This window comes from Mustelus asterias, chromosome 22 (genome assembly GCF_964213995.1).
Source record: "Mustelus asterias chromosome 22, sMusAst1.hap1.1, whole genome shotgun sequence".
Taxonomy (NCBI): Eukaryota; Metazoa; Chordata; class Chondrichthyes; order Carcharhiniformes; family Triakidae; genus Mustelus; species Mustelus asterias.
Window position 1 is genome coordinate 31,240,649 of NC_135822.1, and position 144,179 is coordinate 31,384,827.

At 45.4% G+C, this 144,179-nt stretch overlaps 1 long non-coding RNA gene across 2 annotated transcripts; it reads right to left on the reverse strand.

Moving 5' to 3' along the window:
- Nucleotides 1-26,949: 26,949 nt before the first annotated feature.
- On the reverse strand, nt 26,950-83,835 carry LOC144509762 (uncharacterized). Of its 2 annotated transcripts, none has more exons than XR_013500522.1 (4): nt 83,472-83,835; nt 77,183-77,274; nt 30,913-31,254; nt 26,950-27,843 (listed from the first exon to the last, which is right to left on the reverse strand). It is a non-coding gene; the product is annotated as an uncharacterized LOC144509762 (long non-coding RNA). The 2 variants fall into 2 exon arrangements; XR_013500521.1 differs by having other exon boundaries at nt 77,198-77,274; nt 83,472-83,833.
- Nucleotides 83,836-144,179: the final 60,344 nt, after the last annotated feature.

Sequence of the window (144,179 nt, forward strand, 5' to 3'; positions counted from 1 at the left end):
GTACCAGTAAGTTACTGGAGTTTGACATCTTTAACATCTGAAAGCAAGAAAAACGTTTCTTGTTAAGGCATTGGATAAGACTATAGTAAGGTAATGGGCATATTTTGGTAGGTTTTTTAAGGTCTTATTAAGTCATAGATAGTCCAACAATAAGTACTAACTATTAGAAACTATCAACATAGGTCCTGTAAATGTCCGTGGCTGTCTCCACACTTGCTTCTGCACAAGGCTCTGTCCAACACCACACTGACTCCTAGGTGTGGATCATGTATTCTCTTACAACACTGTGTGGGTGGGACTGTACCCAGATCCACATTAATCCTTTATATGCCAGACCTTAATACAACAGAGATGAAGAATGAAATGGAATTGGGGACAAGAGTAGCTTTGCCGTGGGCAAGTGAGGTCAAGTGTGTACATATGACAGTGCATGGCATTGAGTTTGGATCTCAGACTGCGCAGAGAACGGCAGCCTGTGGAATGTGGTCTGCCTCGGAGAAACCTGTAATCCTGGATGGATTCAGATTTAATTCATCCCAGTGTCATCCTGTATCTTGTTCTTATGTTTTACTTTCACAAAGCACTGGCCCCTTTTTTTCTGCTATTAACACAATCAGCTATTTTGCTTTCAGACTGTGCTGACCTTTAATCTGCTATTAACACGTACTCTGGACCAAAGCTTTCATCTTTATACTATAATTATCACACCCTTTGTCTTTTGTTACATGACATCTTTGTCATTTATTTCTGCTCTCCTCCAACCTATCCTTGGCCTTCTATTTTGCTCCATCTGCCCACCCCCTTTTTAGCAGCATAAAACCCATCACACTTCTACCTCTCTCCAGGCCTGAAGAGTCACAGTGGACTCGAATTGTCAACTGTTTCCCTCTCCACTAAAAATACAATCTTTTGATAATACTGCCCCTCCCTTTCACTGAGAGTTCCGCCAGTCGTACACGCCCATAAGATATCGATACTCGTCCAATTCTGGCCTCGTGTGTATCCCTGATTTTAATTACTCCAAAGTTGGAGGCCATGCTTTCAGTTGCCTCGCACTTAGGCTCTGAATTCATTCCCTCTTCTCTCCTCCTTGAAGGCGCCCCTTAAAATCCATCTCTTTGATCAAGCCTTTGACAATCTGCCCTAATATCTCCTTATTCCAATTCCAAATGAATACTGCAGGTAAAATGGTGACCTACCCAAACCAGATTGTGGAGGGCAACAATGGTCGCAATAATTCTGCTCTATATGGTGTCTTTCATGTAATGAATTATCCTAATATATTTAATATTAGATGGAGCTGGATATAGAAGGGCATAAAATGCCAGGAATACTCCAATGAATGAGAAATACATCACTAAGTAAAAAAATCATATTCATTAAATATTCATTGAAAATGCAATTATGAATAAAAGATAACAAATGAATTAATAAGTGGCTAACTTTTTATTATTTAACCAATGGCTATGATAGAAAGGAGAATTTCTTAAATCTGCCTTGAGGAGTAATTGGACTTCGTTGGAAGTGTTTTCCAAAAGGAGACGGCCAATTTCATGGAGCTACATTCCACATCATAAAGTTGCTTAAAATACATCTAATCTCATACAGGCTGTATAATTTTTCAGATGTTCTTAGTAACCACCTAATAAAAGGCAGCAGGGTCCTTGAATTTGTTAACGGCATGGTGGCACAGTGGTTAGCACTGTTGCCTCACAGCGCCAGGGACCCGGGTTCAATTCCAGCCTCGGGTCATTGTCTGTGTGGAGTTTGCATGTTCTTCCCCCGTCAGTGTGGGTTTCCTCTGGGTGCTCCGGTTTCCTCCCACACTCCAAAGATGAGTGGGTTCGGTGGATTGGCCATGCTAAATTGCACTTTGGTGTCCCAAGGTGTGTAGGTTAGGGAGATTAACGATGGTAAATGTGTGGGTTTACAAGGATAGGGCGGGGGAAAGGGCTCTTTTAGAGAGTCGGTGCAGACTCGATGGGCTGAATGGCTTGCTTCTGCAGTTCAGGGATTCTATGGCTCATGAAGAGCCTTAACTTCAGTTCTATGACCCCCATTTCCTGAAAGTGGTTTGCCTTTAGCAGAACAGGGAGAAGTGGAAGCAGATCCAATAGTGACTTTTAAGGGGCGTCTTGACATATGCACGAATAGGATGGTCCCCGGAAGGGTAAGGCGCTCTAGTGCGGTCGGTGGAGGCTTGGAGGGCCGAAGGGCCTGTTCCTGTGCTGTAATTTTCTTTGTTCTTTGTTCAGATACTGAATTGGACTCAATGACATGAGCAAGCTGCCGCTGAAGGTGTGGCAGATGCCAGTGGTGTGTCGTAGTTATCCAGATGGTCAAGGCTTCTCCAATTTTATGGGCGGCATGGTGGCACAGTGGTTAGCACTGCTGCCTCACCACACCAGGGGCCAGCGTTCAATTCCTGACTTGGGTGACTGTGCAAAGTCTGCACGTTCTCCCCGTGTCTGCATGGGTTTCCTCCGGGTGCTCCGGTTTCCTCCCACAGTCTGAAAGACGTGCTGGTTAGGGTGCATTGGCCACGCTAAATTCTCCCTCAGTGTACCCGAACAAGCACTAGACTGTGGCGACTAGGGGATTTTCACAGTAACTTCATTGCAGTGTTAATGTAAGCCCTACTTGTGACACTAATAAATAAAAACTAAAAAAAATTAATGATGCCTATTCGAGTCCTGGGATTGTCCCCTATGTTGGTACACACTGCTTTAGTGACTCAAACAAATTTTTACACCCCCTCCCCTCTTCTGCCCCAATACACAGACAGCCCAGCTTGATGCCTTGATTTTAGGATGAATTCTCAGCTGCCAGCATTCCTGCCTTTGTGTGAGAAATTTCTGGTTCCCAGCCCATTGCCAAAGCTCTAGATTTCAGCCGAGTTATTAAACTGAGGTTCTAAAATGGGAAGACATTGAAGTCAACACAGAATAGACGAAGTAGTCAGAAGCAGCTTCTTCTTCTGAATCTGCCATCCCTCAAAAGGCCTTTGGCAGCAATCTTGAAAATCTTTCAACTGAAAGCCCAGGTGGAGCCCCTCTGTGAAAAGCAATGACTTATTTCAGTCCAATTTTTAACAGTCAGTTAGAAATTTCTCAAGGATGATAGTTAGCGCCTATGGGAGGAATTTTTAAAAACTGCATCGTGCATGGGGTCTCAACACTTAAACCCATCAACTCGAAATTTCCACTTCTGGGACGTATAACATGATGCTTTAGTTACCGTTTTGTGATAATCTAGATTGTTAAAAATTCATTCATGGGGCGTGGGTGACACTGGTTAGGTCAACATTTATTGTCCATAGCTAATTGCCCCTTGAGAAGGTGATGGTTTGCCTTCTTGAAACGTTTTACTCCATGTCCTGTAGGTACACCCACGGTGCAGTTAGGGAGGGAGTTCTGGAATTTTGACCCAGTAACAGGGAAGAGACGGTGATATATTTCCAAGTCAGGATGGTTAGTGATTTGGAGGGGAATTTTTAGGTGGCGTTGTTCCTATGTATCTGCTGCCCTTGTCCTTCTAGATGGAAGTGGGTGTCAATTTGGAAGGTGGTCTCTAAGGAGCCTTGGTGAGTTCCTGCAGTGCACCTTGTAGATGGTACACACTGCTGCTAATGTGCGTTGCTGGTGGACGTAGTGAATGTTTGTGGATGGAGTGTCAATCAAGTGGGCTGCTTGTCCTAGATGGTGTCATGCTTCTTGTGTGTTGTTGGAACTGCACTTATCCAGGCAATGGGAGAGTATTCCATCACACTCCTGACTTGTGCCTTGTAGATGGTGGACAGACTTTGGGGAGTCAGGAGATGAGTTACTCACCGCAGGATTCCTCGCCTTTGATCTTCTCTTGTAGCCACACTATTTATATGGCAAGTCCAGTTCAGTTTCTGGTCAATGGTAACCCCCTGGATGTTGTTAGTGGGGGATACAGTGACAGTGATGCCATTGAATGTCAAGGGGAGGTGGTGAGATTTTCTCTTGTTGTCATTGCCTGGCATTTGTGTGCTACAAATGATAATTGCCACTTGTCAGCCAAAGCCTGGATATTATCCAAATCGTTCTGCATTTGGACATGAACTCACTCATGACATGACAGTCCTGATGCCATAAAATCCTCAGAATCTCTTTGAACGGTCTGGTGGCCTTTGACACCTCTTCAGCAAGAGCAATAGGTATTGTCCAAATTCCAATTCCTTCCTATCTTCAGTGTTCTATTCTTTCCACCTGTATAACACACAGTAACACACTCTCTGCTCTATTCTCAGAGTCCAACTTCAATACTAGGATCCATGTGGAGACTACAAAACAGAAAACTGCTGCATCTGAGGAGAGTGTTGGTCTCTTTGCACCAATCCTAGTCTTTTGAACTGCCAGACAGAAAATTAGGCTGACAATTCCCAGTGCAGTTAGCTTTCAATTTACCCTTTGCTCCTTAACTGTTCAGTGCGTGGCAACCCCAGCTCAAATGGGCATTTCCTGGAATCTAATGATATAATTATCTGAAAACCAATTAACCCTCTTTCAAAATACTTCTCAGCACCTTGCAGTCTTAAAGGGCAATCACACAAAAAGAATTGCCAAACCATGTGGGTGATCACAATTCTAAAACAGTAAATGGCACCTAACAATCCAAGGGAAGTCCTTCAGTAATTGAGTTTCAAACACATGTCTAATTACACCATTAAATGGTGATTCACTACAGTGATTAATTTCCTTATTATATAAACTATCCAGCAAAAACTATAATTAACAATTTGAGAAACCTTCAGTAATGATCTCAATGCCATTAATCTTTCTGTATGAGATTGTCACACACATCAATGACGCAAGCACACTGACAGCTCGAGACTATAAAAAATACTGACCATCTGCACACATCCTGAATCTAATCATAACAGCAAATATGGTCAAAAATAATTGCAGTTCCAATATAATATTTAATTGCAGAGTTTTTTATTGACTGTTAAAATGCTTTTATATTGATGCTGACTGCAGTTGCAAGCTCTCCAGGATTGTGCCAGAACGTCCAAGAATTAAACATTAATCCCTGGGAGACCACAAAATCCAGGAGAAAAATCATTAGGGCATTAAAAAGCAATTGGCCTTTATCTTCAGTTTACTCAAACTCTTTCACTTATTGATAAGAAAGGTGCTGGAGACGGGAGGATAAACTTGGTGGCGCAGTGGTAAGGACAGCATGGTGGCACAGTGATTAGCACTGGTGCCTCACAGTGCCAGGGTTCAATTCCGGCCTCGGTTCACTGTCTGTTTGCACGCCCTCCCCGTGTCTGCGTGGGTTTCCTCCGGGTGCCCCGGTTTCCTCTTACAGTCCAAAGATGTGCAAAGATGTGATTGGCCATGCTAAATTGTGCCTTAGTGTCAGGCAGATTAGTAGGGTAAATACATGGGGTTACAAGGATAGGGTCTGGGTTGGATTGTTGTCGGTGCAGACTCAATGGGCCGAATGGCTTCCTCTGCACTGTCGGGATTCTATGATTGACCATCAAGAACCATAATGAAGAATGTATTCATTCTGGTTGCTGTGGAAAAATGGTTGTGGGCTCCAGGAGTTGGGGGTGGAGCAGTTGAAGGCAGTTAGTCATGTGATGGTGTCTCCATGGTTACACCCAATGAGAAATGGCAACCCATAGTTGAGGCTCGGGGATTGGTTTTCAACCATAGGCAGTGACTCGGGACTGACAGATTTCCACTGGCCTGAATTTTACGCACCTCCCAGTGGGATTTGAGGTGGGAGGCAGCATGAAACTGCATGGACAGGATTCCCTCCCGCCTGCCCCACCCAACCTGTTTGGGATTTAACGGTGGAATGGACAGGGCCTCAACAGGAAGGCTACCCTTGCCCCAGTTAAGGTCCTTAAGTGGCCACTTAATGGGCGCTTACGGGCCTTTTCCTGCTTAGCATCAATGTTTAGGTTGGTGGGCTCCAGACTGATCAGGGAGAAATGAAAAAATATCAACTCCTAAACCTCTGGTGGGCAGGTGATGTGGGAGGGAAGGGCAACTTCATCAGAAGCCCCCTCCTGAATGGGGGCACCCTCCCTTCATAGGAATGGACACATCTAGACCTTCGCCCCTCCCACCCAGCCTATCCCCTGATACCACAATCACTCTGTGGAGATCCCTCCCCCAGACCCCTGCCATTTACCTGGGTTCCATGTCCTGACACTTAGTCCCAGGCATCCTGCTGTAGTACCTCTTCCAGCCACTGCAATGCTGTGCCTGGAGGCCCGGGAGAGCTGTTGGCTAATTCGATTGGTCAACAGTTCTGCAAGGTGGTACTTGATGTAGTCCAAATGAGAATGAAGTCTGCCAATGAATGCTCAATAAGATAGCAACAGGTCCGTTAGAGTTGGCAGGGATGTAATTCCCACCGTCTCTCCGGCTGGCATGTGTCACGTACCCACCATCCTAAAAGCCTACTGTCTGTCAATGTACTGTCAGGCCCTTTAGTGGCCAATTAGAATCATAGAATCTACAGTGCAGAAGGAGGTCATTTGACCCATCGAGCCTGCACCGACAACAATCCCACTCAGGTCCTATCCCTGTAACCCCACGTACTCACCCTCCTAATCCCCCTGACACTAAGGGGCAACTTATCATGGCGAATCAACCTAACCCGCACACCTTTGGACTGTGGGAGGAAATCAATGCACCCGGAGGAAACCCACACAGACATGGGAGAATGCGCAAACTCCACACAGACAGTGACCCGAGGCCGGAATTGAACCCGGGTCCCTGGCGCTGTGAGACAGCAGCGCTAACCACTGTGCTGCCATGCCGACCAGAAGTTGATCTCTGGTTGCTGCACCTCCAGTGGATTCTCCCAGGAGCCTTACAAAAGATCCCAATTCCTATTGGATTGCAGAGGTTGTATCCTAGACATTGACAGTGTGCTGGCAAACTTGGAGTTTTCTTTTGACTTTTTGGAGGTGAATTAACCATCAGTGAGCTGCCGCTGTGAAACTGAATTAATTGTCTGAAATGCCAGTGCGCCCTTTTATTAATTCATTTACTTGTTTGCAATTGTAGAACCCCTGCCTCCTCACAATACTGGGGGAAGGTATCCTCTGTGCAAACAATAAAATAAAGGCAAATCTTAAGACTCTGGGGAAAGGGTGAGGCAATGGGATTAAATGGATAATACTTCCATTGAGCCAGAACAGGTGTGGTGGGCTGAATGGCTTTCTACTGTGCTGGAACATCCTAGTGCCAGGAATATTCTCAGAGCTGTACCATAGAATCCCTAAAGTACAGAAGAAGACCATTTACCCTAGTTAGTCCCCCTGACACTAAGGGGCAATTTAACATGGCCAATCCACCGAACACACTTTGGACTGTGGGAGGAAACCGGAGCACCCAGAGGAAACCCACGCAGACACGGTGAGAACGTGCAAACTCCACACAGACAGAGCTGCAACCATCAGTAATTCCTAGAAAATCTGCAACAACCATAGTGTTCCCCTGGATTTCCAACAACATTTGATTTGATTTATTATTGTCACATGTATTGATATTGCAGGGCAGCACAGTGGCACAGAGAGGCACTGCTGCCTCATGATGCCATGAACCCGGGTTCGATTCCCAGCTTGGGTCACTGTCTGTGTGGAGTTTGCACGTTCTCACCGTGTCTGCGTGGGTTTCCTCTGGGTGCTCCGGTTTTCTCCCACAGTCCAAAGTGTGTTCGGTGGATTGGCCATGTTAAATTGCCCCTTAGTGTCAGGGGGACTAACTAGGTAAATACATAGGGTTACGAGGATAGGGACTGGGTGGGATTGTGGTCGGTGCTGACTTGATGAGCTGAATGGTCTTCTTCTGTACTTTAGGGATTCTATGGTACACAGTGAAAAGTATTGTTTCTTGCGCGCTATACAGGCAAGTATACCGTTCATAGAGAAGGAAAGGAGCGAGTTCAGAATGTACTGTTACAGTCATAGCTAGGCTGTAAAGAAAGATCAACTTAGTGTGAAGTCGGTCCATTCAAAATTCTGATGGCAGCAGGGAAGAAGTGGTTCTTGAGTCGGTTGGTATGCGATTTCAGACTTCTGTATCTTTTTATTATTATGTTGATGGAGTGGGAGAAAGACGAGGAGCTTCATGACTTCTGATTCAAAGGATGAAAACTTCTGTGGGGCCCAAAAGAGTTTCCATGTCTATATTCCTGACATGTGATTTGAACACAAAGGAACACCACACTGAGAAAGCAAATTCATGAAATCTACCCTTGCCTGGATGGAGAGGCGGCTGGGCCTCAAATATCGGTATAGGATGACAAGTACAATGTCAAGTGTGACAATGCTTGACACACAGAGAGATCTGGGAGTTCAGCTCCACAGATCCTTAGAAGTGGCAGCACAGATGGAAAAGGCGGTGAAGAAAGCATATGGCATGTTTGCCTTCATCAGCCAGGGCATCGAATATAAAAGTTGGCAAATTATGTCACAGTTATATAAAACGTTGGTTAGGCCACATTTGGAATACTGTGTCCAATTCTGGTCGCCACAATACCAGAAGGAGGCTTTGGAGGGGGTACAGAAAAGTTTTACCAGGACGTTGCCTGGCTTGGAGGGTGATGCGCGATTAAATCACTCGGGAGGCTGGATCGTACCCGGGAAATAAAGGCTTTTATTAGTAACAAGAATGGAGCATACTGCATAACGATACAATCCCAGACTAAAGGGTCACCAGGCAGTGCAGTGACCTTTATACTCCTACAGGTAGGCGGAGCCAACCGGAGTGTACCACAGAACAATACCAACAGGTAGAACACCCCAACCCTAACCCCAACAGTGACAACAGTAACATATGTACAAGTACCCATAGTGCTAACCATCTATGGTTCAGTACCCATAGTGGTAACCATCTATGCTTCACCACAGAGGGTATTAGCTATGAGGAGAGATTGAATAAACTGGGATTGTTCTCTGTGGAAAGAAGGAGGCTGAGGGGCGACCTGATAGAAGTTTATAACGTTATGAGGGGCATAGAGAAGGTGAACAGTTGGAAGCTCTTTTCTCAGGGCAGAATTGACAATTACAAGGGGGCACAAGTTCAAGGTAAAGGGGAAGTTTTACCCTTTACCTTGAGATGTACAGGGGAAGTTTTATTTTTTACACAGAGTGTGGTGGGGGCCTGGAATGCACTGCCAAGTGAGGTGGTTGAGACAGATACGTTAGCGACATTTTAAGACTTATCGGGATAGACACATGAACAGGTGGGGAATAGAAGGACACAAGCGGTTGGTCTAGAAAGGACAACATGATTGGCACAGGCTTGGTGGGTTGAAGGACCTGTTCCTGTGCTGTACTGTTCTTTGTACTCCCACTGGATGAAAACTAGGCATTTCTTTGCAACAAGCGTGACTGAGTAAGTTCGCAAATAATCTACAATATCTGATTTTACATGTAACTATTCTGTCTAATTGCACTTTATTTGCACCTAACAGGTACCTTCACCAAGAAGATTTTCTGCAGATGTGCACGAAATGGATAATTAAATAAGCTTCTGATTTGTATCTCCCTGTGTAATTCAAACGGCATTAGTACCAGAACATTGATTTTGGTTCTATTGTATCCCCTCGGTTCTCTGCTTCACCTATTCTGTCTATTTTTACACAGCACTGTTTCGATTAAGGGATAAAGTGCTGGAAGCTAAGATCAGCTGTAGCATGAAATAACTACAAGGTTACAGGTGGGATCACTTTCAGCAATGCTATCAAGGTCACTTCAGGTGGACATCACAGCCTGCAGACACAACGCGTGATCCATAGCTGATTGTTTTCTAAGTCTGGCTTGCCTTTCTAAGTTTGTTTTTTTCCCTTCGCATCTGGTTGGCATCCAGGAAAGGGAGAGAAACATTCAGACTTACAAAACACTGTTCACAACCTCAGGATGTCCCAAAGCACTTTACTGTCAATGAAACATATTTTAAGTTTAGTCAGTGTTGCAATGTGGGGAATGCAGCAGCCCATTCACATTCAGAAAGCACTCACATCATTTATTAATCAGCAAATTTCAAGCCATGTTGATTGAGGAATAAATATTTTGGCAGGTTATCAGAGATAACTCCCCTCTCTTTTTTAAAATTCATTTTTATGGGATGCGTGGCTGGTTGGGCTAGCATTTATTGTCCGCCCCTATCTGCCCTCCATAGAATCCCTACAGTGCAGAAGGAGGCCATTCGGCCCATTGAGTCTGCACCAACCACAATCCCATCTGGGCCCTATTCCCGTAACCCCACAGCTTTACCCTGCTAATCCCCTTGAGAAGTCTCACAACACCAGGTTAAAGTCCAACAGGTTTATTTGGAAGCAAATACCATAAGCTTTTGGAGCGCTGCTCCTTCGTCAGATGGAGTGGAAATGTGCTCTCAAACAGTGCACAGCGACACAACATCAAGTTACAAAATACTGATTAGAATGCGAATCCCTAAAGCCAGCCAGGTCTTAAAGGTACAGACAGTGTGGATGGAGGGAGCATTAAACACAGGTTAAAGAGATGTGTATTGTCTCCAGACAGAACAGCTAGTGAGATTCTGCAAGCCCAGGAGGCAAGCTGTGGGGGTTACTGATAATGTGACATAAATCCAACATAAAGCCAACCTGGCTGGCTGTAGGGATTCGCATTCTAATCAGTATTCTGTAACTTGATTTTGTGTCTCTGTGCACTGTTTGAGAGTGCATTTCCACTCCATCTGACGAAGGAGCAGCGCTCCGAAAGCTTATGGTATTTGCTACCAAATAAACCTGTTGGACTTTAAACTGGTGTTGTGAGACTTCTTACTGTGTTCACCCCAGTCCAACGCCGGCATCTCCACATCATGAATCCCCCTGATACAGTAAGAAGTTTAACAACACCAGGTTAAAGTCCAACAGGTTTATTTGGTAGCAAATGCCACCAGCTTTAGGAGCGCTGCCCCTTCGTCAGGTGGAGAAATGCTCACAAACAGGGCATACAGAGACATAAACTCAATTTACAGAATAATGATTGGAATGCAGTCTTTACAGATAATCAAGTCTTAAAGGTACAAACAATGTGAGTGAAGAGAGCATTAAGCACAGGTTAAAGAGATGTGTATTGTCTCCAGACAGGACAGCCAGTGAGATTCTGCAAGTCCAGGCAAGCTGTGGGGGTTACAGATAGTGTGACAATCCCCCTGATACCAGGGTCAATTTAGCACGGCCAATCCACCTAACCCGCACATCTTTGGACTGTGGGAGGAAACCGGAGCACCCGGAGGAAACCCACACAGACACGGGGAGAATGTGCAAACTCCACACAAACGGTGACCTGAGGCCGGATTTGAACCCGGGTCCCTGACGCTATGAGGCAGCAGTGCGAACCACTGTGCCACCGTGCCACTCCATTTCAGATGGCATTTGAAAGTCAACCATATTCAAATTTGTGCCATGGGATCTTTTTATCTTCATGTGACTTGGTTTGACGTATCATCTGAAAGATGTCGGGAGCGATTCTCCCAGCATGCTGCGCTGCTCTAGCAGCACAATGGGCCGGGAGACATGAGCTGAGGCCGTGTAGCGGGCTTCCCGTCGGGCACCACGGCCTCCGCGCATCTCCGGCTGCCGGATTTCCGGCATCGTCAGCTCCGCACCAGAAATCGGCGCAGATCTGATTTGAATCTTATAATTTTGATTTCAATATCATTAGCGGGGCTGGGACTGCAGCTACAGGGTAATGGAAAATTCCCCACCCTGGTGTATCAGACGCTTCTCCTCACTGACTTGCCACCATGCCTGATGAGAGTCAGCCACAGTATAATTCAAGTGACGCTTGAGTCTCAGAATCTTCCAGCCCTCACACCCTGGCACCTCCAGAGTGATCACTGCCCACTTTGTCTCCCTGCACCCCTCCAATTTCTTTCCCCAAGTTAAAATTGACCCCCACAGTGGTTGCACAATCAAGGCACTTTGCCTGTAACTGGACTTTTGTGAACAAAGTACAGAAGAAGATCAATAAATTTGCAGAATGTGTGTGCAATTGGCAAATGAACATGTGAGATGGTACATGTTGCTAGGAAGAATAAGGAGGCCTGGTGCTCTTTGAAATGTAAGTTTCTAAATTGGTTGAGAATCTGCAGAATCATCCATAATTAGCTGTGGTCTACGAAGGACCATATTGTCCTCTCGGTTTCTGAGAGAGACAAGTGTAATGATGTGAGGGACACCACACCGCCATGGCTGACCAGGAGTATCTCTCATAGAATGATAGAACCCCTCAGTGCAGAAAGAGGCCATTTGGCCCATCGAACCTGCACCAACAACAATCCCACTCAGGCCCCATCCCCGTAACCCCATGTATTGACCCGACTAATCTCCCTGAAACTAAGGAACAATTTAGCATCGCCAATCAACCTCACCCACGCATCTTTGGACTGTGGGAGGAAACCGGAGAGCCCGGAGGAAACTCGCGCAGACACGGGGAGAATGAGCAAACTCCACACGGACAGAGACCCGAGGCTGGAATTGAACCCAGCTTCCCTGGCACAGTGAGGCAGCAGTGCTAACCACTGAGCCACAATGCTCTATCTCTCTTACTGCATGTTGTTGGTGTGTTGGAGGGATTAGCATGTTCATAACCAATCTGTTTGGCCTTGTCATGAATGCTCCTTCTAAGTCCTGAAGTGGGACTTGAACCCGGGGATTCTGGTTCAAAGGCAGGGGTGATGCTAATCGCTGAGCCACAAGATCTGTCCCTGATCTGTAGGGACAGATATACAAATCGCTAAAAGTAGGGATGCATCTAACGAAGTCTTGGAGAAGCAAACAAAGCTCAGGGATTCCATTCTCGAGGGACAGAGGGAAAAGCAGGGAGATTTTGTTAAACATAGTTACAAGTGTGGTTGGACCACTCGAGGGGCTAACTGGCCTATTCTTGTTCCGAGGTTAGGCGGATTGGCCATGCTAAATTACCCCTTACTGTCAGGGCGACTAGCTAGGGTAAGTGCATGGGGATAGGGCCTGGTTGGGATTGTGGTCGGTGCAAACTCGATGGGCGAAATGGCCTATAAAACCATAAGACATAGGAGCAGAATTGGCCACTCGAGTCTGCTCTGCCATTCAATCATGGCTGATATTTTTCTTATCCCCATTCTCCTGCCTTTTCCTCATAACCCCTGATCCCCTTATTAATCAAGAACCTATCTATTTCTGTCTTAAAGACACTCAATGACCTGGCCTCCACAGCCTTCTGCAGTAAAGAGTTCCACAGATTCACCACTCTCTGGCTGAAGAAATTCCTCCTCATCTCTTTTCTAAAGGATTGTTCCTTTAGCCTGAGGTTGTACCCTCTGGTTCTAGTTTTTCCTGCTAGTGGAAACATCCTCTCCACATCCACACTATCCAGGCCTCGCAGTATCCTGTAAGTTTCAATAAGATCCACCCTCATCCTTCTAAACTCAATGAGTACAGATCCAAAGTCCTCAACTGTTCCTCATATGACAAGCTCTTCATTCCAGGGATCATTCTGCACTGTACGATTGTATGTTCACACTTGGGTTATTGTGGACAGTTCTGGTTTCCAAAATATTAAAACGATAAAGGCACAGACAAAGGTGCAATAGAGGATTTGTTCAAATGATACCAGAGTTATGAGTTCTACCAATGAGGAGTTTCATTTTTTGTTTTTTAACCAACCAGCACGTCTTTCGGACTGTGGGAGGAAATCCACGCAGGCACGGGGAGAATGTGCAAACTCCGCACAGACAGTGACCCAAGCCAGGAATTGAACCCGGGTCCCTGGTGCCCTGAGGCAGCAGTGTTTGAGCAGACTCAGGCTCTAAGAGATGACTAAGGGGTGAAAATGTTTGATAGAATACTTATATTGATGTAAAGATGATGGCCGGGATTTTCCAGCCCTGTCCGCTGCTGGGATCTTCTGGTCCCACTGAAAGCCAATGGACTTTTAGCTGGCCCACTACAGCAGGACTGGAATATCCCAGCCAAAGCTTGCATTTGTTGGGGAGACTGGGACTAGGGGCCATAAACATATAGTCACCAATAAATCAAATTAGGAATTCAGGAACAACTTCTTTACCAAGAGTGTGGTGAGAATGTGCAACTTGCACAGAGTAGTTGAGGTAACTGGCATAGGTGCATGCAAGGGGAAGTTAGATAAATATATGAGGGAAGAGAGATAGAAGGTTGATCGGTAATGTGAAAGAGAGTGGGAGGAGGCTAGTGTGGTGCGTAAATACCGGCATGGACCAGTTGAGCTCAATGGTCTGTTTTCGTGCAATAAATGCAATGTAATTTGGTGTAACATTGCTGTACCAGACTCAGATGTACCACATATTGACACCAAATCCTAAGGGTTTCATCTCCGGCACAGACATTCCTCAAATTCCCAGTTAGATTTTCAACAGAAAAAGAAACAATTGGTGCCAAAACTGCAGTTTCAGAGTGAATGCAGTTTCCCAAACCCCAAAACCTTCCGCATAAGCAAAATGTGTAGCAATAATATAAATCTCTTGGCATTCACTATTAGATTTAATTAGCAGTGCTATATCTTTTAATGATCCTGGATCAATCCACTGATGGCTAGGGGATAGAATGTGCAGCTAAAGTAAGTCTTTATGTGAAGGACATGACAGATTTACCATCATGCCCGCTTATTGGAGGAGACATTTCTTTTAGGAGCTGATTACAACCCAATTATTTGATTATGATTTAAGGTTTGCAATCATTCGTTTGCTGTTGCACTCTCTTTCTGCTGGTGAGATTGCTGAGCTGACTGAATCTATTAGATTCAGGCCATGGGCACGGTGATCCAACTAAAGTACACACTTTCCTGGTTAGCGCAATGGGTAAATATACTGAGTGTACAGGCCAGGCTAGGGGGTGGCACGGTGGCACAGTGGTTAGCAGGGCTGCCTCACAGTTCTACTGACCCGGGTTCAATTCTGGCTTTGGGTGACTGTCTGTGTGGAGTTTGCACATCCTCCCCGTGTCTGCGTGGGTTTCTTCCGGGTGCTGCAGTTTCCTCCCACACTCCAAAGATGTGCAAGTTAGGTGGCTTGGGCATGCTAAATTGCCCCTTAGAGTCAAAAGATGTGTAGGTTGGATGGATTAACCATGGTAACCGTATGGGGTTACAGGGCTAGGGTGGGGGAAGGGGCCTGGATAAGATTCTCTGTCAGGGAGTCCAAGCAGGCTCGATGGGCCAAATGGCCTCCTTTTGTGCTGTAAAGATTCTATGATTCTATGAAATATCTGAGGTTCAAATCTCAGTCTTGGCTAAGATTGTTGATCTCTTTCTGAGTAATAGCATGTGGGGTGGATAGCTACAACAGCAACCTGCATTTACATAGCGCCTTTAAAATGTCCGAGGTGTTTCACGACAGTGTTATCACACACAATTTCACTCCAAGCTGAGGTACATGGAGACATTAGGGCAGAGGGTCCAAAACTTTATCGAGGCTGACATTGCCAAGAGAGTGAGCAGCTTTCTCTCAACTGAAACCCCCTTTGCTCTCTCGGATAAAATATCCCATGGCACTATATAATGAAAATATAAAATAAGATGGGGCCCAGAGGGTATGATCTAAAATTGCTGAACCGAGTGTTGAGTCCAGAAGGCTTTACAGTGACCAGTTGAACAGTGAAGTGTTGGCCTTGGGCTTGTATTAATTAATATTCACTGCAGCAGGGCAAGGATAGAGAGGTCAGTGTGGGAGCAAGTTCAAAAATCAAAATGACGCAGGAAGCCACAGGCTCATTCTTGCAGATTAGATTGAAGTGTTCTGCAAAGCAGGCACCCAGTTTGCATTTGGTCTCCCCAAGGTAGAGGAGGTAATATTGAGAGAAACAAATTCACGATAGTAAATTGAAAGAAATACAAGCAGTTCATTTGGAAGGAGTGTTTGGAGCCTTAGACCGTGAGAAGGGAGGAGGTAAAAGGGTCGTTGTTGCATGCCTTTGTGCTTGCATGGAAAGCTTCCGTAGGAGAGGGAGGAGGTACTGGGGGTGACTGAGAAGGGTGTCCCTTAGAAGAGTCCCTTTGGAACACTGAAAGAGGAGGGGAAGATCTGTTTTGTGGTGGCAAAATGCTGGATGCAGTGGAAACATAGGAGCATGATCCATTGAGTAGGGAAGCTGGTGGCATGGATGGTATGGACAAGGGGAATCCTATTGTGGATCTGGGAGGGAGGAGAAAGGCTGAGAGCAGAAGTGTGTGTTATGTAGAAATGGACCTGAGGCAGCAAGTGTTGGTCTTCCTGCATATGTTGCCTCTCGTGGTTCAAAGTGAGGTGACAGATTAGCTAAGAGTACAGCCAGCTCCCGGAGAAAGACTTGAAATTATACTTTTGCCAAGAACCTATGTTCAGCTTCAAAAGTGATGGACAATGTTTGCTGCTGGATTGTCAGAAACTAATTAATTGAAGTTAATTATTTTCCCCTCATTCTGTCTCAGCGGCTAAATGTATACAAATGGATGGAGTTGGAAAGATGCAGGATTCTCACGTTGGGGAATGGAACGCTTCCTGTTCTGATATCCAGGTGTCAGTGTGAAATGTCCCAAGAAGGTGAGAGTACAGCTAGAGGCACAGTAAAGCTTATCTCAAATTTGTCCCGAAAATGTTCCTCAACTCTAATCTCAGGAGATCAGACTGCATTGTGTGAAATACCTATTTCCTGCACAATTACTTCATGGTCGCTCTGAATAAGACTGTCAACTTCGTGCTGAATTGCAGCTAGATTCGGGCTGTAGACTCCTGGCTACGATAAATCTGATTGAGCTTGCTGAGTTAGAGATGATTTTACAGCAAGTTACAACAAATAGGATCATGTCCACATCTCCCCGTAAAGAAATAACTCACATTTATATAGTGAGTTTTATGACCTCACCTAAATTCTATACAGCCAATAAACTCCGTTGTGAGCTGTCACTTCTGTGATGTAGGTAACATAAGAGGCAATTTATACACATGTGGGAGAGGAGACTGAGCTCAGCAGGCATCAGTTGGGGAGGGAAACAGGAAAATTAGCACATCAGCAGCAGCACCCTCACTGTAGACTGGCGGTCTCGACATATACATGAAATAGACAGCGCAGACAAAGGGTGGATGTTTCACTATATCTATCAACAGGACACAGCGGAATGTCCTTGCTAACAGCACCAAAACTGTAATAAAGACATGATTAAGTGACCATTATCTGAATGGACATTCCATCCATCTACCACTAAAGATTATGACATGACTGATGGGACGCGATTAAACAGCTATTGCCTTGGGCCTACCTCTTTGTATCATATGTAAATAATTTACTGATTTGCGTGACTAGAAACAATTATCTTAACTAGAAGTTGTAAGAAATGCCCTATAAAAAAGGCTGAGAATACACAATTGAGCAGAGCAGACTGAAGAAGCCTTGGGGATTCTTCAGTTCTCTCCTTATCGATAAGGCGGCAATAAAGGATCCATCATTCACAAACGCTGCATCCAAATATCCTTCAAGCACCAACAAACAATGGTGTTATTTTTGGTATTAGTTGTAGGATAAATCTTGACCAGGTGCCTGATCCCCTGCTCTTCTTCGAACAACACCATTACTTCCTCTACATCCACCTGAAAGCGGCAGAAGGAGCCTGGGTTTAACTGATCATGTGAAAGATGGCACCTCTGACAGTACAGCACTTCTTCTGTACTATAGCAAAGTGACAGCATAGATTTTATGATCAAGTGCCCAGAGTGTGACTTCAACTCATAACCCTCTGACAATCTAGTCAGAGTAAGAAGTTTAACAACACCAGGTTAAAGTCCAACAGGTTTGTTTGGTAGCAAAAGCCACACAAGCTTTCGGAGCCTTAAGCCCCTTCTTCAGGTGAGTGGGAATTCTGTTCACAAACAGGGCATATAAAGACACAGACTCAATTTACATGAATAATGGTTGGAATGCGAATACTTACAGCTAATCAAATCTTTAAGATACAAACAATGTGAGTGGAGAGAGCAGCAAGACAGGTTAAAGAGATGTGTATTGTCTTCAGACAGGACAGCCAGTGTGACTCTGCAGGTCCAGGCAAGCTGTGGGGATTACAAATAGTGTGACATGAACCCAAGATCCCGGTTGAGGCCGTCCTCATGTGTGCGGAACTTGGCTATCAGTTTCTGCTCAGCGACTCTGCGCCGTCGTGTGTCGTGAAGGCCGCCTTGGAGAACGCTTACCCGAATATCAGAGGCCGAATGCCCATGACCGCTGAAGTGCTCCCCAACAGGAAGAGAACAGTCTTGCCTGGTGATTGTCGAGCGGTGTTCATTCATCCGTTGTCGCAGCGTCTGCATAGTTTCCCCAACGTACCATGCAATCTAGTCAGAGGCAAGATGCTATCAAATGAGCCACAGCTGACAGAACTAGAATCTTGCTGCTGCATCACAGTGGTATAGATTTATTAATGTACTGAAACAAGATAGCTAAGAATGTGGTTGGGCATATTGGGATAGATTTTCACTTTTACTGACTCAAAGTTGAGCTTCACTTGGACAAAATGTAGACAGAACATCAATCATTACATTTTGCCCTCCCCAATGGAACCCATGTAGTTTTGATTTTACTTCCATTCTTTTTAGAGGAAGGAAATTGAGGTAAGCTGAGTTACAAGCACATAATCTCCCTGCACGGCATCCCAGTGCTGCTTACTGCCCAAGTGTTGAAGACAAAACTATACCTTTGAGAGTTTTGGAACACCTTTATCAGGAATTTTTATCATTACCTTATCTTTATTTTTGAAATTCCATTTGAAAAGCTGTTCCCAAGATTCATGAAGGAAGGACAGTCAAGAATTCACAAAGTGAATTAGATATGAACTATGGCTGCGATTTTGCACCCGCGTTCGTTGCAAGCACAAAGGGTATAAAATGTCGCAAGAGTCAGAAAACAAGAATCTCACTGGCAAGATCACATTTTCCGGTTTTCCTTATCCCTTGCCAGTAACGCAACAGGGTTCCTGCCCAGAAAGGTCAGGACCCTCATTTCAATAAATGAACATCTTATTAAAGGGCTTCCCCATCATAAACCAATCCACGCCCCACATCAGGAAATCCCCCCTTTGCCAGCATGACATTATGTCAGCGATGTCTACAACTGGTTTTGCAAAATGTGAACCAGGCGAAGGGAACATGTAAGGGGCACACAAGTAAGTGTAGCCCTTGGTTGGAGAGGGATATACCCAGGTGGTTCCCTGGCACTGCCCCCCCCCGGCATGGCCAGGCTGCCGGCAGTGCGGAGGGAGGGGGCTCCCTGTGGGGAATTCCATTAGGGTAATCCCCTTATCTGTGGGGAGGTTCCCCTTGTGCAAGTAAGGGACGGGGGGGGGGGGGGGGGTGGGGGCGGTGGAGTTCCTGTGTCTGTGGGGGGTTCTCTGTGTCCATGGGGATGGGGGTGGGGGGAGTTCTTCATTTCTTATCAGAGATTGGGACACCCCTTAAAAACGCCGCCAGAATTTTGGCATTCCCAGTGTTGTCGGTTTTTTCTGGCCTGTCCCTCCAGCGTGATAGTGTGGGCCAGGCCTGCAGATATTTCTCCACAGGGTCTAGTGCAATGTGGCAAGAAAAGCAGCTAGAGAGCTACACAGCGGTTTTCTCACCTCAGTCGGCACCCTTAGCCTGAATATTCCACCTTAGAACAGGGGGGAAGGGGGTGGGAACAGTGGCAGAAGAAAGGCGAGGCAGGTAAATATCAGGTACTGCACATAGGGAACAAATTTAGCCAACATATGTAGTAAATTAATGATGTTGAAATATCTATTGGTGCTGGGGAAAGAGATGCAAACTTGAAATTTGAATGAGCGCAACTCTCGCCTCTGGCAATGAGACATGACTGCAAATCCAGGCCTGGTATCTCATTGCAAAGGCGGAATGGGCCATTTGGCAGGATATTGGATACATAACCTTTGTCACATGCAATGCTCTTACAATTTTATAATGCATGGCAAATATCTGCTCAGTCAATCATTCTATTCAACCATTAGATATACGAGTAGAAGTAGGCCATTCGGCCCATTGAGTCTGCTCCACCATTCAATGAGATCATGACTGATCTGATATGTTAATTCTCAAATCTACTTTCCTGCCTTATCCCCATAACCCTCGATTCCCTTACTGATTAAAACTCTGTCTATCTCAGCCTTAAACAAACTTAATGACACAGCCTCCACAGCCCTCTGCAGTAAAGAATTCCACAGATTTGCTACTCTTTGAGAGAAGAAATTCCTCCTCATCTCTGTCTTAAACGGGCAAACCCTTACTCTAAGATTATGTCCTCTGGTTCCCCACAAGGGGAAACAACCTTTCAGTATTTACCCTGTCAAGGCATACTCAGTCCAAAGATGTGCGGGTCAGGTTGATTGGCCATGCTAAAATTGCCCCTTAGAGTCATGAGATGTGTAGGTTAGAGGGATTAGTAGGTAAAATATGTAGGGATATGGGGATAGGGCCTGGGTGGAATTGTGGTTGGTGCAGACTCGATGGGCCGAAGGGCCTCTTTCTGCACTGTAGGGTATCTATCTATCTATTAAGCCCCCTGAGAATCCTATGTGTCTCAATAAGCTTGCCTCTCATTCTTCTAAACTTCAATGAGTACAGGCCCAACCTACTCAACCTCTCCTCATAAGAAAATCCCTCCAAACCCAGGATCTACCTGACATCAATCTAGTGAACCGTCTCAGGATTGCCTCCAAAGCCAGTATATTGGGGTGGCACGGTGGCACAGTGGTTAGCACTGCTGCCTCACAGTGCCAGGGACCTGGGTTCAATTCCCGGCTTGGGTCACTGTCTGTGTGGAATTTGTACCTTCTCCCCGTGTCTGCGAGTGTTTCCTCCGGGTGCTCCGGCTTCCTCCCACAGTCTGAAAGGCGTGCTGGTTAGTGCATTGACCCGAAAAGGCGCTGGAATGTGGTGACTTGGGGAATTTTACAGTAACTTCATTGCAGTGTTAATGTAAGCCTTACTTCCGACTAATAAATAAACTTTATATCTTTCCTTAGATAAAGGGGGTCAAAGTTGTCCACAGTGTTTCAGGTGTAGTCTATCTAATGGAGTGCTCATTCTCAGGTAAGTACTAAAAACGCTACAACACAGAAAAGCAGGGAGTACTTCCCTCTTTTAGCCAACTTTGTGAAAATAAGATCAATCACTTTTGTTATTTGTAGTACCTTATTGGGCATTAACTGCTCCAAATTATCTACAGCACAGAGATAGGCTATTCGGTCCATGAAAGCTAAGCCAGCGTTTAAGCTACACACAAACCTCCTCCCACTCCACTTCACCTTATCACCAGATTTTTCGATTAGTTTCTCCTTCAAGTACTTATTTAGCTTCGCCCAGATTTAAAAATAGCTCACAGGCTGTGAAGCACTTTGGGATGTTCTGAGGATGTGACAAGTTTGCTTTTCACAAAGTTTGTACATTCATGCTGGATATTCTGTGTACTTGGTGTCAACAGTCACTCCTGTTAAAGGGCACTCCCAGGTGTTAGCAGCTCAGAATCACCTTGGGGGTCTTATGTGTGCCCTCGGTTCTGGATTAGTGAATAAGAAAGAGACAGCCTGAAACAGGTGGGTATCTAGGCCAACCATGTAGAGGCCCTTCCAAAATGGAGCCAGAAAGGGGCAGTTAATTGATTATTTGAACACTATTGTCCCATTGTTATCAAATGAAGGCTTCAGAAACCCCAGAAATGTTATCATGCACAATAAATGCAAATTAGTCCTTTGGCCCTGGTTCCTTTTCTTCCATCTTTCATTCCATTTCATTTTTTTTTTCTAATTGACTTCATTCTTCCTTCCCATTCTAATCCTCTGCTCTTTTATTCCAACTATAATATTCTACCGCTGCGGGAGAGGTAAAGTGCGGTGGGGGTTGGAAGCTAACTTCTTGTTCTGACCTCGAATAAACCAAAGATAAACTTGATATTTCCTTTCCGTAATCAATAGAAAAGCTTTTATTGCCACTGTGCACACTCTGGAGTAGCCTTCTCCCGTGACAGCAGTGCCAGGAGAACATTTCTCAGCGCTCCACCTATAAACAGCGTGACTTCAGATCAACGGGAGACCAGATCCAGGGCTGCTGGCCCCAGAAAATTAAACCGCAGGCTGGAATTGAGACAGAGAGTTGTCATCACTGGTGGTTTTGTTCCCTTCAGTTGCATCCAATGCCATCGCTACCAACAAAACTAATTAAAGGTGATCACAGAATTACTGTCACAACATTCCCACTTGTGCTGCTAATGAATTACTTCATTCTACATTTTTCTCAAGTGCAGAGTTGTTTCCCTGACACTGCAGCTGAGGAACAAACGCCATCAAAGCAATTTCGAACCGTGAATAATGATCCCGAGTTTGGGTTCCAGGTGCAAGTGCTTGACATTTACTGAGCATCTCGAGCTTGGGGAGTGGGGAGGTGGGGAGGAGGGTGGTGAAGAGAGGCAGGGTTTGTCTATCATTGATCTTAATTACAAAATACTGAACATCTTCACAGAAAGGTTCCCTTTTCATTTACTTTGAAATGCAGCTATCAGAAGTGCGGCGGGAACATTCAGTGCTTTTTGCACAGCGGGGGAAGAGTTCCTTAAAACAAAAAGCAATCTCCATCCAAGCGAATGTTTTAACTGTTCGACAATCCCTTTGTGGAACTTTATGATCACACGCCATCTGCTGCACTTTCGCTGGTTTGGAGAGGAGTAAAATTAAGGCCAGCAATATAAGGCAGCCACCTTGTGGCTATGGGGAATTCGGAAGGTACTTCTTTACCCAGGAGAGCAATGAAAATGTGGAACCCACTACCGCAGGGAATAATTGGATAAGGTGAATAGTACAGATGTATTTCAGGGGAAGTTGGCTAAGCATTTCAGGGAAAGGAGAATAGAGAGCTATATTCGTAGAGTTGGATAAGATGGATGAGGAGGAGGTTCAAGTGGAGCATAAATGCCAGCATGGATTGGATGGTCTAGCTGTTTCCAGGCTCTACATCCTACGTTTGATGGCTAATAGAGGTTTATAAAATGTTGAAGGGGATAGATAGAGTGAACGTTCAAAGACTATTTCCTCGGGTGGATGGAGCTATTACAAGGGGGCATAACTATAGGGTTCGTGGTGGGAGATACAGGAAGGATATCAGAGGTAGGTTCTATACGCAGAGAGTGGTTGGGGTGTGGAATGGACTGCCTGCAGTGATAGTGGAGTCAGACACTTTAGGAACATTTAAGCGGTTATTGGATAGGCACATGGAGCACACCAGGATGATAGGGAGTGGGATAGCTTGATCTTGGTTTCAGATAAAGCTTGGCACAACATCGTGGGCCGAAGGGCCTGTTCTGTGCTGTACTGTTCTATGTTCTATGTTCTATGTTTCTCGCCATATATTGGCTCGAAAGGGCTCTGTGAAAGGCGCTATACAAATTCTTCTGATCACCGTCTGATGTTTCCAAGAGGTGGAGTAAAAAGGTAAAGTTAAAGTCTTAGAATAACAGAATCTTACTGTACAGAAAGAGGCCATTCAGCCCATCGAGTCTGCATCGACCACAGACCCAGGCCCTATCTCCACAACCCCATGCATTTACCCTAGCTAGTTCCCCTGACACCAAGAGGCAATTTAGCGTGGCCAATCCACCTAACCCGCACATTTTTGGAATGTGGGAGGAAACCCACGCAGACACGAGGAGAACGTGCAGACTCCGCACAGACAGTGACCCAAGCTGGGAATCGAACCTGGGTCACTGGCGCTGTGAGGCAGCAGTGCTAACCACTGTGCCATTGTGTCACCATAGTCCCGGATGCCCATAGGCTGCTCTCCCCTTTGACTGGTGGCAATTTTAACCCGAGGATCACCATATCTCGGGTGAGGGGCAGGGTTGAGAAGGTGGGGCCTTCATGAATAACCTCAGCCGGTACAGGAATTGAACCCTTGCTGTTGCTGCATCAAGAATCAGCTATCCAGCCAACTGAGCGAACCGTCTACTAGGATGTAGTGAGTCCCCAAGGAAAGAAGTTTTTCAAAGACAGGATGTAATTTGGATATCCATGAATTGGTTACTGGTGATTGATTCATTTTATATTCATTTCATTTATTCAGTCAGCTTAAACAGGTCACTTAGTGGCTGAATAAAAGCACAATTCTGCAGTTTTTGGAAACACAAAGTACAAAACAGAAAATGCTGGAAATATTCAGCAGGTCTGACAGCATCTGTGAAGAGAGGAACGGAGTTAATCGGGGCCAGTTTTAGCCCGCATTCGCTGTCAGAGAGAACGGCAAAACAGGCAGAAAAATACAGAGGGAATTGGGAAACGTGATGCTCGCTGCCGAGATTGGGTTTCCCAATTGTCCCCGCCCCTCGGTGGTGATGTCACGAGGTTCATGTCCACAAAGGGTGAGAAACTCAATTGAATGTTTTTGAATACATTTTAATGTAAATTACCCAACTTCCCCTCCACATGATCCTCCTCCCCGTCCCCCAACTGAATATTCAAACCTCAGTGAGGCATGTGGACAGCTCTTTGAAGACATGAATCAGTCGAGGGGACCTCCCCCCCGGGAGGCGATGGCAAGTGTAGAGCTCGGGGGGAGGGGTGGGGGCAGGGACAGCCCAGACACTCCCCCAACATCGTACCCGGGCACAGGTTGGCACTGTGCTAACCTAGCAGTGCGGGGGCAGTGCCGGGGTGGGCCCTCTGGGGAGTCACATGGGGTGGGTACCCGTTATGTGTGGTGGGAGTGGGGGTCGAGGCCATTGATGGGGGAAATTGCAGGCACAGAGGGGGGCTCTGGGCAGTGGGGGGGGGGGGGGGGGGGGGGGTACACCGGCGATACCCCTGCAGTGGGGGGGGGGGGGAGCGGGTGGGGATAACCTCCGCTGATTGTGCGGCGGGGAGGAGCCCCCATTACCTTTGAGGAGGGTGGAGTTTATTTTTAGTGCCGATTGACTCTTTAACAATGACACCCCGTTCTCTGTGAAACCGGCCTCACCACCTCTATCAAGCCCCATCACACTGATGGCGTAAATTCCACCCCCCCCCCCGCCCCCCCCACTCCCCCACCGCAACTGATTTGTTTCCCCAGGGAGGCTCAAGATCTGGATTAAAAACTCGGCCATGCAGCTGGACATTCCTGTTCTCAGTCAAAGCCTCAAACTCTGAAAAAATGAGAAAATTCCATCCATCCTTTCAGGTGAATGAACTGGTAAAATTTACCTTTACATTGCACTTTTCAAAAATCACCAGACATTGCAAAGAATCTTTCCAGCCAACAAAGTATTTTTGAAGTATAGTCATTGTTGTAATGTCAGAAACATGACAGCCAATTTATGCACAGCAAGCTCCCAGAACCAGCAATGAATGTGGTCAGCCAATCGGATCTTTGTGATGCTTGTTAAGGAATAAATATTGGCCAGGATACCAGGGATAACTCCACTGCTCTTCTACAGAATAGTGTCACGGGATCTTTTACCTGAGCAGGCAGATAGGGTTTAACATCTCACCCAAAAAGGACAGCACCTCCAACAGTGCAGCACTCCCTCAGTGCTTAAATGCAGAATTTTGCGTCTCAGAGCTCAGAGTATTACCACCTGAGCCACAGCTGCTACTGAGATGTAACAGATTTTCGATTAAGTACAAAGGCAGGAAAATCAAAAGGGAAGCTCCATAGTAGACGGAAAAGAAGGCGCGATTTAATGACAAAAGGGTTGACGGAAAAAGGGCAGTGGCAATAGGACAAGAACCAAAGGATGGGTGTGGAGGAGCTGGGAACAGACAAAGAGTCACCACCATTTAAAAAACTGGGAGCAGAGGTTATGATCTGAAATTGTGGAACTCAAAGTAGAATCCAGAATAATCAAAAGATGAGTGCAACTAGGAAGGAGGGCTAAGGTGTGACAAGAAGAGTAGAAAAAGAACAGAAGCTGAATCTCCTGCACGTCCATGTATGCACTGGGTTCAGGAACATGAGTGTTAGAAAGTGGATGCAAAGGCATTGGAGAGGGCGCAGAACAGAATGGCAGGAATTGTTCCAGGGATGAGAGGTTGCAGTTCATTGGATAGATTGGAGAGAGGAGATTTGATGTAGTCATTGGACAGAGGAGATGGAGAGAAATTGTTCCCATTGGTGGAAGAGTCACAAGGACACTGATTAAGGTCAGTGGTAAAAGAACCTGGGTGACATGAATTGGGATCTGACTAATCTCATCAACCATAGCTTTTAAAAGGGAATTGGATAATTATCTGAAGAGAAATTATTTGCAATGTTTTGGAGAAAAAGGTGGAGGGGCTGGATTAGCTGAATAGCTTTTCTAGGGAGTTGGCATGTACATGATGGGCTAAACTGCCTTCTTAAGTGCTGTAACCATTCTATGATTTGATCATAGAATCCTACAGTGCAGAAGGAGGCCATTCGGCCCATCGTGTCTGCACTGACCACAATCCCACCCAGCCCCTATCCCCATAACTCCATGCTTTCACCCTAGCGAGTCCCCCTGATACTAAGGGGCAATTCAGCATGGCCAATCCACCTAGCCCGCACATCTTTGGGCTGTGGGAGGAAACCGGAGCACCCGGAGGAAACCCACACAGACACGGGGAGAATGTGCAAACTCCACACAGACAGTGACTCAAGCCAGAATTGAACCTGGGTCCCTGGCGCTGTGAGGCAGCAGTGCTAACCACTGATGATTCCATGATAACCTGTCCTCAGAAGCATGGCTCACATTTTAGATCATGGGTGAGTTTATTCAAGCTTTTAACAGGTTAAGCAGCTGGTGTTTGGATGTCAGAACGCTTCACATCAAAGGTCGTCTGTTGTTATTTTAAGGACAGAACTTAAGGGCAAGTAGAACCATTCTATCACAAAGTGCTGTCAGCACTGCCAAGACAATTGGGGAAGGGAGAGAACACAGTAAGAAGTCTCACAACACCAGGTTAAAGTCCAACAGGTTTATTTGGTAGCAAAATCCACTAGCTTTCGGAGCGCTGCTCCTTCGTCAGATAAGTGGGAGTTCTGTTCACTGACAGGGCATATATAGACACAAACTCAATTTACAAAATAATGGTTGGAATGCGAGTCTTTACAGGTAATCAAGTCTTAAAGGTACAGACAATGTGAGTGGAGAGAACGTTAAGCACAGGTCAAAGAGATGTGTATTGTCTCCAGACAGGACAGTTAGTGAGATTTTGGAAGCCCAGGCAAGTTGTGGGGGTTACAGATAGTGTGACATGAACCCAAGATCCTGGTTGAGGCCGTCCTCATGTGTGCGGAACTTGGCTATCAGTCTCTGCTCAGCGACTTTGTGCTGTCATGTGTCGTGAAGGCCGCCTTGGAGAACGCTTACCCGAAGATCAGAGGCCGAATGCCCGTGACCGCTGAAGTGTTCCCCAACAGGAAGAGAACACTCTTGCCTGGTGATTGTCGAGCGGTGTTCATACATCCGTTGTCGTAGCGTCTGCATGGTCTCCCCAATGTACCATGCCTCGGGACATCCTTTCCTGCAGTGTATCAGATAGACAACGTTGGCCGAGTTGCAAGAGTATGTACCGTGTACCTGGTGGATGGTGTTCTCTTGTGAGATGATGGCATCCATGTCGATGATCCGGCACGTCTTGCAGAGGTTGCTGTGGCAGGGTTGTGTGGAGTCGTGGTCACTGTTCTCCTGAAGGCTGGGTAATTTGCTGCGGACAATGGTCTGTTTGAGGGTGTGCGGTTGTTTGAAGGCAAGAAGTGGGGGTGTGGGGATGGCCTTGGCGAGATTTTCATCTTTATCAATGACATGTTGAAGGCTCCGGAGAAGATGTTGTAGCTTCTCCGCTCCGGGGAAGTACTGGGCGACGAAGGGAGAGAAAGCAGGGAACATTGTTAATTTATTAACTTTTAAAATTCTATTATCCATCTGCCATACTGAATGTCTGAGCATGGAGAAGATGTGAGCAAATCGGTGCAGTGAGATGGTATACAATGTGCCCAGGCAAATTCAATTTGTTCTGGTACAATTCCAGAGTGCGAACAGCAGTGTTAGATCTCACCAATATAGACATCCTTTACATTTGAGTTAAGCATAGAGGGGCTGCTGCACCACAAGACTGTTACATGGTTAATCCTCACGTCTCTGCAGGGATCTGTGCTCGGACCCCAATTGTTCACATTATATATTAATGATTTGGAAGTGGGAGCTGAATGTATTATCTTCAAATTTGCAGATGATACAAAATCAGGTGGGAGGGTGAGCTGTGAGGAGGTTGCTTCAGCATGATTTGGACAGGCTAAGTGTGTGGGCGCATGCATGGTCGATGCAGTATAATGTGGATTAATGTGAGATTATCCACTTTGGTAGCAATAATAGGAAGACAGATCGTTACTTGAATAAGTATAAATTAAGAGAGGTGGATACTCAGCGAGACCTTGGTGTCCTCGTGCATCAGTCACTGAAAGTACGCAGGTACAGCAGGCGGTAAAGAAGGCAAATGGTATGTGGGCCTTCATAGCGGGAGGATTTGAAAATAGGGATAGGGATGTTTTGCTGCAATTGTGTGGGGCATTGGTGAGGCCACACCTGGAGTATTGTGTACAGTTTTGGTGTCCTTATCTGAGGAAGGATGTCCTTGCTATAGAGGGAATACAGCGAAGGCTTATCAGGCTGATTCCTGGGATGGCAGGTCTGTCACATGAGGTGACACTAAATCACTTAGGATTATATTCACTGGAGTTTAGAAGAGAGAGGATCGCAGAGAAACTTGTAAAATTCTAACAGGATTAGACAGGGTAGATTCAGAAAGAATGTTCCCAATGGTGGGGGAGTCCAGAACTAAGGGTCATAGTTTGAGGATAAAGGGTAAATCTTTTAGAACTGAGGTGAGGAGAAATTTCTTCACCCAGTGGGTGGTGAATGTATGGAATTCAGTTCCACAGAAGGTAATTGAAGACAAAACGTTGTGTGATATCAAGGAGAAATTAAATATAGCTCTTGGGGCTAAAGGAGCAATGAATATGAGGGTAGGGGGATCAGGATATTGAATTTGATGATCAGTCATGATCATAATGAATGGTGGAGCAGGCTCGAAGGGCCTATTCCTGCTTCTGGTTTCTAGGTTTCTATGTTTCTTTGTGCGTTCTCCAATGCAATTGGTTGGTTAGTGCTCAGGAGGAGGAATTTGGCTGAATTTGTTCTAGCCCTTTCTCAGAGACCAGTGTGTGTCTCACATAATAGATAATAGTAAGCCACGAGCTTCAATCAGCAGCTCCCTGAGCTGGGCGATGTACGATACAACATTCTGATGCAGTTATTGCAGGAATGAAAGCCATTTCTCTTTCTCGGTTGCCAAACTCCAGATCATGCTGTGGTGTAGCTCACAAGCAGATGCCAAATTTCTAAGCACACACTACAGGTGAGGAGCTTGCCCGGAAGGCGTGGATATTGTTGGGGTAGGAATCATGGATGTACAGACTCCAAATCCCTGAGAGGCTTCCAGTTGGCAGTGTGTCCCATTCCAATTCATTTACATCTCGGAGATGGTAGGACAGTGGTCATGTTACTGGATGAGCAATCCAGAGGCTGAGAGTTCAAATCCCAGCTTGAGAATTTGATTTCAGTTTAAAAGAAATGAGATTAGGAAATAGAAAGCTGGTACTGGTAAAGCCAACCATTTAATGGTCAGGGAGTGCTAAAAACTCTATGGCTGCAATTTTACCGTCCCACTTGCCACGGGAATCAGAGTGGGCGAGGGGCGGACTATGGAAAGGTCTGTTGACCTCGAGCGGGATTTTATGGTTTTGGGATGAGCGAGGCAGTAAACTCCCACCCTAACTGTTTTACAAGGAAGGAAATCTGCTGTGTATATCTATACTTGTCTATGTGTGACTTCAGTTTAAAACAAATGATACTGACTCTTAACTACCTTGTGAATTGGATTAGCAAGCCACTCGAATCTTAATTTGTGATTACATAGAATCCTACAGTGTGGAAGGAAGCCATTCGGCCCATCGAGTCTGCACCAACCACAATCCCACGCAGGCCCTGTCCCCATGACACAATGGGCAATTTAGCATGGCCAATCCACCTAACCCGCACATCTTTGGACTGTGGGAGGAAACCGGAGCACTCAGAGGAAACCCACGCAGACACGGGGAGAATGTGCAAACTCCACACAGACCCAAGCCTGGAATCAAACCCGGGTCTCTGGCGCTGTGAGGCAGCAGTGCTAACCACTGTGCCACTCCTGAACAGCTACTATCTTGTGTTCCGTTTTGGCTTTTACCATTGATTGAGACAACAGTGTTAGGAACAACACTTTCTAAACCTCCAGGTCAAAAAATTTTCAAAAAGTTCACTCCAGCAAATTAGAAACCTAAGCATATTAATGGAATCATGTTCTAGTTGTAAAATATGAATATCAGGAGCACCTGATACTTATGCAATGCCTGATGCACTGTCACATGACTAAGAGGCCACAATCTGATGGTAAACGGCAGTACAACTTTGTGTAGTTTATTGCGATGATCTGCAAATAAACTGTGATGGCTTCAGCCAAGCTAATGAGGTTGGCTTGCTAGAGTATGAACTATCCTAATTGATGGTATCAACAGGTCCAGGCAGCGGTCGATCGACAGGGTTGTCCCATCCCGACTGTCTGCCCCTCTACCGTGGCTATATTCGCGGCCAGGTGTCCCTGGAGAGGGAGCATGCGGTGTCAACGGGCGCAGTTGACGCCTTTTGCGCCCGCTGGGCACTGCAGGGGCTGAAGTGTATTATCGATCCTGATAATCATCTTTTGATTTAATGTTTTAAGTTTCCTTTGTGATTAGATTTTGGTTCGGGCTGTTCCCCCTCCTTCTGGGGAGCTGCCCCTTTTAATTTGTCCCTCAGTTAATTTGAGTTAGTTTATGATGTTGGTACCTTAAAAGAGATATCCTAATTGATGGTATCAACAGGTCCAGGCAGCGGGCGATCGACGGGGTCGTCCATCCCAACTGTCTGCCCCTCTACTGCGGCTATATTCGTGGCCAGGTGTCCTTGGAGAGGGAGCACGCGGTGTCCACGGGCGCAGTTGACGCCTTTCACGCCCACTGGGCACCACAGGGGCTGGGGTGCACTATAGACCCCGATAATCACATTTTGATTTGATGTTTTAAGTTTCCTTTGCACTTTGTTTCTGTTCGGGCTGTTCCCCCTCCTTTTGGGGAGCTGCCCCTTTTACTTTGTCCCTGAGTTAATTTGCGTTGGTTTATTTGGTTTACCCTAAAAGACAAAAAAAAAACTTCATTAGCTTGGCTGAAGTCATCACATAAACAAGAATTTTTTTTTGCAAATAACTGGCTATGACAGCAATCTTAGGGAAATAGACAAACCCTAAGAAACTCCATCTATACCCAAACACAAGATGAAACATTGTGCCAGCAGACAGAATATCTCCAAGTGAAGACTGCAGACCTGACTAAGAAGTGGACAGGAAAAAAGATTGAAGACTCACCGAACAGAGCATCGTGGATGCTGCAGATGCAAGCAGACACACATGCTCAGAGTCCGGATAGCAGTGAGTACAGATCACAATTTTAAAAAAAATCATTTTATGGGACGTGAGTGTCGCTGGCTGGGCCAGCATTTATTGCCCCTCTCTAACAGCCCTCCATTTCAGAGAGTATTTGAGAGTCAACAACATTGTTGTGGGTCTGGAGTCCCATGTAGGTAAGGATGGCAGATATCTTTCCCTAAAGGACATTAGTCTGAAGCTGAAAACAGAATATCACATTAGTGGACCAGATGGGTTTTTATGACAATCACTACATGGTCATCATTGGACTTTTAATTTGAGATTTTTATTGAATTCAAATCTCACCATCTGCCATGGTGAGATTTAAACCTGGGTCCCCAGATCCAGTTCTGAGTCTCTGGATTACTAGTCCAGCAGCAATATCACCACGCCACTACCTCCCCTTAAGACAAATCTACAAGCCAAACTCATGAAGCAGCAACAGATCCAGAGGTTGGGGTAAGCATGGAATCTACATTGCAACTCCCCGAACCATTCCAAAGCATGGAAGGCTCACAACAGACTCAAAAAGATTCTCCAGATACAGAAAAGCTTCAGGTTTGCACAAGAAGAAATAGATGATCAGGTCAGTACTGTACTCTCTGCAGTAAGGCCATAGCAGATGATGTTGTTGAGGCGTTGAGCCTTCAACCTCAAGAGATTTGATTCGTACTTCATGGTTTGAAAAACTTGATAATTGAGTGAGTGAAATTTAATAAGAGGCGGCAAAAATCTGGGTGAATCCATGGTTTCATTTATAAATATTCTCTACATATGTGCAGAGAATTGCAGATATGGAATCCTCAGAAATGAAATAATAAGGAATCATATAATGGCTGGGAGTCTTGGATGAAAGCCTAAAAAAATCTTTTGCAAATGAGGGAAGATTTAACGCTTACAATGGCAGTAAAAATAGTAAGAAGTTTAACAACACCAGGTTAAAGTCCAACAGGTTTATTTGGTAGCAAAAGCCACACAAGCTTTCGAGGCTCTGAGCCCCTTCTTCAGGTGAGTGGGAATTCTGTTCACAAACAGAACTTATAAGACACAGACTCAATTTACATGAATAATGGTTGGAATGCGAATACTTACAACTAATCCAGTCTTTAAGAAACAAAACAATGGGAGTGGAGAGAGCATCAAGACAGGCTAAAAAGATGTGTATTGTCTCCAGACAAGACAGCCAGTGAAACTCTGCAGGTCCACGCAACTGTGGGAGTTACAAATAGTGTGACATAAATTCTGATTCTAGGATCGCATGATAAAGACTCAGGAGGAAAAAAGCTGAAATATTTATGTGAAATAGTGTGACATAAACCCAATATCCCGGTTGAGGCCGTCCTTGTGTGTGCGGAACCTGGCTATCAGTTTCTGCTCCGCGACTCTGCGCTGTCGTGTGTCGCGAAGGCCGCCTTGGAGAACGCTTACCCGAATATCAGAGGCCGAATGCCCGTGACCGCTGAAGTGCTCCCCAACAGGAAGAGAACAGTCTTGCCTGGTGATTGTCGAGCGGTGTTCATTCATCCGTTGTCGCAGCGTCTGCATAGTTTCCCCAATGTACCATGCCTCGGGACATCCTTTCTTGCAGCGTATCAGGTAGACAACGTTGGCCGAGTTGCAAGAGTATGTACCGTGTACCTGGTGGATGGTGTTCTCACGTGAGATGATGGCATCTGTGTCGATGATCCGGCACGTCTTGCAGAGGTTGCTGTGACAGGGTTGTGTGGTGTCTTGGTCACTGTTCTCCTGAAGGCTGGGTAGTTTGCTGCGGACAATGGTCTGTTTGAGGTTGTGCGGTTGTTTGAAGGCAAGAAGTGGGGGTGTGGGGATGGCCTTGGCGAGATGTTCGTCTTCATCAATGACATGTTGAAGGCTCCGGAGGAGATGCCGTAGCTTCTCCGCTCCGGGGAAGTACTGGACAACGAAGGGTACTCTGTCCACTGTGTCCCGTGTTTGTACCAAGCAGACACCACACAACCCTGTCACAGCAACCTCTGCAAGACGTGCCGGATCATCGACACAGATGCCATCATCTCACGTGAGAACACCATCCACCAGGTACACGGTACATACTCTTGCAACTCGGCCAACGTTGTCTACCTGATACGCTGCAAGAAAGGATGTCCCGAGGCATGGTACATTGGGGAAACTATGCAGACGCTGCGACAACGGATGAATGAACACCGCTCGACAATCACCAGGCAAGACTGTTCTCTTCCTGTTGGGGAGCACTTCAGCGGTCACGGGCATTCGGCCTCTGATATTCGGGTAAGCGTTCTCCAAGGCGGCCTTCGCGACACACGACAGCGCAGAGTCGCGGAGCAGAAACTGATAGCCAGGTTCCGCACACACAAGGACGGCCTCAACCGGGATATTGGGTTTATGTCACACTATTTCACATAAATATTTCAGCTTTTTTCCTCCTGAGTCTTTATCATGCGATCCTAGAATCAGAATTTATGTCACACTATTTGTAACTCCCACAGTTGCGTGGACCTGCAGAGTTTCACTGGCTGTCTTGTCTGGAGACAATACACATCTTTTTAGCCTGTCTTGATGCTCTCTCCACTCCCATTGTTTTGTTTCTTAAAGACTGGATTAGTTGTAAGTATTCGCATTCCAACCATTATTCATGTAAATTGAGTCTGTGTCTTATAAGTTCTGTTTGTGAACAGAATTCCCACTCACCTGAAGAAGGGGCTCAGAGCCTCGAAAGCTTGTGTGGCTTTTGCTACCAAATAAACCTGTTGGACTTTAACCTGGTGTTGTTAAACTTCTTACTGTGTTTACCCCAGTCCAACGCCGGCATCTCCACATCAGTAAAAATAGTGCCAAGGACAGAGATTAGGAAGTTAAAGAGAGCGGTCATTTAAAGGGTAAATGACGTGCCTTGGGAATAAGAGTGAAGCCATTCAATATGTCAGACAGAAAAAAAGAGGAAGCATGGGGAAGCAAAAGCCCACATGCTCGGCAGGGGGTGGGGGGAGGGAGGGGGGAAGCGCACCAACCATCATTTTGAGATGCTCCTGGTGTGGCAGGAAAGCCATACACAAGTGAGGAGAATGCCCAGCAGCCAGAACTGAGTGTCACAATTGTGGGGATGTTTGAAAACAGTCTGCAGATCCAAAGTTCCTATAGCTCACAGGAATAACGAAGTTACAATGAAACCAAGTGAAGCCTAAAAAGCGGATGAAGATAACACTTTAGAGCGATCCTCCGTCCAGTTGCAAGGTCCAGGAGGGACTACATTAAAAGTAATGGCCAACACCTGGCTAGATTGGAATACAAGGAAAAAGAAATTACTGAAGCTTTTTTATGTGCTAAAGAATCAGGAGTCATCATTATTGAGCAGAAAAGCAAGTTTGCAGCTGAGGCTCATTTACAAGGTGTATGAAATTGCTGATGAGCAGTCTAATGAGGTGTTCAGAAATGAAATTCCACATTGTCATGCTTAGGAAAGCTGAAAACAGAAAAATCACATTGCCCTAAGGGCAGCTACTAAGCCTATATGCTTTTTTCACAGTCAGGAAGGTCACTCACCCACCCTTAGACAAAGAGTGAGCTTGAACACATGTTACAACAAGGGGACATCTCTCCGGTAATTATACCAGTGAAGTGATGTTCTGGAATGGTCACAGTACCGAAGTCTATTGGTTCAATTGGTATCTATGTGGACTTAATTGAATTGAACAAGTCAACAGAGCACAAGGTTCACCCGGCAGCATTCATGGATGGAAACCTCACCAAATTATCACAAAGCACTCCTCACAAAATTGGATTCGAACAATGGATCTTGGCACCTGCCTCTGGACAAAGAATCCAGATTGTAAACTACTTTTATCACCCCATTTGGAGGTTATTGTTTTTACAGATTCCCATTCAGAACTGCTCTGCACCCTGAACCCAAGATGAAACACTCGTCAGGGCTGGCAGGGATCACAAACCTTACATCATGGGCTTTTTAGTTTGAGCATCCTTTTATAAATGAAAGCAATGATATGGCAGGGAACTCAGGAGACCATAGAAGAAAAATATCCATTCAATCAAGCCAGAGGCACAAATACACTCCATTTTCCTTTTGAGCATATACTTTATAGTTGAATGTGCTATGCTTTGAATGAACCTACGACTGAGGTTCGTAGGGCGGCACTGTGGTTAGCACTGCTGCCTCACAGCGCCAGGGATCCGCGTTTAATTCCAGCCTCGGTTGACTGTCTGTGTGGAGTTTGCACATTCTCCCCGTGTCTGCGTGGGTTTCCTCTGGGTGCTCTGGTTTCCTCCCACAGTCCAAAGATGTGTGGGATAGGTTGATTGGCCATGATAAATTGCCCCATATTGTCAGGGGGATAAGCAGGGTAAATACGTGGAATTATGGGGATGGGACCTGGGTGGGATTGTTGTAGGTGCAGGCTTGATGGGCCGAATGGCCTCCTTCTGCACTGTTGATTCTATGAGGCCCTGCCTGGTGTTCAGGTGAATATTAAAGAACTTGGACGAGATCTTGCAGGTTATTTAACAACGTCTGCCATTTGCTAGTCTTTGCCCTTTTATAATTCAACTCAAAACATTTTTGCTGACAAATTGCTGAAAGGATGAAAACAAGCCATCTGGGATACAAGTGGACTGAACAACCTATTGTGTATCTATTTTTAATGAATTCATGGGACATGGGAGTCACTGGCTGGCCAGCATTCATTGCCCATTCCCAGTTGCCCTTGTTCAGAGGGTAGTTGAGAGTCAACCACATTGCTGTGGGTCTGGAGTCACATGTAGACCAGACCAGGTGAGGACGGCAGATTTCCTTCCCTAAAGTACTTTAGTGAACTAGGTGGGTTTTTCCCGACAATCAACAGTGGTTTCATGGTCATCAGTAGATTCTTAATTCCAGATTTTTATTATTGAATTCAAATTCCTCTAGAAGATGGGCAGGATTCGAACCTGGGTCCCCAGAACATTAGTTGAGTTTCTGGATTACGAGCCTAGCGATAACACCACTAGGCCATCATCTCCCATTATTTCTTCACTAGCAATAAAATTTAAGGAATTCTAGTAAACAGTACGGGGAGTGAGGAGAAGGCAGAATAATCAGGAGTAAAATTCAACGACATGTCTGGTGCAGAAAGAGAAATAAAGGACAAGAAATAATAGATTGAGAAATGGAGGAAAAAGACAGAAATGAAGAGAAAGAGAACTCCCCCAAAAATTTAACACTTGAAGGAATGAGAGTCCACACTTGTTATAGTTAATTTTTAGTGCCAGGCAGGTTGTAAGGAGGGTATTTATGTTATTAATTACTAGCTCTAAATATCTGCAGCAAGTTTAGTTTATTATTTACTGAACAAAAACAGCACTGTCAGAACAGTCAATATATTTCAATGGCAGAAAGACGTCATTTTTGTGAAGCTAATGGCAGAGCAGTTCATTCTAGAAGCAGCATTTGGATATTTGCATTTAATCACACATCTGCTTCTCATCTGAAGTTGCCGTACGATTTACACATAAATAACAGCAAGTGCAATTAGCCTCCCCATCATATTAAGAGTGAAATCTGGTCCCCTCGCTTACTGTTCCAAAGAGGGGGAGTCCCAGCCAAGATTCCTTTTTCAAAAAAGCATCAGAAAGTAAAATTAACTGGCTACTTATCGTTTTACTGCTTGTGGGAGCAGAATGGCTGCCAGTTGCTTAGATTGCACTCCAAAGCTCACACATTGTAGAAGGCATGTTGGAATGGTTCAGCCTGCTCTGCAGCAAGTGCAGCCGTTAGATCATAGTTGTTTCTCAATGTCCACCAGCGATCCAGTTTCTGCCCTCCAACTGTACCTATTCCGGTCGAAGACTTCTGCCAATGCAGGGGTTACTGAGTGTGGCATTTAACTGAACATAGTCGAGTTCAATAACTTATGGTCGTAAAAATTCTGTTGACTGGACTTGGCTTTCATCAGGGGCATGAGGCCTTCCGCAACCAGATACCGGAAACAGCATTTTAATTTGATAAACTTCTTTTAAAGGGGCATGAGGCCTTCCGCAACCAGATACCGGAAACAGCATTTTAATTTGATAAACTTCTTTTAAAGGTTTTTATTTTTGTCACAGTAACATTAAACCGCCCCTTTTAAAAGGGATTGATCATTTCATCGGATCTCTGCAGTGCAGGAGGTCATTCGGCCCATAGAGCATCTCACCCAGGCCCACACCCCACCCTATCCCCATCACCCGATGTATTTATCCCACGAATCCTCCTAACCTACACAATTTGAAACACTAAGGGGCAATTTAGCATGGCCAATCCACGTAATGCACACATCATTGGACTGTGGGAGGAAACCAAAGTTATCTTTTTTCACCAGTTTCAAAAGAGGGACTTCTGGGACACTGCTGGTTATGGAGGAGACTGACATTTGTAATTCAAATAAAACTAGTACAAGAAAGAAAAGTTCCAAACAGCTTGGACTTCTTGCCTTTGGATCCCATATGTGCATACGTGCCCTTCTAATTTAAATAATATCACGTGTGTCAAGAGGTCCCTTTATTAAGTGAGCGAATTGCCTTTGATAGCATTATATAATATGATAATGCTTTTCAAACTATGCTCACAATGCATTTGTGAAAGTGCGAACAATGTAAGATGACACGCAAAGAAAGGCTTTTAGTGTCGGCTGTTATCACAAAGTGTGAAATGTTTATAATGAATTCAATTTCCTTGACTGAGTGCACTGTGCAGATCCCCATTGAATTCATAAGCTTGACAACTAGCACTTTGGGAGATGCATAGGTGATTTTTTTTTTGTAAATGACTGTATTCAAGATCAGCAGTGAATTGCATTCAGAAATGGAAATGATCAGACTATATGGGTTTCTTTTTTTCCCTTCTTCCAATTATTCCCTCTCCTAAAGATGCTGACAATTGCAACAGTCCATTACCTCGCCTCACCTCCAGTGGATATTATGTACCTAGGCAGTGAACATCAGCAGGCATTCCAATTCTGACTACCCTTCAAAAGTACTTTGCTGGTTGTAAAGATCTGCAGTCATGAAAGAACAGCTTAAGTACCATCCTGCATGATCCCAGGACATTCCAAAACTCTTTGCAGCCAGTTAAGTACTTTTAAAGTATAGTCGCTGTTGCAATGTAGGAAAGTTGGCAGCTAATCTACGCATGGCATGGCAAGCTCCCACAAAAGGTCTTGTGGTGCAGTGGGTAACGGAGAAACATAGAAACTAGAAGTAAGAGTAGGCCATTCGGCCCTTTGAGCCTGCACCACCATTCATTTTGATCATGGAAGATCATTAATATCCTGATCTCCCTTCCCCATCATATCCCTTGATCCCTTTAGCCCCAAGAGCTATATCTAATTTCTTCTCAAAATCAGACAACATTTTGGCCTCAACTACTCTCTGTGGCAGTGAATTCCACACATTCCACACATTCACCACCCTCTGGGTGAAGAAATTTCTCCTCACCTCAGTTCTAAAAGGTTTACCCCTTATCCTCAAACTATGACCCCTAGTTCTGGACTCCCCCATCATTGGGAACATACTTTCTGAATCTACCCTGTCTTATCCTGTTAGAATTTTATAAGTTTCCATGAGATCCCCTCTCACTCTTCTAAACTCCAGTGAATATAATCCTAACCGACTTAGTCTCTCCTCATATGACAGACCTGCCATCCCAGGAATCAGCCTGGTAAACCTTCACTATACTCCCTCTACAGCAAGGACATCCTTCCTCAGATAAGGACACCAAAACTATACACAATATCCCAAATGTGGCCTCACCAATGCCCGATACAATTGCAACAAAACATCCCTATCCCTATACTCAAATCCTCGCGCTATGAAGCCCAACATACCATTTGCCGCCTTTACTGCCTGCTGTACCTGCATACTTACTTTCAATGGCGATTGCACGAGGACACCAACGTTTCGCTGAGTATCCACTTCTCTCAATTTACACCCATTCAAGTAATAATCTGTCTTCCTATTATTGTTACCAAAGTGGATAACCTCACATTTGTCCATGTTATTTTGCACCTGCCATGCAGATGCCCACGCACTCAGCCTGTCCAGATCACGCTGAAGCATCTCTGCATCCTCCTCACGCTCACCCTCCCACCCAACTATCACATCTGCAAATTTGGAGATAATACATTCAGTCCCTCTTTCAAATCATTAATATATAATGTGAACACTTGGGGTCCTGGTACAGATCCCTGCAGAACCCCACTAGTCACTGACTGCCAATCAGAAAAAGACCCAGTTGTGCCAACTCTTTGCTTCCTATCTGCTAACCAGCTTTCTATCCATCTCAAGATGTTACCTGCAATCCCATGTGCTTTAACTTTACATAGTAGTCTGTTATGTGAAACCTTGTCGAAAGCCTTCTGAAAGTCTAAATAAACCACATCCACTGGTTCTCCTCGGTCAACTCTACTAGTTACATCCTCAAAGAATTCCAATAGATTCGTCAAGCATGATTTCCCTTTTGTAAACCCATGCTGACTTTGTCTGCTTATACCACCGCCTTCCAAATGCCAAGTTATGAAATCTTTGATAATAGACTCCAGCAACTTCCTCAGTACTGACGTTAGGCTCACTGGTCCATAGTTCCCTGTTTTCTCTCTTCCTCCCTTTTTGAATAGCAGGCTTATACTAGCTACCCTCCAATCTGTAGGAACTATTCCAGAGTCCAAAGAATTTTGGAAAATAACCACCAATGGATCTACTATTTCCAGGGCCACTTTCTTAAATACTCTGGGATGAAGATTATCCAGACCTGGAGACTTATCCACCTTCAATTCCATCAATTTCCCCAAAACCATTTCTCTACTAATGCTGATTTCCTTCAGCTCCTCATTAAAACATGTTTCTCTCAACACTTCTGGTACATTGCTTCAGTCTTCACAAAGGAAGACATGAATAAAGTACAAATTTAATTCCTCAGCCATTTCTTTATTCCCATAGTGTCTTTACCTCTGAGTTAGTGGCTCTGGGTTTGAATCTCAGCCCAGGACTTAACGGCCAAGGTGACAACAGGTTAGCAAGCTGTCCCATGAGATTCTAGCTATGGGAACAGACATGAGTATGTGCTCTATCTGCCTCGTGTGCTTGTAGGCACTGAAAAGGTGATGGATTGAAGCTGCCACAAAGAGTGGGACAATGGCCGGAATTTTACTGGGCTGCCCGCCATGGGAATTGGAGCATGGAAAAGTCCATTGACTTTGGGTGGGATTTCAAAGTTTCGGGACGTGCAAGGCCGTAACATCCTGCCCAATGTGCTTGTGTGTTTTTTCATGGTATCTTTCCTTCAATGAAAGGTGATCGACATGCAGAAAACAAATCCATTTCAGATGCAATGTTTCCATTTCATAGAATCATAGAAACCCTACAGTACAGAAAGAGGCCATTCGGCCCATCGAGTCTGCCCCGACCACAATCCCACCCAGGCCCTACCGCCATATCCCCACATATTTTACGCGCTCATCCCTCTAATGTACGCATCCCAGGACCCTAAGGGGCAATTTGAGCATGGCCAATCAACCTAACCCGCACATCTTTGGACTGTGGGAGGAAACCGGAGCACCCGGAGGAAACCCACGCAGACACGAGGAGAATGTGCAAACTCCACACGGACAGTGACCCAAGGCGGGAATCGAACCCAGGTCCCTGGAGCTGTGAAGCAGCAGTGCTAACCACTATGCTACCATGCCGCACCTTTGGTGGTAGTTGAAGAGGCCAATCTTTGAGAGGCACTCGCTTCCATAAACACCTTACACAAGCTACCAAGTGTCATTGAGGGTTGTTGCTTTCAGTGTTGGCATCTATTACCAAACCAGTGATCATCATGGTGGTGCACGCCAGCCCACAGGAGCTGTCCCCATTTTCCTGTCAACAGCTAGTGACCCCCAGGTGTGATAATTAAGTCTAAAGACTTCATGTCACTCTTGCAATGTGTGAGTTGATGGATAATTACTGGACAGGGAACCGGAGAAACCTTCCCTGCTCCCGATCGTATAATGTGATCTTTTCTGTCTGCCTGACAGAGCAGGTGGATATTTGGCTTAACATAACATCCTAAAGATGTAACCTTCAACATCATTGGGCGGCATGATGGCACGGTGGCTAGCACTGGTACCTCACAGCGCCAGGGACCCAGGTTAGATTCTGGCCTCAGGTGACTGTCTATGTGGAGTTTGCATGTTCTTCCCGTGTCTGCGTGGGTTTCCTCCAGGCGCTCTGGTTTTCCTCCCACACTCCAAAAATGTGCAAGTTAGGTTGACTGGCTATACTAAATTGCCTCTTCGTGTCAGTGTCAGGGGGAGGGGGATTAGCAGGGTAAATACCTGGGGTTACGGGGATAGGGCCTGGGTGGTATTGTTGTCGGTGCAAACTCAATGGGCCGAATGGCCTCCTATGATCACGACAGTCCCTCAGTACTGCACTAGAGTGCTGGCATGGATTTTAGACTCAAATCTCTGAAGGTGAACTTGACCCCACAACCTTCAGATGTGTGAGGAAAGATTGCTACCCACTAAGCCAAAACTGAAAAGTGTCACCCAGTTGGTGTGTAAACCCAACCAGTGCGTTGACAGGTCCAATAACTCCACACAACACCCGGTATCATTTTGTTTTAGGTTTAGTGGGCTGTTTTTACTTGCTTTGATGGTTTTTTTCTTCTTATATTAGGGATCCATAGCCAGAGCCATGAGTGACTTGGAATCAACTGTATGTGCCCAGACACACGCATAGACCACCAGCCTCAACAGATGGTGCAGAATGATTTAAACACAACATAAAATCGCTCCTGGAAGTGACAGCTTGCAAACTCCAGGATGACAATGTCCACATATACCAGATGTTTTCATCAGCCCTTTCTCACTTCCCTGCAAGATATTCATGAGCTGTAAATCTGTTCTAATTTATCAAAAGGCCTGTCACTGTTATCACCCCTCATGTTTGCCTTCAACTTATGACCAGAATGAAGATGGTCAACACCATCTGTTCACACCTCTGTCAAGAGTCTCCGTTACTAGGATTGATGCTTCTGAATTTGTTTATCTGGAGAAGACGGTTTGTTGCCAATGTGCAGGCCACACATAACCAGCTGCATCCTGAAGGTCAGTTTGTCAGCATTTGCTGAGATATATATCTGGGATGACAAGCTACAAGAGTCTAAATGAACCACAGCAACATTTACTCTTGACTAACAGTTGGCTTCAGTACGTTTGCACGGTGGCATAGTGGTACAGTGGTTAGCACTGCTGCCTCACAGCGCCAGGGTCCCAGGTTCGATTCTGGCCTCGGGTCATTGTCTGTGTGGAGGTTGCACGTTCTCCCCTTGTCTGCGTATATTTCCTTCAGGTGCTCCAGTTTCCTCCCACAGTCCAAAGATGTGTGGGTTAGGTTGATTGGCCATGCTAAATTGACCCTAGTGTCAGGGAGATTAGCAGGGTAAATGCATGGGGTTATGGGAATAGGGCCTGGGCGGGATTGTTGTTGGTACAGACTTGATGGGCCGAATGGCCTCCTTCTGTACTGTAGGGATTCTATGAATAGATAAGCAATTGATAGGAACCTGTATTCTACAGACAGATTAGAAAGAGGCCTCTACGCTTTCAGTTTGGAATGAACTTAAATGAGGCTTCATAAAATCGTGGACGCTTACAGCACAAAAGGAAGACCATTCGGCCATCGTGCTGGTGCAGGCTCTTTGAAAGAGCAGTCATGCCTAGTCCCATATCTAGCTTTTTGTCTATCACTTCCTCATCCTTAAGTAGTTGAGCAACTCCCTCATAAAGTTAGTTATAGAATCGTTTCCACCACCTTTTTCAGATGCCAATAACTCAGTGAAAACAATTCTCCTCATCTCTCCTCCAGATCTTCAGCCAACAATTATAAATTTATAACCCCTAGTTATTGATCCACTCCTTTTATTTACCCCAACAAAATCTCTCATTGTCACAAAAACTTTATCCCTTATAACGTCTTACACTTTTTTACTCTGAGGAGAACTTTTTCAACTGCCCCTCATTACTGAAGATCCTCAAACCTACATCCTGGAAAACCTCCCCTGTACCATTTTGTGAGCCTTTACATCTTTCCTGTGGTGTTCAGGATTTCTCCCAATACTCCAGCTGAGGTCTGCCAATGATTTCACAAGGTTTCTCAGTAATAAAGTGATTACCTTTAGTACTTGCTTCAGTTGTGCATTAACATTAGGTAATGTATCCCATGACCAGTGCGATCTTGGAACTTATGTTGATTTTGGGAAGTGGGAAGGAATTCACCAGATACTTTTCTTAAATTGGCCTCAGGTTTTCCCCTCTGGATTTTTTTGCTTCCCCCAGAAGATTGTGCGGCTACCACTAGGTGTGTACTGATGGGAGTGCACTGTTACACCAAAATAATATGGGATTGGGTCAACTGACCAGTTGCTCTTTACCTGCCTACTGGTTTTGACAGATCGCAAGCAGAATTAGTTGTGGTGACGGTGATCCTGCCCATAGATTGGAGAACCTTTCTATGGGAGGCCTGATGCTACCTTAACTGGATAGCGTCAGACTGACCACTGAATTAAGGAAATCTTGCCCCAAGAATCTACTGGCCAGTCAGAGGCTGGCAGCTCTGCAGTACTGGGCCCAGGAATGTTGGCTACTCTTGGTATTGTACAGGGGCCGAGGCAGATGTTCGGTGACAGATCCTCCAGAGTCAGGAACATGTGGTGGGATGAGGTTCCCAGAGAGAGGGTCCCAGCTGGGAGGGCAGGGGTGGCGATAGGAAGGGTAGAGGATGGCTTCTTCTGGGTCCTGCCTTCCTGCTGTCATTATCTCTCAACCAGACACGGAGTGAATTGGAACTCCTTCCTAGGAGGCTGCAGGAAAATGTGATACGTTTTGCTGGATGGGTGGCAAATCCCCACCCGCTGTTGGTTGAATGCCAGTGGTTTGTGGCATCATTGGCATTTGGGCAGGAAGGAGGACCACTTGTAAGCCTTCCTGGCCAGACTTCATCAGAGTGAGGAGGGAAGGCAGTAGAATCTCCAACCTGACCACACAGGCCCCTTGTCTCTGAACCCTCCTCCTGGTGTGACATTATATTCTGGTTCCATTTGTTTGCTTCAACAAGCTCCAGCTCCGGGCCCTATTCTCACCAAAATGCTGACCATACAATTCCTTTCCCGGCTCCCATGTTAACTGATATTGTTAACAGATGTCCCTCCCCATGTACTGTTCCCACTCTTTGGAATCTGCCATCAGACTTCTCTCTTCTATAAAAAACCCTTGTCCTCTACTACCACCCCATTGCCGACTTTCCTCTTCAATGTTACTGAATGTGTTATCACCTCTCAAATCCACGCTCCCCTTTCCTGGAAATTGATGGTTGAATTCCTTCCATCAGTTTTTCACCCCTGTCGCAGTACTGAAATGACTCTCAAAATCAAAAATAACATCACATGTAACAGTGACAAAGGTAAATGATCGCTTCTTGATCTGTCTGCAGCCATTGACATAATTGATCACATCATTCTCTTTCTGCAACTGTCCAGCTGGGGTGTGACTGTACTCACTGGATTCCATTCTTATCTAACTGGTGTTACCCGAACAGGCACCTGAGTGTGGCGACTAAGGGAATTTCACAGTAACTTTGCTGAAGTGTTAATGTAAGCCTACTAACCAACTACAATCCTGGAGGAGACCAATAACATTTAAAAAAAATAAACTTTTAATTAATAGCTGACAAGCTTGACACATTTTACATTTTAAAACTTTACTGTAACAAATGACCAAAAGACTATTGACCAAACACTATTTTCTATCTGTAGGCAACTTGTACTTTAAACCACACAAAGAAATGTTCCCATTTTATACTCACCACAAATTGCATTCTTCACTAAACTATAGTTCTTATAACAAACAGTCCACAGCCACTCCCAGCTTCCAATGGGTTCTCATTTCACCCAGTAATAACTTTGAGCGATCAGCTCCAGGTGCTTCTTTTAGCAAACTCTCTGAAAACTAAATCCACTACCAAAAGTAAAGCCTGTCAGATCTGGCCACACCAGGACCCCCCAGGAATCCTTCCATTGTGATGGGATGTTGCTCCTGAACAAAGAGGCCGTCTCCCTCCCACATCCAGCTGTGGTTCAGTTCGTAAACCCAGTGGCTTCTTTCCCTATTTATTAGTCGCAAATAGGCTTCCATTAACAAGGCAATGAAACGGAGTACAGGAATGAGATAGAGAATCTGGTGAACTGTTGCGGCGACAATAATCTCTCCCTTAATGCCAACAAAACAAAGGAGATTGTCATCGACTTTAGGAAGAGTAAAGGAGAACATACCCCTGTCTACGTCAATGGGGACGAAGTAGAAATGGTCGAGAGCTTCAGGTTTTTAGGTGTCCAGATCACCAACAATCTGTCCTGATCCCCCCATGCCGACACTATAGTTAAGAAAGCCCGCCAACGCCTCTACATTCTCAGAAGACGAAGGAAATTTGGCATGTCAGCTACGACTCTCACCAACTTTTATAGATGCACCACAGAAAGCATTCTTCCTGGTTGTATCACAGCTTGGTATGGCTCCTACTCTGCTCAAGACTGCAAGGAACTACAAAAGGTCGTGAATGTAGCCCAATCCATCACGCAAATCAGCCTCTCATCCATTGACTCTGTCTACACTTCCCGCTGCCTCGGCAAAGCAGCCAGCATAATTAAGGACCCCCACGCACCCCGGACATTCTCTCTTCCACCTTCTTCCTTCAGGAAAAAGATACAAAAGTCTGAGGTCACGTACCAACCGACTCAAGGACAGCTTCTTCCCTGCTGCTGTCAGACTTTTGAATGGACTTACCTTGCATTACCTTTCTCTACACCCTAGCTATGACTGTAACACCACACTCTCTCGTTTCCTTCTTTATGAAGGTATGTTTTGTCTGTGTAGCGCGCAAGAAACAAAACTTTTCACTGTATGTTAATACATGTGACAATAATAAATCAAATCAAAATCAAGTCAAAGAAGTTACTGTGAAAATCCCTAGTCGCCACACTCCGGCGCTTGTTCAGATACACTGAGGGAGAATTTATCATGGACAATTCACCTAACCTGCACCTCTTTGGACTGTGGGAGGAAACCGGAGCGCCCAGAGGAAGCCCACACAGACACGGGGAGAATGTGCAAACTCCACACAGACAGTGACCCAAGCCGGGAATTGAACCCGGATCACTGGCACTGTGAGGCAGCAGTGCTGACCACTGTGCCACTGCTGACCACACAAAAACCTGTAGTACGTCTGTAGTATTCAATGATTTGCAGGGAAGCCAATAACTTGATCTCAAAAATGGCTTCCTCTGGACTCTTCCCTGTGGCAAAGTGAAACACATCAGGCTTATATCTAGGTATTCTTCAGGTCAACTCTTTTTCATCTTCAAAGTGCAGCACAACTGTTTACAACTTTCAAGACCTTTCTGGGACTTATGGAAACTCAAATTCAACCTATTCTGAACTCAGAGATTGCTGCCATCATCTCCAACTGTGAATATCTTACATCATCGGCCCAGTAACACAATCGAGCCTCTATTTGACCTGTTACAAGCAGTAAATCCATGGTGGTAGAATCTGCCAAGACTAATAATAAGAATACAACTGAGGCATTCTACAGAGTAAGTTGATGCGTAGCACTTGCGGAGAAGCCCATACGATAGGTTAAAACCTGATAAAACCTTGTGCTTAACGTGCATGTTAGATGAAGCAGTAGGTAGAAAGATAGAGGCACCACAACCCTCCAACGATACAGTCGCCTGCCAAATTCATGATCTTGCTGCTAACATTGAAGGCCTGATTTTACCATTTTGAGTCTAAGTGTCGAATCTGGGCATCAAATAGATCCGAGCCTGGAATCCTCTTTCCAGTGCGCCCATACGCGTTTTGCCAGCTCCGGTCTGATTCGCGCTGTGGGCGGGGCTGAGCGCTGCCGGAATGATCGGAACTCTGAACTGCGCATGCACATTCCTGGGCGGGGAGAAAAAAGCAGAGAGAGCGGCTCTCTGACCAAGATCATCTGGGAGGGTGGGGGAGGGGGGGGGGGATAGGGGTGGGGGTGTGGGAGAAGGAGAGGGGGCGGGACCCAGATCACCCTCTGGGGGGGGCGGGGGGGGGGGGGGAGGAGGAGAGGGGGTGTGACGGGTCCATCTGGCTCACCAAGTCAGTTCCAATACTGCGTTCAGCATCTATTGAACCATCTTGGATACAAAGGATAATGGCATTAGGGTTCTGCCTTGCTTATGCTAAAAATTATATCCTTGGTGTCGGCAGCCATTCCTGGTGTTACAGTACTGATAGCACCAGGAAGATCGACCAGTACCATTCATTATCCTTTGTATCCAAGATGGTTCAGTAGATGCTGAACGCAATATTGTAACTGGCTTGGTGAGCCAGATGGACCCACAAGGCAGAAGGGCCATCTTTGTGTTGACCAAAGTGGATCTAGCTGAGGAACATACAGCTTATCTTGCTAACGGAAGGATGGTGGAGGGAGACCAGTGATCGAGATAGGTTGGGGGTGCGCTCTGCCAAGGGGAGCCTGCCTCCCAGGGGGGTCTGATCTAGGGAGGGGGGGGGTCTGCCAGGGTGTTTAGCGGGGGCGGGGGTTCCGCGAAGGATGGTTGAGGAGGACGGTGACTTCACAAGGGCAGCGGGGGCTTCGGAGGTTTCCCTGCAGAATAGAAATCCGCTTCGGACTTTTATTTTGCAGGTCGTTAAAAGCGCGGATTCGGAACGGGCCAGAAGACGGTAAAGTGGGATTTGGCGGTAGGGTTGGGCGCGCGGTTCATTAAGTCGATTTAAATGCATGCTAATGCATTTAAATCATCGGGCCGCCCAATACGGGCACGGGCCGGACCCGTGCCCGAATCAGGTGTCGGTAAAGCCGCGATCTGCTTGGAATCGGGTGCAGATCGCGTTAAAGGCCCGACGCCCGACTTTACCACGGCGCGAAGTTTTGATAAAATCGGGCCCTGAGAGTCAGCTAGTCTCTCATAAATGTTGTGGGGCATATTCACTGGAGCGAGCTGAGTGCACTGATATGTTGGGGCTTGTAATCGTGCTTGTATTTGCACGTCTTTGATTATGTTATCGAGGAGGACTTGCTGCTCTGTGACTCTCTGCAGAGCAACACCGCTGGGGAAGAAACATTCAACCGTGTCAATAACTTCATAGAAAGAAATGGGTGTAGTTGGGAGAAGTGTGTTAATATGGGCATGGATGGTGCCAGGGCAATGGTCAGGTTGACAGCATGTTTTGTAGTGCGGATCAGAGCTGTACCACCACGCTGCACGAGCAGTCATTGTGTCCTCCACAGGTATGCACTTGCTGTTAAGATGCCTGCATCTCTAAAATGTATGTCGGATGCAGCAGTTAAGATTATCAACAGCATTAAAGCTCGCCCACTGAAATCGAGACTGCTTAAAATTCTGTGTGATGAAATGGGCAACGTGAACATAGCGTTGCTCCTACAGACATAGGCGAGGCAGCAAGGATATTACCATCTTCACTGCAAGAGATAAGATTCCACCGCTGATGAGGAACTGGACTGTGTGCTTTCCTACACTGAGTGACTTAGGGGCAGCACGGTGGCACAGTGGTTAGCACTGCTGCATCACAGCGTCAGGGACCTGGGTTCAATTCCCGGCTTGGGTCACTGTCTGTGTGGAGTTTGCATGTTCTCCCCATGTCTGCGTGGGTTTTCTCCGGGTGCTCCGGTTTCCTTCCAGATTCTGAAGGATTTGCTGGTTAGGTGCATTGACCCGAACAGGCGCCGGAGTGTGACGACTCGGGGAATTTCACAGTAACTTCATTGCAATGTTAATATAAGCCTTACTTGTGACGAATAAAAAAAAGCAAACTTTTCTCACTGAAGTTAATTCCCCCCGAGGAAGATATTTTCAGTAAGTTTACACAGCACCTGCATGGCTTCCATTCTTTGTTGGATGAGCACAATATGTGGATTCACAACCCATTTGCACTGACTATGCCAGGTGACTTATCAGTGCAGTGTTATGACAGCCAGATTGACTTGACTTCTGACTGCGCACTAAAGCAGCGCCTCAGTACAAATACACTGGGGGTTAGCATGGCCCCTTTAAGGGGACAATCCCTAGGGCCATGTGATCGGGTCGGACCCTATGGAGAGGCAGTGTCGGAAGCTGAGCCAATCCAGGATGAGGGCATGGAGTAACGATGTGGAGATGCCGGCGTTGGACTCGGGTAAACACAGTAAGAAGTCTTACAACACCGGGTTAAAGTCCAACAGGTATATTTGGTAGCAAAAGCCACACAAGCTTTCGGAACAGGCTGTTCCTTCGTCAGGTGGGTGGGAGAACTCCCACCCACCTGACGAAGTGAACGTTATGAGAATTTTTGGGGTTCCTCGATGCTCTTGGGAGATCACTAGGGGTTCTGTGGCTTGAAAGGTTGGGGAAACCCTGGTCCACACGGAAGCAATCGAATCCAGATGCAAACTATAGGGAAATTTTTGGGTGCAATTTGTACCATTTTGCTTGGTTCACTTAGAAGCCTAGACAATCTAAAATGGGTTTCTTAATTCTTGCCGTGCATGTTCCTATTAGTTATGCACATTATCCGGCTTGTTTCCTTCAAGGCTGTATCTTTCTCATGCTGATTCCTCACATTCATGGCAGTGATTTATTCCTTTGGCCATCCCATCGCACCACAGAACTTCCTTGTACTGCTTTTTTCTGGGAAAAAGAAGTTCAACCTGATGAACTTGTCAGGGCTGCCTTCCTTTCATCTCCCTCATGGTCACAAACATCGCTGTTAATTATTCACCTTGCAGACCTCTTCAGACCTGACATCTTCACTGCAGCTATCCTCCCAGTTCCAGTGGTATAATAGCACATTGCTCACACTGTCAAATATAGCACAGCTTACCACAGGAACCTATAGGGCAGATGGTGTCCCTCCGTCCCATAAACAACAACAACTTGTATTTATATAGTACCTTTAGTATAATAAAACATCCAAAGGCACCTCGACAAGAGGGTTAGAAAGTGAAGTCTGACACCGAGCCACATAAGGCAACCAAAAGGTTGGCCAAAGGTTGACACAGTAGTTAGCACTGTTGCCTCACAGTGCCAGGGACTCAGGTTCGATTCCCGGCTTGGGTCACTGTCTGTCTGTGTGGAGTTTGCACATTCTCCCCGTGTCTGCGTGGACTTCCTCCGGATGTTCCAGTTTCCTCCCACACTCCAAAGATGTGCAGGTTAGGTGCATTGGCTATGCTAAATTCTCCCTCAGTGTATCCAAACAGGCGCCGGGAGTGTGGCGACTAGGGAATTTTCACAGGAACTTCATTGCAGTGTTAATGTAAGCCTACTTGTGACTAATAAATAAACGTTATTTTACAAAGAGCGAAGTCTTATTGAGAATCTTAGGGGAGGAGGGTGAGGTTGAGGGAGGTAATTCTAGAAGTTAAGGTCTCGGCAGAATTAAGTGAGCATGGATATCTCCACACACTCTCATTCTGTCCACCAAATTCTCAAAGCCCGGCTATCAAAATAGCAATCCCAATTGCCAACACTCCATTTTGCCTCCAGTGTTGATTGGTGCTGTTTTAAAAATACCTCCCAGTGACTGAGTCATGTGTCAAGTAGATGCTGGCTGGGATTATTGACTGTGCAATTTTATTGGCTCGCCCAGTGTGTGATTGTTAGTTGGCACTCAGTCTCACCAGAAACCTTTTGCGCTTCATAAATCAGCTTTATTACTGGAGCCACAGCATAAGTTAAGCTGATTTAACACTTTGTTACTGGAGAAAGAAAACCTTCTCGTATCTAATACCTGTGAAATCACTTTATATGGCAGCTTGACTGATTGGAATATTCAAGTGATAAAGAGTTCAAGGCAGACACCACAATTTAACCCCGTTTAGGGGTAAGAGATGATAAGGGCTAACTTTCTTTCATCTTCCTTTATGGTAGGTATAAGTTATGAATATTACTATTAATTAGTCACCTTGCAGACCTCTTCATACTTGACACCTTCATTGCAGTTATTCTCCAAGTTCCAATAACTTATTGTTTATTTGAAGACAAGAAGACAAAATTATCCATTATCCTGATGGCAATTTGCATCCCACCCCAGGTGGACGTGAAGATCGTGCTGGACGAAATATACACCACTACGAATAGCCTTGAGACAAAACATCCCGAGGCCTTGTTCATCGTGGCTGGGGACTTCAATCAGGCCATGCTCAAGAGAATCCTACCAAGTTACCACCAACACGTCACCTGCTCCACCAGAGGCCCAAACATCCTAGACCAGTGCTATACAAATATCAAACATGCCTACCGCTCTCTCACCCGCCCACACTTTGACAAATCAGACCACAAGGCTGTGCTCCCGCTCCCGGCTTACAAGCAAAAACTGAAGCGGGAGAATCCATCAAAGAGAGTCGTGCAATGTTGGTCTGAGGAATCGGATGATCTCCTATGGAACTTTTTAGAGTCAGCGGACTGGTCGGTATTTAAAAACTCTGTGACCAGCCTGAACGAGTACGCCACTACAATAACTGACTTCATTAGTAAGTTTGTAGCAGACTGTGTGCCAAAGAGGCAAATCCGTGTGTTCCCCAACCGGAAACCATGGATGAACAGGAATATCCACTGCTTGCTGAAATCCAGTTCTGAGGCGTTCAAGTCACGCGACACTGACCTATACAAGAAAGCCAGATATGATCTAAGGAGATCCATCAAAGATGCCAAAAGACAAGTTAAAATCCCAGGCTAGCCACAACGACCTCTGCCGACTATGGCAAGGTCTGCAAGATATAACAGGCTACAAGATGAAGGCATGTAAAATCGCCAGCTCCAAGGCACCCTCCCTTTTGAGCTCAATGCATTCTACTCCCGTTTTGGGCAAGTGGTCAGTGAGAACACACCTTCCACCTTGGAAGCCTTGGATGAACCTGTATCTGGGGTCACCACAGCAGATGTCAGAGCAGCTTTCTTGAAGGTCAACTCACGGAAAGCAACTGGCCCGGATGGGGTACCCGTAAGCGCACTCAGATCCTGCGCAGATAAGCTGGTGGGGGTATTCACAGACATCTTCAACCTCTCTTTACAACAGTCTGAGGTCCCTATCTGCTTCAAGAAGATGACCATCATCCCGGTACCTAAGAAAAACCAAGCAGCGTGCCTTAATGACTATCGGCCGGTGGCTCTGACATCCATCATCATTATGAAGTGCTTCGAAAGGTTAGTCATGGCACGAATCAATTCCAGCCTCCCGGACTACCTGGAGCCACTACAGTTTGCCTACCGCCGCAACAGGTCCACAGCAGATGCCATTTCCCTGGCCCTGCACTCAACCTGGAACACCTAGATAACAAAGACACCTATGTCAGACTCCTATTTATTGACTACAGCTCAGCCTTCAACACTATTATTCCCACAAAGCTCATCTCCAAACTCCGTGGCCTGGGCCTCAGCACCTCCCTCTGCATCTGGATCCTGAACTTCCGAACTCACAGACCACAATCAGTAAGGATAGGCAACAACACCTTCTCCATGATCATCCTCAACACCGGTGCCCCACAAGGCTGTGTTCTCAGCCCCCGACTATACTCGTTATACATCTATGACTGTGTGGCCAAATTCTCCTCCAATTTGATTTTCAAGTTTGCTAACGACACCATCGTAGTGGATCGGATCTCAAACAATGACGAGACAGAGAATCTAGTGAACTGGTGCAGCAACAATAATCTCTCCCTCAATGTCAACAAAACAAAGGAGATTGTCATTGGCTTCAGGAAGCGTAAAGGATCAGTGGGGGAACTACATCAATGGGGACGAAGTAGAAAGGGTCGGGAGCTTCAGGTTTTTAGGTGTCCAGATCACCAACAACCTGTCCTGATCCCCCCATGCCGACACTATAGTTAAGAAAGCCCACCAATGCCTACTTTTTCAGAAGACTAAGGAAATTTGGCATGTCAGCTGTGACCCTCACCAACTTTTATAGATGCATCACAGAAAGCATTCTTCCTAGTTGTATCACAGCTTGGTATGGCTCCTGCTCTGCCCAAGACCGCAAGGAACTACAAAAGATCGTGAATGTAACCCAATCCATCACGCAAACCAGCCTCCCATCCATTGACTCTGTCTACACTTCCCGCTGCCTCAGCAAAGCAGCCAGCATAATTAAGGACCCCACGCACCCTGGACATTCTCTCTTCCACCTTCTTCCGTCGGGAAAAAGATACAAAAGTCTGAGGTCATGTACCAACCGACTCAAGAACAGCTTCTCCCCTGCTGCCATCAGACTTTTGAATGGACTTACCTTGCATTAAGTTGATCTTTCTCTGCACCCTAGCTATGACTGTAACACTATGTTTTGCATTCTCTCGGTTCCTTCTCTATGAACGGTATGCTTTGTATAGCGCATAAGAAACAATACTTTTCACTATATACTAATACATGTGACAATAATAAATCAAATCAAATCAAAAATTGTGCACAATATTTCTTGATCAAGTTCCATAGTCCTCGGATCATCGCCACATTGACCTCAGTATCAGTTCGCTTATCTGGAAACAGGTCAGCTCCTGCAGACATTTATTGTTGAATTCATCAAAGTATACTTACTTTAAACTTGTCACAGACTAAAGGATCCTACAGCTTCTTATGCAATGTGTCTGCCTCTAATCTGAAACCCCGTCTGTTTCACCAGGGACACGTGGGAACGTTCATTTTGCAGCTCAGGTGGTTACCATCATCGACACCCCGTGGTCCCAGTGTCTCACACTCCTTTGGGAGTGGATGAACACATTGGGCAGCATTCTCCCAAAAAAATTCTAAGTGTTGAATTCGTGGAAAAACTGGAGTAATGCACGCTGGTTTTTACAGTGGGAGTTCACACGAGAATCTTCCACACTCTGCGCACTGCAGAAGCCACCAGCATGAATATCATTAGGTTTCAGGAGGTGGGGCCTACTCCCATCCGGGAGGCTGAAACCAGCAGGCCTCTGTGCATGCGCTCCGAACTGTCAGCAACACCACCAACCTCCCCCCCTCCCCCCGTTTGCTGGCCAGCTTAATTGCTCGCCAGCCTGGGACCCCCATAATTCTGCCCCTAGGCCCCACCACAATAGGCCCCGCCCCTTGGCACTGCCCCATACCCGATGGGCAGTCCCAATGTGCCCCCTGGGCATTGACACTTTGCCCCTTGGGCAGTGCCAGGGTGCCTATGCCCAGTGGGCACCATTCCCCCACCGCCTGACACCCTGGGGGCCCCCGATTGCCCCCCCTTCACTCCAGCGGGGTAGTCCCCGAAAGTGGGGAGCTACTGTAAACCCCACCGGAGTGAAACACTCTGGCGTGGTGGGAGGGGCTAGCGGGCCCGGTGACTTCAGTCCTGAACCCACTGATCACAGTTAAGTTACATTCAAATAAAGATGTAAATTATTTACCCGTCTTCCCGTCGGTTTCCAGTGCAGATCTGACTGTGCTGGAAATCCAGTGCCAGTAGATAAGCTTGCGGCGGGAACACATGCGCGAATCCCGTGTATGCCTGGCCGCGGGATTCTCCCATCCCACTGCGCTAGAAAACTAGCGCGGCGGGGTAGGAGAATCGCCCCCATTATTACAGGAGATACTCATGTAAAGCATACACAGTCTCTAGGCCCAGAAAAAAGCACAATCTCTGATACTACACAGTCTGTGTGGAGTTTGCACATTCTCCTCGTGTCTGCGTGGGTTTCCTCTGGGTGCTCCGGTTTCCTCCCACAGTCCAAAGATGAGCGGGTTAGGTTGATTGGCCATGCTAAAATTGCCCCTTCGTGTCCTGAGATGTGTAGGTTACAGGGATTAGCGGGTAAATATGTAGGGATATGGGGGTAGGATTGTGGTCGGTGCAGACTCAATGGGCCAACTGGCCTCTTTCTGCACTATAGGGTTTCTATGATTTCTATGACTTCTACAATGGAAATATAGCCAGGACCAAGATAAATAAGGTTTAACATTTCATCAGGAAAAGTTGGATCACCTATTTTATGGGAGTCTTACTAATAAAATAAAGTGGGGAATGGTGCACAATGCATAGCATCCAGATCTATGGTTTACTGACCAAAAGTGGAGCCAATGACATGTACAGTCTATTGGCAGATGCTTGGGATCTGGAAAGGAGTTTGCAGCATTTTTAATTATACAAAGGTTACTGTTATGATGCCCACGAAGGCCACGGGGGATCATCAATAGATCTTCCTGTGGGCTTTGGGGAGTATGAACTGCCTTATTGCATGCAGAGGCTCACCCAGTGGGAAGCAGTCACTGGGAGTTCTTAAGCCTGTTACTTTACCCGGACCTCGAGGTGAAGACTACCTGACTGTAAGCCACAGCCACAGGCCTTTCTTTTGGTGCAGAATAAAGGATGTTGGTGAAGGGAAACCGGCATTTGATGAATCACTACATTGGCGACGAGGAGAAAATTTTTTTTTTTCCCTCCATCTTTCCTTCCGGACAACCTCCGTAAGTCAAGAATCATCTCCAGTAAGAAAAAGCCTCTTTTCAGGAAACTCCAGCAATTTGACAATGTAAGGAAGACTGGGCCCAACACACTGAGCACATAAGAACATAAGAACATAAGAAATAGGAGCAGGAGTAGGCCATCTAGCCCCTCGAGCCTGCCCCGCCATTCAATAAGATCATGGCTGATCTGACGTGGATCAGTACCACTTACCCGCCTGATCCCCATAACCCTTAATTCCCTTACCGATCAGGAATCCATCCATCCGCGCTTTAAACATATTCAGCGAGGTAGCCTCCACCACCTCAGTGGGCAGAGAATTCCAGAGATTCACCACCCTCTGGGAGAAGAAGTTCCTCCTCAACTCTGTCTTAAACCGACCCCCCTTTATTTTGAGGCTGTGTCCTCTAGTTTTAACTTCCTTACTAAGTGGAAAGAATCTCTCCGCCTCCACCCTATCCAGCCCCCGCATTATCTTATAAGTCTCCATAAGATCCCCCCTCATCCTTCGAAACTCCAACGAGTACAAACCCAATCTCCTCAGCCTCTCCTCATAATCCAAACCCCTCATCTCCGGTATCAACCTGGTGAACCTTCTCTGCACTCCCTCCAATGCCAATATATCCTTCCTCATATAAGGGGACCAATACTGCACACAGTATTCCAGCTGCGGCCTCACCAATGCCCTGTACAGGTGCATCAAGACATCCCTGCTTTTATATTCTATCCCCCTCGCAATATAGGCCAACATCCCATTTGCCTTCTTGATCACCTGTTGTACCTGCAGACTGGGCTTTTGCGTCTCATGCACAAGGACCCCCAGGTCCCTTTGCACGGTAGCATGTTTTAATTTGTTTCCATTGAGATAGTAATCCCATTTGTTATTATTTCCTCCAAAGTGTGCATTACTTCTTCCATGCTAATGACATTGGAGGAGACGAAAATCAAAAGTGATGGTTAACAGCATGCAACTTTAAGTGAGATAAGAGATCTGATCTATCTGGATGTCTCTGACTCAAAAACTTTTACTGAGCTGGTAGACTTTGTGAAAAACCACTACAACCCAAAGCCCCCTGTAATTCTCCAGGGATACCACTTCCACGTGGCTTGGAGAACTCCTGGGGAATCTGTCCCTGAGTTCATGGCTAGGAAATTAGCTGAATAGTGTAACCTTGGACTGCTTCTTAATGAAATGTTGCAAAACAGATTAATACATGGCATGAATTACCAAACCATCTAAAAGTAGCTGTTGGTAGAGCCCAACTTGGACTTAAAAAAAGCCTTTGAAATAGCCTTGCCACATGAGAATGCAGAAAAAAGGGCTCAGGAACTACAAAGGCCATCAGGCAGCAATACCCTCCAATTAAGAGAAGGAACGGCATGGTGGCACAGTGGTTAGCACTGCTGCCTCACAGTGCCAGGGACCTGGGTTCAATTCCTGCCTCAGGTGACTGTCGGTGTAGAGTTTGCACCTTCTCTGTGGGTTTCCTCCGGGTGCTCCGGTGTCCTCCCACAGTCCAAAGATGTGCAGGATAGGTTAATTGGCCATGATAAATTGACCTTTAGTGCCAGGAGGATTAGCAGGGTAAATATGGATGGTTACGGGGATAGGGCCTGGCTGGGGTTGTGGTTGGTGCAGACTTGAGGAGCCAAATGGCCTCCTTCTGCACTGGAGGTATTCTATGATTCTATCTGGTGTAATCAGTCCTCAAGGTAGAGTGCAGAAGAGATTGGCTCCAGCAGATTCAGCTGAACTGATTAGAGATCTTCATCCAGGCCAGAAGTGGGGGACTGTATGAAATGATCAGTAGCTAGGCGGGCCTTGGGAAAATAAAAGGAGTCAAAGTCAGGATCTACCCGACCGTACACCTAGGTACTTCAGAGCCAGACCAATCCCTTATCCATGCTGAAGAATGTGAAAACTGAACGAGGGCACCTTGAAAGCTTGGATATATTAAGGCCTGTGCAATTTGCTGAATGGAACATGCCTGTAGTTGCTGTTCTTAAGCCTGACAAATCAGTTTGTCTTTGCGGAGACTATAATCAGATGGTCAATCGAGTCCCCAAACTCAACAGGAACTTATGCCCTGGATCGAAGATCTGTACTCTCAGTCAACAGGTGGCAAGATGTTCTCCAAGTTGGACATGAGCCACGTCTACCTTCAGCTTGAACTGGACGTGTCCTCCCAGAAATATATGATGATCAACACATATAAGGGACTCTCCCCCTTTTGTCCTTTGGAGTTTCATCAGCGTGTGCCATCTTCCAAAGAATTATGAAGAACATCCTTCAAGGGCTACCCAAGGTAGCAGTATACTTAGATGACATCCTGGTTACGGGGGCTTCAGAACAGGAACATCTGGCCAACTTGGAAGAAGTCTTGCAGATATTTTCCAGAGCAGAAGTTTGCTTGAAGAGGGATAAATGCGTTTTCCAAGCAGCTGAAGTAACCTACTCAGTCTACCAAATAGAAGCAAGGGTTTACATCCAGTAGAGGATAAGGTAAAGGCCATCAAAGATGCAGCAATCCTGGGATTAGTCAATTATTATGGAAGATTTATCCTGAATTTGGCTTCCACAATAGTTCCCTGGAACATCCAACTACAGAAATACCAGCGGTGGTCCTGGGAAGCTTTGTGGACAGGTGTTTTTTCTAAAGTTAAGCATCAGTTCCTGTCATCTAACTCACTGGCCCATTTCGACCCTAAGCAAAAACTTATATTAACTTGTGATTCTTCCCCATACAGGGTTGTTGCGGTTTTCTCACATCGCTGGAAAGATGGGACGGAAAAGCCCATTGTGTATGCCTGCAGGATCCTTTCGGATGCTGAGTGGAGATATTCTCGGATTGAGAAGGAAGGGCTAGCAGTTGTATTTGGTGTGAAGATGTTCCAATAATATTACAGTCTACAGTCAATGGCTTTTTATAGTTACCGAACATAAACCCTGACTGGGTCTCTTCAAAGAGGACAAAGCAATTCCCCCTATCACCTCAGCTCGGATACAACGCTGGGCCTTGTTATTGGCGGCCTATGAATACCTCTGGAACACCGCCCTGGGACCTGGATAGCCAATGGGGATACACTGAGTCGCCTCCCACAAGCCTAGCTCCTTTTCCAGCATTGGAAGATGCCTTGATGACCCTGAACCTTTTGGAGACCTTGCCAGTATCAGCAGGGCAGATTAAAGCCTGGACCCAAAAAAATCCAACCTTATCCAAAATAGGCCACATGATCCTATACAGGGATTCCCAGTCGGAAGAAAGGAAACCCTACCTCACCAAGAAAGCTGAAGTTAGAGTTGAGCACAGGATCACCCTTTGGAGTTTCAGGATGACATCCAATATTAACAGAACTACAGAATGGCCACCTGGGAGTATCAAAAATGAAGATGCTGGCCAGGAATTATGCCTGGTGGTGCATTCTTGACTCTGACATCACAGACTTGCTGAAGCGATGTGACCTGCGCCAGGAAAATAAAAAACACAGCCTCCCTACACTTATCATTTTTAAGCTTGTAACTTTACCCATGAAGACTACCTGACTAAGGTGTGGGAGCGACCTTTTTCTTTGATTCAAATAAAGGGTGTTGGTGATGAGAAAATGATGTTTGGCAGAATTAATATAGCTACCTCTGTATTGGGTAAAGTCTGGATGAGATTTGGACTTATTTAAAACCTATCCCTATACACAGAGCTAAGATCAGACCCAACACTCCTTCAGCATCCATCTACTAAAACTTCATTATCACACTCCTGTTTTGTGGCAGATGCTGTTTACAAAAGGCTGCTTGTCTGCTAGGTTACAACAGTGATGACCCTGCAAATGTATCTTATTGGATGTAAAGTGCTTTGGGACATCCTGAGTCCATGAAAGGCGCCATGTAAATGCAAGTTCTTTATCTCAAACAAGGGGTTAAATATACAAGCATTTAAAAAACCGAGGCAAAAACAATAAAGGCAGGTATGTCTCCAAAATGGAAGAGAAAACATTGGATGCAGATTTCCCCCCAGGTAGCTTATGGAGTTTATCAAGCTGGGCTGTAAGAAAAACAGAGACTGAGTTTGATCTCTCGTGAGTTAGCTCATTTCAGTCAACGTGGCAGTTCAGGGAGTAATTTGGCCGCAGCACCTCCCCATGAGGAGAAAGGTTTAAGCTAGTGTTCTTGCTCCTGACTGCAATCCAGAAACATGTACCGGAGATACACATTTATGCATTTTCAGTGACAAGATTAGATTGAGTTGAGCCGTGGTTTTCCCCCACCCCCAAGTCCTTTGCCAAATACCTTTCCAACACTCAAAGTTAACCCTCACATATGCAGAATGGTCCTCGAAGCTGACACCATAGGGCATCATTATGGGAGCAGAGAGGTGATTCTGCAACCTGTTGCTCTCCAGCGGAGAGTGGGTGTTCCCTGGAAGTTACAGCTTGAGTGAAAATTCTTCAAATTTCAATGTGGAGGAACAAGAGCACGTGGAAAGAAGGGAAGACGGAGGGAGATCAGGCATCCCACAGTTTTGAGTTCCTGACAGAGAATGAATTAGAGGAGCAAATGATGTGCCCAGTTTCAATTGCAGTGAAGCTGGAGGTAAGAAGATTGGCAAGAAATGGAGTACGTACGGAGACTTGGATGAACAGGATTCAATGGAGGATTCACCATGGCAGTATTAAAGACAAGGAATGTTGCAACAGAGAGAGACATGGTTGAAAGTAAACATCCAAAAAAAACCTAACTTTTTTTGGTAATCTCTATTAACTGATAAAACTCCAGCTGTGATAACAAGAACATGGGGCTGAATTTTATGCTTTCCTGTGGGAAGATAGACAGGAGCACTGGGAAAATTGAGTGCAATGTCATGGGAACTGCTTCCAGTGGATATCTGCCCACCCCTGCTGCAATTTTACACATGGCAGGGGATGTGTCTGATGGTCTGCCTGCCCATAGGCCAATTGAGGCATTTAAGTGGCCAGTTAGTAGCTGTTTAAGGGCCTCTTCCCACCCCATTACAAATGTTTTCCATAGCAGATAAGGGAGGAATATCACCACATTTACAGGCCCCTGTCCGTTGAAGGCACATCCCCCCCACCCCCGCCCCCAAGGTCAGTCCCCCACTTAATTTCTCCTCTACCTTTACTTGTCTGCATCAGCCCCCTACCCACCTTGCAACCCCCTTCCACTCCTCTGCCCCATTTGATCATGTTAGCCTGGCACCAGTAAAACCGCTCCACCGCGATTTAGCTTGGCACCTGGCTCCACCAATGATTGCCGTTGGGAACTGGATGTGATCCCAGCAGTGGGCACTGCTCGCGGTGGTACTTCTCGGAACGGCAGCTCTCAGGAGTGGGACTGGCGCAACCGATGCAGAGGCCAGGACTCCCAACCTTTAAATTGCTTCAGACCAAGATGCTAGTATGAGTGTGGGCTTGCCCCTGATATTTACACTGAGGAAAAGGGGTTGCTAGGATAGGGTAGGGTAAGCTTGGGGAGGTGGGGTGGGGGGCACTTATACCCCAGTCCCGAGTGAAATTACACCCATGGAGCTCGATAGAACCTTTCACAATCCCAGGACATTCCAAAGACTACACTGACAATTCATTGCTTTTGAGCTTTATCACACACAAAGATGGCAGCCCATATGAGCCTTGAAAGATCCCACAAACAGCAAGGGAGGTCAATGATCAGATAATCTATTTAGGGAAGTATTAGTTGAATATTGGTGAGAACACTGGGAGTGCTCTTCTTGACATTTCTCTGTATGAGTAAATAGATATTAACGCCTTAAGGTAAATGACTGTCTAGTAGTGATTGTGAGTGAGTCATTATGTGATATTAGTCTGATCATAATTGGTTATCTGATGTCACTTAAGAAGCCCTGTGCACAGTTTTGCATTTTGACTGATATGAACCTGTCATGAAGATGTGTTTTATGCTAAATAATGATTTTTAATATCCTGGCTAGAAACCCGAATTTCACTTTTAAAAATTGACTTCTTAAAAAGAAAGAGGCTAAAGTGACTTGAACTCTCAGCTCAAGATGGCTAGCTGCAAATTGCATTACTATATGTCCTGCATTCCGATTCATTGGCGTGAAGTCGGTCTGTTTGCAAAAATCCATCAAAGACAATGACTTCAGGGAAGTGTGATGGACTCACATCTCCTGTCTCATTAACAAAGCATCAATGGCAATCATCTGAGGTATTCAACTGTTGGAGACAGGCCATTAGGTCTAATCACTTGGACAAATGGACCCTGGTTAAGTTAGCTTTGAGACATGAGCTAATCAAGTTACCTTTGGAATATATGGACAATGTGTTTTAATGAATGTCCCCTCATACATGGTGAAGACATGACTAACCAAACCTGTGTAAATTTTAAGTACATGTTTTCTCAGCAAAACTGGAGGACAAGTACCTCAGGGAGAAAACCTAAGTGGGGACCCTCCTGCCTCCTTGTTTCTCTGACTCACCTGTGCAGGGGGGGAGCAGGGTTTAGGTCAGCTCGCAGATCCACGGGCAGATTTTAAGTTTCAGTGAAGTATAGTGGGAAAGGGTTAAAATAATTCCACCTAACAAGGTAATGTTAGCGGTTTGCTCATACATGAATGTAATAACAGGATTAAAATAAATGAGATATGATTTTAAAAGTATAATATATTGAAATATTAAGTGGTCCTGTATTTTAACATATTAAATATATTTAAATGTATTTGGTCGCCTCGGTCAAAAAGGCAAATGCTGCAGAAATAATAATAGAGTTCAGCAGCTGGAATCCATTAGTCAGCAAAATGAACATTATAAGTTTCAAAATCCCGGGACACTTATTGAAACACAATGTATTAAATAGAGGCATCTACTATCCAGACACAAAAAGGTGTCTTTCTTATGGGACCCGAGGAAAGGCACTTATCTGATTGTCGTGGCAATACACCTGATTTGATTTATTATTGTCACATGTATTAGCGTACAGTGAAAGGTAATGTTTCTTGCTCGCTATACAGACAAAGCATACCGTTCATAGAGAAGGAAATGAGAGAGTGCAGAATGCAGTGTTACAGTCATAGCTAGGGTGTAGAGAAAGATCAACTTAATGCAAGGTAAGTCCATTCAAAAGTTTGATGGCAGCAGGGAAGAAGCTGTTCTTGAGCCAGTTAGTATGTGACCTCAGACCTTTATATCTTTTTCCCGACGGAAAAAGGTGGAAGAGAGAATGCACAGAGTGCGTGGGGTCCTTAATTATGCTGGGCTGCTTTGCCGAGGCAGCGGGAAGTGTAAACAGAGTCAGTGGAGGGGAGGCTGGTTTGCGTGATGGATTGGGCTACATTCATGACCTTTTGTAGTTCCTTGCGGTCTTGGGCAGAGCAGGAGCCATACCAAGCTGTGATACAACCGGAAAGAATGCTTTCTATGGTGCACCTGTAAAAGTTGATGAGAGTCGTAGCGGACATGCCAAATTTCCTTAGTCTTCTGAGAAAGTAGAGGTGTTGGTGGGCTTTCTTAACTATAGTGTCGGCATGGGGGATCAGGACAGGTTGTTGGTGATCTGGACACCTAAAAACCTGAAGGTCTCGACACTTTCTACTTCTACCTGTGGGAAAGGGATTGTAGAGGTGTCCTTAACAACATAGCAACCAGGAAGTGGGCTTTGCCAAAGGGAAGAAGTTTGGTATTAGACAGACAAATAGAATATCATTATGTCAAGTAGCATATCGCAATTGGCTGAGGTAATCTGTCATGTGCTGGACTGACATGTTAACATGGAATGAAATTGAATCTAAGTTAATTAGGAGTATTTGAGATAACAGAAGGTATAATTGTACTATATTTTGGCTCAGTGCCTCAGATCTTCAGAAGGTTCTTGTCATGCTCAACCACATCTATTTAACCATCTGAGAGCCTCCTCCGGCCATAGGTCAATGTTTTGTTTGTCTTGTATGTTTTTGTGTTTAAATACATTTTAGTTACATCTCTTGAACTTGCCTTTGCGAGTTTATTTTTAAGTAATTTTTAAGTTTTCAAGAAGTTAGGCCACCAATCGAAAGGAATTCCCACTTCACCTGGTTAGCTTTAAGTCTTGTCTGCTGACTGATCAAGCAGACAGCACGTAACTGCAGAGAGTGATTACTTATAAGATCAAAGATGTAACAACTAAAATGGATAATGGGAATCTAGTATGTGTAGTATATCTGGATTTACAGAAGGTGTTTGATAAGGTGCCACACAAAAGATTAATACACAAGGTAAGATCACATGGGGTTAGGAAAAAGTAATGCTAAGTTAGAGGGAGGCCTGGATGATTCCCATATTGAACCCCCTATCATCCGGTTTGCTAATTCCAAGCAATTATCACATGTAAGGAATAGTAGACACCAGATTCTCCTATTTTAACACAGAACAGAGAGAAGACCTGACAAGGCTGTTCAGTGCTTGAAGAGATCTGCAGGGACTAAACCAACATGCACAACCCCAGTCTCAGCCAGTCTCTGCATGGACACAGGGAGATTAATGCTGTGACCAGAGCTCAGTCCTACCCAATTCCCCACCTGGAAGATCATGGAGAGAGAACACAACACACCATTTACATAACAAAAATAGACTTGTCAAAATGACGAAAGCCCTTAGCTCAGGTAGTTATGGGGACCTGGGGGCAGGTTCCCATAACTACCTGAGCTAAGGGCTTTCATCATCCAGCATGACTTATAACAAGGACTAGTTATGGCATTCGCATTAAGAAATGCCCCAGCCACCTTCCAAAGGCTGATGAACCAGGTAGTGGCTGGCCTACCCAACTAGGGTACCCAACTGGATGACCTGCTTGTAAACGGTGATACCTGGGGGGACCACAAGGATCAATTAGAAGATCTCTTCTGAAGGTTACAGTCAGCTGATTTAGTATCAATCTCTCAAACAGAGAGCTTGCTAAAGCTCAGGTAACCTACCTAGGGCAAGTGTGTGGGTCAAGGGCAGGTTTGCCAGAGCAAAGATGCAGGCATTGATGGAATTCCCCGTCCCAAGACTAAACAGAAAATAATGTAATTTTTTGGGATGTGTGGGTTCTACTGCAAGTTTGTCCCACTCTTCAACACTATAACTGCCCCACTGATTGTAAAAGTTAAAGGTAGTGTGGGCAGGGAGGTGTTAAACAGCTTTTGAGAGGTTGAAAGCTATCCTACCCAGCAAATTGGTGCTCGCACCACAAACTTTAACGAACGATTTGACATGGTTATCGATGCTAGTGACCTAGAGATAGGTGCCATGCTGCTCCAGAATGATGATTCAGGCATTGAGACACAGTGGGCATTTCTCCAAAAAACTAAGCAGGCACAAAAGGAGATATCCCACTATGGAGAAGAGAACTCCGTATATGTCCAGAATGGGCAGCATGGTGGCACAGTGGTTAGCACTGATGCCTCACAGCTCCAGGAACCCTGGTTCGATTCCCGGCTTGGGTGAGTGTGTGTGGAGTTTGCACGTTCTCCCCATGTCTGCATGGGTTTCCTCCGGGTGCTCCAGTTTCCTCCCGCAGCCCAAAGATTTAAAATCCAATTTAAGATCCAAAGGGTTAGGTGGCCATGCTAAATTTTGCTTAGTGTCCCGGGATGCGTAGGTTAGAGGGATTAGTGGGGTAAATATGTGGGGTCATGGGGATAGGGCTTAGGTGGGATTGCTGTCAGTGTAGACTCGATGGGCCAAATGGCCCCCTTCTGTACTGTAGGGATTCTATGATTCTATGAAAAAGAGACCTTAGTTTATAGAGATCACAACCCCTTGACATTTGTGGACAAATTAAAAACCCAGAATTCAAGGCTATTTTCTCAGAGCTTGCTCTTACAACTTTACCACCTAAAAACTTCTTACATTGCAGGGGAAATCAATGTGCCTCATCCAGAGTTTAACTCAGCACAGAATCATCTCATTATGAAGATTTAAACAGTGAGATGTGAGTGTTTGAGGATGCACGTGTGTGTATGTTTTTTTTATTTATGACCTTATAATGAAATGTTCGCTGTCATCACCTTGCATTTCGAGTGGTGTGGAGGTGTCATGAAGATGTGTCCTCATGCCAAATAATCATTTTTAATCCACTGACTGGAAACCTGAATTTCTAAAGCAGATTTCTTTAAAACACAGGGACAAAAGTTGCTGAACTCGCAGCCTAAGATGGTTAGCTCCAATTTCCATTACTATACCGTTCACATTCCAATTCATTGAACTGGAGTTAGTCTATCTGCAAAAAGACATCTTCTTCAGGGCAGTGTGGTGCCCTGCTATTGGCAAAGATCTCTTAAAAGAATTGAGCACAGCACCACCCTCTCCTGAAGAACAATCAACTCACTGCTCTACATCACTAAATCGGAAACATAGGGCGGGATTTTCCAGCCACGCTCTCCCCAAGGCTGGAAAATCCTGCGCCAGGTCAACAGACCTTTGCATTGTCTATGTCCCACCCACTATGATTCCCGTGGCAGGTGGGACGGGAAATTTCTGCCAATTGAGTCCATCGAATTCAGCCTGAAACCAGCTAAAATACCAAACTGTGGGCTTCTGATTTCTTACTGTTTTTTATGGACTCTAATTTTACCAACCAACCTATCCTTTCCAACTCTATACTTTGTAGTTATGTGTAAACTCTGAGTGTGTGTGCGTGTGCGCGTGAGCAAAAGTTGGTGTGTATTTTATTTTACTCAGATCGGCTTAACTTTTTGTGTGAAAGTGATATACTTGCCAATTTACTGAGAATGTCAACTGTTTATGTGCAATGATCATAAAGAGCCAATAGTACAGGCTTTCTTGTGTTTAACAAAGAAAGTGATTAGCTTTATTATAGAATTTCTCCATGTGTCTGCGTGGGTTTCCTCCGGGTGCTCCAGTTTCCTCCCACAGTCTAAAAAGTGCAGGTTAGGTTGATTGGCCATGCTAAATTGACCCTGGTATCAGGGGGATTAGCAGGTAAATGTGTGGGGTTACGAGGATAGGCCCAGGGTGGGAATGTGGTTGGGACAGACTCGATGGGCCAAATGGTCTCCTTCTGTACTGTAGGGATTCTATGAATCTATGATTTAATTTTGATTTATTATTGTCACGTCTTTTCACTGGATGCTAATACATGTGACAATAACAAATCAAATCTATAATAAAGCTAACCACTTTCGTTGTTAAACTCAAGAAAGCCTGTACTATTGGTTATTTTATGATAATTGCACATAAATAGTTAAAATTCTCATTGAAATGGCAAATATATCACTTTCACACAAAAAAATCTGTAGTGAGCAAGCAAGGAGAGGACAAAGAAGGGGGTCATTCACCCCCTCCTCATCTGGTCATTATCAAAATCATACTTCACAATTGTATCTAAGTCTGAAACTGAGTAGCTGCCTTTTTCCCCCTCCACATAATTGTCCAGCACCCCACATGCGCATTAAGCATTTCACAAAATGTAAAATTTGCCAAAGGTTTTTTTTGAAACAGCAGAAATAGCTTTGCCATCTGCCTCGCTGCCCTTTCAAGAGGAGGCGATACAAAACTCCAAGGCTTTTCATTCCACATTTCATTTTGCAAGATCCTGCGTGTGAGAGGAACATGCAACTTTGCTATTGAATGCTTTCCTTCAACATAATTGAAATTTATACTGGACAGGTGAGGAAAGAATATTGATTGAGTAGAATGATTGCTGAATGCCATCCTTTCTGCAATTTTTCATTGTCCTATTATTCAGTGACCAACGGGGACAGATTGTATACCATTCAGTGCTATAATACTGCGGAGGTGGAGCAAAGCAATATTCTAGATGCCCGGATAGACCCACGGGTCTTTTAGGCATGTTTGTGTGTACATCTATCACATTAATGAAAATCTTAATTACTTAATTTAGACTGCTCAGAAACTGTGGAATTTCAATTACGTGTTCTTGCCTGACAATAGTTGCTACACACTGCCTGGTTACTGGACAACACACAAGAGGTTGTATTTTGAATGACACTATGCATGGCCACCAGAAACGTTTTGTTCCCTATCCTTGGGATTGTGGGCTGAAACTCCCTTTTCCCTTCCACAGAATAATCTTTGTTGGTGCACTATAACCCTTTGGATCAATCCCATATGCAATCTGTGGTGCCAGGAGGTAGAGAGGCAAACCTTTACTCTGTAATTGGAATCCGCCAAACCAGAGGGACTAGGCCCCATGGTATGGGCAAAAAATGGGAATAAGACCAGTAGTAGGCCCCACATCGTGGGTAAGAGAAGGGGAAATGAAGCCTGTACCAGGTCCCAGGTTGTGGACAGCAGAGGGGAATGCCCAGAAGGGAAAAAAAAACAGTACAACGGGGAAATAAGAATCCTGGTCTGAACTGTTTATTCCTTCTGAGTGAGACCTGTACCAGATCCCAAACGAGGGGCAGAAAATGGGAAGTGAGACCTGTACCAGGCCTGGCCTAATGTAATGTGCAAAAAACTGCGAGCAGTACCAGGCTGGAGTGATTAAAAATGTCTGACAATGGTGTTTCTCTGGAGAGTGGAATATTGGGAGAATTCTCTCCCAACCTTTTTGGCCAGGAAGTGGATGTTAGGAGTCTAGGACCTGAAAAAAGTTGACTTGTGCTACTTTATCTGGTACATTTTAGAATTCCTTCTCCTGGTTATTTCAAATTTCAGTCAGGGGTAGTTCCCTAGATCCTTTATTACAACATTGCTTGTTGCTCCCATACACTAGCTCACTTGGGGAGGAAATGGGAGTCGTATTCAGTTGTCTTAGAATGAACTTAAACGCCAATGTTAATTCCACCCGTCTCCTATTTGTCTTCCTGAGTTTTTTTTGGTATCCCTCTTTGCCCCTCTCAATCACTCTGAATTCCTCTCGACACCTTTGTTTGTCTCGGACTCTTGTTCTGTCTCTCTGCCTTGTTTCCTGTGCCTCTGGGCAGGGTCTGCAAGGCAGCAGAATGAGTCACTGCATTGGGTTTCCATGCATTGTGATTTGAACCTTAAGCGTATCTGAAAGCATTGTCATTTTCATAGAATCCTGACAGGGCAGAAGGAGGCCATTCGGACCATCGAGCCTGCGCCGACAACAATCCCATCCTATTCCCCTAACCCCACATATTAACCCTGCTAATCCCCCGACACTGCGGGTCAATTTAGCATGGCCAATCAACCTAACCCACACATCTTTGGAGTGTGGGTGGAAACCGGAGCACCCGGAGGAAACCCACACAGACACGGGGAGAACGTGCAAACTCCACACAGACAGTGACCCAAACCTGGAATTGAACCTGGGTCCCTGGCCCTGCGAGGCAGCAATGCTAAAGGACTCTACCCCCATTTCTTATTCTTTGTTACTCTAGATTTCAAATGTCCTTCCTTTGTTTGGTGGACTGTTTCAGCAAAGTTTCTTCCTGATGAAGTAAATTCTGCCCTTTTAAATTCTGGTGTGTGTTCTTTGTTTTCTACGCTGGTGATGCCAACTTCAGATACGTTTTCTTGCCTGAGTAGAATAGACACACCTGAGTGGGTGTGTGCCGAGCTGGATCACTGCACTCCCCAATTATTTTTCTAGTTGTCTCCAGGATGTTGGATGGCTGCTATTTCATGAGGCTCAGTTGTTTTACAGATGCACAAGCAGCGCTGTGGCTTGCCATTCACTGATCCGTTATGGACCTTTCACACCTGACCAAGGAGCAGTCAGAGTTAAAAGCAAATTACTGCGGATGCTGGAATCTGAAACCAAAAGAGAAAATGCTGGAAAATCTCAGCAGGTCTGGCAGCATCTGCAAGGAGAGAAAAGAGCTGACGTTTCGAGTCCAAATGGCCCTTTGTCAAAGCTTTGACTGAGGTGAGGATAAATTTCTTCACCCAGAGAGAGGCGAATGTGTGGAATTCACTGCCACAGAAAGTAGTTGAGGCCAAAGCATTGTGTGATTTCAAGACAAAATTAGATATAGCTCTTGGGGCTAAAGGAATGAAGGGACATGGGGGAGAAAATGGGTCAGGATATTTGATGTCAATGATCAATCATGATCAAAGTGAATGACGGAGCAAGCTCAAAGGCCTACTCCTGCTTCTATTTTCTATGTTCCTCTGTTTCTCTCCTTCTCTGCTGATTCTCATGGGGCCACCAGTCCCTGGGCCAACTGCCCTTTAACTTGGAAACAACAGGCTGATAAAATGACGCTAAATGTTCTGCCTGGCTTGGACCTAACCTTGAATGCAGAGCACTACCTGCAAGGGCTGAAAGAAATTGAGCATAGCAAATGCAACAAAATATCCTAAGCATCTGCTCAACGATTCCACTAAACATAATAACGCTCACAGAGCAGTAATTACAGCTAATCATATTTGTACTGCATATTAAATATGGTTTAATATTTATTCATCACCTCACCTAATTGGAGCGCATAAGTATGCAGCAAAAGAAATATAGCGAGTGTGCATTATAAAACGAAAAAAAAGCTCACTGTATGTAAATCTTATTCTGTGCTATAATTTAAACACTGTTGTTTCAAATATTTCAATTTTTAAAATGGAACACCTTGAAACATTGCAAAGAATTAAGCATATAACACTAATTATACAGTAATTTAAAATCTACAACCCTGAAATGGAGTTCTTATATTTTATGCAGCATGGTAATTATTGCAGTTAAATGGGAGTCCATTCATCTATATAATAGAATGATTTGTGTCTTTAGTAGAAAGGGTGAAAAACAAATAAAAGAAAATACAGGCGGAGAGGGGAACACAGGAGAGGAGCAGGCAATTATTCAACAAGAGAGAGAGAGAGAGACAATTGTTTCTAATTTTGTGTCCATCAGTAATCCTACAAGGGATTGACTCGTATATGCAGAATACTTGGCTCATTCATTAGTCTTGAGTTATGAAGCTCTGGGACAGTCATGAACAATTTGGCACATTCAAAAGACTAAATTCACTACTTAGACCTAATTGATTTCAGTTTGCTTTGGCCAGAAACTTGGATTCATATAATTGAAGGGGCGAGCTCATAAAACGTCTCTGCAAGAAGTCGAAAAAGAAAGAAGTACGAGTCCAACATGAAAACAGATATTCTGGAAATACAAGGAGATCTTTTTCTTTTAATTCATCCATGGGATGCCAACATTGTGAACAAAGCCATGATTTGTTGCTCGTCCCTAATAGCCCTTGAAAAGGTGATGGTGAGCCACAATCTTAGACCTTCTCAGTCCTTGTGTCGATACACACACACATACACAGTGATTTTAGAGAGGGAGTTCCAGCATTTTGACCCAGCTACAGGGGAAAAATTGCGATGGGAGGTCGGGTAGATGCTAGTGTTGTAGCTGACGAATAGCATAGCTACAACAAAAACAAAAGGCTGGAAAATCTCAGTAGGTCTGACTGCATCTGTGGGGGAGAGAATAGAGCCAATGTTTTGAGCCTGGGTGACCCTTCGTCAGAATAGCATAGCCACACGTCTGTGTGGGTTTCCTCCGGGTGCTCCGGTTTCCTCTCGCAGTCAAAAGATGTGTGAGTTAGGTGCATTGGCCATGCTAAATTGCGCCTTAGTGTCCCGGGATGTGTGGGTTAAAGGGATTAGCAGGGTAAATATGTGGGGTTGCAGGGATAGGGCCTGGGTGGGATTGTGGTCGGTGCAGAATCGATGGGCCGAATGGCCTCCTTCTGCACTGTAGGGATTCTATGATTCTAGTTCTGGAGCTAGCACGTTGCCGGTGCTGGTGTTACCAAGTCACTCTTGGTAATGGACATTGCATTTTCTCCGTTCCAAGCATTGAGAATTTTTTTTATTACGCAGAGTGTCTCTGGTCAGCCACAATAGAGATAATTAGCATCAATACCCCCTGCATCTTATTCCAACAAACCTATTCTTGAGTTTCTTGATCGGAAGACGACAGCTAAATTGCACACCGTGAACTGTCCTCCTGAAGGGCTCAATTTCACAAGGGAAAGATGCAGGATTGCCTCTGTAAAAGCATCGCTGAAGCATAAGTAGGAAAATGACAGTAAGTGTTTCCAGGGGGCTTGTTCAGATGCTTGCAGCAGGAGGCGGAATGAAAGCATGCATTACAAGAAAAATTATGCAATTTCATGCTATAAATAAGGCCACTTTGTTCTATTTTTACTTTCTGGTATTAGCAGGCCCCTGAGGGGAGGTCTAACATAATTGGTTCATGTTTGATTCTGAGATTCAAATTGCATATGTTTTACATATAGATAAAACATTGTTTCAAGGATTAAAGTGAAAAAGATAATGCCTGGTAATGTAATACAACATTTCTCTAATTATTATATTCCATAACTTATTCAGATTCATCCACCTTCCTACTGGATAAATATACCGTTATATCCAGACCCTTACTCATCTTCAGATCATTCAAAGCAATCTGTTTGGCCAGCATTTACTCTTGAACAGATTACCCGGTCATTTTCACATTGCTGTCGGTGAGATCTTGTTGCGTGCAAATTGTCTGCCACGTTTCTCTACAGTGACTACACTCTATAACATACTTTGTTGGCTTTAACCTGCTTGGAGGTCGTGATAGAAATTGCATAAACGCAAGTTATTTCTTTACACAACATCAGTCCGACAAAAGTCTCAATTGCTGGCGTATTCAAGATGGTTGCAAATGATAGAGACTTAACTCAAGTTCCAACATTATAGTTTTCCAGCTATTCCCATCTAAAGAAACCAATAAACAGAACAACATATTCCTGAATGTCACTGGACCATGATGCAAACAAAGCCTGTGTGTCTAGGCTTCACAGTGGTCCGTACCAGCATTTTCAACTGTCACTATACAAATTCTCACTGAAAAAAAATGCAAAGAACAAACCTGTGGCGCCTAATCAGAGACAATAAGGGCCAGATTTTTGTTTTGGAGGTGGGAAGCTCAAGTCAGGAAATCTCCCAATTTAACTGGCCCATCTCCATTAAAATGACCCCTACATGTGCAGTTTTTTGTCCAGGGATGGGGGGGAAATGTGTCTGATTGAGCAGTTTTAAGGCAGCCATGAAGGCAAGTGAACATCAAGGCACGCTGGTCAAAAGGCCCGCCTCAGTTCTCCAAGACTTTGTTTTGAGACCAGTTTTATATGAAGCGGTTTAGCCCTCATACCTCATCCACATGCCACCTGCATACAACCCATATCTCCTTGCCACCTCACACACCCCATTGAGGCAATCTTACCAAAACAATTCTAAGTCCAGGGCAAGTGTGAAAACGGTGAGTTTCTGATCTGTTTTTGGACGAGTTCAACTCTGCTGTCTTATCCATTTAAAAAAACAGAAATAGTTTCTCACCTGTAGGGGGAGCAGGTGAGGCTCAAGTCGCCTGAACGCTGGCTGAGAGCAGCAGAGGGTACCATTGTGCACGCGCAGGTCTCTAGCAGCAGAGACTCTCAATCAGCCTCTGATGCTTTCAGCTTGCCATCCAGTCGAAAGCACACCAACCCCCTCCAGCTACCGCGGGGGCCCATGGCCTATCACGAACCCCCACCTGCCTGAACCAAACCCCCCCCCCTTCTTCCACCCCACTGTGATCGGCTGCCCAACCCCCCATCCCATGGCCAGCCTGAATCATCCCCCTCCCTATCGATCCCAATTCAGAAAGGCAGTGGATGCCCCCTCCCCCCCCCACCAATCCCAATGCAAAGAGTGCAGCAGCTGCCCCCCCTACCGACTGGCCACCCCCCCCGTCTGGTCCTGCCCCCTCTGGCCCCATCCCTTTGCACTGTCTGTGTGATCAACTGTGATCCTCACCAGAGAGGATCTCTCCCAGCGAGGCCACAGAGGCAAGTGAGCCCAGACTGTAATCTCCCGGGCTCATTAAATCTATGCAAAAGAAGATTTTCATGTTACTTAACTAAACTATTTGCACTGGATATCCAGAGCCAGTAAGGTCGCAAACGCCGTGAAATGGATTTGTTGGCTCTCGTGCGATTTTACCAGCTCGCCCTGCCCATTGGTCGGCGGGGCTTAATGGTAAAATCCACCTCCGCCCCCCCCCCCTCCCCCCCTGTTACCTTCATAGCCACTCATCAACTATCCATTATGGCCAGAGCCATCTTGAGATGAAAAAAGTAAACTTCTAACACTTGAGGAAAACTCCCTGTCATGCATACCTTATACAGAAAAATAAATCTTGATCATGAAACCCTTCCAAAGATTTTAAATCCCCTAAAAGGGTCAATCTGTTCTGAAAACCAAAATGTGAACTTAGTTTCCCCACACTCCCCTTGCCCCACTGAAATTAGTGGTTTTAGAGCTTTTGACCCTCAGCCTAGCATTCATAATAGACTCAGCTGTAACAACAAACTTTGGGAAATGTCAACAATGAAGTCTATTGAAACTGCAGGAACAGATGGGGATGTTTATATTTTAAGGTGCGTCATATGATCTGCTAATTCCAGCAGTGGGTTTTTTTTAAAAGTCTGACAGCTGCAGCTTTTCTTTGTTTACATGTTTAAAGGGCTGGGGGTTTAAATAACTTTGGATCATGATGCATAGTAGAACTTATGAGTCTGCAGCAATTTGTGACTTCCACACTGCTGATTAATGCACTTAGAACAACCAAAATAAGGGGTGGAATTTTCTTGTCCCACTGGCCATGGGAATCGTAGCGGGTGGGACACGGACCATGCAAAGGTTCGCTGATCTTGGGCGGGATTTTTTGGTCTTAGGGCGAGCATGGCTAGAAAATCCCACACAAGGTCTGTTGCAGCTCAGCACTAATCTCAACAAGCCCTGCCGAGTTAGGTTCCCTCCCTGTGTGATTCTTCCTGCTGGCAAACGAGGGATCGGCTGGGAATTGGGGGCAGGACTTCCACGACCGAGTCCCAGCTGCCATTTGTAAAGGCTTCCAAAGCCAACATACATAAATCTGGCCCTAAGGATCTGATATTGATGGGGGACATTTTGATGGAGAGGTGGAGTTCAGACAGGTTTTTTCATGGAGCAGGAATCTGAGCCTGGCCACAGGAGGAGGAAACCTGGTCAGCCAGGGTAAAACCTGCAAAGCAGGTTAAATCAGAGGCTGCCAGCAATATTTAAATACTGAACATTCCATCCTGCCTCCTGGGAGTGGGTTGGCTTCCCTCCTGGTTCAGTTAAACCTGGCATAGCCAGGTTAGAGGTGGGTTTGAGATTGTTAAAATCTTCACATCCACTTGGACTCAGCCATTTTTGGGGGGGTTCTAATTCAAGTGTAAGAAACCCTGGGCTTATTCTGCGGCTGTTCCCTGGCACTGCCAAGCTCATCTCACATATATAACCAGTCACTTCCAAAGTTCCTGACGTCAGGAAACAGGTCTTCTTGCAGAAAATCTCATGAAGGTGTAAGGCACGCGGCATCTACTGTTTAAAGTTGGAAGCAAAATTACTGCAGATGCTGGAATCTGAAACAAAAACAGAAAATGCTGGAAAATCTCATGGGTGGCACGGTGGCACAGTGGTTAGCACTGGGTGGGCAACCACATCTGTTTCCCTGTGACCCCAAGTATTTACCCCACTAATCCCCCTAACCTACACATCTTGAGACACTAAGGGGCAATTTAGCATGGCCAATCCACCTAACCTGCACATCTTTGGAGTGTGAGAGAAAACAAGAGCTCCCAGAGGAAACCCGTGCAGACACGGGGAGAACATGCAAACTCCGCACAGACAGTGACCTAAGCCAGAAATCAAACCTGGATCCCTGGAGCTGTGAGGCAGCAGTGATAACCACTGTGCCGCCCGTCCATGCTTCACTTGTGTTGCATACAATCACAAGCTGAGACATGACAGACCTATTTACACCTTGCTTCCATTGCACCATTCTGCGAGGTGGAGAGGGGTAACTCCTGCTTCAGTGCAGTCTTTCCAAAATGCCAGAAACAGGAAAATCACTGCTTGGCTTTGACATCCAATCCCAAACATCCTAATCTTCAAAGTTACTTCGACTTGGGTCAACCATTTTTTGAAGGGAAATCATGGTTTTGTTTTTATATTGACAAAGAGGCAACCTACAAGTTCAACATCCTACACATTTATACATAATCTAGGATCACTGCCGCACAAGTTTTCTGATCCAAGGTAAAAAAATGATTGATTTTAGACATACTTAGTTTACGGAAAGCTGCATTACTGGTATTTGCTACCAAATAAACCTGTTGGACTTTAACCTGGTGTTCTGAGACTTCTTACTGGTATAAAACATGGGTTCTTAAATTCCTATGGGACCATTCCATTACCATCAACGAGGTGGAGTGGAGTCCTTGACCTACTCGTGGCCCTGGACCCTGCCCCTAAACTCAAAGGCAAGGTCATCGACATAGCCAAGGCAGGCCGCGGTATGGGCCCTTCGCTGGCATGGCAGAGCAGTCTACAGACGATCCACCTGAATCCCAATGTGTTCAAAAGAAAATTATACTATTTTGTCTCATTTCTTCCTCCGGGATTGATTACTCTGGTCTAATAAATGTCTCCAATAAAATCTAATAAGGCCTCAAAGGGACTATGCGAGCTCACAGTTCCCACTCTATGTGAGTTCTGAAGGTTATATAGGGTGGAGTTACTGGGGTATCTGGGAATTTATCCCAACATGTTATACTGGATAGGGACTGGAAAGGCTCCCTCAGCTAATATTACTAAAACAGAATATCTGGATCAAGAACGAGAAGGTACAGAATTGAAGTGATTTGCAAAAGAGGCAAATTTGTTGTCAGAAAAAACTTCAGCGCCATAAACATTCTGTGATGTTGGTCATTTATCTTATTGATGTCTGTGGGAGCTTGTAGTTGGCCCCATTATTTCCTCTAGCACGACTGTGACCACACTTCAAAAGGTACCACATTGGCTGAAAAGCCTATGGGTGACCTGAGATCACGGAAGGTGCTATGTAAATGCAGGTTCATTCTTGCTTACTTGCCAGTGACTGAGGAATGTGGTTGCCTCTTGCAAGTTGACACTGTAATCACATCCGCCAAAAGTACCCGTTGGTGTCTGTGTCCTTATTTATCATCACAGTTGCTGCCATCATCGTTCACGTGAAAACTGGCAATCCAATATAAACTGTCCCACCAATCATGAATTTATACAATGTTTGAGCCTACACACTTGAGATTCTTATCAAAGACTGACAAACCTTTGATTTCATTACCTCTCACCCAGTGTTCTGGTCTCCAACAAACTGGAAGATTCCAAGGAACTTGGAATTGGCCAAAAACAATCCAACAGCTACAGGTGACAAGATAAAAGAAAGTAATCACAAACACTGGAAATGTGAACAAAATCCTGGAAACACATTGCAGCCTGTGAGCATCGTTAAGATCAGGGTGTATTTTCTGAGTAAGTGGTTTTGGCGGCACACCATGCCCGTCAGCTGCCCATGTGAGGAAATTATGGGCATTACCCCCATCACGTCTTGGTTGTGTGGCTGGCAGGCAGTTGTAAATACTCAGAACATGGGAATGTGGATGCTCCATTAGAAATGGCCAGAATCTCAATCTCCACAAACCCCTTCCTTCAGGTGTTGATTGAACTGCCATGGGGGGTTGTAGGAACTGTCCGGCAATGATCATGGGTGATTTTAATATGCACATAGCCTGGATTAATCAAATTGGCAAGGGTAGCCTTGAGGTAGAGTTCACTGAATGTATTAAAGATTGTTTCTTGGAGCAATATGTTGTGAAACCAACCACAGAGCACGCTATTCTGGATCTGCTATTATGTAATCATAGAAACCCTACAGTGCAGAAGGAGGCCATTCGGCCCATCGAGTCTGCACCGACCACAATCCCACCCAGGCCCTACCCCCACATACTTTACCCGCTAATCCCTCTAACCTACATATCCCAGGACTCTAAGAGGCAATTTTTTTTTTTAACCTGGCCAATCAACCTAACCCGCACATCTTTGGACTGTGGGAGGAAACCGGAGCACCCGGAGGAAACCCACGCAGACACGAGGAGAATGTGCAAACTCCACACAGACAGTGACCCGAGCCGGGAATCGAACCCGGGACCCTGGAGCTGTGAAGCAGCAGTGCTAACCACTGTGCTACCATGCTAATGAGCAAAGATTATTTAATGGCCTCATTGTTAAGCATCCTCTCGGGAAGAGTGACCATAGTATGATAGAATTCAAAATTCAGTTTGAGATGTATGTATATAAATATATATGTCAATATGTAGGTATGAGGACAGACTTGGCCCGAGTGGACTGGGCAGGAAGGCTAAAAGGTAGGACATTTGATGAGCAGTGGCAGTTGTTTAAGAAGATATTCAATTCCTCCCAACTAAAATATATTCCAAAGAGGGGAAAAATATCCATGGCTAAGCAAGGAAGTTAAAGGCAACTTAAAGACAAAAACTAAGTCATATCATATTGCAAAGGCCAAAGGCAGGCTGGAAGATTGTTTAAAGATCAACAAAGGGTTACGAAAAAAGCCATATAAAGGTAAATTATGAAAGAAAACTAGCACAAAATATATAACAGGAAAGCACAAGCTTCTGCAAGTACAAAAGGGAAGAGAGTAGCTAAAGGGAAGAGAGTAGCTAAAGTGAATGTGCGTCCTTTGGAGGATGAAACCAGGATGTTAATCGTGGAGAACACAGAAATAGTGGAGACACTAAATCAATTTCATGGTGGAGGACACTAGTATCATCCCAATAGTAACAGGAAATGCAGAGGAAATAGAAAGGGAGAAACCTAGAAATATCACCATCAATGGGGAAATAGTACTCAACAAACAACTGGGACTGAAGGCAGACAAGTCCCCAGGACCTGATGGCCTACATCCTCGGGTATTAAAGGAAGAGGCCGCGGAGATAGTGGATCTATTGGTTATAATATTCCAAAATTCCCTGGATGTGGGAAAGATTCCAGCGGATTGAAAAAAGTAATGTAACAATCTTATTCAAAAAAGGAAGGAGGCAGAAAGTAGGAAACTGTAGACCAGTTAGTTTAATATCTGTTGCTGGGAAATTGTTAGAATCCATTATTAAGGAACTATTAAGACATTTGGAAAGGCAAAACACAATCAGAGTCAGTATGCTTTTATGAAGGGTAAATCATGTTTGACTAATTTGTTGGAGTTCTTCAAAGATGTAGCCAGCTAAGTGGATAATGGGGATCCTGTAGATGTAGTATATCTGGACTTCAGGAAGGCGTTTGATAAGGTGCCTCATGGAAGGTTAATACACAAGGTAAGATCACACGGGGTTAGGGTAATTTATTAGCTTAGATAGAAGACTGATTAACTGACAGAAGGCAGGGAGTCAGGATAAATGGGTCTTTTTCTGGTTGGCAAGATGTAAATAGTGGGGTGCCACAGCGTTTGGTCCTCGGGCCAACTATTTACAATCTATATTAATGACTTGGATACAGGATCAGAAGGTACTGCAGCCAAATTTGCAGATGACACTAAAATAGGTGGGATCTCAAGTTGCAAAGAAGAAGTAAGAATTGTACAAATATGTATAGATAGGTTAGATGAGTGGGCCAAAATGTGGCAGACGGAGTTTAATGTGGACAAGTGTGAGGTTATCCACTTTGGTCGGAAAAATGGAAAGGCAACTTATTATCTAAATGGAGAGAAACTTTGGGGTTCTTCAGTGCAGAGGGATCTGGGTGTCCTCATGCATGAGTTGCAGGAAACTGACATACAGGTACAGCAGGTAATAAGGATAGCAAATGGAATTTTGGTATTTATACCTAAAGGAATAGAGTATAAAAGTAAGGAAGTGTTGCTGCAACTGTACAAGGCATTGTGAGACCGCATCTGGAATAATGTGTCCCCTCATTGGAGGAAATATGTAGTGGTGTTGGAGGCAGTTCAGAGGAGGTTCACTTGACTGATTCCAGAGATGAGGCTTTGTCTTATGAAGAGAGATTGAGCCATTTAGGCCGATACTCTCTGGAGTTTAGAAGAATGAGAGGAGATCTAACTGAGGTATATAAGATGATAAAAGGTATTTTGAGGCAATCTGGAACAAGATGTCATAGTGTTAGGAAAAGGGGTGGCAGATTTAAAACAGAGATGAGGAAAAACTACTTCTCTCAAAGTGTCGTGAATCTGTGAAATTCACTAGCCCAGAATGTGGTGGATGCCGGGGCTTTGAGTAAATTTAAGGAGGATGTTTAATTAGTAATGGGTTGAAGGTTATGGAGAATGGGTAGAAAAGTGGAGTTGAGGCCGAAACAAGATCAGCCATGATCTTATTGAAAGGCTTGAGGGCTGAATTGCCTACTTCTGCTCCTAGTTCGTATAACTAGAAAATACTTGGTATATGGTGCAAGAGTGAAGGCTTTAGAATGTCATTCTTTTCAGGATGTGCAATTGGTCTCCTTACAGCAAAGTAGATCAAGGAGAGAAAAACAGAAAAAAATGCAGGAAATACTCAGCAGGTCAGGCAATATCTGTGGAGAGAAACAGAGTTAATATTTCAAGTTGATCCAAAATTCTTAAGAGGTGAGAGAGACAGAATGGCCGCCAACCTCATCACCCCAAGCCTGGATTTTCATCCGAGATTGGGAAAATTACTGGCTTTTTCTGCTCACCCGGGGAGAAAGTGCCAGCAAGGGTGGGATCTTCATTGCTTGGGGGGGGTGTATGTGGTCTGGAGTCAGGCCAGCCAACCTGGGAAAAAGTTTGGACTATCGGGTGCTGAAAAGGGCTGTTCAAAAGGCCCACCTCAGTGCAATGGGACTTCATCCCAGTTAAAACAAAAATACAATATATATATTACATACAAATCCTTTAGCCCTCACCATTCACACTCACTTACTCTCCAAAAGTTCTATGCCCCATGCTTGTCATCTCATGCCCCTTTTGCCAAACTCTGCCCTTCTTCCCACCCCAATGGTCTCTCGTGCTCCCCATGCCATTTCCATGCTCATTTTGAGCCATTGTACGCTGTATAGAATCACTAAAGCATATGGTGACAACAGAATGTATAAAACAAAGCTTAAAAAAAAGTTCATTCATAGCATTCTACTATATTGAAAATAAAATTATTGACACTTGTATTGCCTTCCAAGTGAAATCACCCAAACCCTTAAAAGTGTCCCTGAAAGTGCCCGGACCGTTGAAGCTTTGCTAGCTGCTTTGGTCCAAGAAGTGACGCAGCATGCTTGCCTAAACACTGTCAAGGGGCATTTTGTCAGTGAGTGAATTTAGGTCCCTGAAGCATGAAGCCACACAGAATCAGGCAGCAGCTGAGGCCTTGGCAGCTATAACTGACTGTTATTTGTTATCACCATGTTTTAAACCATAGGAGAGCATAATTATAACACAGATAAAATGTGGTCTAATAATAGCATTTCACCGCTGGATAAAATAATTCAACCTCTTCCATAAGCAAAAATAGTGACAGTCTCTGCATTATACATCATATATCAAAGCAAATCTTGAGAAGATAATTATTCTCGAGAAATCCAGGTGGAGGAACCAGACTGGAAAAATTAGGAGGGAAGGAGTGGATCAGGGGGATATTGGGCATTAATTTCCTTGGAATAGCAATTGGTGTTGGATTGCCAATCCATGTCCATTTGCCCGCACCAAATTCTATTTGTGCGTGTCTCGCCCAACCTTCCTGACTCAGGCCAGACATGATCCAGGCAGTGCAGTGTATGCCCGGGTCCAGGGTTAAAGTCTACAAGAATCAGAGTGAAGGATGACACACCCTCTAGCTAGCTGCCGTAGGACAAATCCCATTGAAAGTAACAGGCCAGGGAGATGTGACTAAGGTAGACGGATGGGATTGGTGGGGTGAGGGAGGGCATCAGTCATGGGGTTATGGGGGGATTGGATATCAGGGAGCGTGGGGGAAGTTGGACATTGTTGGGGGGCAGGGGAGGGGGGGGGTCGGATCATGTCAGGTTGGGTCCAGCAATTGGTTCAGTTTAAAATTTTTAAGTTTATCAGTGTCACAAGTAGGCTTACATTGACACTGCAAAAATCCCCTCGTCGCCACACTCCAGTGCCTGTTCGGGCACACTGAGGGAGAATTTAACATGGCCAATGCACCTAACCAGCACGTCTTTCCGACTGTGGGAGGAAACCAGGGCACCCGGAGGAAACCCATGCAGATACGGGGGGGGGGGGGGGGGGGGAATGTGCAGACTCCGCACAGACAGTCACCCAAAGCTAGAATTGAACCGGGGCCCTGGCGCTGTGAGGCAGCAGTGCTAACCACTGTGCCACTGTGGAACATGAAGCTCCAATTTTTAAGAGGTTGTGGATTGTAAGAGAGAATGAAAATTCCAGGGAGGTGAGGAATTGCGTCATTTTGAGGACCTGTGAAAGAATGAGCAGAGAGAAGCCAGAGGACCAAGATCATGGATTTGTCAAGATACAATTCCCAATGTTGCAGAGTGTTGGCGATCGCACATGTGACTCTGCACATGCAATGTCTCAACAGGGAGATGTAGCAGAACAGCAATGGCTTTCACTCCCTGAACATGCAGATGATGTGTGGCCATGTGCTGAGTATCATGTTGCTGAATGGCCACCATCCTTACAGCAACTACAATGCCAGTCAGCCTTACCCAAGATCTTCAAGCCACCACAATGAGCTAGAGTGTGGCTGCTTGGTGACAAGGACTATCTCTTCCAAATGTGACTTATGACTCCCCTTCACCACATGGCTGCGTTTGTGTGAGAGCCGTGTTGTAACCTGCAGCCACAATGGCAGCAGTCTGAGCCGGCATGGTGCCAAACTGGGCTTGCAGAACAACAAGTATGAGTCTAATGACCTAGATAGTGCTTTTTCATCAGATGTGTGCTGGATTTATCATGCTTGAATGTCAGGCTGAACTTGCTGGCCAGATAGCAGTTTGTGGATATCAGAAAGCATAAATGTGAAAGCGAGGGTTAGGGTGAGACAGGGAATTGTGTGGAACCGCAAGAGGTACAACATCATCATGCCATCTGCAGCTTGCATTTCTTGACAGATGGTGGGATGAGGTTGATGTGGGATTTAAGAAGGTGCATAAGGCACGAAAATACCATTATCATGCATGGCTTTGCTTACGCCAGCCTCAGTCACTGCCACATCAATAATTCATAGCATTATCTCTACAAAGGGGCTCAGGAGATGAAGCTGAGCCTTTACCTAGCTGATTCTCTGCTCTTTCCTCCTGGATATGGACCGCCTAGAGAGGGAAGAGTGTCTGTAAGTGTGTTGCAATGTATTTGGATGATTACCTGACATGGCCGAACAGCTGGAAGTATGTGGAAGCTGTGAGATGTGGGTGTGAGGTTTGCAGCAATGGTAAGTGTGCGATGTTGAAGTGGTGTTTATGAATGTTAGCTTTGAGTCCTGATTTCTAGAGATGCAGGTGGGTGAGTGTTGGTGTTGTGGTGATTAAACAGTGGCTGAGGCGAGTGGCATGTTCAGTGGGATATGACATTTGATGATACGTTCACTGACCTGGATTGCTCAGGAGGTCTTTGAACCTTTATGGTACTGCATCCAGATGACTGGGGTTTGACTCACTGCATTAACATCCCTGGCTCCTGCTCTCATTCCCTTCAGATTATTTTCCGGTCTGGCCTCCTGACCCCCTGAAAAAATGTGACGGGGGCGATTCTCCCAAAAAAATTCAAAATGTCAAATTTGCGTGAAAACTGGAGTAAATCATGCTTATTTTTCAGCAGGAATTTTAAAATGATTCTCCCACATTCTGTGCACTGCAGTGAGCACTAGCGTGAATCAGTCTAAAAATCAGTGGGGGGGCGGCCTATTCCCGCTGGAAAAGCCGGCAGTATAGCGCTGAGTGCGCCACTGCGCATGCGCCCATTGTTAGTGCTGAGATTGACACATGCGCAGTGGCCCGTCTGCCGGCCTCCCGATCGTTGGCTAGCCCAATCGCTAGCCAGCACAGCTACTCCCGCATCGCCGGTTTTGTGAACCCCCAAACCCTCCCACGGCCCGATCACTGGCCCCCCCAACCTCCCTCCTCACAGCGCCAATCTCCCCCACCACACCAGCAGTCTCGACCTGCCCCCTGCAGCCCTGATCCCCCCCAACAGGCTGCCCCCCACCTCCCCTCAATTGATGGTCTCCCTCCATCTCTCAGCCCAAATGCAGAGTGGCAGTGAGACCCCCCCCCCCCCCCGCCCAATCAGGTCCCACCCCATTTAGGCCCCGCTATTACATCCCGCCTCTTTGACACTGCCTGATGCCCAGTGGGCAATGCCAAGGTATCCCCTGGGTATTGGAAAATCGCCCCCAGCCATCTCGAGACTTCCGCCATCCGTCTACACTAAGTACTCTAGCATTGCATTGAAGAATCTGGAAACTCTTTCTTTGATTAGCTGTTCAATTCCTCCTCGTCCTTCCTCGTGTGAAATACTTACAGAGCAAGTTCTAACACCTGATGCACCATGATCCCAGTGCCCTCAAACTGATCAAATTGAATTTTGAGCTCCTGGAGTGACAGAAATGGATGACCGCACCATGAGGATTTTCTAAATGCCGCGTTGCCAGGTGAAGACACTCTACCTCAATACTGAAGAAAATCAAATATTCTTCACTGACAAGAAGCATTAGAAATTACTCATTTGTAAATATTTTAATAAAATGATGCTTTCAGGTTATAATAATTATTTTTCAATTATTGCTCTGATAAGCTCCCTTCAATTAAATGGCTTGTGTGCATTTACGGGTGAGTGGGACATTGTGTCTAGGAAATAAATCCATCATACAGTTTAAATGATTGATAGTACAGACTGCTTTCAGAGCCTCTTTTATTTGACTATGAATTAGAATTATTATATTTTTTTACAGTCTATCACAACATAAATCCATACGAATGGGATTTGACAAGGCACAGCTTGGCCTTTTGTGGAAACGATTGTGTATCTGCCAGCATTTCAATTCCATCTGGGACAGGTAGTCTATATAAACAACAATGGATTTTTCTTTCTAATGCTTTGTCTTTGGGATTGGCATCATTTCCCCAAATCATTTCATCCATTAGAATATTCTGGGCGGCATTTTATTTCAAAGTGCCAAGATTTAAAGGAGTAGGAAGGTTTAGGGGCATCGTTTTGGTTCTAAGGCTTGTCCCACGCCTGTGTAAATAAAACAAAAAGTTCTGCCTACTCTACAACTGAAGAACGTTGTTTATAAATTTCAGTGCTGGTGCATTGTCAGGTATTTAAGTGCAGCAATTGGCAGATCAAATCAAACAAGTTCCTTTGGTTGTTCTTAATAGTCAGAGCACGAATCATACTCAACCAGCTGCAGATGCAAAGCCCAAAACAAAATGGTTAGGTCTGATTCTGTAATTGGGCAGCACTTGTTGAACAATCCTGAGTGTGTGAAGAGCTACACTAACACAGAAGCATAGAAAATAGGTGCAGGAGTAGGCCATTCAGCCCTTCGAACCTGCACCACAATTCAATATGATCAAGGCTGACCAATTTAAGATATGATGTGGAGATGCCGGCATTGGACTGGGGTAAAGACAATACCGTGTAAACACGGATGAATGAACACCGCTCGACAATCACCAGGCAAGACTGTTCTCTTCCTGTGGGAGAGCACTTCAGCGGTCACGGGCATTCAGCATCTGATCTTTGGGTAAGCCTTCTCGACACACGACAGCGCAGTCGCTGAGCAGAAACTGATAGCCACGTTCCACACACATGAGGACGGCCTAAACCGGGATCTTGGGTTTATGTCACACTATCAGTAACCCCCACAGCTTGCCTCCTGGACTTGCAGAATCTCACTGGCTGTCCTGTCTGGAGACAATACACACCTCTTTAACCTGCGCTTAATACTCCCTCTACTCACATTGTCTGTATTTTTAAGACCTGGTTGGCTGTCGAGATTCGCATTCTAATCAGTGTTCTGTAACTTGATTTTGTGTCTCTGTGTGCCCTCTTTGAGAGCAGATATCCACTTCATCTGACGAAGGAGCAGCGCTCTGAAAGCTAATGGCATTTGCTACCAAATAAACCTGTTGGACTTTAACCTGGTGTTGTTAAAACTTTTACTCAATTTAAGATAATCAGTCGAACTCATAATTTTTACAGTTACTAGAACTGACATACGTTCATACGCAGGGACTCATTCCCTGCGAACAAAAGGAACATGAACCTTTAATTCTGCCTTTTTTTTAACTACCTGGGAGTTTGGGAAGTCTATAGTTCCCCGTTGTTTTTTCCACGGCAACACCTTGACCAGTCAGAGTTGACCTTCCAACCAATCAGCAGTCCTTTTCTCCTGTAGCATAATTCTTGCAATCATTTGAAATTTTATATTTTTGTGTTTGTCCTGATGAGTGCAAGAAGAAAAGCTTCGGTGACATGTCCCTTTTTACACTGTTAATTTTTTAAAAAGTTGTAACGAATGATATTTGTCTCTAGATTATTTGGGAGCCTTGCTGACAGGGAGGAGTAACTAGGATGGTGAAGCAACTGTCTTCACTGTAACAAGGTTGTAACTCTGTACAGCCCAAATGTCAATTTCTAACTACTGGAAACAGTCAAAGAATGTGGGAGCGAAAGATCAGCATTTGTCTGGCGCCTTACATGAGATATTTCAGAATGCCTCATAGTGCAATACTTTTGCTTTGATTTGATTTATTATTGTCACATGTATTAACATACAGTGAAAAATATTGTTTCATGCGCACTATACAGATAAAGCATACCATTCATAGAGAAGGAAATGAGAGAGTGCAGAATGTTAGAAGCATAGAACGAGAGTAAAAGATAAAATTAGAAGGTATGCTGGGCTAGCTTGCAAGAAGTCGCCTCGCTCGCTATCTTGAGATCAATACATTCTTTTGGAACTATCATTATGAAAGTTAACACAACAATCACTTTCTATATAGCTAAATCCTTCAAGCAGCAACAAGATGAATGACTGGGCTATATGACATCTCTTACTTGTGTTACAGTTGAGGGCAGAATGTTGGCCCAGTCATTGAGTAAATTGCCTGCTCTCCTTTGAATAGGGTCATGGGATCGTTAACTGCCAATGACCTCAGGTTAATGTCTCATTGGATGGACAGTGCCTCTGACAATGGAACACTCCCCTAGGACTATATAGGGACATCATCTTAGATTATGCAATTGAACTCCTGGTATGGAGCTTGAACCCACAACCTTTTGAGAAGAGAGTGTCAAATGAATTGAGGAAATACAAGCTCACATTTAATAAAACACCACAACCCATTTCTCTGAAGCACCCCAAAAAACATAACACACTTGAAGCACACCGTTAAGTAGGGCAAATAAGGCAGCCAACACTTGGCTGCATTCCTCAAAAAAAATGAGATGGGTGCAGTAAGAAGTTTCACAACACCTGGTTAAAGTCCAACAAGTTTATTTGGAATCACAAGCTTTCGGAGCGCTGCTCCTTTATGACTCTCTCACCTGATGAAGGAGCAGTGCTCGGTGTGGTGGACCTCAGTTGTGCCTTTGTCCTATATGGACCACCGTTGTGTGTGCTTGTCATACCTGGACACATCCCCTTCCAGTTTGGCTCCTTCCCTCGGCACCTAGTATAAAGGTGGCTGTCTCCTCCCCCTTGTTCAGTCCAGGTCGGTTATTTGTTGGGATCTGCTCCTGATTCTGTTGTGAATAAAAGCCTACACTTGTATTGGCACATCGGTAGTCTTTTGCCTTATTGATAGCGCATCAATTTTATTCACAACAGTTGACCAGCGTGGAGCAGTTTCTAAAATCCGACAAGTTAGCATTAGACCCTCAAGAGGTTGGAGCCTCTGATAAATTCGATCATTGGCTGGACTGCTTCGAAGCATTCGTTGACACCGCTACGGCCATCGACACCGACGACGCTAAACTCCACGTGCTCCGCGCCTGGGTAAGCGAAGCTGTCTATGGAATCTTCCGGGACGCTGCTACATACGCGGACGCTATCGAACTCCTAAAAGGGCAGTTCCGAAAGAGCCCTAACGTGGTTTACGCCAGACATCTCCTAACTACCCGCAAGCAGCAGACAGGAGAATCGTGCGCCCAATTTCTGCGCGCCCTGCGGGTCCTAGCTCGAGCTTGTGACTGTAAGGCTGTTACAGCAGCTCAGAACATGGAGGACCTGATCCGCGACGCCTACGTTGCGGGCATTGAGTCTACATACATCCGGCAGCGCCTGCTGGAACAAGATGACCTCGATTTCCGAAGAACAGCCATGATGGCTGAAACGTTAGAAGCGGCCTCTCACAATCTCGGGTCTTACCTTGCATCCCGTTCTACCGACGGCTCCACCACGACGGCTGTTCCGACGGGGCCCAAATGTTACTTTGGCAGCCTACCCAAGCACCCTCGGCGTCGCTGCCTGGCGAAGGACGCGATTTGCTCCGGATGCGGTAAGCTAGGCCACTTCGCTAAAGTCTGCCGGGCAAAGCCGCTTCCGAAGCCTCGTGGCGCCACGTGTGTTCCATGGGCGCAGCCATCTTTAATGCAGGCAGCGGCTACGCGTGAATCGCCATCTTTAATGCGGTCACCGGAAGTGTGGGAAACGCCATCTTTGATGTGGTCACCGGAAGCGCGGGAATCGCCATCTTTGATGCGGTCACCGAAAACGCGGGAATCGCCATCTTTGAGACTGGCATCAAGACGCGCTGAGCAGGAAGCTTTATCCGTGACGTCATCAGACGGGGACGAAGACGTATTCTTCTTGGATTCGACGGTGGCATCGATTTGCCTAGACCAGTCGCAGCCTCATCAACTCTCCAAGTCCGTAATGGAGATCAAGGTAAATGGTCATGCAGAAAACTGCCTGTTCGACTGTGGGAGCACAGAAAGTTTTATACACCCTCGCACAGTGCGTCAACATGCCCTTCCCGTGTGACCCTGGAGCCAGACCATCTCTATGGCTTCGAATTCTCACTCAGTGGAGGTCCTCAGGTGCTGCTTGGTGACGCTGACGGTACAGGGCACAGTCTACGAGCGTTTTCGGCTCCTCGTGCTGCCACGACTCTGCGCAGCTTTACTGCTGGGGTTAGATTTCCTCAGCCATCATAGGAGCATCACCCTGCAGTATGATGGCCCTTATCCCCCGCTCTCCGTCTGCAAGGCGCCGTCACTGCAGCACCCCTCGCGCACCACCTGCAGTCTCTCGACCCTCAAGATCACCCCCCCCCTATTTGATAACCTCACCCCGGATTGTAGGCCTATAGCCACCAAGAGTAGGCGCTATAGTGCGGATGACCGGGCCTTCATTCGGTCCGAGGTACAACGGCTGCTCCGGGAAGGGATTATCCAGGTCAGCACCAGCCCCTGGAGGGCGCAAGTGGTCGTAGTTAAATCAGGGGAGAAACACCGCATGGTGATTGACTACAGCCAGACCATAAACAGGTATACCCAACTAGATGCGTATCCTCTTCCCCGTATCGCGGACATAGTCAACCGCATCGCGCACTATAGGGTTTTCTCGACGATCGATTTGAAATCGGCTTACCACCAGCTCCCTATCCACTCGGAGGATCGCCCATGTACTGCCTTTGAGGCGGATGGCCGCCTCTACCAGTTCCTCCGAGTCCCCTTTGGTGTCACCAATGGGGTCTCAGTCTTCCAGCGGGCCATAGATCAAATGGTAGACCAGCACGGGCTACGGGTCACTTTCCCGTATCTGGATAACGTCACCATCTGCGGGCACTCCGAAAGCTTGTGATTCCAAAGAAACCTGTTGGACTTCAACCAGGGGGTGTTGTGAGACTTCTTACTGTGCCCAGTCCAGTCCAACATCGGCATCTCCACATCAATGAGATGAGCCTCGGCATGGGTCTGTGTGAGTGAAACTTGAATGATTGTAATAGCATAACACGGATCACGGACAAGCCACCTCCTAGTCTGCCCTGCCCTTTTACCTGGTGGAGACCATACAGTCATTAACAAAGTGAGAATGGAAATGAAGCACATGGATTGAATTCTGCACAGAAAACAAACCAGCGCATTGTGTATTCTGGGTCGTATCGTAATGCTGATTGCAGCGTGTGTACCACGTAATGTGTCAGACTGAAATGAGGCAGTTCGGTGAATGGCACAAAAATCCTTGCTCAAATAGGTCTGATTTCCATGTCACCTGCTCTGTTCCACAGTGTGCTAAGTGGCAATACACAGTACGAATGGCTGCCATTCCTTCATCATTCTGCCTCTTGCACAAGGGCATAGCAGCATCACTGTTGCAGGCACTCGGATCACTGAGCGAGAGACGTCCCTCAGGATGTGCAAATGTAACATTAGTTTTATTGATTGGTCTGACACATGCTGCTTTTGGAAATTTAGGTTTAATAAGCAAAAGTCTATATAACCCAGGACTCGTGTCTTGATTTACAAGAGGATTTGGGGATTTGGAGTAAGGCTCCTCGCAGTTATGTGCTGTCAGTGTCAATGAAGGAGACCACTATACTCATCTCTGTGTTAATAGATTCCTTCAAATGCCTGTCAAATGGCGATAGATAGGAGTGCAGTACTGAGGGGTCACTGCGCTGCCAGGGGTGCCAGTATTGTTGTTGCTGGAAATGGGGACAGCGGGGGCACTTGAGAATAGGATTAAGTGTTAGATGAACACTAACAACAGCCAAATGGTTTGTATTTGCGTTGTTATTCTGTACACGAGCAGGAGACTTCTTGGGCTGTTCTGAGTGACATTTATTTCTCAAGTATCTGTTAAAGCACTCTGGGACATCATGAGGTTGTCAGCATGAGATGTTACGTAAAGCCGCTATATGAATTCATTCCTTTCTTTTTAACTTAACACGTCAGAAACAGATGAACGGGGTGATATTCTTCTCATTAGATGGTTGTGGGACTTTGCTGTTTGCAAATTAGCTGCTATGTTTGCCTACATAATGGGCCTTCATTTCTAAAGTAAATCATTGGTTGAGAAATGCTTTGACACATTGCAAGGGCGTGGATGACATGATATAAAAATGCAAATTCTTCTTCTGGCAATTAGTCATTGCTACATAGTGTCTTCTTCATTTACTCTGTGTTTGTTCCTTGGCACCCATGAACCATCCCTGCACTCTGACCTGTTCTGAAAATGGTGGCCAACCACTGGTCACTAGCAGATGCTCCAGAAGAGTAGGGAGTGAGCCATCTCCTTTCCTGTGTGAAAATGACAGTACTAAGCAAGGGGCTGCTTTAGAAGTCAATCCAAGTTGGTTTCCCTGGAGGAAACAGATAATGGGCGGGGTTTTCCGGCCACGCTCGCCTCAAAACCGGAGAATCCCGCCCGAGATCAACGGACCTTTGCATGGTCCGGTGTCCCCCCCCCCACGCCCCCCACAAGAATTCCTGTAGTGGGCAGGATGGGAGAATTCCAGCCAATATCTTTATAAAGGAGCTGAATGGAAGGAGGAGACTGAATAGGTTCCTCAGGGATCAGTCATTCTCACAACTGCTAGTGAGGAGGCCAGTATCTTCTCACAGGCCACACCAGTCTCCAGTGTAGCTCCAAAGGTTCTGTGACTGGAGAGGCTACTAATGTACAAAGACTCCTTTCCTTCTTTGCCACTGTCCTTGCAAAGGATTGAAACTCCAGCTCTTTAAAGAACCATAGGATCACTACAGTGCAGAAGGAGGCCATTCGGCCCATCGACCAACTTCCTAAAAGAGCATCTCACCCCACACCACCGTAACCCTGCACATATACCATGGCTAATCCACCTAATTTACACATTTTAGGGCACTAAGGAGCAATTTAGCACAGCCATTCCACTTAATCTGCACATTTTTGGACTGTGGGAGGAAACGGGAGCACCCGGAGGAAACCCACGCAGACATAGGGAGAACATGCAAACTCCACACAGTCACCCAAGGCTGGACTGAACCCAGGTCCCTGTTGTTGTGAGGCAGCAGTGCCAACCACTATGCCTCCCCAGAGCTCCCAGCCCCTGACATAACCCAGTATAGGGAGTGTTAGCCTTTTTTTCAATATGTGCCAGAAGGAACAGGAATGTTTTGCTCCAGGCACAATACAAAGTGTTATAGCATAAAGATTGCATATATGATTGTAAGGACATATGATGCAGAAGCAGGCCATTCAGCCCAACCAGTCACTGCCAGTGTTTATGTCCCCCTTAAGCCTCAACTAAATCTACCAATGTAAACATCCATTCCCTTCTCCCTCATGTTTGTCCAACTTCCCCATTTATACTATCGCTTCAACCATTCCCTATGATAACGAGTTCCACATTCTCACCACTCTCTGAGTAAAAGTGTTGTGGTGGGGAATGGTCAGGAGTGGGTTCAAACACACTTTGTACTGGGTCACTGCAACATATTGGTGCGGCATGCTTTAACTCCACTTAAATTACCACTGTGACTATAATAATTGAGATTTCAATGACTTCAATGATGCTTAGCCTTATGGAGCTTTAATCATGTTCTGTTAAATAATGGTAGTTAAAGCATTTCTTAATCTGACATTTTGATGACTCTGTCAAGCTTGAGTTTATACATTGTTCAGTGTTGTACTGTGGCTTGATTAACAAACAATACATATTTGACTAGGGTAAAAACAGAAAATGCTGGATAAACCCAGCAGGTCTGGCAGCATCTGTGGAAAGAGAAACAGAGAAAACTTTGAGCCCGTATGACCCTTCTGCTGAAGGGATTTGTGTTTGTATGATTATTCAAAGTTAAACTAATTTAATTGTTTTGGACACTCAAATGGCAAATCCCAACTTTCCATTGTATATAGTTTAGGAATGGGGTATGGTGCTTGGAATGGGGAAAAGATTTACTTGATGCTCATTAACTGATACAGGTTATGTATTGTGGGCGGAATTTTCCAGCCCCTGCTGCCCACAGGGTTTTCCAGTCCCGAAGTCAATTGACTTTAGAATGGCTCGCTGCAACAGGGCCATAAAATTCCTCTCTACATTGTTTGTCAATTCTATGCTGATAGTCAGCCTTCATACTCCAGTATATACTTTCTTCTATATTAAATTCAGATTCAGAAGGATATTGTTCAGAAGCTTTTAGCTTATAGTCATTCCGATTCTTAAAGTTACACAAATGGAAGAGTAAGTTCAGAATGATTAAGATAAATAGGCCTTTCTTCTGCTTGACCTTTCACCCGAGTATTCTGCTATCTGACATCTCGGCTCAATATCGTATCCCAGAAGGCTCCAACTCCATTCCAACATTGCCATCACCTGCATTCATTGTAACCTTTTTTGCATCTTAAACATGATTGACAGGTGTCACATGCCTTCATAATGAGCTCTTGTTTTAATGATGGAATGTCAAATAAACGCTGCCTACACAACTCACACATAAATGGCACATAACAAGGTGGTGGGCACCTCAAGTGCATCAAAGCAGAAAAAGAGTACGTGAGGCAACGCACAGTTTGTAGGTTTCAGTGGATTGAGTGTCTGTACTGCACAAGGGTTAACAATATTTGCTCTGTAGGAGTGAGCTTCACACTATCCTCAGAGCCAACCTACATGAATGTGCACCTGAGTGAGGTGCAGGAAAGTGTCATACCACGGGGGAGGATTGGAACATATGTCAGCATCAGGAGAGAAGAGGGAAGGAAATTAAACCAGAAGTTAAAAAAAATCATTGCTTAGTTACTTATTTTTTGTAATTAATCGTAGAATCCCTACAGTGCAGAAGGAGGCCATTCATCCCATTAAGCCTGCACCGACAACAATCCATCCAGGCCCTATACCCACGTATTTACCCTAGCTCGTCCCCCTCAGAGTAAGGGGCAATTTAGCACGGCCAATCCACCTAACTGGCACACCTTTGGGCTGTGGGAGGAAACTGGAGCACCCGGAGAAACCCATGCAGACATGGGGAATTTAGCCAATAAGTACAAGTGTCACGTGCGGAAAGAATTAACACATTTATACCCAACAACAAATACTTTTACTTACATAGCACCTTGAATGCACTAAAACATCCAAAGCCTTTTCATAGGAATGTTGTAGGATAAAAATTAAACATCAAACCCCATGAGGCGATTAGGACAGATGATAAAAAGCTTGATGAAATGGGTAGGCTTTAAGGAACATTTTAAAGCAGGAAAATTAGGTCGAGAGGCAGAGAGGTTTCGGGAGCAAATTCCAGAGAGCACCTAGCAGCTGAAGGCACTTCCAAAGTGGAACAATTACAAGTGGGAATGGTTTGTATTAGAGGGGCGCATGCAGATACCCCAGGTGTTTACGGGGCTGGAGGTGATTACAGAGATAGGGAGGAGTGAGGCCTTGGGGAAGGTTTGGAAACGGAATGAGAATTTTTAAAGTCCAGGTGCTGCTAGACAAGAGCTAAAATTAGTCAGCAAACTCAGGGCGATTGGTTAATGGGACTTGGTTTGAGTTAGGATGTGGCCAGCAGAGTTTTAGATGGCCTCACATTTACATAGGGCAGAACATGGGAGAGGGACCAATGGCATGTTAGAATAGTTAAGTCTGGAGGAAACAGGGCTGAAGGTTTCAGTAGCAAGTGAGCTGAAGCAGAGAAAGAGTCGTGCAATGTTGGGGAGGTGGAAGCAGGCGGGTTTAGTGGTGGTGCAGGTTGGATGCTCATCTTAATGTAAAATATGACACCAAGGTTACAAACAGTCTAGATCTGCCTCAGACAGTCATTAGGGAGAGAGGTGGAATCAATGGCAGGAACAGTGTTTGGTTGAGAAGGATAAAGAGGGACATGTTTCATTTGCATAGTCATATAGGATATCATCTGTGACTTTGAGAGGAGCCGTTTCAGTACTGTGGCAGCGGTGGAGACCTATAACTGCCCTTGTAATGGAAGCTCTGGCAGACAGGTTAACTGTAGTAGTGTGGCCTGTTTGGTGGGGCGTTTCCTGTGGGTCACGTGATCGATAAGGACCCTATGAGTTGTGCTGGTGGGAAGCTGGAGGGCTGGTTATTGGAATTTTGGTTGAGAATGTGGAACCGGAGCCACCAATAATTGTGGAGACTAAGGAGCCGGAAGTTGCTTAAGAGCCACTGGATCCTGGATTAATGAGTCTGCCTTTCTTGTCCGTCCGGTCTGGCCCTTTAAATTTAGAAGAGCCTACTGCTGAATTGAAATGTTCTCCCAGAGCCCGGAAGTTTCCAGACCAAATTAACCTTTGAGTTTTCCAGTAATTTTTCCTGTTACTCTTTTTATCTAGAGCCTATTGTATACCTTACTAATTTCTTCTTTTGGCAATAAAAGTCTTTTATTGTTTAAAGCCACATCAAGTTGCCCTCAATCTATTACATTAACAACTCCATTAAAATAATAAACCAAGGAATTTGACGTGAACAGATTAACATGTGTTCAGTAATATCACTCAGTGTAATTTCTAAATTTTAATAGCAGGAATTTCCTGTCAAAATCTCTGAAGGTCTGAAAATGATCTCCCACAGGGTCACAGGACAAGATACTTTATCACACAGGCGAAAAAAAAAAAGGTTCTGATTAGTTCTTGTAAAGTGCAATAGCCCAGCATTAAAATTCAGCAAGTGTTCTGGCAAGTATGATATTTACAGCTTAACCCAATCTATTTGCTGCAACAAACACCATCAATCCCTTTTGTAAATCCTCCAGAATTGTGAGCGGATATAAACATAGCATCTCTCCAAGGGGGCACGCCATAGGCCAGGTACCGAGAGGATCTTAATCATCCAATCAATGAGGCTCTGGGCCAGGTTGAATAATCAGCCAATCTTCTTTTGTCCTCCTCTCTGTGCACAGCCACCAGGCATGATTTATAGCCCGTGGGATGTGAAATGCTGATAGCCAATAGGTGCTTTTCTGTTCCTTTTCTGCTTCTGTGAGAGAATTTCAAGCTTCAGACAGCCCACCCCTGAAATGTTTGCAGGGATCCCCTTACCTCCTGATGTAGTTTCAGTCAATGATTGGCTGCGCCCAGGGAGCAACACTTCAGAGGGACCTTTACAGCCTTCTCCAGGAGCCCTCCAAAGTTATGGTGGGAGATGAGAGACAATCTCCTCAGACTCAGGATCCCAATCTCCATTTTGACTGCAAGCAGTGGTGAGTAACCGTGCTCTACATTTGGCCAAATGTAAACAAGTTTTCATCTATATATAAGATATCATAGAATCATAGAAACCCTACAGTGCAGAACGTTGATCCAGAAGGAACTCTTCCAATGCAGACAATAAAAACATAACAAAACTTACTCCAACTTACAAATCAAAGAAAGGGTTTAGTAAAGAAACTGCATTACTCCAAACTTGAGGCCTCACCCTGGGCCATTCCAAGTTCCCCACAATTCCCAACATGTTCCAATTTATACCGAGTCAGCTGATCATCACATCATTCTGTCATTGGTTTACTGGGTCAGCTGACCCTTCCAGCTTGTTACCGTTGGTCACATTACCACAGAGCCAATTTTATTACTGGTTATATTCTAACACAGAAAAGTTGCAATTTGCTAATCTCAAAACTGATTGCTCCTAGGTTTCCTGCATTGTAACAATGACTGCACTTTTGAAAGTACTTCATCGGCTGCAAAGTGTTTCGAGATGTCTGGTGGTCATGAAAAGCGCTATAAGAATGGAAGTCTTTTTCTCTAAGTACTCAGGGGAATTGTATCTGTTTCGCAAATTCCTTCGACCAGAAGCGTTTTCAGAGCTGCCCCACTCCTTTACCAGAAATGTAACAGAGTTACAGCGGAGCAGTTGCTCCAGGTGAATTTTTGCCTTCCGTGTTTTACATATCTTTGTTATTTTAGGTTAATTATCCACAACCACAAGCCCAACTCTCACAGGAAAAAAATCTTTAAGTCCTTATATCTCTTACAAAACTATTCCTGGCTTTCTAATTATTTCAAATAACCCTTAACTCTCTTGCCCCAGTCTCCTGCAGATCCTCAGAAATTGCTTGCTTACATTAAATCAAAATGATTTATTCTATTCACCTACATTACCCTTCATTATATTTCTAACAAACTCAGGCAAGTGTTAATTCTATTATGTTTAAACCAAGACCAAAGAAATACGACTGCCGCTGATTCAATTCATGGAGCACAAGACACTGCCGAAACGGCACAGTGGTTAGCACTGCTGCCTCGCAACGCCAGGGGCCCGGGTTCAATTCCGGCCTCAGTTGATTGTTTGGAGTTTGCACCTTCTCCCCGTGTCTGCATGGGTTTCCTCCGGGTGCTCCAGTTTCCTCCCACAGTTCAAAAATATGTGAGTTAGGTTGATTAGCCATGCTAAATTGTCCCTTGGTGTCAGGGGAATTAGCAGGGCAAATGCATGGGGTTACAGGGATAAGGCCTGGGTGGGATTGTGGTTGGTGCAGCCTCGATGGGCCGAATGGCCACCTCCTGCACTCTATGAAACCTCTGCACATAGACATAGAATCATAGGTCACAGGAGCAGGCCACTTGGCCCATTGTACCTGTGCTAGCCCTTTAAGACAGCTGCCAAAGTTGCCCTACACTCCTGAGCTTCGTAGAGCTCCCTTCACCCAAGTTTATTATCTTGTGGTAACAATTCATTCTGTCCTGACCCATTCCCGTAACCCTGCGCATTTACCATGGTTAATCCACCTAACCTGCACATCTTTGGACTGTGGGAGGAAACCCACGCAGACACAGGGAGAATGTGCAAACTCCGCACAGTCATCCAAGGTCGGAATTGACCCAGAGTCCCTGGCACTATGAGGCAGCAGTGCTAACCACTGGGCCACCGTGCCAACCTGTTTATTAACTGCTTTTGTTCATCACATGCTTTTATCTTCCAATTTTCCTTCAATCTCACTGCTCATCATGGAACCACATCCTTTGATATCAATATTGGAATATTCTGGTTTTCTAATTTATTTGACAGACTTTTTGTCCCATTTAATCTGGGTCAGTTAGGTTCCTTTGTACCTTCTTTCCATTTGTATTTCTTTTTTAGCCAGATACCTTTGTCCTTCATCTTTCTATTTCCTGTTCTGTTCATGCATTGGATCTCATTATAATATGTTTGCCACTTTCCATATTCTTTCTATTTTTAGGCTGTCTATTTGCTTCACTTCATTACTGAAAAGCAGGTTAAGTAGCGCCGCTTTCTTTGTAAGACTAGTAATACCATGAATGATTGAACAATCCTGAAAATAGTCCAACAAAACCTCTCACACCACAAATATTTCTACAATCACTCTCTGTTTTTGGATAATTGAAATCTCTGACTATTGGAATTATATTGCCAAATACAGCTCTTCAATTTCTTCTCAAATTTGATTCTCAATTTACTTTCCATTAGTCAAGAGTGTACAGTATACAACACAGAATGTGCTTGAACCCTTACTCCCTCTAAACTCAATCCAAAAATGATTCAGATGGGATTAGTTCTCTGTTTAGATCAAGCATGAGATTACCTCAGAGCTGAATTACATCACTGCAAATCTGAATGCTGCCAAGACTATTTTCCACAGCTCAGGCTAACACCAGTTAAAATTCCATCCAGAGTCCAGGTAACAACCCAGATACAAATGGCTGGAGGCACTGGATACAACCAAGGCTATGGGCACTGACAACATCCTGGTTGTAGTATTGAAGACTTGTGCTCCAGAACTAGCCCTGCCTCTATCCAAGCTGTCCCTGTACAACTACCACACTGGCACCTACCCAACACTGTGGAAAAATGACCAAGTATGTCCTATCCACTAAAAGTGGGATCAATCCAGTCTAGCCAATTACTTCTTCATCAGTGTCAATCATCAGCAAAATGATGGAAGGTGTCATCAACAGTGGTATCAAGCAGCACTTTACTCAGCAATAACCTGCGCACTGATGCTCGCTTTGGGTTCTGCCAGAGCATTTGGCTCCAAACCTCAATACAATCTTCATCCAAAAGAGTTGAATTCAAGACGTGAGGTGGAAGTCACTGTCCTCGACACCCAGGTAGTATTTGACAGCGGCATCAAGGAGCCCTGACAAAATTGATGTCAACATGAATCCACTGGTTGGAGTCATACTTAATAAAAAGGAAGTGGTTGCCATTGTTGGAGGACAATAAGGTCAGCTTCAGAACATCACTGCAGGAGTTCTTCAGGACAGTGTCCTGGACCCAACTATCTTCATTGTTTCTGCAATGACCTTCTGCCCATCATGAGGTCAGAAGTGTTATGGGTGGCATGGTGGCACAGTAGTTGGCACTGCTGCCTCATCGCCAGGGACCCGGGTTCAATTCCGTCCTCGGGTCACTGTCTCTGTGGAGTTTGCACATTCTCCCTGTGTCTGCGTGGATTTCCTCCAGGTACTCTGGTTTCCTCCCACAGTCCAAAGATGTGTGGGTTAGGTTGATTGGCCATGCTAAATTGACCCCAGTGTCAGAGGGGATTAGCAGGGTAAATATGAGGGGTTGCAGGAATAGGTGGGATTGTGGTCGGTGCAGACTCGATGGGCGAATGGCCTCATTCTGCACTGTGGGGAATCTGTGATCTATGATACTCACTGATAAAAGCACAATGTTCAGTACCATTCACAACTCCTCAGATACTGAAGCACTCAGTCAACACACAGCGAGATCTGGACAACAATGAAGTTTGATAAGTGACATTCACGCCACGCAAGTGCCAGGTAATGATCATTTCCAACAAAAAAGAATCAAACAATCCCCCATTGACTTTCAATGGCATTACCATCACTGAAATCTCCACCATCAACACCTTATGGTTATCATTGACCAGAAACTGAACTGGACTAGCCATTTAAATAGTGTGGTTACAAGAGCAGGGCAGAGGCTGAAAATTCTGCTCGAGTTATTTACCATCTGCCTCCCCAAAGCTTGTCCACCATCTACAAAGCACAAATCAGGAGGTAATGGAATACTCACATGCCTGTGTGAGTGCAGCTCCAACAACACTCAAAACGCTCAACACCATCCGGGACAAAGCTGCCCGCATGATTGGCACCCCATCCACTACATAAACGTTCACTCCCTCAACCACTAATACATAGTGGCAGCAGTGGTACCATCTGCAAGATGCACCAATTCACCAAGGCTTCCTCGACAGCACCTTCTATACCCGCCATCTCTGGCACCTAGAAGGACAAGGGCAGCAGATGCATGGGAACCCCGCCACTTCAAAGTTCCCTTCCAAGCCACATACCATCCTGACTTGCAACTGTATTCCTTCACTGTTGCTAGGTTAAAATCCTGAAACACCTTACCTATCAGCACTGTGGGTGTACCTACACATATAGACTGCAGCGGTTCAAGAAGGCAGCTCACCACCACCTTCTCACGGGCAATAAATGCTGGCCTCACATCCCATGAACAAATACATAAATATCTGACTTAAGGTTGCAGAACCAACATTCGAAGTTGATTAGGCGCTCAGTATAAATGGCATCCTGGTGCTCATCATTAATTGAGCGGATCATGATATCCAGCTTGAAGCAGCATACCACACACAAACTCCCGTACTAGAACACAACTCCCTCCTTCAATGAGTGGGATTGCCAAATTACGTGCTGTGGATTCGTGGCCACAATAAATGGGTTTTGCTTTTGTTTTAAATTAGATCTTTGCTGTTCTAAACACAGGGTGAAAAGAGTCACATCATTTGCTGCTGGAGGCCATTTTCACATTATCCCTCTGGAAACACGCCAAGACAATGTGGAGAGCACTAAATTCAATCTGAGTCGGGTTATTACTTATTCTGCTGGCACACTACACCTCCGCATTAAAGGACAAAAGCAATGCTTGAGGCAGCATGACGTTTAACAATTCAACAACCAAGCTGCTGCTGAAGGAATTCAGCCCGAGGGGAATGGCTGAATTGGTAACTTAGTGGCATGACACTGACAATCAGGATGATTACAGGTACCCGTAATTGTATTTGCTCAATAGTACAATTTGCATAAAGCAACATTCATGATGCAGCCCAGGTACCATTCGCAGCCTCCTAACCATTCATGTGTGTGTGGGAAAGGCTGATTTTTGAACCTCTGGGTCTCCTTTCACTGGAACAAAATATGTCACAGTAAGAAGTTTAACAACACCAGGTTAAAGTCCAACAGGTTTATTTGGTAGCAAAAGCCACAAGCTTTCGGAGCGCTGCTCCTTCGTCAGGTGGAGTGGGAATTCTGTTCACAAACAGGGCATATAAAGACACAAACTCAATTTACGGAATAATGGTTGGAATGCGAATACTTACAGCTAATCAAGTCTTAAAGGTACAAACAATGTGAGTGGAGAGAGCACCAAGACAGGTCAAAGAGATGTGTATTGTCTCCAGATAGGACAGCCAGTGAAATTCTGCAAGTCCAGGCAAGCTGTGGGGATTACAGATAGTGTGACGTGAACCCAATATCCCGGTTGAGGCTGTCCTCATGTGTGCAGAACTTGGCTATCAGTTTCTGCTCAGCGACTCTGCGCCGTCGTGTGTCATGAAGGCTGCCTTGGAGAACGCTTACCCGAATATCAGAGGCCGACTGTCCATGGCGGCTGGAGTTCTCCCCAACAGGAAGAGAACAGTCTTGCCTGGTGATTGTCGTGCGGTGTTCATTAATCCGTTGTCGCAGGGTCTGCATGGTTTCCCCAATGTACCATGCCTCGGGACATTGGGGAAACCATGCAGACGCTGCGACAACGGATGCATGAACACCGCTCGACAATCACCAGGCAAGACTGTTCTCTTCCTGTTGGGGAGAACTTCAGCGGTCACGGGCATTCGGCCTCTGATATTCGGGTAAGCGTTCTCCAAGGCGGCCTTCACGACACACGACGGCGCAGAGTCGCTGAGCAGAAACTGATAGCCAAGTTCCGCACACACGAGGACGGCCTCAACCGGGATATTGGGTTCACGTCACACTATCTGTAATCCCCACAGCTTGCCTGGACTTGCAGAATTTCACTGGCTGTCCTGTCTGGAGACAATACACATCTCTTTGACCTGTCTTGATGCTCTCTCCACTCACATTGTTTGTACCTTTAAGACTTGATTAGCTGTAAGTATTCGCATTCCAACCATTATTCTGTAAATTGAGTTTGTGTCTTTATATGCCCTGTTTGTGAACAGAATTCCCACTCACCTGATGAAGGTGCAGTGCTCCGAAAGCTTGTGGCTTTTGCTACCAAATAAACCTGTTGGACTTTAACCTGGTGTTGTTAAACTTCTTACTGTGTTTACCCCAGTCCAACGTCGGCATCTCCACATCATGACAAAATATGTCAGCCAGGATCTTCCGAGGAGTGTCAATCATCGTCGGAATGCCACTCCTCTTGAATCTTCCCATAACTCGATGCTGCTCCACATTTTTTGCCTGATCTTCCAAGCCCTAGTTTTACCAGAAATGCAGATCACTGCATTCTGCCACCCCCCACCCTCCTCACCCTGCTGCCCACCCTCTCGCCCCCAAGAGCTTCATCAGACAGCGTAGAGTTGGGGGTGGGGGAAACAGGACATACCTCCTGTATCGGCACCAGCTACTATGCGGTAAGTTTAAAGCACAGTAAGAAGTCTCACAACACCAGGTTAAAGTCCAACAGGTTTATTTGGCAGCACAAGCTTTCGGAGCGCTGCTCCTTCATCAGGTGAGTGAGGACAAGGATGCCATCATCGACACGGATGCCATCATCTCACGTGAGAACACCATCCACCAGGTACACGGTACATACTCTTGCAACTCGGCCAACGTTGTCTACCTGATACGCTGCAGGAAAGGATGTCCCGAGGCATAGTACATTGGGAAGACCATGCAGACGCTGCGACAATGGATGAATGAACACCGCTCGACAATCACCAGGCAGGAGTGTTCCCTTCCAGTCAGGGAACACTTCAGCAGTCACAGGCATTCAGCCTCTGATCTTCGGGTAAGCGTTCTCCAAGGCGGCCTTCACGACACACGACAACGCAGAATCGCTGAATAGAAACTGATAGCCAAGTTCCGCACACATAAGGACGGCCTCGACCGGAATCTTGGGTTCATGTCACACTATCTGTAACCCCCACGACTTGCCTGGGCTTGCAAAATCTCACTAACTGTCCTGGCTGGAGACAATACACATCTCTTTAACCTGTGCTTAACCCTCTCTCCACTCACATTGTCTGCACCTTTAAGACTTGATTACCTGTAAAGACTCGCATTCCAACCATTATCTTGCAAATTGAGTTTGCGTCTGTATATGCCCTGTTTGTGAACACAATTCCTCACTCACCTGATGAAGGAGCAGTGCTCTGAAAGTTTGTGCTGCCAAATAAGCCTGTTGGACTTTAACCTGGTTTTGTGAGACTTCTTACTGTGCTTACCCCAGTCCAACGCATCTCCACATCGTAAGTTTAAAGCTCCAGTTTTAATGTTAGTGCTGTATGAATGAGTGGGCGGATGAATGAGTGAATGGGCAGGATGGCAGAGAGGATAGGTGGGTGAGTGGGCAAGTGAGTGGGGCAGCAGATGGATAAGTTGACAAGTAAGGTCGTAGATAGAGCCGATAAATTAGTAGAGTGGCAGCTGGGTCAGGCAGCAGGTGGGTGAGTTGGCAGTTAGATGAGGTGGTAGGTGGTAAGGGTGGCAGCTGAGTTTGGGGTAGTGTTCAATGGATAGGATGGCAAGTGGGTGAAGTGATCAATGAGTAGGGTGACGGGGGTGAGGTGGCAGATGGATAGGATGGCAGGTGAGTGAGGTGACACGTGGGGAGTTAACCTGGTTGGAAGGGGTTAATTGCAGGTTAGAGGATAATGAGATAATCAGGGGTTCAGATGGGGTAGTTGGGTGGTCAGGGTGGTAGTCTGAGGGTTGAGAGGGGAGTTGGGGGTAGTCATGGGGATCAGTGTAAGTGACTCTGTAACTCAGGACTTCCAGAGGGTTGTGACATGCATTCCTGGATCGCACTCGTGTCTCTGACAATCCAGAGAGATTTGGGCCAATATGTTTTGGGATCTGAGCGTCACTAGCAATGCTGATACTTGTTGCTCTTCCTGAGTTTGATTTGATTTGATCTGATTTATTATTGTCACATGTATTAACATACTGTGAAAAGTATTGTTTCTTGCAAGCTATACAAAGCATACCGTTCATAGGGAAGGAAAGGAGAGAGTGCAGAATGTAGTGTTACAGTCATAGCTCGGGTGTGGAGAAAGATCAGCTTAATGCGAGGTAGGTCCATTCAAAAGTCTGACAGCAGCAGGGAAGAAGCTGTTCTTGTGTCGGTTGGTACGTGTCCTCAGACTTTTGTATCTTTTTCCCAAAGGAAGAAGGTGGAAGAGAGAATGTCCGGGGTGCGTGGGGTCCTTAATTATGCTGGCTGCTTTGCCGAGGCAGCGGGAAGTGTAAACAGAGTCAATGGATGAGAGTTACCATTGAACCCCCTTTTCGAAGTGTTGCGGTCTGTGTGGTGACAGTGACGAGGAATTTAGCCGAGAATGAAAGTTTCTGTGAATCTTTGCACAGTGCCTGCTGGTCCCATCAAATTCACTTGTACCTCTTCCAGAGTGCCTAGCAACACCAGATGCCTGTTTTATCCAGGCAAGATTGGCACTGAGCACAAGTGAGACAACGACAGAAAGTAGGAAGAATTAGTCAGGAAAATGTGGGCGATTTTCATGAGGTAATCTGGGTTCCTGTGCCATCACTGACGCAAACCTATTTGTTGCAAGAATTCTGGAATCTCTTAACATACACAACAACTCTAAGAACACCAGCAGTGGAATTTAGCAATGGAGGAGCGGTTACTAAAGTAATGAATTTCAGTGGAATGCATTGTATTCCCGCTTCCAGCTTTAGGTGTACAGCAATGTTCATGTCAGACATTTCAAGCCAGCTTGCTTGGATTTTTGCTGTTATGCTTGGCAAGCTAACATCTAAAATATACATGCAGACCCAGCCTTTACTGATGACCTGGTGGTGCGTGACTGAGCTTTATTTATAGTTCCCTCGTAAAAAGTTGAAAGCTAGCTTTTCAATTTAGAGTGTTGACATTGAAAGGCAAAAATATAGGGCCCCAGTCCATTCAGTTTGCCTTCTACCATTGTGGTAGACGTGTGATAAGATAGTGGAGGGTTCTCCTCACACTGTTCATGCACACATGCTTGTCATGCTAGCCATCTGATGACTCAAAATCAACCCAATAGAAGCAAAATGCTTCATTTTCACTTCCTGAGTACTTATAGATAGATAGAGGGTTTAGGAGTTGGTTGCACATACAGTATCGAGATGTCACAGGCTTGCTGCTGCCAAGGGATTTTCCCAGCCAGAACCATATGCTTGAAAAATGAGCCTGACTAAAGGTTATAGGTCCAAAAATAATTAACATGGAAATTATGTTGCAGGAATGATCACTTGAGAATTGCCACTCATGCATAATGAAGACTGGTTAATCATGTAAACTTCTAATCCTGCTCTCCTCTCACATGCTACTTTCCTCAACACTTGACTGAATTGAGCTGCTTGGAAAGGACGGTATATTAAGGTGGGTGAAGCGGGAAAGTGTATGTCAACAGACAACAAAGTGTATGTCAACAGACAACTTGCAATAGTTTAGCACCTTCAAAATTGTAAAAGGTTCCCACCTACTCCACGGGCGCATTTATCAGACAAAACCCAGCACGAAGCTACTTAAGCGGCCATTACATTTTTAAAGTTTTTATTTATTAGTCACAAGTAAGGCTTACATTAACACTGCGATGAAGTTACTGTGAAATTCCCCGAGTCGCCACATTCCGGCGCCTGTTCGGGTCAATGCACTTAACCAGCACGTCTTTCAGGCTGTGGGAGGAAACCGGAGCACCCAGAGCAAACCCACGCAGACACGGGGGGAACGTGCAAACTCCACACAGACAGTGACCCAAGCCGGGAATCGAACCTGGTACCCTGGCGCTGTGAGATAGCAGTGCTAACCATTGTGCCCACATTAGGAGAGACGATCAAGTGTTTAAGTGAGGGGTCACAGTCTGAGGATTCAGGGTAGACCGTTTAGGACAGAGATGAGGAGACATTCCTTCACCCAAAGAGTGGTGAGCCTGTGGAATTCATTACCACAGGAAGTAGTTGATGCCAAAACATTGAATGTATTCAAGAGGCGGCTGGATATAGCACTTGGGATGAATGGGATCAAAGGTTATGGGGAAAAAGCAGGATTAGGCTATTGAGTTGCATGATCAGCCATGATCGTAGTGAATGGTGGCCTCCTCCTGCTCCTATCTTCTATGTTTCTATGTTCAGCCAAAGTGGTCGATTCCAATGAGCATCTTAAAAGAGAGAAAGCTGGACAGATCCAGAGGTTTAGGGAAGTGTAATAGCATGGTCCCTTAAAGGGGGGGATGCGTTTCTCAAGGACCACGTGATCAGCGGGGATTCTATGGATCATCCCGGCGGGAAGATGAGCCAATCAGCAGGAGGGCGTGTACCACAGGTCTAGGAGGGACTCACAGTTGGTGTCAAGGAATCGAGTAGAGTTGTGGCATTGTAATCTAGTCTGACCTTGTATATATTATTCTATATTTGGCAGTAAAGCCTTTGTTTTATTCAAGTCACATTGAGCCGCCCTCGATCTATTACAGGAGGTATTTCCAGAGCTTGGGATTGAGACGACTAAAAACTTGGCTTCCAATTGGGGTGAAAAAAAAAATGGGGATGCGCAAGAGGCTAAAATTCCAGGATGCCAGAGATCTTTAAAAATTCATTCAAGGGCTTCGCTGGTGAGGCCACATTTATTGCACATCCTTAATTGCCTTTGAGAAGGTGTTGGAAAGCTGACTTCTTGAACCGTTGCAGTCTCTAAGGTGTTAGGATCATAATTTTCTCCAAGTAGAGCAACTAGTCTGATGGAAACTGCAATGTAAACATGCTGGATTCGCTGCTTGGAAGAGTCAGTAAAACATGGGTCTCTCCCCATGGCCAACTTCTAGGATTCTGCAGTTCATATTTGAATGGGAGGAATTCATATATTCAGTTCAAACTGATAAGAAATTATCAGGCCAGTACCACTACCAGCTTTGTGATTATATAAACCGGGTTTGGTTTTCACTTGTGATGGAGTACTGCAAGTGTGAATTCACCCAAATTACACGGTACGGTACCCTGGACGGAAATGCTCTGCTTTCTTGACTGGTTGTACCTTGTCTACCAGTTCCTTTTTGATCTTAGTAGATGTTGTTCCTACTGTTTGTTTTTAAAGGCTTGGATTTATATAGCATCTTTCATGACATCAGGTTACCCCAAATGCTTTATAGCCAAGCATGTTTGAAATGTTGTAACATAGAGAAATCTCACAACACCAGGGTAAAGTCCACCAGGTCTATATGGAATCACGAGCTTTTGGAGCGCTGCTCCTTCATCAGGTGAAAGCTCGTGATTCCAAATAAACCTGTTGGACTTTAACCTGGTGTTGTGAGACTTACTGTGCCCACCCCAGTCCAACGCCAGCATCTCCACATCATGGGTAACACAGAGAAACCTAGCAGTCAAACTTTGCAAACAGTAGGGGTTAATGACCAAGTAACCTATTTTACTGATTGAAGGAATAAATAGTGGCCAGAACATTGAAAAGAGCCCCGCTGCTTTTCTTTCAATATGTCACAGGATCTTGCATGTCCACATGAGGGGGCTTCAGGTTAATGTCCAACCCTAGACTTGGCACGTCTGACACTGCAGCACTGCTGCAGAACTGTGCGCAGGAGCAGCAGCTGGGATTAGAAGGGTTGTCAATAATATATGAGAGAGTGTCTTGATTTTGAGAAGATGAATTCTTGAAGTCATCAAAGTGAAGAAGCGAAGACATTTGGCTCTGGCTACCGATACGGGTTAGTAGCATGGCCAGTTTCAAAATATAGCTCCCTCAACACTGCTCAAACAGAGAAGGCAGACAAGGAAAGCAAACAACCAACACCCGACCACCTCACCAATTCCTGATTTACGGCATCCATCTGTGCACCGAGTGGCATTTTCAATTCTGTGCCAAATTTTGCCCAGTTTCAGTCTAAAACGGGGCTGAATCTAACCAAAGTCACTACACTTGGGGTGCTAAATGAGTAAGGACCACATCCCCAAAGAGAAGGTGCTTGGTTTATACTCAAATCCTGCCCCAACTCCCAAAGATCAGAGCCTAGAATCATAAATCAATGGTAAAATAGTCATGTTTAATAAAGTTAAAGCAGCTAACTAAGCAGCGATTGTAGATTTTCACAATCTGTACATTTTTGTAAAACACAGAAAAATGGTTTAATCCGTAAGTCACTACACTGTTTCTTCATACTTCTAATGTGGCAAATTAGACAAATATATGCTGCCAGACAGAATCAGCACTGAATAAATGGCATTGCAATGTTTTCATGTTGGAGAAATGGCACAGACTTGACCTTAAAAATCATTTACTAAAAAAAAATCTAACAAAACAAATTCTATCTGGTGTGTGTTTTTGACATTAGGAACAGATATAAATTGGATTACACTGACTCTGAAAGGGAGGAATGATAACTTTGAGCTTTTCATCATTAGGCTGTCAGTCCTGTGCTAGCTATTCCTTTTGATTTGCCATGTTGTTGAATCTTCCAGAATTATAGATGAGAATTTGCCGTTGCCACTGGTAACAAATGAATATTAGGTGTGCTCAGATGATATTCTTCTGTCTGAATTTTTTAAACAGAGATGGAAGTCTGCTTAAAATAAAACGCCTCCAGTAAAAAGATTGGACAGAGGAATAACACAAAGACATGTTAAATGTCTGTTCATCAACGGTTAGGACAAAAATGGTTCACAGCAGAACGGCATTCAGCCCCCGTGTCTGTGGTGCAAGAGAACCCCAAAACTAACCTCTCTGTCCTGCTTTCTCTCCTTCATTTTTAACTACCTGCTTACCTACTTTTCCCTTTGAAAGGTGAATGGGCTTTGTCTCAACTATTATTGTGTTAAAATATTTCAGGCATGATTTTTTTCTCCCAGAAAGTTTGGATACTAAAGAGTCTCCATGTGGTCAAGATGGGGTTATTTATGCTGAAATGTGGGTTTAGTCCACATTTCGTGCAAGGTGCTACCTTGGTAAAGGAGTAGAAGCTTATGCCAGGGACAGCCACTCGAAGGATTGGGCTGATTGCTACTTAAAATATCTGCTGCCTCTCATTAACAAGGTTGCACAAGATTTTGGTGACGAGCACTTGAACTAAGTCGATTTCCTAACAGCAAGCAAGTGAAACTAGACATTGCTGAGGATTCTGCTGGAGGTTTGAGGAGTTCTTTTGAAATACATTAGGAGATTTTCTCGAACACTTATCAAGATTTCACCACCACACAAACTAACATTTATTCTGGAAGTTCTCAGAGGACATCACGTAAAAAGGGTGAGTGCTGTGCTACTCCACTCTACAGCACACCTTAGGAGTCACCGGGAGAGAGGATCACCAGCATCCTGTGTGGTCTTCCCGAGAACAGGGAGGAGGACATGAAGCCAGGCCAAACAGCACCAGCTTCTGCAGGGGAGAGGGACAGGAGGTCATCTCCCCTGGGCACAGAACATCCCACCTTCTCCAGACCTCCTCCACAAGGTGCTGCATCGCTCAGTGAATATGTACAGCCTCTCGCTAAATCCCTGCACCCACCGGAAACCTGCTGGTTGGATCCAGCCAGTACATTCCACACCTTCAATTTGATTTTGATTTGATTTATTATTGTCACATGTATTAGCACACAATGAAAAATATTGTTTCTTGCGCGCAATACAGACAAAGCATACCATTCATAGAGAAAGAAAGGAGAGAGTGCAGAATATAGTGTCACAGTCATAGCTCGGGTGTAGAGAAAGATCAACTTAATGCAAGGTAGGTCCATTCAAAAGTCTGACAGCAACAGGGAAGAAGCTGTTCTTGAGTTAGTTGGTATGTGACCCCAGACTTTTGGATCTTTTTCCCGACAGAAGAAGGTAGAAGAGAGACGCGTGGGGTCCTTAATTATACTGGCTGCTTTGCCGAGGCAGTGGGAAGTGTAGACAGAGTCAATGGATGGGAGGCTGGTTTGCGTGATGGACTGGGCTACGTTCACGACCCTTTGTTGTTTCTTGTGGTCTTGGGCAGAGTAGGAGCCATACCAAGCTGTGATACAAGCAGAAAGAATGCTTTCGATGGTGCACCTGTCAATGGCAGTGGATGAGTAAATATCACATGTTCTGCTCCATCAGACACAGCATCATTGTTCGGTCAACATGTGCTGATGAAATTGCCCGTCATTCCCATGCTGCAGAGGATGGGCTCCCAAGCACAGTATAAAACCCTGTGCCAAGTGGGTACTGGACTCCACCAGCCTCCACAACACTGACCACAGGATTTCTGGGAGGCTTCTCAAAGCACCAAGCATCCCACTGAGCATAGCCATCAGTCATCTCCCGGAGCCAGGCCTATTAATGTCATCATCTCAGTCCCCCGCAGCAGAACACATGTGTAACCTCATTCACCCAGGGAACTGGCACCTGTGCTATCCTGGTGCCTGCCCTGGCTGCAGGCCACTTGAGCTCAGTATCTCACCTCCCCTCTGTAAATATCCTCTAAGAGATGTGTTTCAGCTGGTGACTGAGTGTGAAATCAAGTGACTGTGTATCGTCATTGTCACTCTCCCCTTGCTGTTCCCTCCACTAACAGACCAGTTTATACTTCTTGGGTGAATGAAAGGAAAAAGGCACAATGTTGGGTTGTGGTGAGGGCAGGAGGAGAGTTGGAAAGTAAGAGGTGCAGGAGAGATTGTGGGGAAGAGGAGGAACTGGGATGTGAAAAGGAGGATTTCAGCCCCACCGCTAGCCACAGCTTCAGCAAGAGCGGTTCCAATTATGGCCGGCACTATCTCCCCCGCGGAGGTGATAGCATTCAAGGATAAGACCCCACACCCCCCGATTTACTCCTGCTGTCTCTGGTTGTGCATTATCTTGTCTTACAAAAAGAGGGCAGTGTTTCAAGTGCCATCCTATGTTTGGATGATTGATTGTCATGATTGAGTGGCTGGCAAGATATGAGATTGAGATGTCAGGTTTACAGCAATGCTAAATGTGTGAGGTTGTGATGAAGCTTTTGGATATTAGATACGAGTCCTGATTAATAGAGATTGTTGGTCGGGGGGATCATAGAATCCTACAGTGCAGAAGGAGGCCATTCGGCCCATCGAGTCTGCACCGACCACAACCCCACCCAAATAATGGAGGTGTGGTGAACTGAGCACTATTTGAGGCTGGTGGCACATTCTCTGACCTTAACCAATTTATGTAATCATCGAACTTCATGCAGCAGAGCTGCAGTGCAGCGTTGGAAGACCTGGGTGCCCATGGGTACTCTCCCATGTTGAGACATTCTTATGTCTTTCCCAAATTCGATTCAGCTCGTGCGGGGAGTCCCTGTACTATCTGCAGCCACAATGCAGACAAGTGGTGATTTTGACACTCAGCTGAGGCGCACAGCCAGTCAACAGTATTAACTCTAGATGCACTAAGAAATGCTTTCACTGAGCAAGTTCTGCCTGCATTCCATCAAACTAGTGCACGTTAATCGCGCATCACGATCCCTATTAGGGAAAATAAATAGATAAGTCACCCCTGACTTAGAGTAATAGCACATGCTAATCGAATATATGTGGCATGAATTGTCTGACAAACCTTATACACCCTCAAGGCCTTGAATCAGTAGAACTCTCCAGCAGTGCGTTGGCTGTTTACTGTCAAGAAAAACAGAAGAGCAAATTAATTGCAGCCTCTGGAAAGATAGAGAAAGACCGTTAGTCTCTAGTTAAGAGGAGAAAATGACCCCTGCTCCGGGTGAAAGGTACGATGTAAATTTATATGTAGACAAGATTTTTAAAATTCCAACATTCTGTGTATGTGGTTAGCAGTGTGTAAATATAGTGGGAAATTGTGACTTGTGGAGCGATGCTTCAGGAGTCTCTCTGAGATAATGCCTTCCCTGCATGCTTAAATCTTGAATAAACAATTGTAACGGTGGCACAGTGGTTAGCACTGCTGCCTCACAGCGCCAGGGACCCGGGTTCAATTCCGGCCTCGGGTCACTGTCTGTGTGGAGTCTGCAAGTTCTCCCCGTGTCTGCGTGGGCTTCCTCTGGGTGCTCCGGTTACCTCCCACAGTCCAAAGATGTGCTGGTTAGTTTGATTGGCCATGGTAAATCAACCCTAGTGTAATGGGGATTAGCAGGGTAGATGCGTGGGGTTGCGGGAATAGGGCCTGGGTGGGATTGTGGTCAATGCAGACCCGATGGGCTGAATGGCCTCCTCCTGCATTGTAGGGATTCTATGAATTCTATGTAACCTGCACCTGTGTCTCCCGTGATCAGTTCATTGAACAATCCCGGAGTTGTTTTCAAAGGTTATCTCATTTAATGATACATTGATATGCAGTGGATTTGAGACCCTTGTCTCTATAGTGCACTGGAAGGAAACAGAGGAATGAAAATTGAGGATTTGCATACCTCAATTAAATAGGAAGGAGGCAGACAGGGCTGATAACTACTGGCTGGCAAACCAGTTTCCTGATCCCATTCCCAGCATCATCCATTTTTTTATGAGACAGGTTCCGGAGTGGCAGGGCTGCCCACCTAACCAGGATTTGCCAGTTTGGTCGCTTGTTGCCTGATGCAGAAAGAACTTTAGCCACCTGGATGCAGGCACAGTGGTCCAGGAAGGCCCATGAATCTTTCTTGCTTGTCTGACTGTGTGCGTAGCCGAAGGCTGCCCTGTAGAGGGATAACCCCCTCTCCCCCACAACATTGGTGCCCTGAATGCTTTTTTACTTGTTAATTTTTTTTTAAGTTACTGAGAAGAGCCTTCGTATTGAGGTGTCCTCTCAGCTACATACCCTTTACTGCATCCTGCTGCTCTTCTCAAGCTAATTCCCATTGATCGGCCTTTCTGCCACCCTTAAGGAACAGGAAACCTGTCTCCAAACTAGTTAAAATCCCAATGAGTGACTGTTTCACCCTGAGGATGGATTTAGAACCTGAAAACAGTCGCAACTCAACCCTGAGTTCAAATGGCCCTTCTGGGTTTGGGTGTCATCTATATATGACGCACATCCTGCCCCTGTTCCTCCACCAGTGAAAATAGGATCTGACGGAAATGAGAGGGGCATTTCTGGATCTATGTGCCCCTTTGGGGCTCTGCATGATTCTGTGAAAATCAAGACAGTGGGGTACCCACCCACTACGGCGGCATGGTGACAACATTGGTTAGCGCTGCTGCCTCTCAGCGCCAGGGACCCGGGTTCAATTCTGGCCTCGGGTCACTGTCTGTGTGGAGTTTGCACATTCTCCCTGTGTCTGCGTGGGTTTCCTCCGGGTGCTCTGGTTTCCTTCCACAGTCCAAAGATGTGCGGGTTAGGTTGATTGGCCATGCTAAATCGACCATTAGTCTCAGGGAGATTAGCAGGGTAAATACATGGGTTAAGGGGATAGGGCCTGGGTGGGATTATGGTCGGTGCAGGCTCAATAAGCCAAATGGTCTCCTTCTGCACTGTAGGGTTTCTATGATTCTAAGATACCCTCCTATCCAATTAAATGAACGCCACCAAAGTGTTCTCAGTCGAGGGCATTACATTCTTCTCATTGTGTCAATGGTGTGAACTGAGGCCCAGACACCAACAGCTGGCAGCTATGCTCAAAATAATGTGGAATTTACTCCTTGCACATGGCCTTAAATAATCTTATCAGGACCCACTACTTAAATAAAAGGAGGTATAAAATATCCAATAAGTGTTTAGGCGAATTGAAATTCTTTGTCATTATTAGCCTCCATCATATTGTGTGGCACGACCAATGTGCTAAATGGAATAGACTTAGAGCAGATATAGCAACTCCCAGGACTGAGAAACCATGGGCACTGTGGGCCATCAGCAACAGAATTGTACACAACCACAATCTGTAACATCATGGTCCAGCACATCCCCATTACCACCAAACCAGGGGATCAACCCTAGCTCATTGGACAGTGCAGGAGGCAACACCAGGCATACCTAAAAATTAGGTGTCAACCTGGTGAAGCTACAACACAGGATTACTTGCATGCCAAACTTCATAAGCAGCAAGTGATAGGCAGAGCTAAGCAATTCTACAACCAACAGATCAAATCTAAGCTCTGCAGTCCTGCTACCTCCTGTCAAGAATGGTGATGGACAATTAAACAACTCACTGGGGAAGGAGGCTCCATAAATATCCCAATCCTCAATGATGGCGGAGGCCAGCACATTGGTGCAAAAGATAAAGCTGCAGTATTTGCAACAATCTTCAGCTGGAAGTGCCGAATAGATGATCTATCTCGGCCTCCTCCTGAGGTCCCCAGCATCACAGATGCCAGTCTTCAGTCAATTTGACTCACTCTATGTGATATCAAGAAATGGCTGAAGGCGCAGGATACTGCAAAGGCTTATGGGCGCTGACAATATTCCAGCAATAGTCCTGAAGACTTTTGCTCCAGAACTTGCTGCGCCCCCAACCAAGTTGTTCCAGCACAGCTATAATACTGACATCTACCCAGCAATGTTGGAAATTGCTCAGATATATATTTACACAAAAAGCAGCACAAATCCAACCCTGCCAATTGCCACCCCTTCAGTCTACTCTCGATCATTAGTAAAGTGAAGAAGTCATCAACTGTACTATCAAATAGCACTTAACAATTAGCTCACTAATGCTCAGTTTGGGTTCCACCAGGCCCACTCAGCACAGCTTTGGTTCAAACATGGACAAAAAAGAGCTGAACTGCAGAGAGTGATTGTCCTTGACACCAGGGTAGTATTTGACTTACTGTGGAATCTCTAGCAAAACTGGAGTCAATGGGAATCAGGTGGTAAATTCTCCACTGGTCGAAGACATTTCTTGCACAAAGGAAGATGGTTTTGGTTGTTGGAGGTGAATCATCTCAGTCCCCGAACTGGAGTTCCACAACATGGTGTCCTGGGCCCAACCACCTTCAGTTTCCTTCCATCATAAGGTCAGGATTGGGGATGTTTGCTGATGACGTTCAGCACCATTCCTGGCTCCTCAGATACTGAAAAAGCCCATGACCAAATACAGACAGACCTGGACAAACCCAGGCTTGGGCTAACAAGTGGCAAATAACAATTGTGTTACACAAGTGCTAGGCAATGACCATCTCCAACAAAAGAGAATCCAACCATCGCGACTTGACATTCAATGGCATTATGATCACTGAATCCCCTACTATCATTATCCTGGGTGTGACTATCGACTAGAAACTGAATTGAACTAGCTATATGAATACTGTGACTACAACAGCAAGTCAGAGGCTAGGAATCCTGTGGAGAGTAATTCACCTCCTGACTCCCCAAGGCCTGTCCGCCATCTACAAGGCCCAAATCAGGAGTGGAATACTCCTGCTTCTAGTTTCCATGTTCTGAAGAGTAGAATTCTAAAGCTCTGTATCACCATTATTAATAATTGTTGATCCAAGTTTGGAAATACTGAAGAAATGAAATGTGTTCAGTAGATCCAAGACAGCCCTGCTCATTCACTTGCCTGGACGGGGGCAAGTCCAACAACACTCAAGAAGCTTGACAGCATCCAGGACAAAGCAGCCCACTTGAGTGGTATCTCATCCATTCAATCCCTCCACTACCGATGCGCAGTAGCAGCAGTGTGTACCATCTACAAGATGCACTGCAGGAACTCACCAACGCTCTTCAGGTAGCACCTTCCAAACCCACGACCACCACCATCTAGAAAAAAAGGAGCAATAAACACACGGTAACACCACCACCTGGAAGTTATTAGTTATTGCTGAGAAAAAAACAGAAATATGCTGTAAAAGCTTTTCATCTCACACTCATCAGGACAGATGCAAGAATGCCAAATTTCCAAGGGAGCAACAATTTATGCTGCATGAAAAAAGGATGCTGATTGTTGTGATGGAGAATGTATCAGGCAAAATTATCCTCCATACTAGCAGACAGGTCCCTGATTATGAATATATGTAGCTTCTTCCAAGTGTAAGTGAGCCACATTGTGAGCCCGACTGAAATTGACTGTTGGCATAGCTATTAGCGCACTCTGAATTATTCACCCCTTTCTCATGCAGTCTAAGTTGTTGCTTCCTTTTAAATTTGGCATTCTTGCATCTGTTAGCTCTTGGGGCTAAAGGGATCAAGGGATATGGGGGGAGAGGGGGGTGGAAATCAGGATATCGAATTCGATGATCAGCCATGATTGTAATGAATGGCAGAGCAGGCTCAAAGGGCCTATTCCTGCTTCTAGTTTCTGTGTTTATATGTTCCGGTGAGTGGAATACTCAAGCTCTGTACTACCATTATTAATAATTGTTGATCCAAGTTTGGAAATACTGAAGTAATGAAATTTGTTCAGTAGATACAGACAGCGCTGTTCATCCAATAGTTTGTCAAAAACCACAACCCTAAACAGTTGATCCTCCAACATGCAGCCAAATAAAATGGATTAACACATGTCTTAAAGTCTTAAAAAACAATACAGCACAGAACAGGCCCTTCGGCCCTCCATGCCCATGCCGCTCCCTGGTCCAAACTAGACCATTCTTTTGTATCCCTCCATTCCCACTCCGTTCATATGGCTGTCTAGATAAGTCTTAAAGAGCACCAACCACAATCCCACCCAGGTCCTATCCCCTTAACCCCATGTATTTACCCTAGCTAGTCCCCCTGACACTAAGGGGCAATTTAGCACCCAGAGGAAACCCACACAGACACGGGGAGAACGTGCAAACTCTACACAGACAATGACCCAAGCTGGGAATCGAACCCAGGTCCCCGGCGCTGTGAGGCAGCAGTGCTAACCACTGTGCCACCGTGCCATGTCTATGATTTACTTCCTGCACAGTGAGTACACGGGGTGGGATTTTAAGGTCTCACTCGTCCCGAAATCGTAAAATCCCGCCCAAGGTCAATGGACCTTCCCATGATCCGTCCTTCGCCCGCTCTGATTCCCCTGGCGGGCAGGCAGGTAAAATTTTGGCCCTGATGTCAACAATGTTGTTATCTAAGCATCACTTCTAATGGTCACATGTTGGAGAATTAATACAGTTCTGACGTGTGACTCTTGATAGAGTTTTGGAATGAACAAGCCCATATCCAGTAAACACAGCTCAGGTCTTCAGCATTTTAAAACCCAGATCACACAATTAATAACATTCTGGGGTGATTGAAAACATGTAAATCCAGCATCTCGGCACATGGTCGGAATAAGTTTAATAAAAGCACTGACTATCTCAATTTAATGTAACAGACTATTTATATTATAATTACTTTGATTGTGAAGTGGAGAATTAACTGCTAAATTTAATATCCATGTTACTAAGAATAAGCTGACAGCAGCATTACCTTCTGAAACCAGGAAGATAAAAGGAAAAAAACTATGCATGTTTTTACATATTCATAGCATCATCTGTAAAGTTAGGTTGTTTAAGTAGCAGAGTGAATTGTTAGACTCGATATTGATCGAGTACATAGCCATTTAGAGCAATTGCTTATATTGGTGCACTGAAAAATGAACACTCACATTTATACAGCAAGTTTCTTTACCTCAGGACATCCCAAAGTACCTTACAGCCAATGAAGTACTTTTGGAGTACAGCAACTACTGTAAAATAGGAAACATCAATTTGTGCCCAACAAGCTCCCACAGATAGTGATAGGGTAATCTGCTGTTAATCTTTCTTTTAAAGTAAAGTTTATTTATTAGTCACGAGTAGGCTTACATTCACACTGCAATGAAGTTACTGTGAAAATCCCCAAGTCACCACACCCCCGCGCCTGTTCGGGTACGCTGAAGGAGAATTTAACATGGCCAATGCAGCTAATCAGCCCATCTTTCGGACTGTGGGAGGAAACCGGAGCACCCGAAAGAAACCCACGCAGACACAGGGAGAACATGCAAACTCCACACAGACAGTGACCCAAGCCGGGAATCGAACCCGGGTCCCTGGTGCCGTGAGGCAGCAGTGCTAACCACTGTGCCACCTAAAAACTGTTTGAACAATGTTGGTTGAGAGATAACTATTGGCCAGGAGACTGGGGAGAACTCAACTACGCTTCTTCAAATATTGTTATGGTATCTTTTGCATCATGAACCAGCCATCATAGCCTCAATTCAACATCTCCAACAGAGTGTTTCAAAGGGCATTTAAGAGTCACATGTAGCCAGACCAGGTAAAGGATGTCTGGTTTCCTTCGTCAATGAACCAGATGGGTTTTTACAACAATCAACAATGGTTTCATGGTCATCATTATATTTTCAGCTGAATTTAAATTCCACCATTTGCCATTTGGGATTCAAACCCAGAACATTAGCCTGGATCTCTGGATTATTAGCCCAGCAATAATACCACTACACCACTGCCTCCCCTCTAGGACAAGATCCCAATGAAACCAGGAACAAAGTCCAAGAATGACAATTCCACTGATCATGATGAGCAATTAACAACAGCAGACAAGGTGACCATTACAAGATCTGGGCATACCAGTAGATTATCTCCACACTTTGAAGACCCATAGTTTCATTATTTACTTATGTAATGGTAACTAAACATGAACATGTATTGTTATATTTCTTTGGAAGGCAGGAAGTGTCGTTCAAAAGAAAGAGGGATGTTGTAAAGTACCAATAAGGAAAAGCAGCATGACATCACTGGAAGGGTCATGTGATCCAGCCTCAGTTTCATTCTAGCCTGTGAGCAGAGTACACAGCAAACAGTGCTATTGCTGATGTCTTAAAGCTCTCTATCCATGTGCAGATGTTCTCATCTCCCAATTTTAAATAAAGAAACCCACAGCACGTTTACCCAATCCCTTATGAATGATTGGTGCCATTATGTCATTATAAAAACATAACGTATACTGGCATGGTCAGGTATTTAACAGCAAGCTGTCCCTAATAGAATTAAATTCTTCCTGTGAATTGTTTACTGAGTGTAGGAACGAGTTCAGAGAGTATGTAATAAGCTGGCTTTCACATGAGGGATTTCCCTTCTTAATTATGGCTCAGCTAACATAAAGATTCGCAGAGACAAGTACTCTGATAAAAGATGTTTCTTTATTTTCCAAGCTTGGTCAACGTACAAGGGAGAGAGATTTGAGGCAGTTCCAAATCTACTCTGAGATTACATCACTCTCAATAGTACAATTTTTGAAAGACATTTGCCTACCGCTTGCTTGCCCCAGCTGGATGTGAGCCAATCATTATTAGTATAGATTTATTTTGGCCAATAGCATTTACCCTCTAACAGTATGGGACTACATGATCAGTTCGTGGACCTTAAGAGTTTTTCTCAGTCTCCTGATACTTTTCCAGACCCTCTTATCTGGTGCAATGTATATCCCATTCATTAGGACTGTCTGGGACCCTTGGTGTGTCCTTGGTTCAATGTGTATCCTATTGATTCGGACGAGAAGGCCCTTGGTATGAGTTGCTCTATCCTTTGCTTAGTAGCTTCATTGTTCCGAGGAATGTGCTTCCTTTTACTTAAATACGTTCCATCATGCCTTTGAGTTCTTTGAGGAGGTAACAAGGAAGTTAGATAAAGGAGAACCAGTGGACGTGATTTATTTAGATTTCCAGAATGTCTTTGACAAGGTGCCGCATAGGAGACTGTTAAATAAGGTAAGTGCCCATGGTGTTAAGGGCAAGATCCTGGCATGGATAGAGGATTGGCTGACTGGCAAAAGGCAGAGAGTGGGGATAAAGGGGTCTTTCTCAGGATGGCAGCCAGTGACTAGTGGTGTGCCTCAGGGGTCAGTGCTGGGACCACAACTTTTCACAACATACATTAATGATTTGGAAGAAGGGACTGAAGGCACTGTTACTAAGTTTGCAGATGATACAAAGATATGTAGAGGGACAGGTAGTATTGAGGAAGCAGGGTGGCTGCAGAAGGACTTGGACAGGTTAGGAGAGTGGGCAAAGAAATGGCAGATGGAATACAATGTGGAAAAGTGTGAGGTTATGCACTTTGGAAGGAGGAATGGAGGCATAGGTTTTTTTCTAAATGGGAAAATGCTTAGGAAATTAGAAACACGAAGGGACTTGGGAGTCATTGTTCAAGATTCTCTTAAGGTTAAAGTGCAGGCTCAGTCAGCAATTAGGAAAGCAAATGCAATGTTAGCATTCATGTCAAGAGGGCTAGAATACAAGAGCAGGGATGTACTTCTGAGGCTGTATAAGGCTCTGGTCAGACACCATTTGGAGTATTGTGAGCAGTTTTGGGTCCCATATCTAAGGAAGGATGTGCTGGCCTTGGAAAGGGTCCAGGGAAGGTTCATAAAAATGATCCCTGTAATGAAGAACTTGTTGTATGAGGAACGGTTGAGGACTCTGGATCTGTACTCATTGGAGTTTAGAAGGATTGGGGGGGGTGGGGGGAGATCTTATTGAAACTTACAGGATACTGCGAGGCCTGGATAGAGTGGACATGGAGAGATGTTTCCACTAGTAGGAAAAACTAGAACCAAAGGGCACAACCTCAGGCTAAAGGGATGATCCTTTAAAACAGAGATGAGTGGTGAATCTGTGGAACTCTTTGCCGCAGAACGCTGTGGAGGCCAGATCATTGAGTGTCTTTAAGACAGAGATAGATAGGTTCTTGATTAATAAGGGGATCAGGAGTTATGGGGAAAAGGCAGGAGAATGAGGATGAGAAAAATATCAGCCATGATTGAATGGCGGAGCAGACACGATGGGCCGAATGGCCTAAATCTGCTCCTATGTCTTATGCCTTACAAGCATTGTGCTATTAAACAAGGTATATAATTTTAATACAGACTGTTTCCAAAAATACATGTCTAAACTCTCTAACAGTGGTTATAGGTGCCCCTATGCAAATAGTATTTTTCAGGCACTCTGTAACTTCTCAATACTCTATTCACTCTGATCCAATCTACCCTGATCTGTTAGTCTTTTAATTCCAAGTTATTCTAAATTCCCTTTGACACTGAGGTATCCTAAACCTTTTGAAATGATGTGAAACCCACGTCAATAAACAGGCTGAATAATATTTTATACTAAATGCCCCCCAGCAAGTGTTTATGAACTAGGAGCTGCTGGGATGGAAGGTTCCAGTTTGTGATGTGAGAGACAGCATGAATTATAATACTGACCTTTCATCCCTGGAAAACAAGGCTGAATCTCCCAGCTGTTAATAATGTTGGTGAATTGTTTTCATATCTCTAAGGATTTGCAGCAAAGTGCTCCACTTCATGTCTGATGATAATCTAGCGGTCTAATTGCATCCAGTTTAAAATTAAGTTAGTTAATGAGTTTAGCACCCAGAGTTTAAATTCTGTGACCCTCCCATTGATGAATAAATACGTAACAGCGGCTGTCTGTTGCAAGAAATGTATGTTTGGTTACTGTCATTCTCAGCTGCCACATTGAAAGGCCATGTTATCGAGCAGAATTAATTAAGAATGGAAGTGGCTTGAAAAGGAAAGTTTGCGCAAAGTGCACACTGTGGCATCTCTACAAATTGTGTCTCACAAAGCAGTACAAAGCGTACTGTCATTTCTCCAATAATGCTAAAGCTGCTTCACAATCTGGACTAAAATGCTGGAAATTGCACCAAAGGAAGATGTCCCGGACCTCTCCAACAAATAAACCTTGCATCTTCAATGTTCAACTCCTCCCTTGCAAATTTCTAGATCTGCCACTCTGTGCACTTCAATCCCTCCCTGCAATTCAAGTGATGGATCTGCAGCTGACGCTTAAACAAGCTCATGTCCCCCTAGACTCACAGCGCAGCCAGTTATTTTCACATTATTGGCAAGACCTTTACCTTTCATGTTTCACTAGGAAAATGTGATGTGATCCCAAACCACCAGGAACAATTCCGGAGTCTCATCCAACGAAGCAGATTTTATTTAGAGATTATGAAGCAGTGACTCCAATCACAAGCTTATATTCAGGGTCTTTACTGAGTTGTTGGTTTTTATTTAACACACTTTTTTTTTGGAAGATGCTTGCTGGTTTTTAATGCTTCACCAGATTGATATGAATGCTTTTCTCTTTGCTATTCTACGATTCTACAAAAATTCTTGGCCCAGAACTGCTGCTGGTGACTGTAACTGATCATCTAACATGGAGTCAGAAGCAAGTGGCTTACTGACTTTCTTTATTGCTGATGATGTGGGGATGCCGGCGTTGGACTGGGGTAAACACAGTAAGAAGTTTAACAACACCAGGTTAAAGTCCAACAGGTTTATTTGGTAGCAAAAGCCACACAAGCTTTCGGAGCCTTAAGCCCCTTCTTCAGGTGAGTGGGAATTCTGTTCACAAATAGGGCACAGAAAGACACAAACTCAATTTACATGAATATTGGTTGGAATGCGAATACTTACAACTAATCAAGTTTTTAAGATACAAACAATGTGAGTGGAGAGACCATCAAGACAGGCTAAAGAGATGTGTATTGTCTCCAGACAGGACAGCCAGTGAGACTCTGCAGGTCCAGGCAAGCTGTGGGGATTACAAATATTTGTAGAGTTGGTTCGGCCGCATTTGGAATACTGCGCCCAGTTCTGGTCGCCACACTACCAGAAGGACGTGGAGGCTTTAGAGAGAGTGCAGAGGAGGTTTACCAGGATGTTGCCTGGTATGGAAGGGCTTAGTTATGAGGAGAGATTGGGTAAACTGGGGTTGTTCTCATTGGAAAGACGGAGGATGAGGGGTGACCTAATAGAAGTGTATAAAATTATGAAAGGCATAGATAGGGTGAACGGTGGGAAGCTTTTTCCCAGATCGGTGGTGACGTTCACAAGGGGTCATGGTTCAAGGTGAGGGGGGGGGGGGTTTAACACGGATATCAGAAGGACGTATTTTACACAGAGGGTGGTGGGGGCCTGGAATGCGCTGCCGGGCAAGGTGGTGGAGGCGGACACACTGGGAACGTTTAAGACTTATCTAGATAGCCTCATGAATGGAGTGGGAATGGAGGGATACAAAAGAATGGTCTAGTTTGGACCAGGGAGTGGCGCGGGCTTGGAGGGCCGAAGGGCCTGTGCCTGTGCTGTATTGTTCTTTGTTCAAATAAACCTGTTGGACTTTAACCTGGTGTTGTTAAACTTCTTACTTTCTTTATTGCTGACAGGTTCCCCTGAGGCCAATGGACAGTGGCACCTGCTATCTCAAGGAAAGCTAATTCTGGAGTGGAGGCCTCAAGCAGGTATTGCGCCAGTACATTCAAATGGAAACAGGCTAATGTCTGCTTCAACTGTGGGTAAAATACAGTTCCTATTGCTCCTAATACAATGTGGCGGCATCGTACAAGTGTCATAGAGGTTTACAGCATGGAAACAGGCCCTTCGGCCCAACTTGTCCATACCGCCCTTTTTTTTTAAAACCCCTAAGCTAATCCCAGTTGCCCACATTTGGTCCATATCCCTCCATACCCATCGTACCCATGTAACTATCTAAATGCTTTTTAAAAGACAATATTGTACCCGCCTGGAAATGTGGCTGGAAATGTGTGTACACTTGCTGCCCACCATAATGTGACTGTAATCCAAGTAGCTCATGAAGAATGAGCAACATGCAAATCAATTTCTAGTCATTAACTTACAGGCTTCAATTCTGAAGAAGCTATTTCTATTTCCTCTCTCTGCTGGTGCCGATTGGCCTGCTGTGCACTGTACATCGAGCATCTTCTATTTTGTCTTTCTTACCTACTGTTGCCAGAAGTTGGCTAACAGCAGCATGGAGTCAATGCCTGGGGGTCAGTGGTTCACACAGCTTGAAATAAATGAGATTCCACTCAGACTTTCAGGATTTTTACCAGCAGTTTGGGGATGATGTTCCGTGATTCCAACAGTGTTTTGATGAAAAAAAAAGGCAGTGGCTTCAGAGAAAATCACAGGTATATTTGTTAACCTTTTCCTCAGTGAGTGGAGAATTGGAACAGAAAGGTACATCTGATTTGCAATATTCAGCAACACCGTGTGAAGAGCAGTGAGCCAGGATAGGGGTTTGTCTCTTTAGTTTAGTTCGTATTTATATATTAGGATATGTTCTCCTGACTGGTCTATACTCTGCATAAACTTAAGCTCATCAAAAATTCTACTGCCCACATCTGAACTTGCACCAAGTTCCATTCCCCTACCACTAAACTACATTGGCTCCTGTCCAATAATATCTGGAATTTTAAATTCTCCTCGTTGTTCTTCCATGGCCTCATCCCTGACTACTTCCATACCCTCTCCCAGCCTTATTGTGGTGATTGTCCCTTTAAGGATCCAACTGCAGAGTAAGGGTCATGTGACCAGTGGAACTAATTGGGGACCAGGCTGCGGGATCACTCTGGTAAGTAGGGGTTGCTTTTCCAGAACCTTCTCGGGAGCTGTCTGGCAGCCAATAGGCTGCAAGCTGCTGTATTATAGTTGTATATAAATAAAGGTTGCAGTTTTTATTTACCTAACTGCTAAACAGGAATTATTACATTGATGACGAATCATAGAATCATACAGTGCAGAAGGAGGCCATTCAGCCCATCAAGTCGGCACCGACCACAATCCCACCCAGGCCCTATCCCTATAACCCCATGCATTTATCCTAGCTTGTCCCCTGGCACTAAGGGGCAATTTAACATGACTAATCCACCTAACCAGCACGTTTTTTGGACTGTGGGAGGAAACCGGAGCACCTGGAGGAAACCCACGCAGACAACGTGCAAACTCCACACAGACTGTGACCCAAGCTGGGAATCGAACCCAGGTCCCAAGCGCTGTGAGGCAGCAGTGCTAACCGCTGGACGAGGATAAAAGAAAAAGAGATGGTCCCAAGATCATGAGTATAAAGTCATGTTGAAGTTCAGTTCAAGTTGCGAAGCAGAAGGGTGTTTGCAGATGTGCCCCCATTTGGACGGATAGATCTTTTAGATGCCTCTATGGATGATTGGACACAATACATTGAACATTTGGGCTACTATTTTCAGGCCAGTGGGATAGAGGAGGAAAGAAAGGCAATTCTCTGAGTATGTGTGGAACCCAGGCTTACAATTTAATATGCAGCCTCACATCCCAAACGCGTTCAACTCCAAGTCATTGGCTGAGATAGTTGAATTGGTGAAAACACATTACCACCCGAAGCCATCGGTAATCTTGCAGTGCTTTAAGTTTAACTCAACCAAGAGAGCCCCTGGGGAAACTATTGCAACTTATATTATCAAGTTTAGGTAGATCTCAGAGCACTGCAACTTCAAAGCCACTCTCAATGATATGCTGCAGGACCGTTTAGGCTGCGGGGCAAATAATGAGGCCATTCAAAAGAAGCATTTAGCAGAAGCAGATTTAAATTTTAAGGCAGCGCTGGTGATGGAGAGCATTGAGAAGTGGACACAGGAGCTTTAGAATGTGCAAAACGGCATGGTTCACAATAAAGGTGGGAAGCTACAGTCAGCAGTGATGCCAAAAATAAAGGTGTAATTTTAAAATGGGAAGCAAATGCAGCCATGAATCGAGGGAGAAGATTTAAAGGGCCAATCAATTGCCTAGGATTGAAGTAGAGTGTTACCGGTGCGGGGGTTATTAATCCCCTGAAGGTATAAAGAGGTTGACTGTTTTTTTTGCCACAGAAAAGGTCACCGAGGGCAGCGATATAACTACTTCAATCAAACAATCACCACTTCCTGATAAACTTTTACTTTTAGACTCGTTTTAACCTGGATGCTGTCCTGTATTGTGGATCTCATCCTTTTATTTTCTCAATTGTATATAAATAAATTTATATCCATTCAGGAACAAATAACACACTGATCGCAACATTTCTGGAACTCTGCAAAGGCTATAATATTCATTGTACATTTTCTGAATCATCAGCAAAACGTGGATTGATTTTCATTAATGAAGTAATTATATCAATATTCCATTACCACCGGTTTAGTGGGTCTTTATGATCGTAATTTACTTAAGGTTTTATTGTATATTCAATAGAAAGATGTCACAGGTGGAGAAGGTGGTGAATAAGGCATATGGCATGCTTGCCTTTATAGGACGGGGCATAGAGTGTAAAAGTTGGGGTCTGATGTTGCAGTTGTATAGAACATTGGTTCAGCCACATTTGGAATACTGCGCCCAGTTCTGGTCGCCACACTACCAGAAGGACGTGGAGGCTTTAGAGAGAGTGCAGAGGAGGTTTACCAGGATGTTGCCTGGTATAGAAGGGCTTAGTTATGAGGAGAGATTGGGTAAACTGGGGTTGTTCTCACTGGAAAGACGGAGGATGAGGGGTGACCTAATAGAGGTGTATAAAAGTATGAAAGGCATAGATAGGGTGAACGGTGGGAAGCTTTTTCCCAGGTTGGTGGTGACATCCACGAGGGGTCATAGGTTCAAGGTGAAGGGGGGGAGGTTTAACACGGATATCAGAAGGACGTATTTTACACAGAGGGTGGTGGGGGCCTGGAATGCGCTGCCAGGCAAGGTGGTGGAGGCGGACACACTGGGAACGTTTAAGACTTATCTAGATAGCCACATGAACGGAGTGGGAATGGAGGGATACAAAAGAATGGTCTAGTTTGGACCAGGGAGCGGCGCGGGCTTGGAGGGCTGAAGGGCCTGTTCCTGTGCTGTATTGTTCTTTGTTCTTACAACACAATTCATATTCTAATGTTCTTTCCCTGCACGTTTGTATTTGAACATACGATTTGGTGAAAAGTTCAATTATCAGACTGTGCCAGCCACAGTACAGAATCTCAGAGCCTGGGGAGAATGGTTGGGTAAATATTGTGAGACCACATGTTATTAATTCAGCCTTGCACAGAGACAATGCACACTGACTAAACAGTAGTTACACTGCTGATAGGAAAGAGTTACCAGCCTGGCTATGAGTTCAGAACATTGTTTATTGTGTGGAAACTGGATGGGTGCAATACTTGCTAATTACAACAATAGTTGTTAATTGCAGTGATACCACTGAATTGAATAGAACACTTTGCTCCTGCTTGTGTCGGGCAGTTTTGGCGACAGGAGCAGAAAATATCTCAAGAAGTCCAACGTCACGTTTTACATTGGCATGAAAGCAAGCTGCCATTATCCCCTCCCCACCCTATCAGTGGCAGGCCTGTTATTCAACATTGGGGACCTCAGTGGAACACATTTGCATCTCATTATCAGGCCCATATGCAGAATCATATCTTCCCTGTTAAAAAATCCATCCACAGCAACATGACGTCAGAAAAGTGTGAAACACACCTGGCTTCTAAAGATGTGTACCTGGGGGACTCAGGTGAGCACAGCGCTCACAGAGTGGTTTCACATATTTGGGGGAGAGAGGGTACCGGAGATTGACCCAGGGGACACCAGGCCTGACTCACAGGTCACCAGTCTTGACTCTGAGGGTACTGGGGTAAAACTCGAATGGAGACTGGGGCAAGATTCAAGGGTGACTGGCGGTTTGACTCCAGGTTACAGAGAGGTTGACTGCAGGCTACGAGGGCCTAGTCAGGAGAGACTAAGGGAGTTGTATGTTGATTGCAGAGTACTGGGAGATTCACCATGGGAAGACTAGGGGGTTTGACTCCAGGGTACGGGGCCTAGTCAGATGGGAAGCCTCTGGACTCAGTCATGCCTCAGTTGCTGGTACTCCAAAGGCAAGGGAGGGAACCTCAGGAAGGGATCTGACAGAAAGGAAAGGTCATTAGTGTATGGCAGGCGTCTGAGAAGCAGGAGACATGACTCAGTGGTTAATATCCTCCCCAGCCAGCTGGATGGCTCTATCCTCAAAGTCCATGAACACCTTCAGATCTGGAATCCCCCCACCCATTTAGGATCTTGCCCTTCTTGTTGTGAGCCAACTTTTCCTGCATGGAGACAGATGGAGAGAGTGTAAGCAGGGCGCATGCTGGGGCAGGTAGTACGGATACCTGATGTGTGGGTGTTGAGTGGGAGCAACAAGGTGATAAGGACACAATCTGCAGGGGAGATGACAAGGTGTGTGTGGGAATGTGAGTGGTGGTTTCTCTTGAGCTGATAGTGAGTGAGATCCCTGTGGGTGTGTGATGAGTCTATGAGTGTGTGAGTTGACAGCATCGAGATGAGTGACTTACTCTGGCAGAACATTCATCTTCTTCCTGCACTGGACGGCTGTCCTCTTCTGCAGGGCATTGGTGTTCATTGCGGCTGTAACTGCCTCCCACACTGGGTTCATCACTTTACTGGCTGTTTTCCTTCCTGAGCACAGGTACAGCACATCACGGCAAGTCTCTGGAGCATTAAGTAGTCTCTCCAAGAAGGCAACCTGCGAAGTGTGGCTGCCTTTAAAGGTAGTGCCCTGATGATTACAGCACTGTGGTGATGGTGGCATGGGAAAATCAGAGGCCACCCCGCCAGTGATATGGCATGGAACCCGAGCATGAAAAGTTTTGGCGCTACGTACCACACTATATGGGGTGAAAAGCTGCCATTGCCGCCAGCGAGCTCAGAGCCGCTTTTCCCACCCACTATCGGCCTTTGCCGATTTGTGAGAAAATCCTGTTTACCCACACAGTGCAGGAAGATGATGAATGATCTGCTCTGTTCTGCCCCAGTAAGTCACTCATCTCAATGCTCTCAACTCACACACTCATAGACGCATCACACACCCACAGGGATCTCACTCATTACCAGTTCAAGAGAAATACCTCTCACATTCCCACACACTCACAACAGAACAGGAACATGTCCTTACCTGGCTGAGTCAATGGGGGCCAACATAACAATATACTAACAAACCAATAGTTGATCATGCACCCAACTAACCAACCTGCATCCAGAAGATGATTGTGCACAAGCTGTCAGAAACTGGATTCTGTATCTAAACCCTTGAAAATTCCTACACAACAGCATTCCGGAAGGAAGATAGAGGATAGATATTGACAGGCAGCGCTCAAGAAGGAAGACAGAAGATACATATCAGTGGGAGGATTCCTAGTGAACCAAATGGGAAAGGTCAGTCAAAGACTACTCCTAAGCAAGCTGCAGTCATCTCAGACTGACCACCTGAGGGGGTAACTGTATAATTTAACTGAAAGTGTTTTGTTTAAAATTCTCACTAAATCTCATGGTTTCGGTGTGAGATTGTGCCAACCGTGCTTCTCGCTCTCCGAATTGAAGAGGGAAGATCATGAATAGGATGGGAATGGAGGGATATGGTCCATGGAAGAATAAGGGGTTTTAGCTCAGTTGGGTAGCATGGTCGGTGTGGGCTTGGAGGGCCGAAGGGCCTGTTCCTGTGCTGTAGTTTTCTTTGTATCACTTGTACTGTCTATGATTCTTCAAAATGCATGGGCACAGGTCTGATGGTCAACATCCAGTGACTAATGGTAGATTCCACTGGTATTGAGGCATGGGCCTCATTGGTCTTTCCACATGGCTGGGTCACTTATAAGTCAAGCAAAAAGCTGGCTCTTTAAAAGACCACTGCAAAGACTTTGAACTGTGAGATTCTGCTGGTACCATAAGCAGCAACTCACCATTCTCAATACCGCTCTGGGTAAAGTTGAAAGCTAAGCTGGCCAATGGCCAAGCAAAGTGAAAATTTCATGACTGCTAATTCAGACAACCTGGCGTTGGAAATCAAGGCTCTTCGCTCCATCTGCTGCTTTAACCCACCCGTTTCCATGGCCTCCAAACTATGCAAAGTCTTGATTTAATCCTTCCTCTGATACATTACAAGCTTTAAAATCCAAGCTTTGACATTAGCTGATGAGTACAACCTCCTCTGTTGAATCCACATGGCAAGTGCCAGCTGGCTTCAAATGTTAGCATTTCTGCATCCAACAGTTGAGAGAATGCCGCCCACCTCAGAACTTGAGCATAAAAATCTCAGTTTCAGTGCAGTACTGAGAGACTGCAGCCTTGTAGGAGGTGCCTGCTTTCTTGTTCCAATTCCCAAGAGGGTAGTTTTTTAAAAAAAAGTCACTCTTGGATTGCTCCCCCAAGCGCCCCCCCCCCCCCCCCCCCCCCCCCAACCCCGCTAAGGGCTAAACTGTTGCGATAGAAGGGGATGAGTGCCTAGGCAACCAGGCAGATTAATGGCTAATTGGCTGAGATGGTGCAAGTGGGCAACAAAGTGTCCCAAGTGCTACTTCCGCCCATCTCCCCCAAGAAAATATGACCACCAGATGATTCGTGTGGAAATTTAGGATGACTCTATTTAGATACCAATATGACTGGAGTGGCATTGGAAGAAGCTGAACAGCCTGTGGTTATCTGGTGATGTACAGGAGTCTTCACAAAGCTTGTCCAGGTGCTGTACGAAATCCCATGGTTTACAACAACAACTTAATTCACTGAGTTGCAGCTTGAACCCAGGATTATTGTTTATGTCCATAAGACATGAAAGAGATCTGTTTAAATCAAACCTTACTTTCTGCTTATTTCAAATGGACTTTACTGGTTCCAAAAACATGGCTATTGCAGGTCACGTGATTTGCAAGTTGGCTACAGTTCTGAAAACTTCCAACAATAAATATAGCACAAAGCTCAACCCTCAACCTTGTGGAATCTCACACTTATCATTGCGTGGACCCATTTCCATCAATGAAAAAAGGGAGTGGTGGAACATCTGTCTCCTCAGCCTGGACTTACAAGAAAGAGAGATGATGTGGAGATGCCAGCGTTGGACTGGGGTGGGCACTTTAAGAAGTCTCAAAACACCAGGTTAAAGTCCAACAGGTTTATTTGGAATCATGAGCTTTCAGAGCGCTGCTCCTTCATCAGATGCCCAAGAGAGAGCCATCGAAGCTGGTTAAACATGTGGAAGTGTTAAAAGCACCCAGGCAGGCCTTCACTAATGGAAGGAGGATGAGCAAGAGAAGGCAACAAGCCATGCTCCCCACTACAGCGATAGACAGACTCCACAGGCAGAATCATTCCTCCCACTATTAGCGAACATTGTGATGGATGGGGTTCGTCAATCCCATGGGAACTGTAAAATTGGCTTCCCGGTGACTGAAATCGATGGCCGGAACATATGGTTCTGACTGTCGTGGCAGGATAATGGCATCAGGAAGACATTTTGCACCCTACTGTTGGGATGGAAATGAACCCCCAACCGGAATTCTCCCCCCAGTGTCCAACCACAACACCCCCCCCTCCCCCACCCCCGCGGTTTCATGTCAGCACCAACCAACCAGTCCGGACCAACATGGTGCGCATACTCAGGATTTACCTGGATGGATCTGGGCAGCTTGCAGAGAGTTGAAGAGATCAGGGACGCTGGAAGATCGCATGTAGCAGTGGGTGGGTAGAGCATCTCATGCGGACTCTCGAGCTGCAGGTAGCTCCAGGATGTGGATTCTCAAGCCGCAGCTGTCCAGCATCTTTCCAATATGGCGCCCAGATAAGACAGCGGAGCATGAGATATTCTGCCTGCCTCATCACATAAAATGCAAGGAACGCCCCCCCGCCCCCTCCTCCACCAGCTGCATAATGAATGAACCCAGCATTGTGTGAATCAGCACGATTTTCAACTGGGCTTAGCAGCAGGAAATACTCTCACTTCCCACCCCCACCACAGGAGATCAGCCCAGAGCAGGAAATCCTGGGCAGTGAGTGGGCAGGAACATGGCAGATGAAATATAATGTGAAAAAAATGTGAGTGTTTCCACTTTCATAGGAGGAACAGATGTGCAGATTAGTTCTTAAATGGTAAGAGATTAGAGTATAGATGCACAAAAGGATGAGGTCCTCATCAATTAGTCACCGAAAGCTAACATGCAGGTGCAGCAAGCAATTAAGAAGGCTAATGGTATGTTAGCGTTTATCACAAGAGGATTTGAGTACAGGAGTAGCGAATTCATGCTTCAATTGTATAGAAGTTTGGTTAGACTGAACTTGCGTAGTTTTTGTCTTACCTTAGGAAGGTTCACCAGATTTCTTCCCGGGATAGTGGGACTGTCCTATGAAGAGAGATTGGGGAAATTGGGCCTGTAATCACGAGAGTTTCGAAGAATGGGAGGTGATCTCATTGAAATCTGCTAAATGCATAAAAGGGATAGACAGGATAAATGCAGGTAAGGGCTAGAATTCTCTGGCTGTTCACGCCAACGGGATTCGCGAGTCCTACTGGCAGCGCACCCCCAGCCACAGGTTTCCCGCCAACATGGGGTGACGTCAATGGGAATTCCCATTGACAGTAGCGGGACCAGAGAATCCCGCCATTAGCAAACAACGTACCACCTCCCACGGCTGGGAGGCCATAGTATCTCATCCAATATGTTTCCCTTGGTTAGGGAGCCTAGAACCGAAGACAAAAATTTCAAAGTAAGGGGAAAGCCACTTAGGGCCAAGGTGAAGGAGAATTTTTTAAATCAGAGAGTTGTGAATCTTTGGAATTCTCTACCACAGAGTGCTGTGGAGGCTCAGTCACTGAGTATGTTTAAAGCCAAGATTGACAGATTTCTAAATACCAATCACAAAGGGATAGTGTGGAAAAAAGACATTGAAGTGAGCAGTCATCATATTGATGCGCTATCAATAAGGTGAAAGACTACCGATATGCCAATATAAGTGTAGGCTTTTATTCACAACAGAATCAGGAGCAGATCCCAACATATAACCAACTTGGACTGAACAAGGGGGAGGAGACAGCCACCTTTATACTAGGTGCCGAGGGGAGGAACCAAACTGGAAGGGGATGTGTCCAGGTATGACAAGCACACACAACGGTGGTCCATATAGGACAAAGGCACAACTGAGGCCCACGACACATATGGAATGGTGGAACAGGCTCGATGGGCTGAATGGCTTACTCCCCTTCACTCCTCCCTCTCTCCCCATTCCCCTTCACTCCTTCCTCCCTCCCCATTCCCTCCTTCCTCCCTCCCCATTCCCTCCTTCCTCCCTTCCCCTTCACTCTTCCCTCCCCATCCCCTTCACTCCTTCCTCCCCATCCCCTTCACTCCTCCCTCTCTCCCCATTCCCCTTCACTCCTTCCTCCCTATCCCCTTCACTCCTCCCTCCCCATCCCCTTCACTCCTCCCTCCCCATCCCCTTCACTCCTCCCTCCCCATCCCCTTCACTCCTCCCTCTCTCCCCATTCCCCTTCACTCCTTCCTCCCTCCCCATTCCCTCCTTCCTCCCATCTCCTTCACTCCTTCCTCCCCATTCCCTTTCACTCCTCCCTCCCCTCCCTTTCCATTCCCCTTCACTCCCTCCCCATTCACTCCACCAACACAACCCCACTTCTCCTCTCGACACCCCCCTTTGTGCCTACAATCTACTCCACTGCCCCACTTCATCTCCTGCAGACCTCCCCCCACTTTGTGTCTTTGCGCGCACTATACCTGCGGTCAGTTCCAATGGTGCAGCCGGCTTTTATTGCAAGCGAAGTGTTTTAACATTCTCCCTAGCCTGGTGTAGTCCTGCAGTATGTGCTGCGGCCCGGAAACTGAACGGTGAAAATTCCCACTGGATTGGTCAGGGATTTATCACGATTCCAGTCTGTTGGGCTTTTAATGAGCACAAAAATGCAAAACGGGTTCCAGCTGAGCTTCAGTGAGAAACCTGGCTCACCATGAACACCGGGATGGGAAGATCCTGACTCGATTTCTCAATGTTGGGAAAGGGATTTTTTGGTACCCCCAATATATTCTGCCTTCGTCCAACACAAACCCCACTGAAAGGTTTATTCATTAGTCACAAGTAGGCTTACATTAACACTGCAATGAAGTTACTATGAAAATCCCCTAGTCGTCTCACTCCGACACCTGTTTGGGTACACTGAGGGAGCATTTAGCACGGCCAAAGCACCTAATCAGCACATCTCTCGGACTATGGGAGGAAACCGGAGCACCCGAAGGAAACCCACGCAGATACCCAAGCCGGGAATCGAACCCAGGTCCCTGGCACTGTGAGGCAGCAGTGCTAACCACTATGCCACCATGTCACCCCCCTGACAGCAGGAAGGGATGATTCCTCCCATAGAAACTGAGTTAAACTGAAACTGATTCATCAATGGGCAACACCACATGACCCAACTTCTTTTGACCTCTGTAAAGTTTCAATGTTACATTTGTGGACTCCAGGTCAGTCGACCGTTAACATCCAGCCTGTCAACACCAAAGCAGGAATCCAGACTGATAACAAAGCCTGCCTCAAGTTTAAATCTCCTCAAAGCCTGGTTGTGTGCAAGATTTCTGCCATTGCCTGCAGGGTGGACCAACCCTCTGTGTACCTCACCTTGCTGCTTCATCACTAACTTTGAAGGATTTCAGCAACTCTTGCTGTCAGCGAGCTTAACCTGCCTGAACTTTGACTCTCACATGAAAGGAAGCCTCACTGGAATCTTACACTCGGGACTCTAACATTCAAGTGAATTAATATCCCTACTTTTGTTTTAAGTTATTCCTAGTTATGAAACCTTTGTCTTTCCTACCTCCTTCTTGTGTGCATGCTTGTAGTTGCAATGACCTGGGTTTGAATATATGAATAAACGATTCAGCTGATTTAATCCTGAAGAGGGTTTGCTTTAAAACTGATTTCACAAACAGAGAGGGGTCGGGGGATGATGCCACGGCCTATTTCGTAAATGAAAACACATCTGCTTACGGACAGGCGGAAAGAAAAATAAAGGTGTTCGGTCTGCCTCCCTCCCCTGTCCGGAACATCAGAAACCATTGAACAAAGTGCAGAAGGACATGAGCTCAAAGTCACAAAGCCGAGTGCCTGAGCTCAACTGGACCATGTGGGTGGAGATGCCAGGGTAGAGTCGAGGATGGAAGGCGGGCGGGGGGGAAGGGGTGGTGGGGGGGTTTATAGATAATTCAATTTGTGACACCCGCTCCACTTTCATCATCCACAAACATTGCTCTGTTGGAGATTGTGTGCTTTTTTTTAATAAAGAGGTCTGGGAATAGATTATTCGGCTGTCCACTCAATTGGACATGGGGATTGAGCTGAAAAGAAGAAAATAATTTGGATGGACAGAAAAATGAAATGGTGACAGTTTGCGCTCTTATTTGACGCGGGAGTCGGTTTTCCAACTGCCTCTGTTCTTCGTGAAATACTTAACACATTCACGCTGAACTCCCCTCAGTGATATATTAACACGCGCATGAACCTGAAAATGGCCACAGGGATGAATTTGATGCGAGCGCATTAAACATTTGCGCAGAGCAGTGCCGTGCAGTCAGGCAACCCGTCCCACTGTGTGAATTACAGACCAGTGAGTTCTCTATTAGCTGAAAGCTACTAATTTAGCTGAAAGAGCTATTGTACGCCTTTAAGAATTGCAGAGTGAATAGCGGCAGCAGGCAGGTTCATTGTCTCCAGGGTCTGCATTCAGTTCCTGAGCATTATCATCACTCATCTTGATGAGAAAAGAAATTGCACCCAAATTCTCAGTCCCATTAACGCTCTGGGAAATATGCTAAAATACATTATCTGAATTAAATTATTTACATGTAGTTTGTCAAAATGTGCTGTAATTTCCTTCACATTGCAGCACATCAATAACGTACCTGCGCCTTTATTAGACTGGTGCAAGCAGCAAACCATCTGCATTGTGTTGTATGTCTTTTGAAACGTTCAGATTTTTTTTCTCCAAGCTCATACTGCGACAAGGTTCCACAGACCCCGGGTATGAGGCCCAGGCATGGGTCCAGGTAAGGAGCACCAGCCACCTATTTAACCGTGGGTGCATCACGGATGAACATAATCATATTTTTAAGCTATGCCGTTTTAGGGTCCTTGAAGCCCGACTAGACTGCAACAATTTTTCTATTTTTTGCATAAGTGTGAGAATAGGATGCTTCGCTCCAGGAGTAGTTCGGCTGACAAACTAGGAATCTTTTATCAAAACAAGCTTTATGCATGACACAGTTTAAATATAACTCTTTAAAAAATGGAGCAGCCCAACTCTTAACAGTCAAACAATAGTTAAAAACTCTAACTTATCACTATTTCAGTTCCACATAGAATCATACAGCGCAGAAGGAGGCCATTCAGCCCATCGAGTCTGCACCGACCACAATCCCACCCTATCCCCATAACCCCATGCATTTACCCTAGCTAGCCCCCCTGACACAAAGGGGTGACTGAGCGTGGCCAATCCACCTAACCCGCACACCTTTAGACTGTGGGAGGAAACCAGAGCACCCGGAGGAAATCTACGCAGACACGGGGAGAATGTGCAAACTCCACACAGACAGTGACGCAAGCCGGGAATCGAACCCGGGTCCCTGGCACTGTGAGCCAGCAGAGTTAACCACTGAGTCACCGTGCTGCCCATAAGCACATAAGCAACATTCCTCTTAGGCTCAAATGCCCTTTAAATACAATTAAAGTTTATTTATTAGTCACAAGTAGGCTTACATTAACATTGCAAAGAAGTTACTGCAAAAATTCCCGAGTCACCACACTCCGGCACCTGTTTGGGTACACTGAGGGAGAATTTAGCACGGCCAATGCACCTAACCAGCACGTCTTTCAGACTGTGGGAGGAAACCAGGGCACCCGGAGGAAACCCACGCAGACACGGGCAGAATGTGCAGACTCTGCACAGATAGTGACCCAAGCCGTGAATCGAACCCGGGTCCCTGGCGCTGTGAGGCAGCAGTGCTAACCACTGAACTACCGTGCTGCCCTAAATACAGTTAGCAATACCACTCATACTTGTTAGAAATTATGTTAACAGCATTGAAGCTTTCAGAGAGGGTTTGATTTTCTGAGCAGCTTGCAGATTTCTGTTGTTAAACAACCCCAGCCAGAAACTGAACAGAAAGCTGTGTCTCTCTCTGCTACTACCTAGCTCCTCACATTAACCACATTATCACGTGAATCTAAACCTTAACAAAAACCTTAGCTTCCATTTCTTTAATCAAAAAAATCCCAGAGGATCTTTTCAACTTTAAACAAAAATCCATTAACTCTCCCCTAAATAAACACCACATTGCTAAAATGAGAGTAATTATCCTGCTTTCCCAGCATCTGAGCTGCATGTTTATCAGTCGCACCGATTGCCTACAGTTAAAAAAAGCTGAAGCTTTAAACAGTCCCCTTAAGCATTAAATATATCGATAGCACAGTATCATCACAGCCCACATACTTAATTTCCATAAAAGGAGTTGGTAATTGGGAAGTTCCAGCTGACTTTCCCTTTCAAGCCTCTATTTCTATTCCATTGTGAGTGAAGACAATTGCAGCATAGCTCACTCTGCCCCACAGCTTCCAACAGAGCACACATTCTCCATAGCTTTTTAGTTCTGTTTAGGGAATTTATTTCTCTTTATCCTAAAAGGGTCTAAGCAGATATTTGAATGCATGAACAGGATGATTCCAAGCAGGTAGCTGGGAATCGGTACCAATGACGCTTTGAGGGTGTTCATTCAGCACAAAGATTGAGGATCAGTCTGCTACTCTGTCTTGGCTACATGGCCCTCCGTTAACAGGCTGTGGAGCTAAGCAAACATGTCTTCTATAAAGAGGATATATCTCAAGCCATGTTTCTGGGTGCTGAAGGGTGTTAGGAATGTGAGTGCTGGGGAGAGGAAGACTGGTGGATGCAATGTCAACATCAAGGAAAGAATAGTCAGCTTTAGCACAGAGCTCCATTTATTCTGCCTCAATAATATGTCTCAGATCTATTTGAAATTAGTCATTCAGGAGGGTGTGGGCATTGACCTTGGGATCTTCCTGCTTTGTAAGACTCAGTTCGAGGCTGGCCAGTACATTCACAATCATACACATCAAAAGCCCTTTATTTAAAGGGCAAAAATACATATGCTTGTATTGACACAGCTCCTGAGCACATCTGCTAGAATATGGTGGCAGAGTGATTACTGAACTAGCAGCCTGGGATTACAAATCTAGACAGACAAGTTCAAATCTCACTTTGGCAATTGCGGAATGCAATTCACCAAAAGCAATTCACCAAAGATCTTTGGACAGCACCTTCCAAACACACCGTATACTTCCATCTGGAAGGGCAATTTATCTGGAAGCAGATAAATGGGAGCACCCCCCTACCATCTGCCAAGTTCCCCTTCAAGCCACTCACCACCCTGATTTGGAAATATATCGCCGTTCCTTTGCAGTTGCTGGGTCAAAATCCTGAAATTCCCTCCCTAACGGCATTGTGGCTCAACCCACAGCATTTGGACTGCAGCGATTTAAGAATGATGTGGAGATGCCGGCGTTGGACTGGGGTAAACACAGTAAGAAGTCTAACAACACCAGCTTAAAGTCCAACAGGTTTATAATCAGTTTGTAATCAGAACTCCCTGTTTGTAATCAGAACTCCCACCCACCTGACGAAGGGACAGCCTGTTCCAAAAGCTAATGGCTTTTGCGACCAAATAAACCTGTTGGACTTTAACCTGGTGTTGCTAGACCTCTTACTGCGATTCAAGAAGGCAGCTCACAACCACCCTTCTCAAGGGAAACTGGGATGGGCAATAAATGCTGGCCAGCCAGTGGCGCCCATGTCCCACGAATGAATAAATAAAGTGTAAGTTCAATTAATTGAATAGATCTGGAAACAAGTCCAAGATCAGAAGCAATGCCTTTTCTTGTTAGCTTAGAACTTGTATGTCTCTCTTGTGGGGACCATGAATTGAATTCAATTTGAATTGCTTTTTGGAGCAAGCAAGGAGATGAATTAAGGCTTGCTTGGTCCACTCTGCAGAGTGGCTTTGTAACTTTAAGAAAGGAGTAAAAACTTTTAAAGAAAATCTAGGATCAGAAATGGTGACAATAAAATTCCCGGATAGTTGTAAAAAGCCACCAGGTTCACTCCTTTAGGGGAAGAAATCAGCTCTGGGTCTGGTCGGTGTGCTTTCAGATCCACAGCAATGTGGTTGACTCTGAAGTGCCTTCTGAAGTGGCTGAGGAAGTCACTCAGTTATACTCGTGCAGTGGGCCCACCTGCGCCCTCAGAAAGGCAATTAGGGGTGGGCGATAAATGCTGGCCTTACCAGTGACGTGTATGTTGTATAAATAAAAGAAAAACACTCTCTCATATCTCAATTTGGACATAATGAATTGCTTTTGTTTTACAGATGAATTTGCACTGTGTTTAGCACTGCTGCCTCTCAGCGCCAAGGACCCGGGTTCAATTCCGGCTTTGGGTGACTGTGTGTGGAGTTTGCACGTTCTCCCTGTGTCTGCGTGGGTTACCTCCAGTTTCCTCCCACAGTCCAAAGATGTGCGGGTTAGATTGATTGACCATGCTCAGGGAGACTAGCAGGGTGACAGCAATCCTATCCAGGTCCTTTCCCCATAACCCCACGTATTTACGTGGGGTTGTGAGGAAAGGGCCTGGGTGGGACTATTGTCAGGGCAGGCTCAATGGGCCAAATGGCCTCTTTCTGCACTGTAAGGTTCTATCATTCGACTCTATGACCAAACCATTTTTGTACAAAATTATTACTCCGTAATCAAAACTTAAAGTGAATGATTGTCACTTTTTTGGTGCTGTTAGTTGCTATGCTGTCACCATGGGCTCTGTGGTGAACAGCTGCTTCCAAACTCAGCCTTGCCGCAACATGTCCTGGAGACATCCGAGATCACGCCACTGGCATCACAAGCTCTCATCACCAGACATAGCACCTCAACAGTTTCCTCATCACTCACAGATATCACAGTCTGATTGATGGCTTACTGCTGCCAAAGGGTCAGGCTTCAGTCACAGAAGCCATACCACACCAAGAAGAAAGGTCACCCTCAGATCAATACTTGCCATACCACTGACCCAGAAAGGAGTCAAGATTTCCTTAGCATCCTCAATCAGGATCTTTCAGACAGTGAAAGCCAAGCCAAAGTGCAATGTCAAAGTGGGGTCGTGTGTGTAACACCATCTCTCATTCTGCATTCACTGCACACAGAAAAAGAGGTCAGAATAATGCTGGCTGGTTCGCAGCTTACTGGACTGACTGAACTGAAGCTAGTTACTGCCAACCAAGTGGAGTGTCCCAATCAACTATAAAATCCAGCTGGTCTCGGAGCTGTCAGAATCAGCACTGCACCATTCAATACTTATTAAAATTGTGCAACAGCATCCAATCTGCTGCTGAATCCAGGGATATTAGAGGGGTGTATGGAGTAATCAAGAAGGCAACAGGCCCAACAACACTGAACGTTTGAAGACAAAGACAGAGATGATCATCACTGGGCCCCGCATTCAGATGGAAAAGTGGCTGGAGAACTACCTTGAGCTCTATGCAGTGGAGAATATTATCACTAAAGAAACTCTCAGCACCACTCCAGACTTTACTCTAATGGAGGAACTGGATTGCAAACTCATTGTAGTAAAGTTCAACAAGGTCACTGACCATCTTGTAGGTGTTAAAGCCCCAGGAATCAATGGACTTCCATCCAAAATCATCAAAAGTGGAAGACCAGCGCTGCTGCGGCACCTCCGTGGATTTTTGTGTCTCTACTGGAAGGAAAGACTTGTGCCTCAAGGCGTGTAATGCAAATATAGTCATCTTGTACAAAAACCAAGGGAATTGCAGTTACGGAAATAATTACTGAGGCTTCTCCTTGTTAAGCGTTGTGGATAAAGTCTTTGACCAGGTTGCGGACTCTGGTTTCATGCATCTACAATGAGTTTCAGTACGGCTTCAGAGCTGACAGATCAACAGTGGACACAATTTTCTCACTTGGGCTGTCACAGGAGAAGCGCTGTGGACAGTGCCAACCACTCTATATTGCTTTTATAGATCTCACCACGGCTTTTGATCTTTTCAGCAGAGATAAGCAGCTGTGGAAGATAGGTTGGTGGCCTGAACTGCCAAATGTCATTTCTTCTATCTGTGAGAACATACACAGTTCAGTTAGTTACATTGGAGTAACATCAGGATCAAGGGCTGGGTAAAGCAGGTCTGCATCCGGGCACCAACTCCCTTTGGTATATTGTACGCTTTTGACAACTCAAATGAGGCTTGTCTACCTGCATGCAGATCTGATGGTTTTCCCACAGGGGAGGTGGCTTGATGTTGGCCATTGGTTGTCTTCTCAAAGTCTACATCATTTTGCACGGCTCACACACCCCACCACCGGAGAACCTGCTGCGGGAGTTGACTTCAAAGTTTATTTATCATTAGTCACAAGTAGGTTTACATTAACACTGCAATGAAGTTACTGTGAAAATCCCCAAGTCGCCACATTCCGGTGTCTGTTCGGGTACACTGAGGGAGAATTTAGCATGGCCAATGCACCTAACCAGCACGTCTTTCGGACTGTGGGAGGAAACCGGAGCACCCGGAGGAAACTCACGCAGACACAGGGAGAACATGCAAACACCACACAGTGACCCAAGCTGGGAATTGAACCATAGAACCATAGAAAATTACAGCTCAGAAACAGGCCTTTTGGCCCTTCTTGTCTGTGCCGAACCATTTTTTGCCTAGTCCCACTGACCTGCACTTGGACCATATCCCTCCACACCCCTCTCATCCATGAACCCGTCCAAGTTTTTCTTAAATGTGAAAAGTGACCCCGCATTTACCACTTTATCCAGCAGCTCATTCCACACTCCCATCACTCTCTGCGTGTAGAAGCCCCCTCTAATATTCCCTTTAAGCTTTTCTCCTTTCACCCTTAACCCATGCCCTCTGGTTTTTTTCTCCCCGAGCCTCAGCGGAAAAAGCCTGCTTGCATTCACTCTATCTATACCCATCAAAATCTTACACACCTCTATCAAATCTCCCCTCAATCTTCTACGCTCCAGGGAATAAAGTCCCAACCTATTCAATCTCTCTCTGTAACTCGGCTTCTCAAGTCCCGGCAACATCCTTGTGAACCTTCTCTGCACTCTTTCAACCTTATTTACATCCTTCCTGTAACTAGGTGACCAAAACTGTACTCAATACTCTCAATTCGGCCTCACCAATGCCTTATATAACCTTACCATAACACTCCAACTTTTATACTCGATACTCCGATTTATAAAGGCCAATGTACCAAAGGCACTCTTTACGACCCTATCCACCTGTGACGTCACTTTTAGGGAATTCTGTACCTGTATTCCCAGATCCCTCTGTTCAACTGCACTCTTCAGAGTCCTACCATTTACCCTGTACGTTCTACTTTGGTTTGTCCTTCCAAAGTGCAATATCTCACACTTGTCTGCGTTAAATTCCATTTGCCATTTTTCATCCCATTTTTCTAGTTGGTCCAAATCCCTCTGCAAGCTTTGAAAACCTTCCTCACTGTCCACTACACCTCCAATCTTTGTATCATCAGCAAACATGCTGATCCAATTTACCACCTTATCATCCAGATCATTGATATAGATGACAAACAACAATGGACCCAACACCGATCCCTGCGGCACACCACTAGTCACAGGCCTCCACTCAGAGAAGCAATCCTCCACAACCACTCTCTGGCTTCTTCCATTGAGCCAGTGTCTAATCCAATTTACTACCTCCCCATGTATACCTAGCGACTGAACCTTCCTAACTAACCTCCCATGAGGGACCTTGTCAAAGGCCTTGCTGAAATCCAGGTAGACAACATCCACTGCCTTCCCTTCATCCACTTTCCTGGTAACCTCCTCGAAAAACTCTAATAGATTGGTTAAACATGACCTACCACGCACAAAGCCATGTTGACTCTCCCTAATAAGTCCCTGTCTATCCAAATATTTGTAGATCCTATCCCTTATCACACCTTCCAATAACTTGCCTACCACCGACGTCAAACTTACTGGCCTATAATTTTCCGGATTTCTTTTGGAACCTTTTTTAAACAATGGAACAACATGAGCCACCCTCCAATCATCCGGCACTTCCCCCGTGAATACTGACATTTTAAATATGTCTGCCAGGGCCCCTGCAAATTCAACACGAGCATCCCTCAAGGTCCGTGGGAATACCCTGTCCGGTCCTGGGGATTTATTCACTCTGATTTGCCTCAAGACAGCGAGCACCTCCTCCCCTTTAATCTGTAAAGGTTCCATGGCCTCCCTACCTGTTTGCCCTATTTCCGTAGACTCCATGTCCGTTTCCTCAGTAAATACGGATGCAAAAAAACCATTTAGTATCTCCCCCATCTCTTTTGGTTCCATACACAGTCTACCACTCTGGTCTTCAAGAGGACCAATTTTACCCCTCACTATCCTTTTGCTCCTAACATACCTATAGAAGCTCTTTGGATTTTCCTTCACTCTGTCTGCCAAAGCAACCTCATGTCTTCTTTTAGCCCTCCTGATTTCCCTCTTAAGTAGCTTCTTGCACTTTTTATCCTCCTCGCGCATCTGATCTGTTCCTTGCTGCCTGTACATTTCATACAACTCTCTCTTCCTCTTAATCAGTGTTACAATCTCCCTCGAGAACCAAGGTTCCTTATTCCTATTTACTTTGCCTTTAATCCTGACAGGAACATACAAACTCTGCACTCTCAAAATTTCTCCTTTGAAGGCCTCCCACTTTCCATTTACATCCTTACCAGAGAACAGCCTGTGCCAATCCACACTTCCCAGATCCCTTCTCATTTCATCAAATTTGGCCTTTTTCCAGTTCAGAACTTCAACCCGAGGACCAGATCTATCCTTATCCATGATCAGGTTGAAACTAATGGCATTATGATCACTGGATCCAAAGTGTTCCCTCACACTCACATCCATCACCTGCCCTAACTCATTTCCCAATAGGAGATCTAATATCGCATCCTCTCTAGTTGGCACCTCTATATACTGATGTAGAAAATTCTCCTGAACACATTTTACAAACTCTACCCCATCTAAACCTTTAACAGTATGCGAGTCCCAATCTATATGTGGAAAATTAAAATCCCCTACTATCACAACCCGGGTCCCTGGTTCCGCGAGGCAACAGTGCTAACCACTGTGCCACCGAGCCGCCTTCAGCAGAACCAGAAGATTTCACCACCAGCAGTATGGGCCAATAATTCCCACCCCAGCTGTCAGGAAGGGTGTGAAATTAACAGAGGACAAAAGAAGTGACCAGATGGTAGAAAAAAGAGAACCTGTCAGAAGGAGTATAGTCGATCTTGGGCCAACACCTTTCATCTGTGCCGGCTGTGAGAAGGGACTGCCACACATGCATCTCCCTCTACAGCCACGACAGACAATGTCCAAACCAGAAGGGACATACACTCCGGACACAGTGCATCATCTCTCGAGACGGACAAATGCCATCCTAGCTGAGGGTAATTGCTCTCCAGGACAACTCTGCTTTTTCAGATAGTGACATATTTAATATCCATGTAAGAGGCTTTGGTTTCAAGTCAAAATACGGTACTCTGCAAAAACATCACATCCTCAGAATTGCAATGAATGTTGTCTGCTCAAGTGTTGGCGT